Consider the following 144179-nt stretch of genomic DNA (forward strand, 5'->3'; position numbering starts at 1 on the left):
TTTGTGATTATTAAAAAATATGGGATTGAAAATCAGAAATTTTTAATTATATGCGGCATATGATATACAATAATATGTTTTAAAATACAAATGTGTAGTGTTTTAAATTAGCGAGAAATTTATTTCTCTGTCATTAAAATGCAAAAGAAATAAGTCTAGGACTGTGGAGCGATAACGTCATCTTCAACGTGACTCACTCCTTCTTCTGCACATTCATGTCAGCCAGGCAGGACTCGTCATCTCCCAGACCACAGAAGGGGTGGGGGAGCAGCCACAATCCATAAAATAAAATAAAATACATCAAACCTTTGTATTCCAAACTAAACCATTAAGAAAGTGAAAGAGAAGACACAGACAGAAAATATTTGTATATCATATATTTGGTAAAGGATTTGTATGCAGAGTATATAAAGAATCCTTCCAACTCAGTATTAAAAGACAATCCCATTTGATGTATGTGAAAGATTTGAATAGATATGACACCAAAAAAGGTCACAAGCATACACACAAAAATAATCAAAATCACAGCTTATTATGGAAAACAAAATTAAAACCACAATGTAATACAACTTCACACTCACTATAATTGACTATAATAAAAAAGAGTCAATAACAAGCGTTGGGAAGATGTAGTACAGAGACAATATATGAAAATACATTTTTATTAATTGATTTTTATTTCTAATTTATTATAAAGTGCATCCTTGAGTATCTCCAATCTTTTGTATCAATTTCTGTCTATAAAATGTAATAATGCCAACTGTCATTAAATATGTCACAGCAATATTATGAAAATGTAATCATGATCTTGGATCCAAAGAGTCTTATTGGAAAATGCAAGAATGTTGGAGAAAGATGCATTTGACGAAATCTAGTTTTTCATAGAATGAAGGTACCCACTTAAATGACGACTTTTTAAAATTTAAACAATGTTAATGTAAATCTTTTTATAACAATTTTGAAATTTCCCTGCCTTTTTAACCCTCTGCATGGAGTGCTTTCTGCCTTGGCGCCTCATGATATGCTTGAATAAATATCTGCTACCTTCCTGGACTTTCAGAGCCCACTGCTGTTTGTAGACAAGGGACATAGTTGAGTGTTATACTGAATCTCCATAGGTCACTTATTTTCTTATGTTTCTATTTTCTTCTTGCTTCTCATCAATTTATTTCCAAACCTCTAGAAATGTTTCTAATTAACTAATTTTATTTATTTCTACTCTTTTTCACTGTCATCTATCATTGTACTATCATCATTTATAAATAGATTCCTAAGGAAGGTGATTTTTCTCTAAGAAATGATTTCTCTATAGAGTCATTGCTAGGTCTAAATGTACACATAATTTTAATTAATGTCCATTACCACCCTGGTTTTAAACATGACTGTTACAACTCTATGCAGATGAATGACATGGTTTCCAGTATGTGATATAACACTACATATTACAATTGAATCTATGACATCAATCTTCACCAAAATTTCTCACTGAAAAGGGACGTTTCACAATAAAATATAGAATTCCCAAAAGAGTGATTTGCTATTTGTGGACACATACATAACTGCATAAGTAGAGACAGAAATGTTTGTTAACATTATAAGCAATTTTAAATTTGGAAATAATTACCAATATATAGACACATAAGTTGAATTTAAGATAAATAGATGTTGAAGTTTTATTTAAAATATGTAAGAAATCAATTCCTGTAAATAAATTCATTTTTTAAATGATGTAAATTATTTACATAGCAATTATCTCAGTGCCATTATCACATCCTTGTTCCTTAGACTGTATATCAGGTGGTTAAACAAGGGAGTCACAAGAGTGTAGAAAAGAGAAGGTACTTTGTCAGTTCCTGCTGAGTCCTGGGTCTTGGGTCATAAATATGTGATAATGGCTGATCCAAAGAACAATTATAAAATGAGATAAGCAGGTGGAAAAAGCTGTGACCCTACTTGTGGCTGATGGTAATGTAAGGATTGTAGTGATGATTTTGCCATAGGAGACAAGTATCAACAGAAATGGAATCATGATGAACAACACAGCAACTATGTAGACCGTCATTTCATTCACAAAGGTGTCCCCCCAGGTCAGCTTGAGTATTGTTGGGATGTCACAGAAGAAGTGGTTGATGAGTTAAAATCACAAAAGGGCAGAGAGAAAATCTGGAATGTCTGCTCTATTTGGACTGGAATTCCACTGATCCAGGAGCCAGCCACCAACTGGACACAGGCCTTGGAGGTCATCATTGTGTTTTTGATCTGCATCTTCTTGATGATTAGAGATGTTGAGTATCTTTTAGAATTTTGTTGTCTATTTAGGTTCTTCGCCTATTTTTTAATATGGTTATTTGTTTTATTTCCTATTGAGTTGCGAGAGTTTCTTATGTATTTTGAGTATTGATCCCTTATTAGATATATGGTTTTAAAATATATTCTCCTATTTCATAGTTGTCTTTTCAGTTTGTTAATTGTTTCTTTTGCTGTCCAGAAACTTTTTAGTTTGACGTAGTTCCATTTTTATTTTTCCTTTTATTGTCTGTCCTTTTGGTGTCATTCCAAAAAGAAAATAAATTTCCAAAACTAACGTCAGGGAGCTTTCCCCTATGTTTTCTTCTAGGAGTTTTATGGTTTGAAGTCTTATATTTAAGTCTTTAATTGCAATTTTTGTTAGCACTGGAAAAAACCACTGGCAATGGCCCACTTAAAAATAACACACCTGTGTCTTGTTGCTCAGTTTCTGACCTCTGTTGGCACCATTATAAGCCCATGCTAATTGCCTCTATCGGCACTACTACTAGAAGATAAAGCTATGTCTTTACAATCACCCATAGATATATCTGCATCATTTTTCTCTTTAAATGTGCTGTTTGTTCTTTTTTACTAACTTTTACCAAATCTAGCACATCAGATTATTCTGACGTGCAGTCCTCTTATGTAACACATGAAATGAACATGATATTTTATGATTTGTGAAATACAACCTTAACCTTTAACATTTTTCATGCTGCTTATTCTGTTTTCCAGCTAAATAAGCCTTCTATTTCCACATCTTCTCTAAGTCTGTACCTTTTTTTTCATTTTTCTGTTTTTCTTTCCAGCATATTAATGAATCTGACACACCCTCAACACAAACTTAGGTAATAAATTACATTTTATTGTTTTGGTTAGTTTTATAACACATGGTATATATGATCATACAATTTCAGGGGGGTTGAGAGTTTGGAGCCCAATTCAGAAACTCAGAATGTTTGACGTATGGTACATCTTCATCAGTTTGATCTCCTGCTTGCAAAACCTCAAAATTCCTTGACAAATATTCATCACCTCTTTCTTTAGTAACAAATCTGAAAGCATTAACTTTTCTTAAGTGCCTGAAATACCCTAAGGACTCTTCTGACGCTTAGGGGTGGTACATGGACATATGCAAAGTTTTCACGGCAGGATTAAAATCACATCTTAAGAGAAACTTAAGATATTACATTCCAATTTTTCAGCCCAAACAGTAAATTATATCTAAGATTAGCAACAAATGTCTGTATTTCTGCTTTCTATTGCCACACATGATATTGGACATGTATTCCATGTATTTTCAATAAAGGCATTTGTTTTAATGTTGTTTCTATAAAGCTATATATTTCAATAAAGCTATACATTTTCAGTAAAGTTCCTTGTACATTCCTCTTCTACAGATTACATATTCTCACATCAATTCAACTACTTTGTGTTTGATTTTTTTCCCCATACATACCATCTCTGTCCATTAAAATTTTCTGAGTATGAGTTAACACACTACCTGTGATTTTATTTGACTAGTGTTAAGTTAAATGGGATTATTACTTCACTTAACCTCTGCACTAGCCTTTATCTAATTATTGCTTACACTATATATCTCTCCATTTTTAATAGACCCATGAAAATTACATTGCCATGTTACTTTACATTTAACAAACTAAATCCAAAATTATTTGTATACATTAATATCAAAATTTACACATTTTTTCTGTCTAAATGCAGAACTCTATTAATGATTTTTTGTTTGTGTATTTGGATTTCTGTGATTCTTGAATGTTGATTCTTTCACTATTTCCATCTTGTTGACTTTTCCAACTTTATGACATTCACAGGTTTTGTGAACTATTCTCTATTTGACCCCATCTAATCACTGATGAAAATATTGACCAAAACACAACCTATGAAGGCATAAATTTCAAACTTCATTAATTTTAATAAATAAATTACTCAAAAAAATGAATAAGGCAAAACATTGATATGTGTATATTTGAGGAATGTAGTAACATTAAACATTAAAGTGAAATAGAAGACTGGGAATATTAGAAAAGCAGAAAGCAATGTTGATAGTATAGCAAAGAAGCAAAAAGAATATTATATCCATAGGGGAGGGTTTAATAAATATTGTCAGGTTCTAAAGAAGGATAAGAGAGAATGATAAGATCACACTCAATATAAAAATTAGAAGCCTCTCAATGGTTTTACAACTTAAGTCTTTTTAAGTTAACAAAAGTATATATATACATATTTATTTGGAACATTTTCCACATAAATGAATTGAGCATTAAGCAAGAAAATATAATTAAAATTATTTTTACAAATAATGATGGATTTCAGAAATAATCAAAATTTATACAAGAAGCCTATATTCAAAGAATTAAGAAGTAAGCAAAGTTATTAATGATAATAACTTCCAAAGTTGAAAATATTTGTAGACTTTATAAATGAGATTAATTACATGTAGGAGAGCTGAACTAGAGAGCAGAGAACATGGCTTAAAATATGATATATCTAAAAACCCAATTTTATCTCCCATTGTTTCTATTTCTGTTTTATTGCACATTAAAGCATTAAAGAGAATGAGTATATTAGTTTTTACTCGTGAAATACCTTGGTCCCATATATGATTCCATCAAATACACCAGAAAGAGAAAGCAGAAAGAATCCAGTAAACAAACTTCCAGCTGGTGCAGAAGAAAGCAGGTGAGCCACTCAGTGAAAGAGCGACCACCTCTGAGAAGAGCCTGGTCATTCTGCCGCAGGGCTGCCAGGGGCAGGTAACCACTGTGGAACTGTGGGTGAGAGCATGGCCCCCGGGTGCTCAGACAATGCCGATATTTTCATGAACATCTGTCTGGCCAAAGTCACCTACATGGATCTGAGGGCATTATTGAATGGTCAAGCTGAATGACTTCTTTGTGACAAACCACAAGGTCTTCTATGCCATTTCCCAGATGACTTGTATATCACAGCCTCTACCAGGTGCGATTTCAGTGGCAAGGGTAAGGGAAGGATCACGGGGAATGCTCCTCCTAAAACTGTGCTTGTGGCTGTCTCCTTAGCAAGGTCTGCCCCCCACTCAGTTTTCTTCAGGGTTCTGCTAAGCCACCTCCCTATCTCCCTTCATGTTAATAGTGCTTAGCTTAATATTAAGATTAATTGTAATTGATTTCTATTGACAATTGATAGAATATTTCTGAATGTAGGAAATCTATGAGCTTATTGTAAAGAATATGTGTCAGATTTGCTCACTGAACTCTTCATGCACTGAACTCTTTGCAGCAGCCAAATGTGTGTGCCTGTGGATGTGTGTGGATGTGTCAGTGTAGGAGAGAGAAAGTGAGAGAATTAGAAATTTTTAGAAAGGGAGGGAATAGGAGACCTGTTGTAATTGGTACATTCTTTTTTTTTTTTTAATTTATTTTTTAAATTTATTGGCGTGACAGTTGTTAGTAAAATTACATAGATTTCAGGTGTACACTTCTGTATTACATCATCTATAAATCCCATTGTGTGTTCACCACCCAGAGTCAGTTCTCATTCCATCACCATATATTTGATCCCCCTTACCTTCATCTCCCACCCCCCAACCCCCTTACCCTCTGGTAACCACTAAACTAATTGGTACATTCTAATCAGACCTATTTTCTTGATAACACACTTTTGCACAAACACACTTATCTTTAAGGCATATGCACATGTATAGGGTTAATAGGGAAATAAAAGCTAGGGAGTTTATAGATGCAATTAAAGCTAGGGTTCTGAAATTTAAGTATCTCCCCAGGAGATAATTTAATATTTAAAAATTGATAAATGTAATGCATTTTGATTTCTGATATATAACAATCTCTTACAAATCATAAATGGTGAACGCATGAGAAAAAAATGATAATACAAGTATTTTCTATGGTTAGTTTCATATGATATTGTGACTTTTGTCTCTAAACACGCAATACCTTTCTTTCCCTAGGCAAACTTTTATTACAAATAAGCTTTATCTTTTAGGACCCAGTGAAGATGCAGAATGATTAGATAAAATTTCACGGTCTTTCTTATACAAGTTTGGTGATATACTTGAGTATTATAGAGCATGATTACTTAAAAAATACCGAATGAAAAACTGTAAGCTTGAACCAGTCTTTGAAAGTTCATTAAATACTCTACTGAGTTCAGAAAATGAACTGAACAATCACAGAAATGAAGCAATCTTTCTCCTGGTAATTACATTCCCTAAAGCACTCTTTACTTCTTTATTCCTGAGACTATAAACCAGAGGATTTAACATGGGAATCACTGCTGTGTAGAACACGGAAGCCACTTTGTCCTGACTCAGGGAGTAGCTGGAACTGGGTCTCAGGTAAGTATAGCTGGTGGTGGAATAGAACAGAATTATAGCTGTCAGGTGAGAAGCACACGTGGAGAACGCTTTGCGCCTCCCCTCCCCTGAATGGATACGGAAGATGGAGAAGAGGATGTAAGAATAGGAGATGCAGATGACGAGCAGAGCCCCCACCATATTCACACCAGCGCAAGTGGAAAAGATGCTTTCACTCAGGTGTGTGTCGGAACAGGAGAGCTTAAAAAGTGGAGGGCTGTCACAGAAGAAGTGGTGGATGACATTGGAACGGCAGAATGGCAAGCTGCTTACATAACTTGTGTTAACCATGGAGTTCAACAATCCTGCCGTAAAAGCCCCTGCTGCCATCTTAAGGCAGACTGTCCTGGACATGATCAAGGAGTAAAGGAGAGGGTTGCATATGGCCACGTAACGGTCATAGGCCATTAAGCCGAAGAGGATGCATTCGGTGGTGGCCAAGGCGATATAGAAGTACAACTGCAGAAAGCAGCCAGCAAAGGAGATGGTTTTCTTCTCTGACAATAAATCCACCACCATCTTTGGGGTTGTGGTGGAAGAGTAACAAATATCCACAAAGGACAGGTTAGCGAGGAAGAAATACATTGGTGTGTGAAGTCGGGGATCAGCCCTGATTAAGAAGATCATCCCAGCATTCCCCAAAACTGTAAATGTATAAATCACAAAAAAGAGCAAAAAGAGGATAATCTGTAGCTCCAGCGTGTCTGTTAATCCCAACAGGATGAACTCAGTCACCAAAGTATAATTTGTTTTGGTCATTTATTACAAATATAATTAGGTGTAGATATGTCCCTCTCCAAAGTATACAGGAAATAGTAAAAATATTAATGAGGATATTCACACATGGAAAATAGAGTGACTGGAGAAAGAGGAAAATTAGTGGACAAGTGGACGAGCATTTGAATTTATTAAGCAATTGTCTATTTTAAATCTGGCTGTAGGACTCTCAAATCCTTGGTCAAGTCTGTATACTCCGCTTAAGTTTCTGCAAATGCAACATACAGCTGTTCTGTTATTTCTTTGCCAGCACACATCCAAAATGCAAAGGATATAAGTACCCTTGCTGAAGTCTCTCCCATTCTCTGAACAAGAAGTGGGTTTAACTCAAATCCTTTTTCCCCCCTCAAGACCGCTCTGTATATTCTTCAACTCCAAAATTCATTTATTGCCTCCTGAAAATAGCTCTCGTGTACCCCAACTAGCACAAGTAGTGACCATTTCAAGTAACCAGTATTTTGACATCTGTCGTATCCTGAAGAATGAATTTATGTTTCAAAAGTGAACCAAACTAGTTAGAAGGTAAACTATCAAAATACACCATGTTGTAGCAGACATGCTTCCTGTTCACCTCAATGAACAATAGCCCCAAATCCTTACAGCTTTCTTCCCAGCACCTTACCTGTGTAGTCTATCATTTTTTATCATCAGTTCTTAGTTGAAGCTTAAAAAAATTTTTAAAGAAATTATTCATTTTTAAATGGAACACAATGGGTATTTGAAATACCTATTGATAAAGCGTTGAGACACGTTCTGAATAAATACATGTTGCTGCACTTTTTATTTCCTTAAAGAGAACTGAGTAACCATGGGGACTAAATTATAACATTTAATTGTGGAGTCAAATCTCTAAAGGCAGAAATTCCCAGTCTCAAAGAAAATATAATTACATGCAGACATACGGACTCAAACATTGCATCATAAAGTGGTTCCAGATCTCTGTGGTACTTTAAAGTCTTTGCCAAATTAAATAATAATAATAATAATAAATTTCCTATTTACAATGGTTCTCTTTTTGTATTTTTAGCTCATTCCAAATGAGTAGCCCACTACCAAATTATCGTTCTTCTTTGCGCGCGCGCGTGTGTGAAATTTAATTGACCATATATGTTTGGATCAATTTCTGAACTCTTTATGCTGTTCTTGATTACTATCTGATTACTAAAGATTCATAGTATATCTTAAAATCAGATAGTGTCTGTCATACAATATATTTTCCAAGATTTTGGCTATTTTCAGTTCTTTACTTTTACTATTTGGTTTCAGTTTATAAATTTCTACAGAAAGACTGTTGGGGTTGATCAGTATTGTTTTCTATTTGTACATCAATTAGGAGACAATCAATGTCTTACCAGTAATGAGTCTTCCAGGTCATACACAGTACATCTCTCCATGTACATACTTGTTTAATTTCTCTCAACATTATTTTTTTGCATACAATATTTTGTTGTCTAGAGTTCTTATACATATTTCATTAGATTTACCTCTAAGTATTTCCTGTTTTGATGCTATAACAAACGATAATATTTACATTTAAAATTTTGAATTGAGGTGTTAAATTTTCTCCTTTCCAAAGCTTATTCATATTTTTTTTCTTACTTTGTTTTCCCTTTTTGCACGGTGGGCCATCAGTAACATGTAGAATGGAAGTGGTGAGAGCACACATATCCCTGCCTTGTTTCCTATTATGTTAACTGTAGGTTTTGGTCTATAGCCTTTATCAAGTTCAGGAAGTTCTATTCTGTTTTTAATTTGCTGAGATATTTTGTTATAAATAAAGGTCAAATTATATCAAATATTTTTTCTCCATCCATTGAGATTATTATATTTTTAGAATGATAATATAGTGAATTGCATTGATTTATTTTTTAATATTAAATATTCATTAAAAATTATTTGGGGCAAATCTTACTTGCTAGTGATTTTTCCATTTCATCTAAGTGCTATATATAACTGCTATAATTGCACAAGAAAGCTAACAATCATTAAATGAATGGGAGAGACTTCATAAACAATCATGAACAATCTGCTGAACAAAGGGCTAAGTAGTTACATGTGTTTTTCCAGTCCTCACAAGAATCTGATGAGGTGGGCAACTATTATTCACAATTTTAAAGTTAATAAAAATAAGATTAAATAAGTAGACTAATATCTCACAGTTGTGAAAAGGCAAAACTAACGTTCAAATCCAGGTTGCCTGAGTCATGTGACATACGAGACAATTAAGTTCACGAACTTTCCATTGCGCAGTGGAAAGTTCACGAACTTAATTGTCTGCCCTTTCATAGTTTCTTTTCATCACTCAAATAATTGAGAAACAAACAAAAATTAGGGTGCCTAGAGATTCTTCTCAATATTGAGCTTGTATTTTAGAATTCCCTCATATAACTAAATGCTTTGAAGTATCTTTAAATATCTGATAAAAATCATAGACTTTACAGGAGAAATTATTAATTGATATTTTTATCGGCCAGTATAATGTAAGGACTTTTTGTTGTCATTATTTTTATTCAAAGATCTCCTAGTGAAGGAGACATATGTTATAACTGGCCACATTATAGTCAATTATGTTACGTTCTTCATCTTTCTCATTTAAAATAAATCCTTCAATCTATATCCCTGGAATGAAAGTAATTTCTCATCCAAAGTCCTCCTGGGGTTGGGAATTATCTTGGGAGTAATGTCCCACTTGTCACAAACTAGAAGATAAATACTCACCCCTTATACGATGTATTTGTAAAATCTGAAGAGAAACGTTGTCAACGTCTTGTACAAAACATATTCTACAGTTCAAATTCTAGATGGTGCTGAGGTAGGTGGCTGATTCCCTAAAGCTTCAACAAAATGTCTGGTGTGAGTATAACAAAGAAAATGCCACCTTCGATGTTGTGTATTGTAACTGACTTTCCGTGGGCTGGAGCAGTGGGCAGAGGATGGTGAGGGCATAATTCTAACTTTACCTCACCCATGTCAGCTTCCAAAAATCACTGCCTGATTCACTGTGCTCCTTCCTGCCATGAGGGGGAAGCTGATGATGCCTGTTTGGGAGTTTGGGAAATGCACTTGTCCAATTAATTTGGGTAAACTAAATTAAGTTAGCTAAACCTCAACAGTAAGACAACCTCAGCTTTTATGAGCACATCCACGTAGTAACATACAGTATGCTTATTTTGTGTTTGTTCTTCATTTGTCCACTTCAAAACTATGCTCAGAGAGGGGCATTATCGATACTTTATTTAACACAGGTTCACTACAGGAATTGTAATTTATAATGAAAATATCTCACCAGCCAATATCATAGAGGATAACATCTCTTAGCAAGTCAACAAAGAAATAACATACTCCAAACCCATGATAGATTAAGTACACTATTGTTCCAGGCAAAGGAGAGACAAAAGGAATAAAGTTCAACTTTAGTTGAGATGTACTTTTCTACAGTTTGTTCTTGAAAGAGTCAGCTTAGCCAAGCAAGAGTTGATGTACAGCTGCCAGCACTAATTGAAAGTCCCTTGTAGCTCAAGCACGATGCTAGTGGAATGATGGTGCCAGTGTTGGCAGGCAAGATTATCTCCTTCTTGAGACCATGATTTCCACAAGGCCTTCCCAGTGAACAAGTTCACGGTTGGACTAAAGCAACTTCACTTAGGCCATAGACAAGTACAGCAGGTCCTCTAATGACACCTTTTGGTTTAACGTCCTTTTGTTATAATGTTGATGAGATGCTATAGGAACTTTCTTGTTTATATTGATTAGCCCAGGGTAAAACAGGTTTTGTTATATCTCATTTCTCTAAAGTTCCAAGAACCTCTCTCTGATACAGGAGGATTCCTTGTAGATCAAAGATTTGGTTCCAAAGAAGACTGACTTCTTTTCTCAGTGCATCTAGAAGATTGCAGGTCATGTGTTGGGGGAAGGATACATTTGAGGTTACCAGGCATGGCAGAGAGAACAGATCTCCATTACTTATTGCCTATTACTCGCTACAGTTTTTCTCACTTAAACCACTTCTAACATTACAAAGTTTTAAATATTAGCTGAATATTCCATCCCACTATAATTTATTTTTATTTGCACCCATTCTGTTTATTTTTCTTGATTATTTCTCCTTCTGGCTATATAATGTATATTTTCCTATATAGCCCCAGGTTAGAAGTCTAATAGTAAGTGCAGAGATACAGTTGTCCTTCAAAACACTTAATATTTCTGGACCTCACACCAGACGTTGTCAGACCTCATAGATAAGAAAGAGCCATAAGAAAGAAATAATTATAAGGCATGTGTAAAAGATTGATTGCTGCCATCAATGCATTTGCATAGAACACACACAAACAAAACCATCATGGTTTTTCTTTCTAGCACAGATTGTGTATCCATAAGGCCAAAGATAAGAATTTTGAGACAATGATCTGGGTATTTCAAGTTATTGACTAAGCAATTTAAAAGAAACCCAAAGGTCAATTTCTTTATTTTAACAAGTTTTATTTAACAAATACTCATATTAGTGTTTCTTATGTACCAGTTACATAAATATTTTACAAATGTCTTATCATTTATTCCTCTAACCACCACAGAGCAGTTAAATAACTTTATCAGGGTTACACAACCAGTAAGCAGCAAAGCTAAGGTTTGACCCAGTCATCTCTTCCATAACTACTGTGCTCTTAGCCGTTATGTTAAACTGCCTCCAAGTACGCAGATATTCTTTTGTGGACTTACCTAATTTACCTGTGAACAATTTTTTCCTAGAATTTTTTTCAACTCTTTTACATGGAAAAAAGTGATTTGAGGATTGGAAAAATAAAACTTTGCCTCTAAGGATTTTGCCAATGCTCATAATTGTAACAGGTGTTGTCCACTGAGCCACATGCATTCTCTTTCAGCTTGAAAGGAATTAATACCATCTCTTAATGTGCATAGCTTTCAAAGAGCAACTGGGTAGGGGGAGCCGTTGAGTGAGGAAGCTCGAAAGGGGCGGCGGCCTCAGGCTGGAGCGGCGCCACAGGCGCCTAAGGGGGGGGGTTCTCTTCAAAATCTAGGTCTATCAGGGAGGGATATATGTTTTACCCTTCCTGTAGGATGGGTTTTTGGGTCGGCTTCTCCAGGGATTTCGGGCTAGCCATGGGCACCGCCGGCTGGTGGGAGGGTCTCGAAAGGGTCAGGACCTTAGGGGGATCTTCCGGCTTTTCGGGGATATCGGGGATAAAGGGTTTAAGCCAGGAGGGAGGACTCTCTACTAAGGCTTGCCACATCAAAATATAGGGATATTGGTCCGGATGGCGCCGATTAATAATATCTCGGACCTTGTGGGGGCGGAGCCCCAGAGAGAAGTTTCCAGGCTCTCGGCCTCACATAGAAAGGTGTTGGCTCAGGTAGTAAATGGCCAACTGTGATTGCATGGCCATCAGCTGTGGCTAGTTGGCCGTCAGCTGTAACCAGTGAGCCATTGGCCGCAGTATAACTGCTGTGGCTACGAGGAAAGAAGGAGGAAGGAGGAGAGAGAAGGAATGGAGGCTAGCAAGAAGATGGCGGCTGGGCTGGCAAGTGTGGATGGCGGTTTGCGGACAGTGTGGATCCAGCCTCCAGTGAGAGTATAGTGCCGCCAGCGAGAATATAGTGGTATGACTCCCCTACCTATGGCTCCGTGGGTGTTCCTTTTTGGCCTCACCATATCCTGCGTTCTTGTATGGGGAGCGGGAGCAGAGACCCCGCAGGCCTCCCTGCACGACAAATGGCGCAGCGAGCAGGGTCTCCCGCATGACAGACCTTCTTAATAATGTCTAGGGAAAAAGTTCTGGGGGGGGGGTAGCCCACATTAAAAGTAGGCCATTCTGCAGAGCAGAAGGTATCAAACTTACCTTTTTTCACTTCCACGCCATAATTACGAGCCTTGGCGCGGATCTCAGGAAAGTGGTTCAGGAGCAGAGTCTTAGGTGTTACCTGAGCCTGTCCCATAATGGTCACAAAGAGAAACCAAGAAAAGACAAAAGAAAGGACCAAAAACACAGTGCCAGCAAATATACAACTTCGCACAGGACTCTTCAACACCCACCGGCCGGTCAACCACACCACATCCACAGGCGCCGTTTCAATCACACCAGTTACACCACACTCAGGATCCTTACCCAGGGTCCGTCCGAATGGCGTCCACTGCTGACGTCGCTGGGCCACCTTCTCGTCGGGGACGTCTCCCACGGCTTCCAGTAATGGAGCTTCCAGGGTCGTAACCCGCTCCTTCCTGCCCGTGAGAATTCTCAATTGAGACCGGGCAGAGACCTGTTTCAGTCTCTCCTCTCAGAGGTGGCCAAACCTCTTACCGTGGTTCCCTATGTAAACCTCCCTATCGGGAGTTGTCTGTTTCCCTGAGGGGGTGTGGGGACAGAGCCCCAGAAAGTAGTTTACAGGCTCTCGGCCTCACGTGGAAGGGTGCTGGCTCGGGTGGTGAATGGCCGTGGGCTGTGGCCGGTTAGCCAATTGGCCGCTGGTATAACTGCTGCAACTACGGAGGATTGCCGAGGAGCCGAGCAGAGCCGAAGAGAGCGGAAGAGGAGAGCCGAGGAGAGCGGAAGAGGAGAGCCAAGAGAGAGGAACAGAGGAGTGAGTGGAGGAGAGTCGTGGGTCGGTTGGTTGGTGGAAAAGCGGACGGCAGGTCACGCGTCCGGTGGGCCCAGCCTCCAGTGAGACCGTGGTGGTATGACTCCCCTACCTATGGCTTCGTGGGTGTTCCTTTTCGGCCTCACCATATCCTGCGTTCTTGTGTGGGGAGCGGGAGCAGAGACCCCGCAGGCCGCCCCGCCTGAAAGATGGCGCAGCAAGAAGGCCTCCGCGCACGACAAATGGCGCAGCGAGCAGGGTCTCCTGCATGACAGGGGTGGGTATCCCGGACGAGCCCCCAAATGTTAAGTCCTGGAATCCTCCACCCCTCAGACAGAGGACACACACACGATGATGCAATTCACACAGCGAGGTTTATTTCCAGCTAGCTGGGGTTCCCGTCTCTGCCCGACGCAGCGGGTTTTAACAAGGACCCCAAACCCTTAAAGCTAAGGGTTTTTATAGCGTTCTTAAGGCACTCAGTAATTTTCCATAGTCTTAGGGAGTACAAGATTAACTACAGGACATACATAGTCTTAAGGAGTATAAGATAAACTACAGGACATGGGAGTACAAGATTAACTATAGGACATACATAGCTTAAGGAGTATAAGATAAGCTACTGTATGTCTGGTCTCTGTGCTGCAACTGCCCACATCCTGGAATTTACAACTAGGTTGCTTTAAGCTAAGGGCTGTTAACCCTGACCTTAAAGTAGCAGTTCTCATGCTAACGGTCTCTTACAATAGTACAAAGAAAATCACTTCTTCCCAATCTTATATAATAATAGTTTTTGAAATCTTTTAGATCTAAGTTTATGTTCTGATTCCAATAATAATATTTTAAGAATTACTTTTTATTTTCCTTGAGTTTGTCACTACATCCTGTTTGTAAGAAACCTGGGCATGCACTCACACATTTGATTTCCTGAGCTCAGAGCTGTTTTTGTTACAAGCTGCGACTTCTTCCCACTACAACTCTAGTGTGCCTGAACAAAGTAGTTTCCAAGTCAGTGTGTATTGTTTTTAAATTAGGCTATTTAGGCTAAGTAGTTTTGGGTCTGTCAAGTTTGCTGTTGTTGATAGTGGGTTTTTAAATTTTTATATGTGATTGTTAAGTTTTGTGTTTGTGTGTCATTTGATTTTTTGCTTCTTTCATTTTGTAAACAATTTTAATTGTAAACCAATTTATATCTATAACTTATTTCATATAAGTTATACTCATTTGTATATAATATTCAGTAATAACATGAGCTATAGTATGAACAATAAATAATATATAATATTTTATAGTAAATTCAGTTATAAATATTATGTCTGAACTGGAAGCTAGATGAGTCTGGGGCTCGTGCTGCCTGCACTGCTCAGCCAATAGACAGACACAGGAGTTGGGTCATAGAATAAGCGTTCATTATCAGAGCACCAGTGGTCTGAGAAGGCAGCAGGTTAACACTTCCAAAAATGGCCTTACCATTCTCAGACCAGCCTGGGATATTTAAGGGAAAATCTGGACATTCTTCCAGAGGCCACGTGATGGTTCAGGGGTCTGCATGGAGCCTTTCCTCTGGCGATGTGGCTCTCCAATGTGGTCATCAACCCAGGAGCAGTGATGACAGTAACCTGGAAAGAATGCTAGGCCCTAAAGATTGTATGGGGGGCATTGTGACTAGTAAGCAAGAGTAAGTTTCAGGGTAACTATCTAAAGCAGGGAATTGGGATAGGAGACTTCCTAAACTCAAGAACTAGGACAGGACATTCTAATCTCAAACCGCAGGGAAGAGTTTGATCAATTGTTAAGTTCTAGGGCAGGGAGAGGAGAGGCCTCTTTTGTGAGGGTTCCAACTGGGCCCTGTTTCATTCAGGTCAGCATAATTTTCTGTGGGAAAAGCTCCTTGAGAACATATAGTGAGATATAATAGTTCAATTCTGGTTAACAACTATAGACCTACAGTATGGTGAGGTCATTATTTTGAAAATCATTAACTGCTTGATAGGCATTTTTGGCTGGGTTCACTTTTTCACTATAATGATAAATGCTTTTAACTTTGTGATTTCTCTCACCAACATCCTTATCAGTAATTGTGTCCTTGATCACTAATGTTATGTATTTTCTAATGTCCCTTTGGAGTCATAAATCAAAAATTACTGTGAAGGAATTTCATATGCTTTAAACAAATACCTCTTTTTCATCCTAACATTTCAGGACATTAATCTGAAAGTTGGAAAAAATGAATTTGAATATACCTTTAGGTTATAAAATTGTTATTTCTAGGATTTGTTTTCCTAAGAGAATACTCACGCTTATTTGTATTCTAAAGCAGTCTCTTGTTTTATCAGGATGATGACACTGAGTGCTATCAAAAGCCCTACATTAATGACAGAACGAATCTGTGTTCTAGTTGTAATTCTCACACCATGAGAGAAAACCATATCTTGATCCTTGTTTCTATTAATAGTTTTCTATTATGAGTTCAATAGATAAAGCTGTTACTAGAATTCATACTGCCAACTTTTTGGAGTCACACTAGTCTTTTACGGGTCCTGGTGTTGTGTCTTGTCCATCAATTTCATGTCAGTTCACATCTACCACGTGAAACCTTATGATAGTTAAACGGGCAAGAACTCCATTTTCCCCATTTTTTCTCTAAATGACTAATGGGAAAATTATACAAACTCTGTTGTCTCCATTTCTTTTTATGGCTCATTATAGATGGTGAAACATACAGCAGGCCAAGGGCAGAGCTGTATTGGAACTCAAGCCTTCCTAGTTCTAATATATTCCAGTGATGTGATGTGCTCATTACACTAAGCAGCCTTAAGATGTACAGCGCAACGGTCAGGCATCTACACCGTCCATGAAGTGGTTTCCCTAATAAGTCTGGTGCCCATCTGACACCCTACAAAATCTTTACAAAATTCTTGATTATATTCCCCGAACTGTATTTCATATCCAGTGACAATATTGTGACTATCAATTTGTATTTTCTAATCCCTTTACCTTCTCCCCCATCCCCATACCCTCCCATCTAGCAAACATCAGTTTTTTTTCTCTATCTCTCTGGGTCTATTTCTGTTTAGTTTGCTTGTTTATTCTATTCTAGTATTAGATTCCACATATAAGTGAGATCATATGGTATTTGTTTTCTCCTTCTGATTTATTTCACTAGCATATATCAGAAGGGTAGTAAATCGGGGAAGGGGGGCTCTCACTTTGTGAGGGGTGTATAGGTCTAACTATTACATTGTTTTGTACACCTGGAACTAAGAAAGAAAAAAGAAAAGAAAGAAACACACAAATGTCCCAAATATCCCTTCTCCTCCCAACTTTTTTTGTTTTTGTTTTTTTAATTGAGTTTATTTCCAGGTTACCAAACTCTGATTCTGTATTTCACAGTCTGGTTTCACTAACAGGAATAAAATTCTTGCCACTTTCAACAAGTTGTTCCCTCTTTTCTTTGGATACAGTTAGACTTGGATTCATTGTGCTTCCCAAGGCCACCAATCTGACATACAGACAGGATCTAATTTATAATCTCAGTTTGTAAGGGATGAGCTTATATACTCATAGATGAAGATTTTGGTTTTTGTTTAGCAATACACTGAAGATTCATCCCAAACTGACCCAACTCCTGACCTCAGTAGAGTTCAAGCTTCATGAGAGCACAATTCATATATCCATGAGATCTCTAATGCCTAGCACAGAGCCTTGCGTAAAAGGCATAGTTGTTATTTTAAGTCACCAGTTTTCGGTAATTTATTATAGCAGCAATAGGAAACTAATACACTATATAGTAGAATACCTACCATCTCTTTCTAGTCACCTTCCCCTTTTTTACTTTTGTTTATAGTACTTATCATCACTATATGTAGTATATCAATACGTTTTCACTTTATTTCCATAATACAATGAACACTCCTTGAAAGCATGGCATTTTTTCTTAGTCACTGCTTTACTTCTACCAAATATAACATATCTTGGCACAGAGTAGTAATATGTATTTTTTGAATGCATGAAAGCATACATGCATTAACTTACTAATATTTAAACACAAGTATTGTTGAATTAGTATTATACCATGTCAGAAAACAAGTGAAACTAAGCAGCAGCCTACATTTTTGAAAGCAGGACACATCTGATGGATGCAACTTTGGTACCTCAGGTTCACACCTTGCCTCTCTACATTGGGTTTTTGGATTTCTTGTTTTAATGCTGATAAAACCAAAGATGTGAGGTGAAGTTACACAAAAGTGCAAAATGGAAGGGTTTCCAAGTTAAACGGCACTGCTACTTTTTGACTGGCCTTAATAATACTAAATATCAAATGAAAAGATTGTTCTACCTTTTTCTCTGGACTCAGGTCTTTGGAGGGCGCGGGCATTGATCTTCCCAGTGGGGAATCTGAGCAGAAGGTGAAATAGTTTTGATGTTTGAGATTTGGAAAGGAAGGGGGTTGCGTATTATAAAAGTGGGTGTCATGAGTTAACTGGCTGTGAAAAAAATAAAAACAGGTTGGCCACAAGATAAGGAAATAATTTCCATTACATAGTGCCGCAGTATGTGATTTATATAAGCAGAGGACTTGCATATGTCACAGAACGAGTCAGGGGTTAGATGTGCACCATATCTGGGACTGAATGTCAGTTCTATCAATGAATAGTTTCATGATCTAAGAGAGTTTCTCTATCTCAGTGTTTAGGATATGGCAACTGAGAAGCAGGGAATAAAATGATCTCTAGTTCCAGTAAACCGAATCACAATAGGTGGATTTTCCAATACACATAAGATCCACTGCTGAAGTTAATCTCTTTTCTTCATCTAACTACAGGGTAAACCTAAATGCTCTGTGCTATTATGGATATCAGATCATGGAGGAAATCCTAATATTTTTCATCGGAGTGATAGCATCGTATTCTGCAACTAAAGAGCTATATAAACCTGAACGCACGACAGGTTCAAATCATACAGGTGTGAAGGAATTCGTTCTGATACTTTTAGCTGAAAAACTTAATTTGCAGATCTCTCTCTTTCTGCTTTTCATCCTTGTTTATTTTACCACTCTGGTAGTAACTGGGGATGATTGCCTTGACCTGGTTAAATATATTCCAACGTACTTCTTTTTTAGCAACCTCTCTTTTTATGATATCTGCTACTCTGTTGTCTTTGCTCCTAAGGTGCTTGTCAATTTCCTATCAAAACACTGGTCCAGCACATTTTCTGTAACCACAGAGGGCATCCTCCTGTCTATGACAGTTTATGACCGCTACTCTACGTAGCAATAGTCAATCCCTTGGTCTTTAGTCATTAGGACCCAAAAGGTTTGTATTCAGATGGTCCTTGCATCTTACTTGGGTGGGCTCATTAACTCACTGACACACACAATAGGTTTGCTAGACTTCTGTGGTCTTATTGTGAATCATTATTTTTGGGACATCCCCCTGCTTCTAAGGCTCTCTTGCTCTGATATGAGTAACAAGGAGATGCTGCTTTTGATATTCTCTGGGGTTGCTGCAATGTTCATTTTCACTATCATTGTGGGCTCTTATATACACATCATCATTGCCATCTGCGAATCCATTCAGCTGAGGGGAGGCGCAAAGCCTTTTCCACTTGTGCTTCCCACCTGACCTCTGTGACTTTATTCTATGGGTCTCTGACCTTTGGTTACATCCAGCCAAGTTCTCAGTAGTCCCTGCAACAGAAGGTCTCTGCTGTGTTTTATACTTTGGTGATCCCCGTGCCAAGCCCGCTGATTTATAGCCTTAAGAAGATGTAGCAGATGGCGGAAGAGGACTCCAACTTGACTCAATCTTGTCTATGGCTTTGTTAACATAACATAACCTGCAAATAGATAATTTTTCTTAAAAAAAATTGTTATCACAGATATGATCACAAACAGAACTACGATCAGGATACTCTCATGTAATTTGAGTCATGAATGATAGTTAACTATTCTTGCAAATTAGTATTGTTCTTGAATCTCTTCTGTGAGTTTAAAATGTTTCAAAATAAAAAGTTAGGAAAACAGGGAAAAGTGCTTATAAAATGATAGAACACTTTTTCTTCTCCATGGATGGAGTAGCTTGTGATTAAAACAGCACTTATGCGAAAATAACAAGAAAAACACGACAAGATGCAGACTTTATCTGTTGATAAAACTGAGTGGCTTTTGAGGAAAAGAGAACTGGAATGGTTTAGAACTAGAGATGTAGACGTGGAGAGGCGCGCTGACTTTGTCTCTCTGATCAGTGCACTCTTGAAAATGCAGGCGTGATGCATGGAAGGCTCTGCAAGCTTTCAGAGGAACCAGTTGAGCTTTTGGCAGATACTTTGAAGGTTTCACCATACATGGTTGTCATTTCCATTCAGGGCATTAGGCATGTTCTGGGCCTGAGTAAGCCTGGATCCCAAATAAGTACATAGATACAAGGACAGACAGACAATAGATGATAGATAGATGATATATTATAGATGATAGATAGATAGATAATAGATAGATGATAGTAGATAAATAGATGACAGATAGATATTAGATACATAGATAGATGATGATAGATAGATAGATAGATAGATAGATAGATAGATAGATAGATAGATAATAGACAGATGGGCAGACTTAAGTGGAGAACTTCTGAAAGGCAGAGAGGAACTTTTGGGGGTGTCCCAAACAATATAAATATTAAAGGTTGTGATCTACCAAAGGGAGGAGCTACTGATTCTGAACCTGTGCCCTGTGTCTTCTCTGGTGGAAAGAACACAGTGGAGCTATAAGCAGTTATGTAGGCTGACAAGATGACTTCGATTATATACAAACTTAAGTACACAGCTGTTTTTCCCACAGGAAATTGGAAAGGACAGGGACTGGAGAATGGAAGAAGCTGGTTTGTGCCACAGAGCCAGGTTAAAATCTCCTGCACTCCTACCATGTTTCCCCAAAATAAGACCTGGTCTTACACTAATTTTTGCTCCAAATGTCGCAGTAGGGCTTATGTTCAGGGGATGTCATCCTGAAAAATCATGCTAGGCCTATTTTCCAGTTAGGTCTTATTTTTGGGGAAACACGGTAATGTGCTTAGAAGACACACAGTCCTGCTACAGGGAAGAGCCAGAAATAAAAATAACGTGGTTCTCCTCAAAAGATGGGCCAGAATTTGATCCTGCTTTAAGTCTGGCACAGAAAGGATAGAACTTTCTTTACGAAGCACTAGAAGATTCCGATTCTGGAGAGTCAGACTGAGCTAGAAAGACACAGTGAAATCTTTCTCAGTCTCTAGGTACTAGGTTGATAACATCCTCCCACCCCGGAGGTAAAGGCCTGCATCAGACAAAAGGCCAACAGCCCCTAAAGAGATTTGCTACAATTTGAAGATGTGTAGGGCAGGAGGCTAAGTTTCAACCTTCAGAGAATTAAAACTGAATATCCTGCAGTGTTTAATGCCGAGAGAGAGAGAGAGAGAGAGAGAGAGAGAGAGAGAGAGAGAGAGAGAGAGAGAGAGCTCAAAGCAACTGTTTCCTCAAAACCTAACAAATGTAAATTCAATATTTTCTGTTTTCTTTGTTTTATTCCAGGAAGGATTGTTTTTCAATTCTTAGGCAGACTCTGCATGAATCAGATTGTGATGAATCCACTCATACAATAGGCAACAATCAAAGGGTTTAGTACTGAGGATTTCATCACGTATTTCACCATGATATTTTAAGTCTCACCTCCTAAAATATTCTGCAAATGATCTGAAATTTTCTCCTACCTATAGAACAGCAAATGCATGTTTAAGCACGTTATGAATATGGTTCATTTAGATTGCCTATATCTACTTACTCAACTTTGATAAAACCCACAGGAAATGCCCCAAGGGAAATATGCCCCAATTATCTTCTGGTTTAAAATAGCAACATGCTGATTTCCTCACTAACAAAAAAGTAAACGGTCTGGAATAATGTACTACATGTTGATATTTATAAAATGAATGAAGTTATTTGTCTCTGGTTTAAAATGATGTCTTAAGGGAAAAAACCACATGTATTTTGACACCAGATAAGAAATTAAGATGTGAGATCTACTCATATCATACCTCTGACACTGGGTTAGCACTAACTTCTCCGAGAACCAATGTCCTTATCCTGACAGAATAAGCCATGTTATATTGCAACAATCAGTAAATGTAAAGTATAACAATGTAAGACCACAATATACGTCTTGTAGAAGCTAGCAGATGCATTTACAGTCAATCAAATTCATTACACTTTTACTCTGTTTAAATTATTAAAATGTTGTTAAAAATTTGTTAAAACAAGGGACCCCAAATGGAATGGCTTATGCTAATTCCCAAATAACTAAATTTAAACTTAACTTAGTTACATTTTTGGGTCTCCCAGAAATGGAACCTTAAATCTGTCAATCAAGAATCACCTCGTCAGTGTTAGTTAGATAATTTGCCTTGTAGACCCCTAGGAGGAAAGTAACTAGATGACTTGTTCAAGAACTTGGTAAAGAGAAGATGAAAAATCAGGTATCTGAACTCGTGGGACAGACTGTTTTTATAACATTGTGATTCCAGCTTTACTAAATATCAGAAACATAAACTACTGCCATTACTATCTCCATCATAACTATAATCTTTATCATCACTTTTCTCATCATCATGATGGTCTTCATCATGACCAGGTATAAAAGTCTTATATGAAACCTTAAATGAAAAGGAATGTACACCTACATACTTTCATGAATAAAATACATAAGCAAATAAATGTGGCAAATCATGTTAGATGATAGATGATGTAATGGGTTGATGAAGTGAAACATAGAGCAGGAGCCAACATTGTCTTATCCACAGGTGTACAATTATAACTAAAACTATAGAACAGCAGAAGTGTCAACAAACGAATGTTCCCAGAGACAGATGCACTAAATCATCTCTTAATGTGAGTTGCTGATTCAAGAATCTGGAATTGGGAGGATAGGCATTAATGTTCTGCTGACAGATGCTCACTTTCCCTGATAACACCATGCAAAGGTTTGATATTTCAAACCCATTAGAAAAGATTAAAGACATGGAAGCTTAGGCACCCTAATGTAAATGCACATGTGCTGGCTTCGGGGATCTGGAAAATAACTTCTAACATTTGTCTTCACTTTTAAGCTCATAGATGTTTCCTTTCAGAAATATGACTTGGCCTGGGAGTAGCTGTTTGAAGCACAGTTATGAAAGAGATAAAATAACTTAAAGCAAATTACTTTGGGATCATAATTGCTAATGAGAGCATAGAAATACGTGCAAAGCAAACTGGCTGAGACACATAGGAATGTTCTGTTGTATCATGTGTTTTTGCAGGAAGTTATTAGGAAGAAAACTTCATGTAAGCTTTTCTTTAGTATTATGATGGGAGTAATTTCACATGGATGCATAGTAGGTTAAATAAATATGCTCCTGATGTTTACTGATGCTCTAAAATCTCTAGACTTTGGCCGGAGTCTGAGGTAGGGCATAGCAATATTCATTTATCCATTCACTCATGTAATTACTCATTCAAACATTCATTACTCAGCTGCTATTGGCCAGTGTCTGTGCCATAGAATGAGAGAACACTAACAGATACATGTGTGAAGATATAGGAAATTATTCAGGTAAATAGTCTTGTACACTTCTTAGTATATTTAAGCCAAAATCTTAACAGATTGAATTCTGTTTTTAGTTTTTATGTAGAATATGTGATGCACATTACTATTTTATTCATGAGGCAGGATTATTCTTCTTTAGGCATAGAGCACTGAATATAGATAAATTGGCCTAGTATATATATCCAGGCACATTAAATTGTAGGTTAGTGTTAAAAGTATGTAAAAGTACATCATAAGCTGGAAGCAGTTAACATCTTAAAAGGGGAATATAGAAATTTGAAATGTTTCTCTGATAACTCTGTAGCAAGCAGTTACAACAATGGCAGTTACACTCATCACATTATTTTTTAAGTAATAATTTTCTCAGAGCTGCAATAACATCCTTGTTCCTAAGGCTGTATATCATGGGATTAAACATGGGAGTCACTATGGTATAGAAAAGAGAGAGCAGTTTGTCCATTCCTGCAGAATGATCGGATTTGGGCCTTAAGTAGGTAATGGTAGCAGATCCAAAGAATAAAACCACGACTAGCAGGTGGGAAGAACATGTGGAGAAGACTTTGGCCCGTCCTCTGGCTGTGGGCAACCTCAGAACAGTGAAAATAATTTTACTATAAGAGGCAAGTATCAACACAAAAGGGACTGCACAAAATAACATACCTGCCACATAGACCGACACCTCCTGTACAGAAGTGTCCCCACAAGCTAGCTTGAGAATGGGGGGTATGTCACAGAGGAAGTGGTTAATTTGATTGCAATTGCAGAAATGTAGAGAAAAAATCTGGCATGTTTGTCCTATCTGGACTGGGATCCCACCGATCCAGGAGCCAACAGCCAATTGGATACACATCTTTTGGTTCATGATGAGAGGATAATGCAGAGGGTTACAAATGGCCACGTAGCGGTCATAGGCCATCACCACCAGGAGCAAACATTCAGTGGCTCCCAGTATAAGGAAGAAGCACATTTGGATGGCACAGTCCAGCACAGAAATGATTCTATCCTGAGTCCATAGGTTCACCAGAATCCTAGGGAGAGTGACAGACACGTAACAGATTTCCAACAAGGAAAAATTTGCCAGGAAAAAATACATGGGTTTCTGTAGTGCAATGTCCAGCCTGGTTATTATTATTATGAGACTATTTCCAATTAAGATAATCATGTAAATGATGGAGAACACCACAAATAGTAACCCTTGGAGCTGCGGAAAGTCAGAAAACCCCAGGAGTACAAACTGCGTCACTGTGGAAACATTGTCTTCTGCTTTCCTCTCCTTATAGTTCATCTGCGGGAACGATTTAATCAGAAGTACAAGTTACACCACTTTCCTTGGCTTTTATTTTCTTATTTATAAAATGAAAATGTCCTGCCTTCTGATTGTTCCCATTGTCTGTAAAACCAAAACTTATAACTGCCAGGTGCTCTAAAAAGTGTGTTAAAATGTATTTTCATTATTATTAAATGTATCTGTAAGAAAATAAATCCCCTTTTTCTTTTTGTTTCTGCTATGGGTTATTATATTTTTTATTCTGTTGATGACATATGTGACTATAATTCTACCATTCATCTGGACACCTAAAAATGCAAAATCTGAATTTCTGTTTAATTGTAACACTGATCCCTGACATGTTTTTCTCCTCTCCTTTTAGTTCTGTTTCCGATTATTATGAATTCAATATTAAATTTCTTTACAGAAATAATATATTTTAGGTCATCTAAAATAGTGTTTAGGAATGAACAGAGTTAATTTTTTTTAATTTATTGGGGTGACAATTGTTAGTAAAATTACATAGATTTCAGGTGTACAATTCTGTATTACATCATCTATACAGAATTAATTTTTTAAAGTGATGGTTTTCTGGTGGTATTTCCAAAGTCTTGTTTTGCTTGATATTCTGCATATAAAGGCTATTTTATTAACAAAAAATGATAAGCTGGCCATTAAATACTGGGATGTTATTTAATCTTTAATACTGTGTATTTCAGTGTAAGACCTATGAAATCAGCACTCATAATTTTTATTCATATTTTGCAACAGGAAGAAAGGGAACTCTTTCTGTCCAGGAAGGTACAAGAGGTAAAGAGGAAGGCTCGTCTAGCATTTATCTTCAGAAAATCAGTTCTGACTAAAATGTGCACCCCACACACACTTATTGTATAACAGACATCAACCACAACTCATCTCTGAGATTTTCCTAAATCACCCACATTCTCATTAATGCTGCCATTCTGCTGTACTCATTTAGTCCATTCTGTTTTTTTCTTGCAGGCACATGTGTGTTCCTGCATGTGAGTGTGTTTGGTGTGTTTGCCCATCTTTAATATATACTTTACTTATTGCTGTAACTAGATTATAAGCTTCTGATGTTCTGTACATCTTCCTATGCAATGCATAGTAGATTTGTTCTACAAAATATGATTTACTAACTTTTTTTTGTTAAACCTTTATTACAAGTCTCGGTCTTATAGAAGTATATGTGGACTTAAGTGAAAAATGAACTAACTTCTTAAATAAATTGCAATTCAGTCAAATTGGTTGCTTCTTTAAATGGTCCCCAAGGTGTAAGCATGGGTTCCTACTAAAAATGCTGAACCTCCACCACCTTTCTCCTGGTGTAGATCAAGCATATCTCCTCCTCTCCTCTCCTCGCCTCTCTCTCTCTCTCTCTCTCTCTCTCTCTCTCTCTCTCTCTCTCTCTCTCTGTCTCTCTCTCTCTTTCTCTCTCTCTCTCTCTCTCTCTCTCAGAATTATACTCTTGTCATTCACTGTTTGAATCAGTAGCACGTTACTCCATTGTTTTCAGCATTTGCTAGATAACGTCCATATTATGCATTAACTAATTTGAAAGGCAATAGATACCAACTTTCCACAAAGAAGAGACACATTTATAACCCTATTCTAGGGTGTTAAGTGCGGACAATAGTTAAGATTTCAACTACTACAAAAATGCAGACACAAGAGGCTCAGGAGCAACACTCCATGTAAAACTTGGGCACCCTGAGGATTTTCTGTGACTGAGAAAAGGAAAGTTAAGTAATAATTTATTTCACCAACTACAATATTCCAGATTACCTATTAAAGTACTACAGGTATTTAAAACTTCCTCCATAATTATACAATTCTCCCAATGAAAATTTGATTGTAGAGAATGTAAAAATGCTGTAACTGAGTCTCTAAGATGGTCAGAAACTAGTAGCTGATGGGTGACATTACTAAGATGATTTCATGTATAGAAGAAAGACTACACAGTAAGTTTTTTTTTTTCACTACACCATCCTACACACTTTTAACCATGTGTTATTCACTTATTTAATTCAATGTAGCATCTAATACTTGGGCAATGATTAAAACTGTTTATTGAATGAATCACTGCATCTTTCTTGGCTAGCATGCATCACACACCCACATTTGATGAGCTCACCATTGCTCTCAGGAACTGCAATCCTCTTTATTCTCTGTATTGGATCTGCTCTTTATGTAACCTCTTCTCTCATTCTTCAACTCTCTGTCTCTGTCTCTGTCTCTGTCTCTCTCTCTCTCTCTCTCTCTCTCCATTATTCTCTACTGTCTAAGTCGGGGAGTACATTTAAAGAGCAAACTGAAACTCAGGTGCCAAAGATAATTAGCAACAAAAAGCAGCAACAGAACTTGCAATCAAAAACATAGTGCTCTGCATCTACTACATCTGTTTTCTGGCCTTAGTTTTCTATTTGTAAAAGAGTGACAATTTTATGAATATTCAGTAGAATTCAATATAAAACCATTTGTAAAACAAATAATGTAATTATTCAAATCCTATACAAATCATACTAATCTTCTAAAAACTTTCTCACCAAAGAAAGTTTCCTCAAATCTTGCAAAATAGAGGCTTTCTTTCTGACTTCTAGAAGCTTTTATGTGTTTCTATTTATACAACTCAGAAAGAAAACTGCTATATAATTGAACTAAATGTAGCCACTCTTGTTTTATTCAAATATTTTCTGTTTATTTCTCTGGTATTCCACTGAAATAATTACTTCTTTTGATGTGGAGATTGTGATAGTAATTACACAAACTGTCATTCCAATGTATGTAATGCTTATATTCAGAACAAGATTATAAAATCAAACTGAAGATAGGAAACAGAAATCAGAAATTGTAATTAATACATGCAATTAAATTCTTATGAGATGTGATTCCCAGATTTATTTCATGCAAAATACTTAAATATGTGCTTAGCACATGCAATCAATAAACATTAGCACCTAAGATGATGATAACCATGATTATTACGATGATTGTAATGACAATGACAGTAATTTTGATATAGTGGCCCATTTTATTAAATGCAATTTGTATTTTCTCATTTGATGTTACGATAATGAGTCAGAAAAGTACAAAATCTACCTAAATCAGTGTTTTTAACACTAAGCAACAACAACAAAGTTTCCTTTTAAAAATTTCTGTAAATAAGTATTATTTGCCGATGCTGAAATAAATATAGCTAAATGTAAAAATTAATTGTAGAAGAATAATTCACACTGACCTGTTTGAATTGAGGTTAAATATAATGCTTACCTCTACTGATTGAATTAAAAGATAGAGAGAACATTAGGGAAAAAAACACTGTTTTGGGTTTTTAAAATTTTTTTTTAAGATTAGATAATTTACTTTTTTTTTGAAACAGAGGTTAACCACCCTCTAAAATATATTCTATGATCATAACAAATAGTGCTCTTTAAGTAGGAAATATTCTTTACCCTGGGGATCAGGTAATTTCCCAATTGAATTAAACCATTCTGCCTGCCACTCAAGGAGTTTGGTACAACAACCAAACACCTATTTTGCCATATGACTCCTTCTCTAAATTCTCTACCTTTCTGTTTTGTGATTATTAAAAAATATAGGATTGAAAATCAGAAATTTATAATTACATGTGACTTATGATATATACTAACATGTTTTAAAATACAAATGTGTAGTGTCTTAAATTAGAGAGAAATTTATTTCTGTCATTAAAATGCAAAAGAAATAAGTCTAGGGCTGTGGAATGATAACGTCATCTTCAACGTGACTCACTCCTTCTTCTGCACATTCACGTCAGCCAGGCAGGACTCGTCATCTCCCAGACCACAGAAGGGGTGGGGGAGCAGCCACAATCCATAAAATAAAATAAAATAAAATACGTCAAACCTTGAAACCTTTGTATTCCAAACTAAACCATTAAGAAAGTGAAAGAGAAGACACAGACAGAAAATATTTGTATATCATATGTTTGGTAAAGGATTTGTATGCAGAGTATATAAAGAAACCTTCCAACTCAGAGGTAAAAGACAACCCCATTTAATGTATGTGAAAGATTTGAATAGATATGACACCAAAAAGATCTCAAGCATACACACAAAAATAATCAAAATCACAGCTTATTATGGAAAACAAAATTAAAACCACAATGTAATACAACTTCACACTCACTAGAATTGACTATAATAAAAAGGAGTCAATAACAAGAGTTGGGAAGATGTAGTACAGAGACAATATATGAAAATACATTTTTATTAATTGATTTTTATTTCTAATTTATTATAAAGTGCATCCTTGAGTATCTCCAATCTTCTTTTGTATCAATTTCTCTGTCTATAAAATGTAATAATGCCGACTATCATTAAATATGTCACAGCAATATTTGAAAATATAATCATGATCTTGGATCCAAAGAGTCTTATTGGAAAATGCAAGAATGTTGGAGAAAGATGCATTTGACAAAATCTAGTTTTTCATAGAATGAAGGTACCCACTTAAATGACGACTTTTTAAAATTTAAACAATGTTAATGTAAATCTTTTTATAACAATTTTGAAATTTCCCTGCCTTTTTAACCCTTTGCATGGAGTGCCTTCTGCCTTGGCGTCTCATGATATGCTTGAATAAATATCTGCTACCTTCCTGGACTTTCAGAGCCCACTGCTGTTTGTAGACATGGGACATAGTTGAGTGTTATACTGAATCTCCATAGGTCACTTATTTTCTTATGTTTCTATTTTCTTCTTGCTTCTCATCAATTTATTTCCAAACGTCTAGAAATGTTTCTAATTAACTAATTTTATTTATTTCTACTCTTTTTCACAGTCATCGATCATTGTACTATCATCATTTATAAATAGATTCCCAAGGAAGGTGATTTTTCTCTAAGAAATGATTTCTCTATAGAGTCATTGCTAGGTCTAAATGTACACATAATTTTAATTAATGTCCTTTACCACCCTGGTTTTAAACATGACTTTTACAACTCTATGCTAATGAATGACATGGTTTCCAGTATGTGATATAACACTACATATTACAATTGAATCAAAATTTCTTACTGAGAAGGGACATTTCACAATAAAATATAGAATTTCCAAAAGAGTGATTTGCTATTTGTGGACACATACGTAACTGCATAAGTAGAGACAGAAATGTTTGTTAACATTATAAGCAATTTTAAATTTGGAAATAATTACCAATATATAGACACATAAGTTGAATTTAAGATAAATAGATGTTGAAGTTTTATTTAAAATACATAAGAAATCAATTCCTGTAAATAAATTCATTTTTAAATGATGTAAATTATTTACATAGCAATTATCTCGGTGCCACTATCACATCCTTGTTCCTTAGACTGTATATCATGTGGTTAAACAAGGGAGTCACAAGAGTGTAGAGAAGAGAAGGTACTTTGTCAGTTCCTGCTGAGTCCTGGGTCTTGGGTCATAAATATGTGATAATGGCTGATCCAAAGAACAATTATAAAATGAGATAAGCAGGTGGAAAAAGCTGTGACCCTACTTGTGGCTGACGGTAATGTAAGGATTGTAGTGATGATTTTGCCATAGGAGACAAGTATCAACAGAAATGGAATCATGATAAACAACACAGCAACTATGTAGACCGTCATTTCATTCACAAAGGTGTCCCCCCAGGTCAGCTTGAGTATTGTTGGGATGTCACAGAAGAAGTGGTTGATGAGTTAGAATCACAAAAGGGCAGAGAGAAAATCTGGAATGTCTGCTCTATTTGGACTGGAATTCCACTGATCCAGGAGCCAGCCACCAGCTGGACACAGGCCTTGGAGTTCATGAATAGAGGGTAGTTCAGAGGGTTACAAAATGACATATAGTGGTCACAGGCCATCACAACAAGAAGGAAACACTTGGTAGCTCCCAGCATAAGAATCCAGCACGTTTGTGCAGCACAAGCATCTAAGAACTTACTCTTCTTTGAGCCCAAAGATACATGAGCATTCTGGGTTGTATAACTGATACATAGCAGATTTCCAAACATGAAAATGTTGCCAAGGAAAACATACATGGGGGTTAAAAAATGCAGGGTCCAGTTTTGTTAATAGAAATATGGTGCCATTTCCCATCAAGATAATGACATAGATGATTAAGAACAATCCAAATAGAAACATCTGGAGACAAGGCACCTTAGCAAAGTCCAAGAGAACACATTCCATCAATTTTGTTAGATTTTCTTCTGGTGGTTTTTCTTGGTGTTTCATCTGTGGAAAGAGGAAATTTACCATGTGCTCTCCATCTTACCTTCATTGATTTGTGTGTGTTCTCTAAATTGTATCAGGATATTGAGATTGGTTTTCATGATCAATGCAATTGTTTCTAATTGAGGAATGTTACTATTTATGCATTTCCCGCTTCCTCAGTTTAGATCCTATGGATTATCACTGTACAAACTCCTCTGAAATGTCCTTTAAGATCATTCTGTATGCTTTCTGAATATAGCCCAAGATAAACCAAACTATGCCCTGCTCAGCACAGACACTGGAAAAATTGGCAGTCATTGAAGATAGACCCATAGCTTTGCCATTATAATCTCACTTTTAATTAATCATATTTCTTGGCAGTCCTGTTGTACTTGTCTATGAATTTTCTCTAGCACACCTCAGTAGCTCTATATCAAAAATTGTCTATTTATCCTTTTCTCCCTTTTAAGAGTAATGGTTTCATTTAAAAAGTGTCTTTTGCTTTACTTACTTTCAGAATCAAATGCTATTTCATCTTTTCTTATGGCAGAGTGTATTCCATTGTACATATACCACATCTTCTTTATCCAATCATCTATGAAATAGTGCAACTTGGGACAACATGGGTGGATCTTGAGATTATTATGCTGAGCAAAATAAATCACAGAAAAAGTCAAGAACCATATGACTTCACTGATATGTGGGATATAAAACTGAAAGGAACAATTATTTATTTATCTTTTTTAATTACAAATAAACAAAAACTCCTAGACACAGACAATAGTTTAGTGGTTACCAGAGGGTAAGAGGAAGGTAATAGATGAGGGTAAACAGGGTCAAATATCTGGTGATGGAAGGAGAACTGACTCTGGGTGGTGAACACACAATGTAATATATAAACGATGTATTACAGAATTACATCCTTGAAACCTATGTAAATTTACTAACCATTGTCATCCCAATAAATTTTAATTAAAAAAATAGAATCAAATGCTAAGCACCATATTAGATGTTCAGGCATTTTCTAAGATCTATATTGTTCCCAAGTAGAAGAATAGTCACAGTCCTTACCTCTCAGATCATTTAGTGATAGTAAAGCAAGAGGCATCCAAAAGGAATTAGCCAAATTGCAACACAACGGGCTGAATAGTGATGTGTACACTTGGTACCAAGCCAGGCCACGTTAGAAAATATGATGTATCTATCAACTCTCCATCTTTTTTACCCACATGTCTAGTCAGTTACCAAAATCATGCTAACTCTGTCTTCTATCAATTCCATTCATTTGTATTTTCATGGGAACTTCCTAAGTTCATATGTTTGTAATCTTTTTAAGTTGACATACTTTTAAAATATTCTACATTTTCAGTACTATTTTGCTTTCATCACTATTCTCTTTCTGAATTCAAGGATAATGTTTTTCTAAGATGTAAATCAAATCATGGCGTTTTTCTCCTTAATTTCCTTCAGTGGCTCTCCTTGGTTCTCATGATTGTACTATGCACCATACTAGTGACTAATAAATGTCTGTACCAAATTCAGCCTCCTTTATTTCATTTTTTAATTTCTATAGTAGCCAGGATGTGCTTCCAGTCTCTCCTGAAACTTGCACGATCATGTGACTTAGTTCATGGCAATGAAATAGGAGAGGAGACAATGTGTGCTGATTTACACATTTACACTTGCTGAAGAGGACGTCTCCTGGAATTCTACTTCATACTTTGGCTGGCTGGCCTGGAATAACCATAGCAACCATGGAAGCCACCAGCAGAAAATGTCAAAGCTGCCTGTCTCTGAATGATTGTTTAGAATTCAGCCTCACACTAAACTTGGGATTGTGACCTAGATAATTCTTTAAAGGCCTCAGATTTTAGTGTCATAAGGGTTTCTTATTCTTCCACTTAGATTAACATATTTAGTATGAATGGGGTCTTTTTGAATAATTATTTTTAATTATCATTTTTAGTTACAGTTGATATTCAATATTATCTCATATCAGTTTCAGGTATACAACTTAGTGATTAGATATTTATATAATTTATGCGGTAATCCTGCCGATTAGTCTAGTTTTTCTACTCACCCTGATATGAATGATCTAAGAACTTTCTTCACTCATCCACCATATTTCAAATGGTCATTATACACCACATGACTGCGCCCACCTGACCACAGCTGATTGGTTCAACGGTGAATGTTATGCCAACATAGGTCAAGCAGAATCATTTCCTGCAACGTTTGAATAAGAGCTAAGAGATTTAATTTCCTCTGAATATATACCCAAAAGTGGGATTGCAGGATCATATAATAGTTTAATTTTTTTGAGGAACCTCTATAGTGTTTTCCATAGTTGTTGTACCAATTTACAGTCCCACCAACAATGTGCCAACATTGTTATCTCTTGTCTTTTTGGTAACAGACATCCTACTAAGGATGAAGTAATATATCATTGTGTTTTCGATCTGCATCTTCTTGATGATTAGAGATGTTGAGTATCTTTTAGAATTTTGTTGTCTATTTAGGTTCTTCGCCTATTTTTTAATATGGTTATTTGTTTTATTTCCTATTGCATTGTGAGAGTTTCTTATATATTTTGAGTATTGATCCCTTATTAGATATACGGTTTTAAAATGTATTCTCCTATTCCATAAGTTGCCTTTTCAGTTTGTTAATTGTTTCTTTTGATGTCCAGAAACTTTTTAGTTTGACGTAGTTCCATTTTTATTTTTCCTTTTATTGTCTGTCCTTTTGGTGTCATTCCAAAAAGAAAATAAATTTCCAAAACTAACGTCAGGGAGCTTTCCCCTGTTTTCTTCCAGGAGTTTTATGGTTTGAAGTCTTATATTTAAGTCTTTAATTGCAATTTTTGTTAGCACTGGAAAAAACCACTGGCAATGGCCCACTTAAAAATAACACACCTGTGTCTTGTTGCTCAGTTTCTGACCTCTGTTGGCACCATTATAAGCCCATGCTAATTGCCTCTATTCGGCACTACTACTAGAAGGTAAAGCTATGTCTTTACAATTACCCATAGATATATCTGCATCATTTTTCTCTTTAAATGTGCTGTTTGTTCTTTTTTACTAACTTTTACCAAATCTAGCACATCAGATTATTCTGACACGCAGTCTTCTTATGTAACACATGAAATGAGCATGATATTTTATGATTTGTGAAATACAACCTTAATCTTTAACATTTTTTATGCTGCAATTCTGTTTTCCAGCTAAATAAGCCTTCTATTTCCATATCTTCTCTAAGTCTGTACCTTTTTTTTTTCATATTTCTGTTTTTCTTTCCAGCATATTAATGAATCTGACACAACCTCAACACAAACTTAGTTAATAAATTACATTTTATTGTTTTGGTTAGTTTTATAACACATGGTATATATGATCATACAATTTCAGGGGGTTGAGAGTTTGGAGCCCAATTCAGAAACTCAGAATGTTTGACGTACGGTACGTCTTCATCAGCTTGATCTCCTGCTTGAAAAACCTCAAAATTCCTTGACAAATATTCATCACCTCTTTCTTTAGTAACAAATCTGAAAGCATTAAGTTTTGTTAAGTGCCTGAGATATCCTAAAGACTCTTCTGACGCTTAGGGATGGTACATGGACATATGCAAAGTTTTCACGGCAGGATTAAAATCACATCTTAAGAGAAACTTAAAGACATTACATTCCAATTTTTCAGCCCAAACAGTAAATTATATCTAAGATTAGCAACAAATGTCTATATTTCTGCTTTCTATTGCCACACATGATATTGGACATGTATTCCATGTATTTTCAATAAAGCCATTTGTTTTAATGTTTCTATAAAGCTATATATTTCAATAAAGCTGTATATTTTCAATAAAGTCCCTTGTACATTCCTCTTCTACAGATTACATATTCTCACATCAATTCAACTACTTTGTATTTGATTTTTTCCCCATACACACCACCACTTGGACGTTACCTCCCTGACATAGTACTGTTTATCTCTGTCCATTAAAATTTGCTGAGTTTGAGTTAACACACTGCCTTTGATTTTATTTGACTAGTGTTAAGTTAAATGGGATTATTACTTCACTTAACCTCTGCACTAGCCTTTATCTAATTATTGCTTACACTATATATCTCTCCATTTTTAATAGACCCATAAAAATCACATTGCCATGTTACTTAACATTTAACAAACTAAATGCAAAATTATTTGTATACATTAATATCAAAATTTACACATCTTTTCTATCTAAATGCAGGACTCTATCTACTAACGATTTTTTGTTTGTTTATTTGGATTTCTGTGATTCTTGAATGTTGATTCTTTCACTCCTTCCATCTTGTTGGCTTTTCCAACTTTATGACATTCACAGGTTTTGTGAACTATTCTCTATTTGGCCCCACCTAATCACTGATGAAAATATTGACCAAAACACAACCTATGAAGGCATAAATTTCAAACTTCATTAATTTTAATAAAGAAATTACTCAAAAAATGAATAAGGCAAAACATTGATATGTGTACATTTGAGGAATGTAGTAACATTAAACATTAAAGTGAAATAGAAGACTGGGAATATTAGAAAAGCAGAAAGCAATGTTGATAGTATAGCAAAGAAGCAAAAAGAATATTATATTCATAGGGGAGGGTTTAATAAATATTGTCAGGTTCTAAAGAAGGATAAGAGAGAATGATAAGATCACACTCAATATAAAAATTAGAAGCCTCTCAATGGTTTTACAACTTAAGTCTTTTTAAGTTAACAAAAGTTTTATATATATATATTTGGAACATTTTCCACATAAATGCATTGAGCATTAAGCAAGAAAATATAATTAAAATTATTTTTACAAATAATGATGGATTTCAGAAATAATCAAAATTTATACAAGAAGCCTATATTCAATGATAAGAAGTAAGCAAAATTATTAATGATAATAACGTCCAAAGTTGAAAATATTTGTAGACTTTATAAATGAGATTAATTACATGTGGGAGAGCTGAACTAGAGAGCAGAGAACATGGCTTAAAATATGATATATCTAAAAACCCAATTTTACCTCCCATTGTTTCAATTTCTGTTTTATTGCACATTAAAGCATTAAAGAGAATGAGTATATTAGTTTTTACTCGTGAAATACCTTGGTCCCATATATGATTCCATCAAATACACCAGAAAGAGAAAGCAGAAAGAATCCAGTAAACAAGCTTCCAGCTGGTGCAGAAGAAAGCAGGTGAGCCACTCAGTGAAAGAGCGACCCCCTCTGAGAAGAGCCTGGTCATTCTGCCGCAGGGCTGCCAGGGGCAGGTAACCACTGTGGACCTGTGGGGTGAGAGCATGGCCCCCGGGTGCTCAGACAATGCCGATATTTTCATGAACATCTGTCTGGCCAAAGTCACCTACATGGATCTGAGGGCATTATTGAATGGTCAAGCTGAATGACCTCTTTGTGACAAACTATAAGGTCTTCTATGCCATTTCCCAGATGACTTGTACATCATAGCCTCTACCAGGTGCGATTTCAGTGGCAAGGGTAAGGGGAGGATCACGGGGAATGCTCCTCCTAAAACTGTGCTTGTGGCTGTCTCCTTAGCAAGGTCTGCCCCCCACTCAGTTTTCTTCAGGGTTCTGCTAAGCCACCTCCCTATCTACCTTCATGTTAATAGTGCTTAGCTTAATATTAAGATTAATCATAATCGATTAGATAAAATGTCATGCTCTTTCTTATACAAGTTTGGTGATATACTTGAGTATTATAGAGCATGATTACTTAAAAAATACCGAATGAAAAACTGTAAGCTTGAACCAGTCTTTGAAAGTTCATCAAATACTCTATTGAGTTCAGAAAATTAACCGAACAATCACAGAAATGAAGGAATCTTTCTCCTGGTAATTACATTCCCTAAAGCATTCTTTACTTCTTTATTCCTGAGACTATAAACCAGAGGATTTAACATGGGGATCACTGTTGTGTAGAACACGGAAGCCACTTTGTCCTGACTCAGGGAGTAGCTGGAACTGGGTCTCAGGTAAGTATAGATGGCGGTGGAATAGAACAGAATTATAGCTGTCAGGTGAGAAGCACACGTGGAGAACGCTTTGCGCCTCCCCTCCCCTGAATGAAGACGGAAGATGGAGAAGAGAATGTAGGAATAGGAGATGCAGATGACGAGCAGAGCCCCCACCATATTCACACCAGCGAAAGTGGAAAAGATGCTTTCACTCAGGTGTGTGTCGGAACAGGAGAGCTTAAAAAGTGGAGGGCTGTCACAGAAGAAGTGGTGGATGACATTGGAACGGCAGAATGGCAAGCTGCTTACGTAACTTGTGTTAACCATAGAGTTTAACAATCCTGCCGTAAAAGCCCCTGCTGCCATCTTAAGGCAGACTGTCCTGGACATGATCAAGGAGTAAAGGAGAGGGTTGCATATGGCCACGTAACGGTCATAGGCCATTAAGCCGAAGAGGATGCATTCAGTGGTGGCCAAGGCGATATAGAAGTACAACTGCAGAAAGCAGCCAGCAAAGGAGATGGTTTTCTTCTCTGACAATAAATCCACCACCATCTTTGGGGTTATGGTGGAAGAGTAACAAATATCCACAAAGGACAGGTTAGCGAGGAAGAAATACATTGGTGTGTGAAGTCGGGGATCAGCCCTGATTAAGAAGATCATCCCAGCATTCCCCAAAACTGTAAATGTATAAATCACAAAAAAGAGCAAAAAGAGGATAATCTGTAGCTCCAGCGTGTCTGTTAATCCCAACAGGATGAACTCAGTCACCAAAGTGTAATTTGTTTTGACCATTTATTACAAATATAATTAGGTGTAGATATGTCCCTCTCCAAAGTTTACAGGAATTAGTAAAAATATTAATGAGGATATTCACACATGGAAAATAGAGTGACTGAAGAAAGAGGAAAATTAGTGGACAAGTGGACGAGCATTTGAATTTATTAAGCAATTGTCTATTTTAAATCTGGCTGTAGGACTCTCAAATCCTTGGTCAAGTCTGTATACTCCGCTTAAGTTTCTGCAAATGCAACATACAGCTGTTCTGTTATTTCTTTGCCAGCACACATCCAAAATGCAAATGATATAAATATCCTTGCTGAAGTCTCTCCCATTCTCTGAACAAGAATGTGGGTTTAACTCAAATCCTTTTTTCCCCCTCAAGACCGCTCTGTATATTCAACTCCAAAATTTATTTATTGCCTCCTGAAAATAGCTCTCGTGTACCCCAACTAGCACAAGTAGTGACCATTTCAAGTAACCAGTATTTTGACATCTGTCGTATCCTGAAGAATGAATTTATGATGTTTCAAAAGTGAACCAAACTAGTTAGAAGGTCTACTATCAAAATACACCATGTTGTAGCAGACATGCTTCCTGTTCACCTCAACGAACAACAGCCCCAAATCCTTACAACTTACTTCCCAGCACCTTACCTGTGTAGTCTATCATTTTTTATCATCAGTTCTTATGTGAAGCTTAAAAAAATTTTTAAAGAAAATATTCATTTTTAAATGAAACACAGTGGGTATTTGAAATACCTATTGATAAAGCGTTGAGACACGTTCTGAATAAATACATGTTGCTGCACTTCTTATTTCCTTAAAGAGAACTGAGTAACCATGGGGACTAAATTATAACGTTTAATTGTGGAGTCAAATCTCTAAAGGCAGAAATTCCCAGTCTCAAAGAAAATATAATCTCATGCAGACATATGGACTCAAACATTGCATCATAAAGTGGTTCCAGTTCTCTGTGGTACTTTAAAGTCTTTGCCAAATTAAATAATAATAATAATAATAATAATAATAATAATAATAAATTTCCTATTTACAATGGTTCTCTTTTTTTATTTTCAGCTCATTCCAAATGAGCAGCCCACTACCAAATTATCATTCTTCTTTGCGTGTGTGTGTGTGCGTGTGTGTGTGTGTGTGTGTGTGAAATTTAATTGACCATATATGTTTGGATCAATTTCTGAACTCTTTATGCTGTTCTTGATTACTATCCTGATTGCTAAAGATTCATAGTATATCTTAAAATCAGATAGTGTCTGTCATACAATATATTTTCCAAGATTTTGGCTATTTTCAGTTCTTTACTTTTAATATTTGGTTTCAGTTTATAAATTTCTACAAAAAGACTGTTGGGGTTGATTAGTATTGTTTTCTATTTGTACATCAATTGGGAGACAATCAATGTCTTACCAGTAATGCGTCTTCCAGGTCATACACAGTACATCTCTCCATTTACATACTTGTTTAATTTCTCTCAACATTATTTTTTTGCATACAATATTTTGTTGTCTAGAGTTCTTATACATATTTCATTAGATTTACCTCTAAGTATTTCCTGTTTTGATGCTATAACAAACGATATTTACATTTAAAATTTTGAATTGAGGTGTTAAATTTTCTCCTTTCCAAAGCTTATTCATATTTTTTTTCTTACTTTGTTTTCCCTTTTTGCACGGTGGTCCATCAGTACCATGTAGAATGGAAGTGGTGAGAGCACACATATCCCTGCCTTGTTTCCTATTATGTTAACTGTAGGTTTTGGTCTATAGCCTTTATCAAGTTCAGGAAGTTCTATTCTGTTTTTAATTTGCTGAGATATTTTGTTATAAATAAAGGTCAAATTATATCAAATATCTTTTCTCCATCCATTGAGATTATTATTTTTTTAGAATGATAATATAGTGAATTGCATTGATTTATTTTTTAATATTAGATATTCATTAAAAATTATTTGGGGCAAATCCTACTTGCTAGTGATTTTTCCATTTCATCTAAGTGCTATATATAACTGCTATAATTGCACAAGAAAGCTAACAATCATTACATGAATGGGAGAGACTTCATAACAATCATGAACAATCTGCTGAACAAAGGGCTAAGTAGTTACATGTGTTATTCCAGTCCTCACAAGAATCTGATGAGGTGGGCAACTATTATTCACAATTTTAAAGTTAATAAAAATAAGATTAAATAAGTAGACTAATATCTCACAGTTGTGAAAAGGCAAAACTAACGTTCAAATCCAGGTTGCCTGAGTCATGTGACATATGAGACAGACAATAAGTTCAGGAACTTTCCACTGTGCAGTGGAAAGTTCGCGAACTTAATTGTCTGCCCTTTCGTAGTTTCTTTTCATCACTCAAATAATTGAGAAACAAACAAAAATTAGGGTGCCTGGAGATTCTTCTCAATATTGAGCTTGTATTTTAGAATTCCCACATATAACTAAATGCTTTGAAATATCTTTAAATATCTGATAAAAATCATAGACTTTACAGGAGAAATTATTAATTGATATTTTTATCGGCCAGTATAATGTAAGGACTTTTTGTTGTCATTATTTTTATTCAAAGATCTCCTAGTGAAGGAGACATATGTTATAACTGGCCACATTATAGTCAATTATGTTACGTTCTTCATCTTTCTCATTTAAAATAAATCCTTCAATCTATATCCCTGGAATGAAAGTAATTGTTCATCCAAAGTCCTCCTGGGGTTGGGAATTATCTTGGGAGTAATGTCCCACTTGTCACAAACTAGAAGATAAATACTCACCCCTTATACGATATATTTGTAAAATCTGAAGAGAAACGTTGTCAACGTCTTGTACAAAACATATTCTACAGTTCAAAATTCTAGATGGTGCTGAGGTAGGCGGCTGATTCCCTAAAGCTTCAACAAAATGTCTGGTGTGAGTATAACAAAGAAAATGCCACCTTCGATGTTGTGTATTGTAACTGACTTTCCGTGGGCTGGAGCAGTGGGCAGAGGATGGTGAGGGCATAATTCTAACTTTACCTCACCCATGTCAGCTTCCAAAAATCACTGCCTGATTCACTGTGCTCCTTCCTGCCATGAGGGGGAAGCTGACGATGCCTGTTTGGGAGTTTGGGAAATGCACTTGTCCAATTAATTTGGGTAAACTAAATTCAGTTAGCTAAACCTCAACAGTAAGACAACCTCAACTTTTATGAGCACATCCACGTAGTAACATATAGTATGCTTATTTTGTGTTTGTTCTTCATTTGTCCACTTCAAAATTATGCTCAGAGAGGGACATTATCGATAATTTATTTAACACAGGTTCACTACAGGAATTGTAATTTATAATGAAAATATCTCACCAGCCAATATCATGCAGGATAACATCTCTTAGTAAGTCAACAAAGAAATAACATACTCCAAACCCATGATAGATTAATTACACTATTGTTCCAGGCAAAGGAGAGATAAAAGGAATAAAGTTCAACTTTAGTTGAGATGTGCTTTTCTACCGTTTGTTCTTGAAAAAGTCAGTTTAGCCAAACAAGAGTTGATGTACAGCTGCCAGCACTAATTGAAAGTCCCTTGTAGCTCAAGCACGATGCTAATGGAATGAGGGTGCCAGTGTTGGCAGGCAAGATTATCTCCTTCTTGAGACCATGATTTTCACAAGGCCTTCCCAAAGTGAACAAGTTCACCGTTGGACTAAAGCAACTTCACTTAGGCCATAAACAAGTACAGCAGGTCCTCTAATGACACCTTTTTGTTTAACGTCCTTTTGTTATAATGTTGATGAGATGCTATAGGAACTTTCTTGTTTATATTGATTAGCCTAGGGTAAAACAGGTTTTGTTATATCTCATTTCTCTAAAGTTCCAAGAACCTCTCTCTGATACAGGAGGATTCCTTGTAGATCAAAGATTTGGTTCCAAAGAAGACTGACTTCTTTTCTCAGTGCATCTAGAAGATTGCAGGTCATGTGTTGGGGGAAGGATACATTTGAGGTTACCAGGCATGGCAGAGAGAACAGATCTCCATTACTTATTGCCTATTACTCGCTACAGTTTTTCTCACTTAAACCACTTCTAACATTACAAAGTTTTAAATATTAGCTGAATATTCCATCCCACTATAATTTATTTTTATTTGCACCCATTCTCTTTATTTTTCTTGATTATTTCTCCTTCTGGCTATATAATGTATATTTTCCTGTATAGCCCCAGGTTAGAAGTCTAATAGTAAGTGCAGAGATACAGTTGTCCTTCAAAACACTTAATATTTCTGGACCTCACACCAGACATTGTCAGACCTCATAGATAAGAAAGAGCCATAAGAAAGAAATAATTATAAGGCATGTGTAAAAGATTGATTGCTGCCATCAATGCATTTGCATAGAACACACACAAACAAAACCATCATGGTTTTTCTTTCTAGCATAGATTATGTATCCATAAGGCCAAAGATAAGAAGAATTTTGAGACAATGATCTGGGTATTTCAAGCTATTGACTAAGCAATTAAAAAGAAACCCAAAGGTCAATTTGTTTATTTTAACAAGTTTTATTTAACAAATACTCATATTAGTGTTTCTTATGTACCAGTTACATAAATATTTTACAAATGTCTACTCATTTATTCCTCTAACCACCACAGAGCAGTTAAGTAACTTTATCAGGGTTACACAACCAGTAAGCAGCAAAGCTAAGGTTTGACCCAGTCATCTCTTCCATAACTACTGTGCTCTTAGCCGTTATGTTAAACTACCTCCAAGTACGCAGATTTTCTTTTGTGGATTTACCTAGTTTACCTGTGAACAATTTTTTCCTAGAATTTTTTTCAACTCTTTTACATGGAAAAAAGTGATTTTAGGATTGGAAAAATAAAACTTTGCCTCTAAGGATTTTGCCAATGCTCATAATTGTAACAGGTGTTGTCCACTGAGCCACATGCATTCTCTTTCAGCTTGAAGGGAATTTATACCATCTCTTAATGTGCATAGCTTTCAAAGAGCAACTGCATCTTGAAACACCACCTCTGAAAAACATCCTCTAATGTCAACAATAATTTCTATTTACCTCTTTTAAAGAAAATCACCAAAAGGAAAACAAACCAAATATGTCAAAGAAAATGCCGTAACTGTGATTTTATTGTCATTTTACTTGCTTCCTTAGAAGAGAGAAACAAGTTATCTTGGTTCATCAATCATTCAAGTCAACTCACCTACTATGTCTGACAATTAAGGTCGTGAATTTGTTGCAATGATGTTGCTAACCTTTTTTTTAATATCAGAGGGATTATTCATTATGAATTTGTACCAACCGGAGAAACAGTTAACCAAGTTTACTGTTTGGAAGTGCTGAAAAGGCTGCATGAAAAAGTTAGACGACCTGAGTTTTTTGCCAACAATTCATGGCTCTTACATCACGACAACGCACCAGCTCACTCGGCATTGTCTGTGAGAGAGTTTTTAGCCAGTAAACAAATAACTGTATTGGAACACCCTCCCTACTCACCTTATCTGGCCCCCAATGACTTCTTTCTTTACTTGAAGATAAAGGGAATATTGAAAGGAAGACATTTTGATGAAATTCAGGACATCAAGTGTAATACGACGACAGCTCTGATGGCCATTCCCGAAAAAGAGTTCCAAAATTGCTTTGAAGGGTGGACTAGGCGCTGGCATCGGTGCATAGCTTCCCAAGGGCAGTACTTCGAATGTGACTATAGAGATATCCAGCAATGAGGTATGTCGCACTTTTTCTAGGGTGAGTTGCTGAACGTAATTGTCAGACCTTATATTCTGACACCATCTATTTTGGATAAGAAAAACAAGAAAACCGAGAAGATGTTGGAGAGTAATTATACCATGCCATCTGAGTTTCTACTTGTTGGATTCACAGATTATCTACCTCTCAGAGTCACACTATTCTTGGTATTTCTCATGGTATATACACTAACTGTGGTGGGAAATATGGGTTTAATAATCTTAGTTAATATCAGTTCCAGCCTGCAAACCCCCATGTATTTTTTTCTCAGCAACTTGTCTTTTCTAGACATCAGCTATTCTACAGCAATCACTCCTAAAATGCTGGTGAATTTTTTAACATCCAGGAAAATCATCTCTCTCTATGGCTGTGCATTACAAATGTTTTTCTTTGCTTGTTTGGCTGATGCTGAGTGCCTTGTCCTGGCAGCAATGGCATATGACCGCTATGCAGCCATCTGCAACCCGCTGCTCTACCCTACGCTTATGTCTAAGAGAGTCTGTACCTGCTTCATTGTGTTGGCATACTTTAGTGGAAGCATGACGTCGATGGTACATGTCTGCCTCACATTCAGGCTGCCATTTTGTGGCTCCAATATTGTCAACCATTTTTTCTGCGATATCCCACCTCTTCTGGCTTTATCGTGTGCAGACACCCATATCAATGAGCTTCTGCTCTTTGCCTTGTGTGGCTTCATCCAGACCAGTACTTTCGTAGTCGTATTTATCTCTTACTTTCGTATCCTCATCACTATTTTGAGCATCAAGTCCTCAGGTGGCAGAAGCAAAACATTCTCTACCTGTGCTTCCCATCTCATAGCGGTCACTTTGTTCTACGGGACACTCCTGTTTATGTACTTACGTCCCACCACCAGCTATTCCCTGAACACTGATAAGGTAGTTGCACTGTTTTATACTGTTGTTTTCCCCATGTTTAACCCAATAATCTACAGCTTCAGAAACAAGGATGTGAAAAACGCCCTCAAAAAACTATTAGAAAGAAACTGGATTTTCAATGAATAAGAATTTAAATCGCTGAAAAATATTTAAGGCGTATCCTGCTCTTTTAATCTCATTATCAATACCGTGTTTCCCCAAAAATAAGACCTAACCGGAAAATAAGCACTCGCATGCTTTTTCAGGATGCTCATAATATAGAATAAGCCCTAATGAGTCTTTTAGAGCAAAAATTAATATAAGACCCGGTCTTATTTTGGGGAAAATACGGTACTATGCCATGAATAGCTTATATGTCAACTATTTTAAATTGGTCATCATTTTCCCGAAATAAAGACAACTTTTCATTCTTACTACTTTAAAATGCTTTCATCCTCTCTTCCAGAAATGTTCTCTCCAAAATTCTTCTTTTCTGTAAAACATTCCTGAGTTAAAATAACTAATAATAATTGCTCTCGGATTAGTGTCCTTAAAATACATTGTATAGTGATTTATTATAGTCTTTATCATGTATTGAAGGTATACATTGACTTGTCTGCCAACTCACCCATATTGGAAGCTTCATGGCAGCTGGGAATATGTTTTGGTTTGGGGGAGGGGATGTGTTTGCACATCCCTTTGGGGTATATGAAAACCTGGAGTCCTGGGTGGTATTGGTGACAAACAGGATGGGCTCCCCCTTTTCTGACTTTTAACAACATATCTCTTTGATTTAGACTATGTGTAAGCCAGGAGTTCTGCTGGGCAGCTGCCAGGGTCTTGACCCAAGTACGAGCTGCAGCAATGGGCTTTCTAACGGGGCTAAATTTCTCCTCCTGCTCATTTCTATCTGTCTACCTACCCTATCATCACCAGCTGAATAATTTCAGTACTGTTCCCAAATAGCCAGAAAATTTCCTAACCTATAGTTTATTTATCTTTCAAATGTTCTTATTTTGTGAAAAAGCATAATATTTACATAACGTCTGTATTTAATATTTGTGTATATGAGAGTGTGTATATTGTTAAGATGGGATTGTAATGGTGGCACTATATATCTTCTATTTTGAGGTTTGAATCTCTGGTATAATTTGCTTTAACAAGTGTAATTTAGTTTGGGACTTTTTGAAAGCTCTTCTTTTCCCACTTCCTTTCCGCCAGGCCTACATGATTCTGCTTGTTGTACATACTAGTTTCAATGTTTCTATTTACTTCAGTCCAATGCTTGCACTATGACTTGGGAGAAGTTTTGCATCTGTATGGGATCCACTCCTGGCTCTAACTTAAATCTACATAACATATGCGAAGGTTGCAATAACCATCTTAAATGTACCTTCCCCCACCCTAACCCACAAAGCCGAACTCAATAGAAAATTCCACAACAGGCCAAAGCAATTTACATCCTAGTTAGAAAATAGAAAACTTCAGATGAACCAAAGACTCCAGACAGTAGTCTCCAGCAGACTCTGCCCCGCTGACCCTCCTCTTACTTTAATAAATTTTCTGATGTAAATGATGTTGGATCTGCTGGCAGTTTCTGGGTGTGGGCCGGGATCGTGTCTCCTGAAGCCAAGAATGGACACACGGACCAGGGAGAGGCAAAAAGTTGTAAAGGAAGATCGTTTATTAGAGGCAGGAGAAGAGGTTGTAGCTCCTGAGTGGGAGGGGTACCCGAAACTGGGAAGCCAGGAAGGAAAAATCTAGACCAAAGAATCTTATTGTTAATTTTTTATTGGAAACTATATTATGACTGTGTTGAAATTTATTTTTAATTAACTGTGAATTATCAGAGAGATTGAAACAGCATAACCCTTTAAACTTTTTACATCCTTTATTGTGTTTGAGAAGTAGATAATCTATGGCAACTCGGTTATTGAGAACTGCTTTAATGATCTGTCCTAACTCTTGTCTCATGGCATGGATAGCCTGTGAGGTAGATTAAAGCACTGGTTGGAACAGCCATTGAAACTAACACATTGATTAGCCAGAGTCACGGTTCTTTTTTCTTTACTCAGTTCTAGTATTTGGGTGAGAACTATTAGCTCAGCTAGTTGTGTGCTGGCCCCAGAGGGAAAGCTTGTATTTTCTAAGATATTATGTAGAGTAACTACAGTATATCTAGCCTTTTGTATGTCATTTTTCATAAAAGAGCTCTCATCAGTGTGTTGGGGAAAAGCGGTGAGGACCTAGAGACTCAAGCGGCACGCAGCCATCAGGGAGAACACAGCTTTATTATGCCGGTAGGCCCAGCGGGATTGTTCCCAAAGACTGAGCACTTACTGGTGTTGGGCACTTTGTTTTATAGGGTTATGCCTCTGGGTTTGGGGGGATTCGTGCCATTGCTATTGCAGCACTGGGGATTGGTTAAATCTGGCCGGGTTGCCGGGGAGGTCTGTCCCTAACAGCTGTGATCGCTCAACACTGTTTTGACGGGAAAGCCTCTAACTGCTGTGCTCACAGGAAAAAACTGTCCCAACAAGTGAAGAGAGTCCAATCTGTGTTGTCTAGGGATGTTTTTTGTAAATCTGCTCTAGCAGTATAAGTTTGTATTAAAATTTGTTGGTAGTTTATTTTTCCCCCACCTCTGGGAGGAATGTGGCAGGATTAAGGGTGGAGCAGGTCTGTATTTGGATTACAAAACCTTTTAACAAGAGGCCCTGATGCCGCAGGAGATGGCTATCAGTGAGCCAGTGACTATTATTAGTATTTAAATGTCCTCGAATATGATGGGGGGACAAAGATAGTTAAATCCTGTCCCATCATGAGCTTGGTGGTTTTAGGAACCAGGAGGGAAGCTGCAGCTATGGCACGAAGGCATGCTGGCCAGCCTCCTGTTACGAGGTCTAGTTCCTTACTTAAATAGTTACAGAGTCCTTTTTTATGTTTAATTTGTTTATTTTACATTTTTTTAAGGTATACACCAATGATGAGAAACATGCTGAGTAAAATGAGCCCAAACCTGGGGGCTGTCTTTATCTTTACAACCCAGCAGTTTTCAGAGGAAAAAGGTCCAGAGAGAGCAGTTGAGACAGAATAAATGCTTCCTATATCAATTAGGAAATTAATAGGCTTACCTGCCACATCAGGGTCACCTGCAGTTTTACCCCCTGTGATGAGAATAGCTTGGGAGCCACTGGGAACTTTAGGCCCAATAGTGATTACAGCCAATTTTGGGGAGGGAGTTGGTCCTTGTTCCCTTCAGAACAAGGGGTACTCCCTCCTCTAGTGTCCTTTAGTCTGTACAGGGGGCACGGCTGCTTTGGAGGACTAGGACACTCCTTATTCCAATGGTCTGGGATTCCACATCCAAAGCAAGTTCCTTTATCTGGCGTTTTCTCTCTGGGGCTTATGGGGTGCCTTGAGGTGGCTTCAGCTATGGGTTGTCTGTAATTGTGACCAGAAGTCTGGCCTGTCTCTGGTCTCATCCTCTGGTCTCACTGTTCCTTTATTTCTCGTTTTTCTGTCTTGGCCGTTAAAGACATTTAAACAAATTCCTGGCTGTTAAAGACATTTAAACAAAGTCTCTAGGATCTGAGCCTCTTACTCAGGGATGTAACAGTGGGTCAGAACCATTAGAATTCCTGCCAGTTAAGGGAAAACATCAGGCTAAGCTTCCCTATATTGGCCTATCTCTGATACCGAAGAAGGCGAATGAACTGTAGCAGTACTAAAATATAGAGGTTTGCTTAACTATTAGCAAAACTTAATTTTTAGATTTAATTTTTGAATAACCAAGGACTTGATTGAGAAAATGTAAAACATAGAAAATTATTTTGGTGACATATATAATCTTTGTTTTTTTAGGTAGAAAATTTGTTCATAATGTCAGTAGCAGACCAATAGTCTAACAAACTTTATCTTAGTAGAGAGAGAAAACTTAACTTTTATTCTGTGCCAGCTTACTTTTGAGGTTTAAATTTACTTAGTTAATTATACTTAGCTTAACTATATATAAAACTCTCAAAACTTCTCACAAACCTTCCACAACTTTCCAGTCCCTCTTAATTTGTCTCTTTTTACTCATTTAGAAATAATCTCTGCTTTCTTTCAGTACCTTCAAAAATGTATTTCCATATCTTATACCTTCGTTGAAAACACACACCATTTTCCTCCATGTTAGAATCCATAACCTTCAGAACCTTAATTTTTACTGACAACCAAAGCAAGCAATTAGCACTTTCACTGGCAAATCCAGGAATATATTTGACAACCTTTAAAAGCATAGGCTTTTGTAATAAAATGTAAGGTATATTTATTAACAGATCATAATTAACAGACCTTTCTCTCAACACATTCCTGTGACAAGAAGCTAGAACTAGATGAACTTAGACCTACCTAATAATTAACACCTCAGCATTTTGTTATTTTGAAATACCTAGATATTTAATCTAAGCTATTTTCTTGGCAAATTCTGTAACAGAGTAACATGACTTTAAAAGTAAGCTTATTTAGAATGTTAGTACTCTGGGACTCCAATCTAAAGGCTATTTCCCTTAAATGAATCCCACTGTGAGTGGTCCCTGTAGGACTTAGAATTAGAGCAGCAGAGTAAAGGGGGTGGGGGCATGAGGGAGTCTGGCTTGAGAATTAGCTGCTTGGTTTTTGAAAGTGCCACTTTTTTCCTTCAGTTACCTCAGCCTCAGGCATTCCTGTTTATGGGTGGATTAGGAGATGGGTGTATGTTGAAGGGTCCTCCTCAGGAGAGGAGGATCCCGCTGGAGTTTCCTTTGGAGGAGTCCACCCAGAAGGGGTCTCCTTAGGGAGAGTCTCCTAAGAAGGAGTCTCCCTAGGAGGAGTCCCCCCAGAAGGGGTCTCCTTAGGAGGCGGGAGGCCAGAGATCACAGCCAAAAGAGCCAGGTCAACTCTACATTTCGTACAGAGATCTGTGTTGTCCCTCAGGGCGAAAGAAGCCTGAACATATGAAACGTCCGACCACTTGTCCTCCTGTCTGCAAAACAGGTCTAGCTGTATGGTAGTATTGCAATTAATACTTCCCTCAGAAGGCCAAGTTTCCCCATCTTCTAATGTGTATGTAGCCAAACTCTAAACAAAAGAAAACCAGGCTCTACTTCTTCAAAATCTGAAGGTCAAATTTGTCCCAATGTTTCAAGATGCAATTCAGGGGGGTGAAGGCACCTGAGGGCTGATTCCCCATCTGAAAGGGAAGCAGAACAAAAAGGCGTCCCTTTGCAATTCATCTCCTACATCTTGCTCTAGGGTGTCCCCAGACGTGTGGGCCACGGACATTGGACATCGCACAACCGATTCCGGGGCAAGAGGAGAGACATGACGCACCAGGATTAGCCGTGCTTATCTGGGCAGCCAGGCCCGTGCCTCCAGTGGGCACCTTCCTTGTCCCCACCTGAATGCCTGGCGCTGGCCCACAGGCCGATAAAGGCTGTGGCCAATAATGAGGTGCTCTAAGGTGGAGGGAGTATATTCTTGAAGCTTGTAGGGAAGGCATGTGGCCTAGGCAAGAGGGAGTGGAAGGAGACCCTGAAGCCCAATATGTGGGGGGGAGGGGGGGAAGAGATATCTGAAGCCCCAAAAGGCTTCGGAGAAGGTTGTTTCCTTAAGGAAAATTGAATCTGGAATATCTTGGTCCTCCTTAAAAACTTTGTTGGTGGTGGCTGAGGTGGCCTGGTGGGTGGTGCTCCAGAGGAGCGGCGAACTTGTGGGCCCTCCCTCCCCGCTGCTGCTGCAGCTGCGTGGAGCTGGGGACGGAGCCAGGCGGCAGAGAAGCCGCACAGGGTTCCCAGAGGAGCACAGCCATAGAACAGAGGAGATGAAAAATCAAGTCTCCAGAGAGACATTATGCTGTACAAACACAGACCTCACTGGTGTTTGGATTTTTCTTGAGCCCAGCAGATCTTCAATGACCTGTTCCAAGACCGGGTTATCCTGTCATGGGAGTTTTCGAGTGGCAGACACCCTAATGGCCATTTAACTGTCCGACCCGTGCCCACAAAGGACGGCAAACAGAAGAGGTATAGGAAAGTGAGTAAGAGGTTTTGGGGTCCCCTAAAAAGGGCTTACCTCCTGGCTGGCTTGTTAAAATATGTTACTGGAGAGTGTTGAGGAGGTCTCAGAGGAAAGGGACCCCGGGCCAACATCTCAAGAGCTAGGGAGAGATAGTGAGGATGAAAAGAGCAGCATGGTTGGAGGAGACATCCTACTGGCACCCTGCCAGGCAGTCGGGCTGGGAAGGGACCAGAGGGACCTTTGGGACCCACCGCAGAGTAGCTACGACCAGGATCCCTCAGTTGTCCACAAAGGCCCACAGTCCTGGCCACGCGCCAGTATTCAGTCTCCTCATGGGAAGGAAAAAAGCAGCAGAAGAATATGAGAAAATAGCAGAGAGGTGGAGGGAAGCCTCCAAACAGCACCCTTTCAGGCAGTTGGGCTGGGGGAAGACCCAGGGAGCCTTTGGGACACACCACAGAGTAGCCACGCTCAGAGTCCCACGATTCCTGCCGAGGGCCATTCACCTCAACTGCACCCGAGAGAAGAAAGTAAGAGAAAAGGCAGTTGGACTGTGGTTGACATTCCTCTGGCTCAGTGCCAGGGGGGATCAACCAGAGCCCTTTTGCAAGACCTGCCCTCTGAGTCTTGAGAGTAGCAACCGGGCTTTTCTCATTTAAATATCGGACAGAAGCCTATTGTTTCCATGATAGGAAAAGGAGACAAAAAAGGATGAAGGGCCATAGGGTGGGCAAGTAGAAAGGCACAGATAATATTTACCTCTCCTTCAATCGTGGACGAGCCCCAAATGATGTAAATGATGTTGGATCTGTCGACAATTTTGGGGTGTGGGCCGGGATCCTGTCTCCTGAAGCCGAAGAATGGACACCAGGGGGAGGCAAAAAGTTGTAAAGGAAGATAGTTGATTAGAGGCAGGAGAAGAGGTTGCAGCTCCCAGCGGGAGAGGGGTACCCGAAACTGGGAAGCCCAGTGACTGAGGCAAAAGTTCTTACTTTTATACCTTCCCTTGCCTGCTTGGGGAAGGGGGCTGGAGCCTCTAATGGAATTAATTGATCAGGTGTCCTGTTTGCCCATCCTGAAGGGTAGCCTGGATACCAAATAAGTGCATAGATACAAGGACAGACAGACAATAGATGAGAGATAGATGATATATTATAGATGATAGCTAGATAGATGATAGACAGATGGGCAGACTTAAGTGGAGAACTTCTGAAAGGCAGAGAGGAACTTTTGAGGGTGTTCCAAACGATATAAATATTAAAGGTTGTGATCTACCAAAGGGAGGAGCTACTGATTCTGAACCTGTGCCCTGTGTCTTCTCTGGTGGAAAGAGAACACAGTGGAGCTATAAGCAGTTATGTAGGCTGACAAGATGATTTCAATTATATACAAGCTTAAGTACACAGCTGTTTTTCCCACAGGAAATTGGAAAGGACAGGGACTGGAGAATGGAAGAAGCTGGTTTGGGCCACAGAGCCAGGTTAAAATCTCCTTCACTCCTACCGTGTTTCCCAAAAATAAGACCTGGTCTTATACTAATTTTTGCTCCAAAAGACGCAGTAGGGCTTATGTTCAGGGGATGTCATCCCGAAAAATCATGCTAGGCCTATTTTCCAGTTAGGTCTTATTTTCGGGAAAACACGGTAATGTGCTTAGAAGACACACAGTCCTGCTACAGGGAAGAGCCAGAAATAAAAATAACATGGTTCTCCTCAAAAGATGGGCCAGAATTGGATCCTGCTTTAAGTCCGGCACAGAAAGGATAGAATTTTCTTTACGAAGCACTAGAAGATTCCGATTCTGGAGAGTCAGACTGAGCTGGAAAGACACAGTGAAATCTTTCTCAGTCTCTAGGTACCAGGTTGATAACATCCTCCCACCCCAGAGGTAAAGGCCTGCATCAGACAAAAGGCCAACAGCCCCCTAAAGAGATTTGCTACAATTTGAAGATGTGTAGGGCAGGAGGCTAAGTTTCAACCTTCAGAGAATTAAAACTGAATATCCTGCAGTGTTTAATGCCGAGAGAGAGAGGAGAGAGAGAGAGAGAGAGAGAGGCTCTTAATCAACACTTTGGGAAACCTGTACGCCCCCCACTCCCCCAGAAAGGGACAAGCCAGAAGGAAGTGAAGTCTGACTCCAAACCAGTCCAATTGATAATTGAATGAACATAATCAGCCTCTTATCCTTTGTGCCATTTTAGAAACTGAAAGCCTCCCCTGTGGAGAGTAATGTCATCCCCAGTGCCTATGAATATGTTATTCACATGTAAAGAGCCAGAAAGTAAAAAAAAAAAAAAAAGTAAAAAGTAAAAAAAAAAGCACAAAATATAAGCCGGTACAACAGAAGAGCTTCATGCTGGAGTTAGAAAAAGACTTCGAAAAATATTATGATTAACATACTGAAGAAAATTTGTTTGAGGTGAAATATTTCAAGAGAGAATTAAATACATTTAAACAGAAACATTCTATCCTATGCTTCTATGAATTTTCTATTTTTGAAATTTCGTATAAGTGGAAGGAATCACACAGTATTTGTCTTTTTATGACTGGCTAATTTCACTCAGCATGATGTCCTCCAGGTTAACTCATGTTATCACAAACGGCAGGATTTCTCTCTTTATTAAGACTGAATGAGTCTGTTGTATGAATATACCACATTTTCCTTAACCATTCATCTGATGATGGGCATTTGGGTTGTTTCCATATATTGGCTATTGTGAATAATGCTGCAGTGAACATTGGTTTACGGATATAGAACCTCTAATGATATTCTCCTTTTCATTTATGTTATTAGTAAATTGTGTTTACTCTCATTTTTCTCGATCAGATTCATTACTTTTGTTATTTTCCAAAGTGTCTGTACCATTTTCATACTCCTGGCAGAAATGTATGAGCAATGATATTAAACATTTTTGCATACGCTTATTGGCTATTCTGAATGTCCTTCATTACAAAGTCCCTTTTCTAAATTTTTCATATTTAGTTGTCTTGCTTGTATTTTTCTTATAGGTTGGCAGTAGTTTTTAATATATTCTGGATATGAGTGCCTTGTCATATACACATACTCTGACTGTCTTTCCATATTATGTAGCTTGCCTTTTTAGTTTCTGAATGGTGTATACGTATTTCCAGGGACAGACGTCCATTAACAAGTGAACGAATAAACAAAGTATTCTATATCTATGCAACGGAATGTTAGTCAGCAATAAAAAAGAACTAAAGATTTATGTAACAATGTGGATATATCTCAAAACATTATTCTGATTGAAGAAAATCCAAACAGGAAAGAACATATTCTGTGTTATCCCCATTTTATGAAACTCTGCAAAAGCAAAACTTGTAGGGAGATATAAAGTTAGTCAGGAGTTTCTTGGTGTTGGAGGTAAAAGGTAGGGGTTTCTTTGAAAGACAGAAAGAGACTTCGGGGATTATGAAAATGTTCTGTATTTTGATTATGGTAGTAATTGCCCTGGAATACATGTTTGTCAAAATTCATTAAATTATACACTTAAAATGACCCCAGCTTATAGTATCATAATTGTTCCTCAATATCTTTTATTTGAAAAAAAGGTAATTATTTTCTAAAGCATAATATTTTATTATATTGCATTAATTAATATAACTTCTGAATAATATTGTTCACTTAAAGTCTTCTTTCATGACCAAAAAAAACTCACATTAACAAATATATGCCAAATTAGTTTTAAATAAGGCTACTAAATAAATATAATGATTGGTATGTGGCCACTTTCCAGAAATATGTGCTTTTAAACATAGTATTGCGTATAAATTCAAGGGGTTACTAGACCTTCAGAAGATAGAGGACCTGATAGGTACTTTCTGAATGTAATTATTTTGCTGGTTTTTCTTTTCTACTGAGTGCCTATACATACAGATATTTATAAATTATTTTTGTCCTTAATCTACAATTTCCTAGGAGGATAGAAAATATTGGTCTGAGAAATTTAATCTCTATATTTCTTACATATATTTCGCATATAATTCTTCAAATATAGACTGGGAATGAACTATATATACTCATATATATGAATGCATCAGGCACTAAGAATGTTCTAGTCCTTTTAACATAATGGATCACCTTTTGGCCTAATTCAAGTTTAGACTATTACCTAATCCCTACTCCTACCACCTGCCCCAATAGCTGTTAATTTAGGGATTTAGGAAATTTGCATTTAGGAAGAAACATTTAATGGTTTTTAGAATAAAAAATAAAGCACATATCTTATTTAGATACATATGTAAGGGAACAGTATGAAATACTGCTATCAGAATCCCCTATAATTCATTTTAAGATAAAGACAAAACCCCCAAAATTGTCTACCAGCAAACACATGCTATATGGAAAAATAAACATTGAAGAGATGGGTGGTCAAGTCATTTCACAGCAGCCTTTGAAGTTTAGCCCAGATAACATGTTCTGAAAAGCTTCCCGTGCTAAAGTACCAAGCAGACATCATATCAATTCTATCGCACTTTTTTTCAGAGATCATATATTCTGTTTTTGTCTTTTTTTCCTGTATACTTGCCCTACATTTTCTCCTATTCTTTGTAACATTGAGGAAATTAAATGCCTTAAGGGAGCCATTAAATGCTTGAGAGTTACCTAAATCCTCAAGAAACACAGAGGAACTTTTAATAACATATTCATTATATCCTTTTAACCAGAAAATTAACTCCAGGGACTCTATTCCCATTTGAACTAAGGTAAATATATAACTGAACTTTTTATCTAAACCTATCTTCTGACACGATTGTGTTTTGATCATCTTACTCTGGCTTTCACACCGTGGAAGCTGTGACTTTGGCTCTCATACATTAAAGGAGAAGTTTCAGTTTCAATCCTGCTACTTATAACTGCTATTATTTACCTAATTTATGCATTATTGTAAATGTCAGACAGATTTAACCTTTTTTTTTAATTTGTGTGTGTGTGTGTGTGTGTGTGTGTGTGTGTACTTTGTTTGGGGGAAATATAGAGAAGTAAACCATGGGAATGAGTGGTCGTGAAGTTCCTAAGTGAGCTAAGGTGTTGAACATTGTTTTCTTCCACGGGTAAGTTAAATTCACTTATTTGAATATCCTGTATACATACATCCTGCAAAACAGTTAAAATGCAAAAAAGAAAAAGATGGGAAAGAAGAAAAAAATGATGTTCAGATTTTAATCTGATAAAAAACTTCAAATTACAGGGGTGGAAGGAATTGTGATTCGGTCATTTATTCCTACCACTTATGCTACACTTAAATTTCTTCTACAGTAACATCAAAATTGTTATGCAACTTCTACTGAAACAATGAAAAACCAGTGTTGTAATTCAATTTGAAATATTCTTCTCTAAAGGATTGATTGTAATCTGTCATAACTACATATTTCCATGGGGATTACTCACCTGTCACGGTAGATAGTCCAGATCTAACACAATTATTTTTTCATTTCTTATTATTTCTGTAATCTTGCAATGCTCTTTTCTGAGTTTTACCTATTGTACTCAAAAAAAAAAAAAAAAAAAAAAAAAAAAAAAAAAAAAAAAAAAAAAAAAAAAAGAAGGAAGCCGCCAAAAAACATCCATTATTCCATAGAGGTAAAGCTATAGTATTGTGAATGTTTAAAACACTTATTTTTATTTTTTATATAAATGTGAAAATATAGTTAAATTTTTCAGATAAAATGTAGTACTAGTCAATAAATGTGCATTGCTTAAGTGGAAAAGACATTGCATAGTCTAAGAAGTGTGGTGCAATATCAAAAGTATCAAGTATCAAGACTCTGTTTCCTGAGTTTCCTGAATAAAATCTTTCTATTGGGTATACAAGTTGCTGTTGACTATGTTTCATATTCCAGCTGAGAGTTCCCTCTTCTCCCCCCCCCCAAAAAAAAATGGCATATGAACCAAATGTAAAGGCATAAGTAGAATATCTTGATTTGAATGGCACAGTACAGTTTGTTCTTACATCTTGATATATTTCACATTAGCTACTACTAAATCCAAAGTGGGAAGTTTAAAAGAGAGTTTCATGGTACTATAGATTAAATTTTCAACTTTGATTAGGATACTTTATAAACTGAATTGTGCTTTACCTATTTTAGAAAGCAACTCACTCAAGGTTTTTTTTTCCTTCACACTAAGATCAGCATTTTGAATGCATCCTAAAGTTAAGGCCCTTATGTTTGCATTTTTCACTCATGGAATTACGATATGGAAGAGGCAAATACAGTCCTTGAAGAGACTAGAGACTTTCTATTTAAAATTTTCTAATTTTAGAGCTAAAACCATGAGAGCACAGAAATCAGTAACTCAAGTTGCACAGCTAGTTAGGGATTCCCAATAGTCTTGCTAATGCAGCACGATTATTCTCAATGTAGTCCAATCTTCTTATCGTTAACAGGTACCAAGAAAAACAAACACATGGCTGAAGTTAATTGTACATTTGTTACTGAGTTTATCCTTTTGGGACTGACAGAGCGTGCTGAACTGAAAGTGGTCCTCTTCGTGTTGGTTCTGCTTATCTATACCATTTCCTTGGTGGGGAATCTAGGAATGCTCCTTCTAATCCAAATGACTCCCAAACTCCAAACACCAATGTATCACTTCCTTAGCTGCCTCTCTTTTGTGGATGCCTGCTATTCGTCAGTCTTTGCACCCAAAATGCTGCTGAACTTCTTTGCTGAACGGGAGACAATCTCATTTTCTGCATGTATTGTGCAATATTTCTTATTCGTGTCACTCCTTACCAGTGAGGGCTTCTTGCTGGCAGCAATGGCTTATGACCGCTATATGGCCATCGTGAACCCTTTACTTTACACAGTGGCTATGACTAAGATAGTTTGTGTTGCCATGGTCATTGGATCGTGTATAGGAGGTTTAATCAACTCATTGACACATACAATTGGCTTGGTGAAATTGTCTTTCTGTGGGCCCAACGTCATCAGTCACTTTTTCTGCGACCTGCCCCCACTATTGAAGCTGTCATGTTCTGACACATCCATGAATGAATTGTTGCTTTTAATCTTCTCTGGCATTATTGCCATGATCACGTTCTTGACTGTGATGATCTCCTACGTCTTCATTGTCGCAGCCATCCTGAGGATCCGCTCAGCAGCAGGCAGACACAAAGCTTTCTCCACCTGTGCTTCACATCTAACAGCTGTGACTCTATTCTATGGCTCTATAAGCTTTAGTTACATTCAACCGAGCTCCCAATATTCCTTAGAACAAGAAAAAGTGGTATCCGTGCTTTACACCCTGGTGATTCCTATGTTAAACCCATTGATTTATAGCCTAAGAAACAAGGAAGTGAAGAATGCTGTGAAAAGGGCTGTAGAAATAAAATGTACTCCTTCTTAATATTTATACCATACTTGTACATTCCCTAATATAGTATACAAACAAGTGCTTGGGATAATGATATCTAAATGATTTATTAAAACTTTGATCCCAAAGGAATCTTAAAGCTTATTTAAGTGGAACCCTCTGTTTTACAGTGGAAGAAAAAGTCCTGAAATAATTACATGTCATAGTATATATGACTGGTTATTGTGTAAATTAACCTAAAAAAACATATGAAGTTCTAGGTTAGTTAACAATTGTTGACATTTTAATTCTTGTGTATGGGTAGCAATATGAATATACACATAGGGATATATAGACACAAAAATACACACACATAGAGAGATAGAAGCATAAAATTCATAAATAATAACATTTCTCTTAACTCAGTCTCTCTTTTAAGCACAGAAAAAATAAAACATTTTTCAAGTAAAAAGTATTGGTACTTAAATTATCCAATAAAACTGACAGATATATATTCCTGAAATTCGCCTGGACTATTTATGGTCAGATATTCTTCAAAAGAAATAGAAACACTCAAAAATAGAAAGAGAACTACATTCTAGATTACCTTTCCACGCACAACGGTTAGTCTAAACCTTTTCCATAATCTTGGACCCAGTTTCCATTACTACCCATGAAATTGAACAGCATGGAACGCCAGTTTTATTACATCACATGGAGGAGCCACTAATACTCAGAAGAAAGTTACCCTAAAGAGTTTGACTTCATGTTTAGAAAGGATGCCTTCATGGTAATTAGGGAATCATTAATAATCAGATGCATTTCCCCCTTTCCTTTAAGGGTCTTCCAACATATTCTTTAGACATTAAACAAAAATGTCCTGAAGGCATTCTAGACAGGGAAAACATGGAAGCCAGTTGTTTTCCCTTTGATTCAAATTATATGTACAGCTGCATAATGGTAAAATCAGGCCCAGAAATACTGATTGTTCCATAGTGATCTCTTTTCCCTAAATTGCTATAAAATGTCCTATCTGGAAAACAAGAACAGTAGTCTCGAGAATATCTTCATTTACAAATAAAATTAAGTTTAATTTTTGGAGTTTGTTTTTAAATACTGAAATAACTACAGGTAAATAGGCTAAGCAGCACAATGGAACAGCTGAATGCTCTATAAATATTAATTAATGTTTTTACATGGCAAGCTAGATTAATCTTCTTTCATCTCAGTAACAACCAAAATCATATAACTGAATTTCTCCACTATCTGTGAAGGTTGCAACTTGAAATGTTTATTATATTGGAACATTATGCAAAGAATTCCTATAAAAGTTTACCTTTCAGAATGAAAAAATAATAACACGACCACCACCAACACTGAGAACATCATATACCAGCAATGTTTCTATAGCCTTTCATGATTTTCCAAGATTATTCAATATGATATTTGAAATTGGGCCCCATAAGGGTACATATATGTGACATTTATGTATAAGTCATTCACATAAGTGCATTTGTATGAAAGTTTTAATTTTCAGAATAAAATAAAAATAAAATAAGTAAATCAAATTTTACATAGTTCTTAACAATTTTCAAAAGTATTCAATATCTTATATCCTAGAGTATGAAACACAATGAATGATATACAGGCAAGATAATTGAAAGTCAGAAAAATAAATCAAACTATTTATAATTTGTAATAAATTATGTTACAATATACAGCCTATAAAAGAAAGACTTGGCCTCCCAGGAATCAGATAAAATAATACAGTTTACTAAGTGTATATATATGGGAGAAGGGGATTATTTTATGGGAAAAATACTGACCTTAGAATTCATATATTCTCACCCTTCGTTCTTAGATTCCTCAGATGTTCAATTTTTGCTAGACTACCATCCTGACTCTAATTTTTCTCATACTGGATATTTCCTAATTTTTTTACTATTCTTCATGCAATATGATTTCAATTTCCATCATTATTATGTTCACTCCTTACTTTGTCAATATTGAGAGGCTGCACGGAATAGTAAAAGTAGCACAGCTTTTTACACCAAACATTATATTGAAATTACTATTGTACTACTTCCTAAAGTGAAAACTTGGAGAATTTCTTTAATTGTTCTGAGCCACCTATAATGTGAATCATATGAATCAGAATATTTACTTAAATAAAATCACACAACAATTAGAGATTACAGTTGTGAAATGCCTGGAAAATACTATGTGTGTAATAAATAGAAACTATTCCAACTAGAATCCTTCTTAACAGTTGGTTGCCAAAGAAAAAGAAATACTCTTGTTAACAAAATTAATTGTAACTTTCCCTGTGTGTTAGTCTGTCTTCACTATTGCTTCATTTTAAAGTCACTGCAAATTTTTTCCACCTTGTTCTTGTGCAGTTGTATGTGTGGTTTGATTGCATTTGACTTATCTTAGTGACATATTTATTCATATTTGCCCATCCCCCTATAAAATTTAGCCTACCATTTTACCCTGTATTTACCTCCTTTTATATTTTCCATTCTATTTTCGAAGTATCAGCCTACCTAATATTTCTAAAAATTACATTTATGTTTAGCTAATATAGTGACAAAAATGTTGAACATAATATCTATCTTAGTGTCATAATTGGCTAAATTACGCCTAATATTAAAAGGCAATCTAGTTTACGAAAACACACAAACACACACACACACACACACACACACACACATCCTGAATTCTATTTAGTAATTGCTTCCACTTCTTTTGGGTTGTCTCTCATTGAAATATATGTAAAGATGATGATGTCATAAAAATGGCGGTGTGAGGTGAGCCTCTTGAAATCTCCCCTGGAATTTACAACAAATTGAATAACTGTAACTCCACAAAGGACTTCCTATGCATCAGACAGGCAAGACTAAGAGGTGCACTACTGAAATCACCTAAAGGTGGGCAAATTGTGCCAGTGGGGGAGGAGGGAAGGGAGAAGTGCGGAGATGGGGCCGCGTGGGCACAGGACACAGATCAAGCCCAGTGTTCCAAGCTCGCTGCATTCCGGAACAACCGCAGCTGAAGGAGAGGCAAGAAGTCGGACTGTTAGGGCTCCATTTATGGCCCACAGGGCTGAGGGGACAGCATATAACACAGCTGAACCCAACGCTCACGGCAGAGACCTCGGAGCAAAGACTGAGGGAAGAAGGCTGAAAACGGTGGTTTAAGCCCTCACTGCCAAACAGAGAATGGAAGCCTTAGGCACTGAGCCTAGTTGCCCCATCCTTATCCTCCCAGAGCTCGCCGTGCCCCCACGTGTGTTGCTAGAAGCAGAACACCAGCAGTGTCAGATCAAAAGAACAGAATATTTACAGTTCTGAGAACTATGGTGCGCATACACAGACTCACAGCCCAACTAGTTCTGGCAAAGGGGAGGGAGCAGTGGAAGCAGGACTCACTGTGGTGGTGGTCGCTGCCATTGCTCTGGGCTGTCACACAACCCATCCCCGCTCCTGTTCCCAGCTATCTGGGCAGATACCTACAGGAGTAAACAGACCTGCTGAAACACACGGGCTCTGAATCAGGTGCAGAAAGAGCTTGGGAACTTCAGAAGATCTCCACATCCCCCCACAGAGGGGGTGCCCTATGACCCAGGCAAACTGTTTACAGAGGAGAAGCCTGACTTCCAGGAAATCACCCTATTGTGTGAAAAGCCGGAATAGTGCAGAGAAAACATAACACTACAGTGTGAGACAGAATAAAAGGCTGCAGTCAGAGAGAAAGTAAAACATTCTACCAAGACCTACTGGAAAACAAAAGAAAGACCTCTTTCTATCAACCTCTTGCAGAGACCACACCTGGAGATGTCTAGGAAGAGAAACGATAAATCATTCATTACCAGGGTAACAAGACAGCTCAGGAATAAAATGAAAAGTCTCCAGAAAATGAACTTAAAGACATGGAAATATGTGACTTAAATGACAGAGAATTCAAGATTGCAGTTCTTAAAAAACTCAACGAGATACAAGCAAACAGACAGGCAGTTTAATTAACTTAGAAACACAGTCAAAGAACAAAACGAACGTTTTACCAAAGAGATTGAAATTTTTAAAAAGAACCAAATAGAATTTCTGGAGATTAGGAATTCAATAAAAGAAATAAAGAATGAAATAGCCAGCTTAGGTAGGAGAGTTGACCAAATGGAGGAAAGAATCAGTGACATCAAAGATAGAAATCTGGAAATGACACAGATGGAAAAAGAAAGAAACTTGAGACTTAAAAGGAAGAACTCTACAAGAACTTTCTGACTCCATCAGAAAGAGCAATATAAGAATAATGGGCATACCAGAAGGAGAAGAAAGAAAGAAGGGAACAGATAGTATATTCAAACAGTCGATGAGAACTTCCCAAACATGTGGAAAGAATTGGATCCTTGAATCCAAGAAGCAAATAGAACATCTAATTACCTCAACCCCAACAGGCCTTCTCCAAGGCAAATTGCATTGAAGCTGTCAAAAATTAATGACAGAGAAAGAATCCTCAAGGCAGCCAGGGAAATAAGACGGTAACTTACAAAGGAAACCCCATTAGATTATCATCAGATTTCTCAACAGAAACTCTACAAGCCAGGAGGGAGTGGAACCAAATATTCAAACTATTGAAAGAGAGAAATTATGAGCCAAGAATCCAGCAAAGATTATCCTTTAGACATGAAGGAGAAATAAAGACCTTTCCAGACATACAGAAGCTGAGGGAATTTTCTAACACGTGACCTGCACTACAAGAAATACTGAAGAAGGCTATTCGACCAGCATAAATAAGGATAATTTGTGGCAACCAAAACATAAAAGGAGAGGGAGTAAAGACCTGAATTGGAATATGAGAATGGAGAATGAAAGCATGATGAAGAAAATGGAATACTCTAAATATAAAACTTTCTTTTACATAAACTTAATGGTAACCACTCAAAAAAATGGAGAACTGAAATATATAACATAACAAAAGAAGAAACAGAGAGAAAAATCATAGAATACCACCACACAGAAATAATAGACAACAACAAAAAGGCAAAGAAACAATGGAGACACAGTCTTACCAGAAAATCAGAGATAGAATGATAGGAAATCCTCACATATCAAAAATCATCCTAAATATAAAGGGACTGAACTCACCAATAAAAAGGCACAGAGTAGCAGATTGGATTAAAAAACACTACACCCAACCATGTGCTGTCTCCAAGAGACACATCTCAGCTACAAGGACAAGCATAGACTCAAAGTGAAAGGGTGGAAATTGACACTCCAAGCAAATCGAATCTAGAGAAAATCAGGTGTATCCATTCTGATCAGATGAAACAGACTTTGGGATGAAAAAGGTAACAAGAGACAAAGATGGACATTTCATAATGATAAAGTGGACTATACAACAAGAAGACATAACAGTCATCAATATTTATGCCCACAATCAGGGAGCACCGAAATATGCCAAACAACTACTAACAGAACTAAAGGGAGAAATTGAACAAAACACAATTATGGTATGGGACCTAAATGCGTCATTGACAGCTATGGATAGATCATCCAACACAAAATAAATAAAGAAATAGCAGCCCTAAATGACACATTAGATGAAATGGACATGATTGACATTTATAGAGCACTTCATCCTAAAACATCAGACTATGCATTTTTTTGTAGTGTACATAGAATATTCTCAAGGATAGACCACATATTGGGACATAAAACTAGCATCAGCAAATTTAAGAAGATTGAAATCATACCAAGCATATTCTCTGATCACAAGGCTTTGAAATTGGCTACCAACTGCAGAAAGAAAGCAGGATAAACCACAAATATGTGGAGACTAAACAATATAATTTTAAAGAACGATTGTGTCAAAGAAGAAATAAGAGAAGAGATCAAAAGATACATAGAAACAAATGAGAATGAAAATATATCCTATCATAATTTTGGGGATGCAGCGAAAGCAGTTTTAAGAGGGAAATTTATATTACTACAGGCCTATCTCAAGAAACAAGAAAAACACCAGATAAATAACCTCACATTACACCTTAAAGAACTAGAAAAAGAAGAACAAATGAAACCCAAGGTCAGCAGAAGAAAGGAAATAATAAAAGTCAGAGCAGAACTAAAGGAAATAGAGAATAAAAAGACAATAGAAAAAATTAATGCGACAAAGATCTGGTTCTTTGAAAATATTAATAAAATTGACAAATGCTTGGTTAGACTCACTAAGGAAAATACCTTAACATAATAAAGGCCATGTATGACAAACCCTCAGCTAATATCATAATTAACAGTGAAAAACTGAATCCCTTTGCTCTATGTTCAGGAACACGGCAGGGCTGTCCCCTATCACCTCTGCTTCTCAACACAGTGTTGGAAGTCCTCGCCAGAGCAAACAGGCAAGAGAAAGAAATAAAAGGCATCCAGATTGGGAATGAAGAAGTTAAATTCTCTCTCTTTGCAGATGACATGATGCTATATATAAAAAACCCTAAAGACTCCACCAAAAAGCTATTAGAAACAATAAATGAATGCAGTAAAGTTGCCGGCTACAAAATCAATGTACAAAAGTCCATTGCATTCCTATATACTAACAATTAAATCTCAGAAAAAGAAATTTTAAAAAAATTCCTTTTACAATTACAACAAAAAGAATCAAATACCTAGGAATAAACTTAACCAAGGATGTGAAAGAAATATCCAAAAGAAATTGAAGAAGACACAAAGAAATGGAAAGACATTCCGTGCTCATGGATTGGAAGAATCAACATAGTTAAAATGGCTCTATTACCCAAAGCAATGTACAGATTTAATGCAATCCCCATTAACATCCCAATGACAGTTTTTAAAGAAATAGAACAAAAAATCATCAGATTTGTACGGAACCACAAAAGACCCCAAATAGCCAAAGCAATCCTAAGAAAAAAGAACATTGCTGAAAATATCACACTCGTGACTTTAGCTTGTACTACAGGACAACAATAATCAAAACAGCATGGTATTGGCAGAAAAACAGACACGCAGACCAATGGAATAAAATTGAGAACCCAGAAATAAACCCACATAAATATAGACAGATGATTTCTGACAAAGAAGCAAAAAGACATACAATGAAGAAAAGACAGCCTCTTCAATAAATGGTGCTGGGGAATTGGTAAGCCACGTGCGAAAGAATGAAACGACTGCTGTCTGTCACCATGTACTAAAATTAATTCAAAATGGATCAAAGACCTAAGCATAAGACCTGAAACAATAAACCGCATAGAAGAAAACATAGGTCCTAAACTTATGGACCTTGGATTCAAAGAGCATTTTATGAATTTTACTCCAAAGGCAAGGGAAGTAAAAGCTAAAATAAATGAATGGGACTATATCAAACTTAAAAGCTTCTGCACAGCCAAAGAAACCATCAACAAAATAAAGAGGCAAGCAAGTGAATGGGAGAAGATTTTTGCAAACAGTGCCTCCTATAAGGGCTAATATCCAAAATATACAAGGAACTCATGCAACTAAACAACAAAAAAAACAAACAACCCAGTTGAAAAATGGGCAGAGAACCTGAAGAGACATTTCTCCAAAGAGGACATAGAAATGGCAAATAGACTTATGAAAAAATGCTCAACATCACTAATCATCAGAGGAATGCAAATAAAAACCACAGTGAGATATCACCTCACACCAGTTAGAATGGCTATCATCAACAAGACAAATAATAACAAGTGTTGGAGAGGCTGTGGAGAAAAAGGAACCCTCATACACTGTTGGTGGGAATACAAATTGGTGCAGCTGCTATGCAAGGCAGTGTGGAGGTTTCTCAAAAAATTAAGAATAGAATTACCATATGACCCAGCAATCATAATCCTGGGTATCTACCAAAAAATATGAAAACATTTATCCATAAAGACATGTGCGCTCCAATATTCACTGAATCTTTATTTATGGTGGCCAAGACATGGAAACACCAAAATGTCCTTCGATAGATGAATGGATAAAGAAGTTGTGGTATATATACACAATGGAATACTATTCGGCAGTAAGAAAAGATGAAATAGTACCATTTGTGACAACATGGTTGGATCTTGAGAGTATTATGCTAAGTGAAATAAGTCAGACAGAAAAAGTAGAGAACCATGTGATTTCACTGATATGTGGTATATAAAACTGAAAACGACAAAGGGTCAAGACAAACAAATGAAGGAATAAAAACTCATAGACATAGACAATAGTTTAGGGGTCACCAGAGGGCAAAGGGGGAGGCAGTTCTAGAAGAGGGTAAACAGGGTCTAATATATGGTGATGGAAAGAGAATTGACTCTGGGTGGTGAACACACAATGTGAGATATAGATAATGTATCACAGAACTGTACACCTGAAATCTATGTAAATTTACTAATAATTGTCACCCCAATAAACTTTAATTTAAAAATAAATAAATAAGGAATTATTCCCTACAAGAAAAAAGAAATATGTGTATATTTTTCATAATTACTACCAATTATAATGCATTTACAAAAGCACATGGTCATTAACAAGTGGAACTTAGCATTCTTGAAAACTGAAAGAAATTATATGTCATGGATAATATACATATATATTTAAATTATATAAAGCAAAATTATAAACACTGGTGACGTTAATTTTTAACAGTTCAGTTTTTCCTTGTAGAGCCTTGTGTAGGTGAGACAAGAACATGGACAATTTTCTCTAAAACTTAGAAAAGACCAAATCTATGAATTGCTTAGTTTGGAAAGTTAGTGCTGGAGCCTTCCTTTCCCTCAGGCCCCTGGTTAGCTGTTTTAATGAGACCTAGTGATCTCAGAATCACTGGGAATTCCATTCTCCAACGGACCTGAGCCAAATATAAACACAAGTTAGGAAAGTAAGAGAAAGGGCTAGACTTCCTCTCCAAACCAGGTAGGTGTGGTTTTTGTGTTCTAACAAAGAAATTATAAATGCCTTTTCCATTTGGTTTCCAAAAACAGCAGCTCTCGGTACATGCTGTGAATGGAATGTAAAGAAAAATAATCCGCATCAAATCCATTCCAATTATTGAGATAAATAAAATAGAATTAGCCTATTCAACTCAACTGCCTCTCTTAAAATGATTAGCGGCTTTAGTCCATATTTCCTCAGGTTGCTATATTTAAAGTCTTCATATAATCATGTGCATAGAATTATGTAAATTGCAAGAGGTAATTTATTAAAAGAAATTCTTTAGAAATCTAAGATTGAGTAGGACAAACTATTGAATTTTGTTAAATCTGAGGGGAAAAGCAGCAATTTATTTGGCTCTGTTTCCAGAGCTAATTTTGTACTCAAAAACTTATATATTGTATATGATTGCAAAAGAAACACAGCGTGTGAAAGACAGTCCAGATGAAAATTACTGGTTATTAAAATTAATGAAAAAATATGGAACTGATGAAATAAGAAGAAACTCATCATCAAAGTAACATTTTGGTTTGTTTAAAAACAAAGTCAATCAAGGCAAAAACTAACTAAATGAAACTAAACCAAACAAGCAAAGAACCAAAGACTATTTTAGTCAAAAACTGTTTGTCTAGTATGTGAACAGATAGTCCAGTCTCTATTTTCTTCCTTCCTTCCTTCCTTCCTTCCTTCCTTCCTTCCTTCCTTCCTTCCTTCCTTCCTTCCTTCCTTCCTTCCTTCCTTCCTCTTTCTTTCTTCCTTTCTTTCTTTCTTTCTTTCTTTCTTTCTTTCTTTCTTTCTTTCTTTCTCTCTCTCTCTCTCTCTCTCTCTCTCTCTCTCTCTCTCTCTCTCTCTCTCTCTCTCTCTCTCTCTCTCTCTTTCTTTCTTTCTTTCTTTCTTTTTACTTTGAATATACAGCAAACAGAGAGTACCTATGGGGTGACAGGCAGTTTTTAGGTACTTTCCTATTTATTTCTCACAACTACCTCTTGAGGAAGGTTTATAGATGAGACTAAGTTAGGATAGGAAACTGAGAGTTAGACACAAAATCACAGCATAATGTGGTGGAAAGTGACTAGTCCTTTTCAACTTCTGGTGTTTCAGTAAAATGAACATAAAGCTCTTGTGTAGCATGGTTTGCAGTATTTCAGTTGTTATTAATAACTTACCACTTAACTTGTAGTGAATATAGAGATCAAGCCCATGTTTTTCTCACTCTATTTAATATCAGGGAACTATTACTTCTGAAGCATGGATTGGAGCATGCCCTATTCTAAATGTTCAGTGAAAATAGATTCAATCATCAAATTAATGTGAAGCATGTTCTATATTATTTTTCTCTTATTGGAAATTCCCAAACCATAGTAGCATATTATGTTTTCCTATAAGTACTGCAGTAAGAAGGCTTTCCTTAAACATCTTTTGACTAAGTGTTTCCCAAATATATCAGATATTGGAACCTTACTTTTCATGTATTTTGGGTTATATGATAAAGCCTAAATTAATTTAATGATATAACTTTTCCTGGGCAAAGGCCCTGATCCACATGTGATCTAATATGCCAAAAGCATATGCATTGTCCTGAAAATTGGACTGGAAACTCTGACTGCAGGGATTAAAACATAGTGGAGTTTCTGATTGAATCATAATGGAAAAAAATCTGATGTGAACTAATTCAAGTTGGATAATAAGTGCCATAGGAAATCAGAGGATGAAATGATAAATATCTGTTGGAGTAGCAAAGAATGACTCCCTGGAACAAGTGAGTTTTAACAAATAAGTAATGTTTTCATGAGAAAAAAATGTTTGCTTTTTTTCACTCTCTATTCTAGACACGCCTGATTTTCATTTTTATGGATAATCTATAAATTTTATTAGATATTATTGTATGTATTTATATATACATATATACACGTGTATATACAACACAGACATACACATATAAATATATACATAAATATGTATATATTGTTTATTTGTTGTTTTATTGTTTAATGTAATTGTCATGTGTACTACTTGTCTAAGTTAAAAATATGTCATAGAGAATAATTTTACTAGATGTGTCAAAAATTTACTTATTATATATCGAGTTTTTTTGCTCTTTGTTTAGAGATACTCTTCCTTAAAATATGAGGTCCTTGCCTTGTGTTCTGGAATCCTGAATATACTGTTTCCTAAGCTTCATCTCCCAAACTCTCTCTGTTTATATAAACATTCCTATTAGGGCTGTCCAAAGGGATATTAATTTCTCCGGGGGTTATTATGTGGTGATAGTACCTGTTTATATCCCCTGGTAAGACTTTGATTCAACTCAAGTTTCGTATCAGGGTAACTTTTCATTCTTGCAATAACTGAATTCATTGTGGAGTAGTCGTCGTCGTAGTAGTAATTAAAATCATGCAGTTTTCTAAAGTTCCCAGTAGATTGAATTCATATATTCAAGCTATACAGTTTGGTTATTTTCTTTTCCCTCTTGTTCCCTGCAGATCGTTCATAGGGGCAGTCACATAAATGGCTGACAGAAATGTCAGTGTGATAACTGAATTTGTCCTCCTGGGGCTGACTGACAACCCTGAACTGAATACTGTTCTTTTTGTGCTGTTTCTCTTGATCTATCTCACAACTGTGGTGGGCAACATTTGGGTTATCATAATAATTCTGGCTAGTGCCCAGCTCCACTGTCCCAAATACTTTTTCCTTTGCCAGTTGGCTTTCTTGGATTTCTGCTATTCCTCTGTCTTTATTCCTAAAATGTTGGTGAACTACATAGCAGGTCAGAAGGCCATCTCCTATCATGGTTGCCTCCTTCAGTATTCCTTGGTCAGCATGTTCCTGACCACTGAATGCTTCCTCCTGGCTGCAATGGCGTATGATCGGTATGTTGCCATTTGCCACCCACTTCACTACAAAGGTCTCATGACACCCACATTGTGCATCCACCTGGTGACTACTTCCTACCTGCTAGGTTGTGCTAACTCACTCATCCACCTGAGTGGCTTGCTCCGTCTCTCTTTCTGTGGGCCCAACATCATTAACCATTATTTCTGTGATATCCTATTGCTCTTTCAACTTTCCTGTTCTGACACCCAATACAGTGAGATTTTATTTATTGCTCTCTCTGGAATGACATCAGTGACTACCTTTCTGATAGTGGTTAGTTCCTATCTGGGAATCCTTCTCACTGTCCTGAAGATACAGTCTACAAGGAGCAGATATAAAGCCTTCTCCACATGTGCTTCCCATCTCACGGTAGTGACTCTCTTCTATGGCACAGTGATATTTACTTATCTGGGAACAAGCTCTGACTACCAACAGGATAGAACGAAAATCCTGTCCATGTTTTATACGCTTTTGATGCCAATACTAAATCTTCTGATATACAGTGTGAAAAACACAGAGGCCAAAGAAGCAATGAAAAGAATTATTATGAGAAAAATATTTGCTCAGTGACCATGAATTTTCAAGTAGAAGCAGTTAGGACATATTTATTGATGCTACCAGCAAGTATATTGTTAAATACCTGTGGGACTCGTTGGAGAGAAAAAGATGGTATTTTTAAGCATTTGAGAACATGGTCATTGGGCCAAAATCAAGACAGCAGAAGCATACTAAATCAAATATAAGGTGTGAAATAAAAGGAAATGGACATTCTAAAATATTATAAAATTATTGATGAAGGCATTTTTTAGGGATACTATGAAAACTAGGAGGAACCCAGATGTCTTCAAATATGTTTTACTTAAGCTATAAATTCATAAGGTGAATTTTCTCAATAGTTTTAGGCTATAGTATAAAAGGACAACAAAATTTAACTTCTTAGATCTAGCAAGACCTTATTTATATACAAAGATAGTTTTTCCAACGATCACTGAAAGACCATAAGCCAAGAAAAAATTTTCCTGAAATTTTCCTCACCTGCTTCTGCACTTTGTGATAACCTTGTTTCTGATAAGACTTTTTGCTTTTTAAAATTAAACCAGTAATGCTAAGCAAGTAAGTCAGGCAGAAAAAGTTGAGAACCATATGATTTCACTCATATGTGGGATATAAACTGAAAGCAACAAATGAACAAGACAAACAAATACAAACTCATAGACACAGACAACAGTTTAGTGGTAACCAGTGGGTAAGGGGGGAGGGAGAGAAAGAAGAGGGTTAAAGAGAGTCAAATATTTGGAGATGGAAGGAGAACTGACACGGTGGTGAACACACAATGCAATATATAGATGACGTATTATAGGATTGTACACTTGAAATCTATGTAATTTTACTAACCATTGTCATCCCAATAAATTTAATTAAAAAATTAAACCTGTCATTTAATCTAATTTTATGTCATTTGAGTAAATGTTGTCTCTTTGTTTAAATTTATAACCAGCCTGGAGATATGAGTTTGATTTTGTTGCTATTAAACGCCTTTGTTAGCAGTGCAATGCTGATAATAATCTATATCTATGTATCTATATCTATTTCTGTATCTATATCTCTATCAATCTGTCTCTTTCCTTATACAGTTTGTATGATAAGATTAAGGTATTAAAGTGTTGGATTTTACTTTAATTCACCGTGGTCAAATAATACTGGATTAATATCTATTACATATTTAAATGTTCCAATTTGTTTAAGTTCTTTGTCAGGGGAAAGCAACAGGATAATAAAAACATATTATGTAGAGAAATATGGAATTGAAAGGGTCAGTGTGCACATTATATTTGCCTCTTATTGTTGAAAAAATGTCATGAAGAAAGGAAAGAAGGGGTTAGATTTGTCTTACAGGGTTTGAAGGAATACAATTGTAAGAATTTTGAAATTTTTGAACTAAATGCATTTGAAAAGCAAAGAAATGTATCTGGACTACTTAGAAGCTGTATAAAAACATGTTTTGAGGCAATGTAATGAGGTTTTACAATATATAATATCCCAAGATTGAGAGAGATGAAAAGAAGATAAAGATTACCCGGAAGATTCAAGCCAAAGATGCACAACTTGGTGAGACTTTGAAGGGAGCAGTTGGAGCATCGGATGGTTATGTGTGTTAGCCGCCAAGGGTCATTCCTAAATTGGCTTTCTGCTGATGACTATTACATACACTATAACTTATGAATTTCGAAGGGCTGATAATGACGTCTTTTGACACCAGGTTCTTTTTTCAGCATCATAGGAATTTATAATTGAATAGGACCTTGTAATCTGTTCTTCTGATGACAAAACCAAGCACTGAAGAGAGGGGGGAAAAGGCTATACATTATATATATATTAATTAGGCCTCATTAGTCCTTGGGTAATTAGTGGCATTTGCAATTTCAGTCCAGTTCTCTTTTTACTGCACATGGTATAACAAAGTAATATGTTTCATAAGTTAGCTAAGATAACCAAGAAAGCCTGAGTGACAGATACATTTATACTTTATTAGACATCTGATCATTTTATATCTCACCCAAGAAAAATAGTTTCCTTTATCCTGTATGTGCTTCACATTTCTCAACCTCACCATTTTAAACTAATCCCACCACTGTCCCTGCACTCAATTTCTATTCTTACACTATTTTCTACTGGATAAAAGTGTTTTGATACACTCAGTCACACAATGCAAAGACATAGCAAGTGAGTCTAGGTTCATCTCTCTTACTTTACCCAAATATTTATTGGATAACTTATTGTTGATTCTGTTTCCCAAAGACCCTTAAAATAAGTTTTCTCTTCTTTCTTCATCATCACTGCTGCTGTCTCTGTTCAGGCCCCCATGTTCTCTAATCCGAACTGTTGATACAGCCTCCTAACTTCTTACCTTCCAGCCTGTCTAGTTCCCTTTAATGTATCACCATTTTTACGGTCATAACGCTTTCCTTACTGCTATATATTTTCTCTCCTTTTAATAAGTCCAAATTCCTTGGACTGCTTATACAGTTTCAATTTTGTATCTACTCCTGTTGCCACTCCATTCCCCAACCCCATACTTTAGATTCCCTATGTAATAAATGGCTTACTTCCTTCAATTCACCCTGACTTAAATTCTTTTCTTCTTGTCCCTGCATATGTCTGTCATCTTGTTTAGAAAATTTTCCCTATAATACAATAATCATTCTCAAAGACCAAGAATATGAATTCCCACCTCTCTAAAGATTTTCTTGATAATTTCCTTGAGAAAAGTGGATTCTTTCCTCCATTGTTTTATCGTTAGACATTGCAGTGTAAAAATGGATTGTAAATTTTTGTTTTCACTTCTTACTCCTCTTCTGGGCTGCATCTTATTCAACTTCATAGTTCTCAATAAAATATTTCAGCTTTCTTTTCATATTTCTTTTTATTCATAGTTAAGAAAACATTTGTTTGACCTGATTATATAGAGTCCACTAAAATAGTCAAACAAGATGCAGAAAATTGCTATGTAGATGAATTTGGTGATTGCCAAACCTCAATGAGAGCCTACACCATGTTTTCCTTGTGATGTCAAAATATTTATCAGCTGATGAACACCTCTAGAGGAAAGTTAGTTACTGGGCACAGGTCAATGCATGATACAGGGAATATGGGTTTTATCTAAGGCTAGTCTAACACTGATCATGATATACAATGGAATTTTGGTCATAAAATGAGGATTAGATATTGAATATACAGTATAATTATGCAAATGTATAGGTACACAGATAAGCATATGTACAAAGTAAAATGATAGGAAGAAATTCATCAAAATGTTATAACATTTTGGACATATTTTCATTTTATTCCTTGAACTCTGTTGCCTTCTATTTTTTCTAATAAACATATTTTACGATATGATCACATTTTTAAATATAAAAATTTTTCATTGTGAAAAATGAATTATTTAATCTCAGACGGTTTCAGTCACAGAGTAATTAAGTGTGACTCTAGAAATAGCTTCGCCACCAACGCAATAAAAAATTTAGAGGATCGCAGAAGAAGACCAAACCAGGCTCTTCATTGTATGGCTTCTAAAGGAAAAAGCAACTGTTTCCTCAAAACCTAACATAGCTGCATTTATTTTGTCCTTGAACATTTGACCTTGGAAAATATGCCAAGCAATCTTCCTTGGAATCTGGTCCCCAAGGATGATCAACTGTTGCATTATCACCAATCCCCAGTACATGGAGTGCCCTGGAATTATCAGCATGAGAGACAATTATATTCTGCTCCATTTATAGTCACAGAAACTCTCTGATATTACTTTTAGACAAAACTTCCTGGCACATTTTACCAAAACCCTAACAAAAAAATTATTTTTTAATTTATTTTTACCTCAAAATAAACCAGGATGAATGCACAAAATGTACACTGAATTTATCTTGAAGAATATAAATATTATATTACAGAAATTTTCAACTCAAATGGTTTTCATATTTTATTTCTGAGAAAAACTTGAGGTTGACAACTTTCTAGACAAATACTATTGAAAGAAATTTTGTTTGTTTGTTTGTTTTTCACCAACTTTGGCTCTTAGTAAGTATTATTCTCAAAATTAGAGGGTTTTAGTTAGTATCAAATAGAATGGCAACATTTTCAGAAGAGAATGCATACACATTATCCCTTAGACCTTACCCTAAGTAAAGCCAGGATTTGTGAAACTGGAAACATAGAGTTGATGGCATTAAAGTCTGCAAGCAATGTACATATTTTAGAAATATATTTTTGAAAGTATTTTAATTTTGAATGCACATATTAGGAAAACATATATTTTGGAAATTAATACTAATATGTGGTAAATAATGTAAATACACCCTACTAAAGTCCCCTAAGTTTGAAATTTATTTGTCATTAGTATTAAATAATATTCAAAACAAAAGGACAATAAATGATGCATTAAAATCTATCTTGGTAGAATCACAGAATCAACATTCAATAGCTTTGGTTCTGAATTAGTTACTTAAACTGTGCCCTTTTTCTTATCCAAAAAATGTAGCTAATAGTAACACCTATGGAATAATATTCTCATGTGAAGTAAATACATTAATAAAGGGAAGCAATTAGAACAGTGTTAGACTCATTCTAATTTTGCAGTATGTTAGGTTTTATTAGTATTATTTCATGCCCAAAGGTCAATTCATGTCTACTACTATATTTGACAAGCAAATTAGTTATTATCCCACCATAACCTGTAAACCACTCATTATTATCAATTTCTAAAAATATTAAACTAATAAAAGTATACCAGGTTGTTTATATAAATGGTGTCATATACTACATACTTGTATACACAAACCTTTTCTTGAGTCATTCCATTGATAAGTATCAATTTTATTTCTCAACAATTTAAAACAGTTGAACACAATGGATAGAAGGAATAACACAAATGTACCTGACTCATCCTTATGGGATTAACAGATTCTGAAGATCCAAACTAATACAATCAATATCACCATATATTACATGTATGTATATATGTGTGTGTGAGAGAGTGAAGTAAGAAGCAAATGGATGACAGGTTTTGTTTTTTTTGCATACATGGAAACTGCACAGGTGGAGGTAAGACTTTTTGATATGGAGACTATGTACATCATTATTAATTTATTTCAATTTAATGGTTAGTGTGAAAAATATACTTTATTGATCCACCCATTTTTACCAAACACTCTTTTCATTGCCTCTTTTACATCTTTGTTCCTCAAACTGTAGATGATGGGATTCAGCGCGGGAATCACAATGGAGTAAAATGTCGACACTATCATGTCGTGGTCCAAAGCGTAGCTGGAACTTGGTCTCACATACATGAAGAGGATGGTTCCATGGTAAATGGACACTCCAGTTAGGTGAGAGCCACATGTAGAAAAGACTTTTCTCCTCCCCTCAGCAGAACGCATCCTCAGAATGGCCGACAGAATGAAACCATAGGAGATCAGGACGATCAGGATAGTGACTATCTCAATAGAGCCCACAAAGCAGAAGAGGAGAAGCTGGTTTGTGTGCGTGTCAGAGCAAGAGATAGCAAGGAGAGGAGGGATGTCACAAAAGACATGTCTGATTTCATTGGATGCACAGAAGGAGAGGCTAAATGTAGCCACTGTGTGTATGGAAGCGTGCAAAATGCCACCAACATAGGAGGCGATGATGAGCGGCACGTAGACTCTGGGTGACATGCTAACTGAGTACAGGAGAGGGTTGTAGATTGCTACATAGCGATCATATGCCATTGCAGCCAAGAGAAAACACTCTGTGGTCCCAAAAGTAACAGCGAGAAACATCTGTGTTGCACATCCAAGGAGTGAAATTGTTTTATTCTTTGACATAAAATCTGCTAACATATTGGGGGTAATTACTGAGGAAAAGCAGGCATCCACAGATGATAACACACTCAGAAAACAGTACATGGGGTTGTGAAGCCGAGAATCCCCAATGACCAATACAACCATTCCTAAATTTCCTATCAGAGTAAACAGGTAAACTGCTAGGAACAGGAGGAATAACATGAAGTGCAGTTCAAGCTTGTCTGTGAAGCCCGTCAGTACAAATATAGTAACTTCAGTGACATTCTTCATGTTGACACCCCATGAAGAAACTTGAAGGTATTCATAAAATTATAATTCATATTGCTATGATAAAAAAGGAATATTGTAACTCAGGGAAAGTGAACTATGTCTTCATGTTTATTTCTTGTCAATGCATAATTTCCCAGCAGCAGTTCCGGAGTCACTGACAAGACAGTGGGTCAAAGATTGATGACACTCACTACAGAATCAAATGGAAGATTTAGGTTTTAACTCACTGGCTCAATTCATGTCATTTATAAAATCATCAAGTCAAATGGTTAATTACCCACTGAATTCTATTAGCTATTTTCCTATTAAGTCACATTAAAACACAAATGAACAGCTAAAACAATTCCTTATGTAATTATGACATTCATATTTATCTCAAAACAATAAAATAAATATTGAAGGGCAAAATATATTAAAGTTAAACCTTTAAAATAACTTTAAATGTGTAGAATGTGTTGAATTAAGTTTGTTTGACAGACTAACAACCTAATGAATTGTATGTAATATTTTATGACTCATTCTCTCTAAAATTTTCCAACTCCATTAAGGCATTCTGAAAAGGAATAAGCGATATTTATTTTGAAGAACATGGATCATGAGTGAATATAAAATTGTATGACAGTTTATGTTTCATTCAATTTGTTTTCAAATACTTAGCATTATATTGTACTTTTGGGGTAAATATTTGGTCATTTGTATTGTTTTTGGAAATCTAAATTCTCAATAATCTATGTGGTTTTCTACTCAAAATTCTGTGGTGAAAATGGGAGAATAATAAGAAGTATAATTTTTTTCAGAGTATTACACTTGGTTATATATTGTTGATTTTGGATCCAGTGGAATAACAACTAGGTAACTATTACCTAAAATTAACAATTAAATAACTTTATAAAGATCAGTAATTAAAAATATAACAGCAAAAAAAAAAATCATTGCACTTAGACATAAAACTTGATGTTTAAGAGTAAAAACCCAGCAATAAATCAGAAGTTATAGAAAAAAATCTTTCCTGAATAGCCCTATGGTTAATCAAATTAGGAGTCAAAACCTTAACCCGAATCTGAATGTGAATTTCCATTATTAGTCCATAATATAACAGGATAGATTTTATTCAAGTTATTTATTTCATTTTTATATGTCCACCCATAGAAAATTGAGTCAGTGTCAAGGGCACACAATCTGCTGCAAATAATATTCTGTATGTTTTTTTAAATTCTCATGCAAGTCAAGGTCCAGTTTCAGCATATTAACATGATCCCATCAGTTAAAGAGAGAGCCATTTGGATTAGAAATAGTGATAGAAGGAGGAGAAAGCAAATACCAACAATCTTCTGGAAAAGACAAACTCAGGATTACCTAGAAGATTTGTCAATATCAGGAGTAAACAGTTTCATAGACTGATTAGGAAAATTTAAGTCAGAGAAAACAAGAACTACTTATATGAGACATCAGAGAAAGCAGAATTTAGCTTGAATCCTATGTATTGGAAATAAAAATTAAAACAAAATGAATTAAGTTTTGCAAACCACTTACTCTAATTAACTGAGTATTTTGAGCAGCTTTAACACAATGAAATACTTGTGAATATATCATTTTATCAAAAAATTCTTAATAAATTGATTGGAAAACCCCCAAATACTTTTTTTTTTTTTTAATTTTAAACTTGTCATGGGGAAGGATGACATGAAAAGGGAGGTCCAGAGAAAATTTATGTAGATGAGATCAAAACAGAAATGGTAGGAATAAAAAAAAATGTTATTTCTGTTAGAGGGCCGTAACTAAATCAATATTGGTACATATTGAGAGGATTCAGAGTTATTAAGAGAAAATGACTATGATTCTTGAAGAATTGAATCATATAGAATCAACTTTTATAATTAATGTAAACCCACTTCCAAAAACATAACTTTAATAAGGACAAAATACTCCAAAAATCTTGAACTCAATATTGAAACATTAAGTTTGCAAAGGAGGAGAGAACTTACAGTAGCCACTTACTGAGCTGTATGAATGGACTTTTGCACACATTGCTTTATTTCACCCTTATAGCTACTCTCACAGCTAAGTGCCAGAGCCAAGATTCAGTCCTGGGTCTCCCTCACGGTGCATGTATTTTCACCCCTTTTTACTGCCTTTTATTATACAATGGCTTCATTCTGCAACTGACTTCCTTCCTTACCACCCCACTGAGATAAACAAAATATGATCTTTGATGTACTTGGATATCTTTTAAGCCGTTGAGACTAGAGAAACATTATGAACTCAGCAGTTATATGAAATGGCTCTACATTACATAGCTAGAAAAACAACAGAATTATTTATTATTTTCCTCATTATATGAAAATATAAGTCCCCAGATAGTTGACTTAGGTGAAATGTTTTCTTGCCTTCTACTGATAAATTTCCTGACTGTTTTACTTTGAGCAGGTCTGTCTTCTTCCATCAGAAAAATGAAAACGTACACTCTATTCGGAGCATTCTCATTACGCCTACAAATGTAAATTCAATATTTTCTGTTTTCTTTGTTTTATTCCAGGAAGGATTGTTTTTCAATTCTTAGGCAGACTCTGCATAAATCAGATTGTGATGAATCCACCCATACAATAGGCAACAATCAAAGGGTTTAGTACTGAGGATGTCATAACATATCTCACCATGATATTTTAAGTCTCACCTCCTAAAATATTCTGCAAATGATCTGAAATTTTCTCCTACCTGTAGAACAGCAAATGCATGTTTAAGTACATTATGAATATGGTTCGTTTAGATTGCCTATATCTACTTACTCAACTTTGATAAAACCCACAGGAAATGCCCTAAGGGAAATATGCCCCAATTATCTTCTGGTTTAAAATAGCAACATGAGGATTTCCTCACTAACAAAAAAGTAAACGGTCTGGAATAATGTACTACATATTGATATTTATAAAATGAATGAAGTTATTTGTCTCTGGTTTAAAATGATGTCTTAAGGGAAAAAACCACATGTATTTTGACACCAGATAAGAAATTAAGATGTGAGATATACTCATATCATACCTCTGACACTGGGTTAACACTAACTTCTCCGAGAACCAATGTCCTTATCCTGACAGAATAAGCCATGTTATATTGCAACAATCAGTAAATGTAAAGTATAACAATGTAAGACCACAATATACCTCTTGTAGAAGCTAGCAGATGCATTTACAGTCAATCAAATTCATTACACTTTTACTCTGTTTAAATTATTAAAATGTTGTGGTTTAAAGGAATGAAGTATATATTTGAGCTTATTGGAAGATTATTGTTCAAAGTAAGAAAAGCCCCCAAAATATCATAAAAATGTGGAGGAAACATCAAAAGTTTAAAGCTCTGTAGAACCTTATAAGTCATGTAATTTTGTGATTCATGAATATTAATCTATTTTTTATTCAGATTAATTTTTTAAAAATCTATTGATCAATCAATCAATAAATAGATACACACACAAACAATTAAGATGTGCATCGGCATGCTTAGGACCAAAATAGAAAAATATACATTGATAGACAGGAAAGCCCGGCAAAATTTTTCTTTTTCTTCAGTTTTCCAGAATTTCCCCATGTCTATCTTTTCACCAATGCCACATTCTCTTGATTTTAGCTTTGTGGTATATCTTGAAATCAGATTATGAGTCCTTTATTCTTCTTTTTCAAAATTGCTTTGGCTACCTTAGTTCCTTTGATTTTTTTTAAATAAATTGTAGAATTACCTTGTCAATTTCTCCAAAAAAAAAAAAAAAAGCTTATTTAATTTTAAGTAGAGTTGTATTGAATATATAGGTCGTTTGGGATTGCATTTTGTTAACAGACCCTTGGTTCACAATTGGGCTTCCTATCAGTTTCTTTCTCTCTCTCTCTCTCCCCGCCCCTTCTTTCCTTCTTTCCTTCTTTTAAAATTCAGATTCCATGACCAACATCCCCTATCTACTAATTTAGAATCAATAAGTATAGAGATTAAGCATCTACGTATTTTTCACAATTTAAAAAATAATTTAATTACCTAGTCTAGGTCTATTCTATAGATTGGTATACAGTAGTACCTCGGTTTTCAAGCATCTCAGTTGACGAACATTTCGGTTTAGGAATGTCCTAAATTTTATGGATCTATGGTATCATTAGATAGTAAAATTCATGTTACATTTGCAGTTTTAGGGGTTGATTTTAAAGGTCTGGAATGGATTAATCCATTTGCCTTACTTTCTATGGGGAAACCATGTCTCGGCTTCCAAACATTTCAAAACTCGAATGGTCTTCCGGAACGGATTACCTTCGAACACTGAGGTACCCCTGTATTCATATCTTATCTCCTCTATTAAATACTTAAAGAGCTTCAATGTATCTCTCATACTTAAGAGTGTATCACATTAAAGTTAAATAAATATAGTAATTTTTATTAAAGGATTGTGAATTCTGTCATAGTTTATGCTTTCAGATTATTTCATTATCTACATGTTTTAATTTTGAGAGAAGTAAACAGGTGATATTCCCAGGAAGAGGAAACTGGATTTCAGAGAATTTCAGTCATCAACCCAGTGGTGCATAGCTAGTTAGTATCAGAGCTAGGTTTAGGTTCTGTATCGTTCAATTTCTTTTCCAGTCCTAATGAAATTCTTTTTCCACTGAAGGATCATTTTACACCAGAGGCCGAAGTGCATTCATGTATAATCATTGTGATCATATAGTTTATTGCTCCAGAACCATTCTCTTGTTTATGATGGAAAAAACCACTAACTTGTTACTTTTCTGTCCCTGAAGAGATTTAGTAGGTTTTCTCCTTGGAGTATCCCTGTGGACTTCAAGAAGAGCTTGAAAACATGGTGTAACAGTTAAAATGCTTAGTATTCATAGCATTCCTTAATTGAGGGAGTTCACTTCCACAGGTAAGAAGAAAGGTTTTTCATCACTTAAAAATTATATCAGAAGTTATAGCCTTGAATCTCAAACGAGATTATATGCTTTCATATTTAATTCTGAGATAGAAATTTCTAGTTTGCACAGAGTTGAATTAAAAATTGAATGACAGAATTCCAGAGAAATCTCAGGAATAATAAGAAAGACTCAACATATTTATTTCAATAGATTTGTAATTTAGAAATTTGATTTAATTTCCTTAATGGAAGATAACAGAACAAAGGTAGTAGAAATAAGGGGCTATATTTCAAATTTAGGAAAATGATTAAATGGAGAGAAAATGATCACCCAACCATTGAGTATATGCCATTTTGGGATCATACTCTTTTTTCACGTAGGGATATAAATGAACTTTAAATTTATTTTACTAGTTAATTGATCTAGAAAGCACTTCAGATTTTTAAAAAAATATATAAAGGTCTGCTTAAGCTTGTGGCTTTATAAAAGAATTCAAATACATGAGCATGTTATTTTATGCTGTTTCTAGGAGATAACATTTCCAAATTTATGGCATATCACAATGAGTCTGCGATATGATCAAGTGAAAACAGCTTAAAGTTTAGAGACAGAGAAACCTGGACTTGAATCCCATTTCTGCTAGTAACTAACTGTGTGAACTTGACTAAGTTATAGGTCAGGCTGGTTATCAGTTTTCTCATTTATACAAGGACTCTGAATTAGTTTGTAGGTTGCTATATGGATTACACAAAATAATGTGCACAAAATTTCTAACTCTTAGTAGCCATTTAATAACATGTTGGAGCTGCTATCATAGCTTTCCTTCTTCCCTAGCTTAGTGTTTATGATACTGTGCTCGTGGATATATGGTACTTTATATTTCTGACTGTATGAGGGTTGAGAAACTCATATGATTTTAGTTTTCAAGAATGATCATGTCTTGTTATAATTTGAGATCTATATATTTGTCTTTCTAACCTCTATCAGTTAGACGTAAATACAATCAACTCTAATGTCCTTAAATACTAGTTGACAGAAGTGCCTGTTTGAAGAGTATCATCGAAATAGATAAACCCCATATTTCTATCATTCCTCCAATTTCCTACAGTGAAGTAGATAATTGCCCTAATGGGAAATAATTTGAATTAGAATATAGCTTCATTCATAAACCATCTTCTTGCATTGCAGATAAAGTCAGAGAAATAAAAAGTTATGAGAAAATCATTACGGACAAAATTATCAGAGGCATTTAAGCAAGCATATTATTATCTTATTGTCATGCCCGGAGTCAGAATGTAATGGCAGGATGTATTTTTAAGGTGCTTTATGCCATAGAATATCGGGATTCACTTAGTTTCATCTCATAAGAAAGGTATGTAAATATATCTTAAGTGACATGTAACAAACATATGTATAACTAAAAGAAGAAATACTTAGCTTCTGGTTTGGTGTCCTTCCATTACTCAGCACTTTGAAGAAAAACTGATTTTAGAACTCCATAGTAATATTTTGTAGTTAAATAAAATTTGGAAGTCATACTTCATATGTATGCATCATTCACATATAATTAAAACACTTTAATTTAGTAAGCATATTTTAATGCATCTCATAAAGAAACACTGTGTAATGACACCATGTTTATGTAGTTTAACAAGATATGCCTGAAATTTGGTCAATCCTAGTTATTCTTTCGTTTGGAGGCATAACTTTTCAAAAGTTACACTGTCACTGGGTGCTAAATCTGAGATTTTAATACAGGGTTTTAGAATCCAAATATAATGTTTTTAATCTCCCACAATTGTATTATCTCAGACACATCAATTAAGTACTGGTTAGAATTGTAATGTGGCTGAAATTGCTCCTGTGCATACCAGTCAATATGTATTTTCCGATGGATGAGAGAAATGAATTTTTGTAAGGTCTACATAATATATTAATACATATTATATTATTAATTACTGGTTGTACAAGTTATTTTATTAATGTAACTATTCAAACTATATTAAAATTATTATAAGACATTTGTTTGTGTGTGTTCTCAAGAGTAGTGTGAGTTGTCTGTATTTACACAGAAGTTAAAATTAAGCTTAATTATATTTTCTACTCTGGAATTCTCAAGGATTAAAAAAGCATTTTGGGGGGTTGGTATTCCCACATTTAAAAAGCTATTTATTCACTGTGTTTTAAAAATCTTCCACATAAATTTGGGAATAATTTTCTGGAAAAATAAAGATGTGTAGCTTTCTTCTTTTAAGAATAGTATTAAGTTGAGTTTCTCATTCCTTCTTGATGTATGGACATCTCAATAGGACAAAAAAATGTACTGTGTTTCATGTCACAAATATAAATCTTGTTTACATCCCTGACCCTATACATTCCAGATTATCACTCCTTTAAATACATTTTGGTCTATGACACACTGAAGGAAAAACAAGAATGGCAGTGTTGAAGTCTTGCTCCTAAATGTGGTAGACTCAATGTTTAATTTTGTTTCAGGCATGAAACTCAGTCCAGATACAGATGATTCTTCATCATCTTCAACTTTTTTTAATAGACTTTCCTTTTTTCTTATTCCACTAAGTGAATCTGATGGCATAAGAAAGTATAAGAAATAAATATTACTTTGTGGCTTACGTAGTGATTTTACTTTCTTAGCAATAGCTTCTATAATCTATTATTGAGTAATTTTTATTTTACAATAATTTTAGAGACTCCTTAAGAAACCATAATATATTAAAGAAATAGTCACGATTTATTTTTGACAAAAATATGTCTTAAAAATAAGCCCAAGGACTTTGCACGGATGAGTATATGAATAGAGAAAAATGTTACAATGGTGTTGTTAAATTTAGAAAAACATTAACAGTATATTAGATTATGCAGGCCTAAATGGATAACTTGGTGATATGTATATCAAGAAATAAAACTGAAAAACCAAACCAAACCAGTGTTCAGTTATCATTTTCATACAAGTTGTATCTACTGTGTTTCACCGAAAATAAGTCATAGCCGGACAATCAGCTCTAATGCATCTTTTGGAGCAAAAATTAATGTAAGAGCTGGTCTTATTTAATTATATAATATATAATAGCGGGTCTTATATTAATTTTTCCTCCAAAAGACGCATTAGAGCTGATTGTCTGGCTAGATCTTATTTTCTGGGAAATGGGATACGAAGAATAAGATCTGTTGTTTGTTGACCAAGGTTATAGAAGGACTAGTGGAATGGGATAATCACCAAAACAGAGGATATACCGTGGTTTGGTCAGAAAAGGCTGCCCCATGTGACAAGTTGAAATGTAAGTCTATCCCATTTTCTGGTCATCTAAGAACATTTTAAAATTAAATAATCTGTACATTGTTTTTGTCAAGTACAACCCAATTATCATTTATAAACAATCTTGTTGATATGAGTGTGGTTGCTTTCATTTTAACAGTTGTAAACACTAAGGAAAGGCATTTTATGCACAGTAGAAAATCTAAGATTAGTACTCAGATGTGTACTTTCTACTACAATACTTTTGGATTTCAAATTCCTATATTCATTCATCATTGTAAACTTGAAGATGATGGAATATGAAATCAGATGGTTGTAAATTTGACAGAAAAGAAACTGAAAATTAAACAACATAAATTGGGTTTCTTTTAACATGACAAATTTAGCCAACCACTTAATAAAAAATTTCATTAATTTAACAGGATAACGCATTCACTTGGACCCAGCTTCTTCATCACTGCCTATTCCTTCACTGCCAAGGATTTCAATATGCCCTTCTAAGAAGCAACCAAGAGGGTATAATAGAGTGGATGCTATTTTCAAAAATATTACTTCAAAACCTACAAATAAAAATGAAAATGTCACAGTTGACATCAGATTTAGATTTAAACAGGATTCAGATGAAAAATGTAACTGAAGTCACTGTGTTTATATTGATGGGCTTCACAGATGGTTTTGAGGTACAAGTCTTCCTATTTTTACTTTTTCTAGCAATCTATCTTTTTACTCTGATAGGAAATTTGGGAATGGTTTTATTGGTCATTGGGGATTCTCGGCTCCACAATCCTATGTACTATTTTCTGAGTGTGTTGTCATTCTTGGATGCCTGTTATTCTTCAGTTGTCACCCCAAAAATGTTAGTCAATTTCCTGACAGAGAATACAGTCATTTCCTATCTTGGATGTGCAACACAGATGTTTCTCTTTGTTACTTTTGGGACCACGGAGTGCTTTCTCTTGGCTGCAATGGCATATGATCGCTATGTAGCAATCTACAACCCTCTCCTGTACTCAGTCAGCATGTCACCCAGAGTCTACGTGCCGCTCATCATCGCCTCCTATGTTGGTGGCATTTTGCACGCTTCCATACACACAGTGGCTACATTTAGCCTCTCCTTCTGTGCATCCAATGAAATCAGACATGTCTTTTGTGACATCCCTCCTCTCCTTGCTATTTCTTGCTCTGACACGCACACAAACCAGCTTCTCCTCTTCTGCTTTGTGGGCTCTATTGAGATAGTCACTATCCTGGTTGTCCTGATCTCCTATGGTTTCATTCTGTCGGCCATTCTGAGGATGCGTTCTGCTGAGGGGAGGAGAAAAGTCTTTTCTACATGTGGCTCTCACCTAACTGGAGTGTCCATTTACCATGGAACCATCCTCTTCATGTATGTGAGACCAAGTTCCACCTACGCTTTGGACCACGACATGATAGTGTCGACATTTTACACCATTGTGATTCCCGCGCTGAATCCCATTATCTACAGTTTGAGGAACAAAGATGTAAAAGAGGCAATGAAAAGAGTGTTTGGTAAAAATGGGTGGATCATTAAAGTATCTTTCTACAGTAAAAAATAAATTTTAAAAAATTCAGAGTGATGTTCTGTGCCTCAGTATTGATAAGATATGATGAAAATATTTTGTTGTAGTTTATTAATCTATTTTTGTTTTTCTGGATATTTTAAAATAGAGCTTATAGTCAACTCTCTACCTATGCTGTCTTTAGATGTAAAAAAATAGTGCTATCATCAATTTGCTCCTTAATATATTCCCACTGATATATGTATACACACATATATGTACATGGATGCTGATACTGATTGAGGTAACACCAGTGCACACACAGAGACATATATGTACGTAATCTTTACTTTAGAATGTTTACATTGTTTCCTTTCATCGCCATGCAATGGAATATATAGGCTCCAATAGTTGCAATTATGAATAACAGTATAATTTTGCCTGACTGAGCTTGATCAAATACCAAACTACATTCCATGAAGTCATTGGTATCTGACTCCACTTTAAAGCACTCTGTTCCATCCTCAGATCCATGCGTTGGCAGCAATCCAATCACAGCCTGTGGTTCAGGGACCACAGAAAACGTGTTCAAATTCTAGTGTCATTACCATGATGTTTGTGAAGATGCATTTCTCCCCATTTTGTTATTTCACCCAGAGCGTAGACATTAAACCCATCTTTAATATCTCACAGAAAACAAAGTCTAGGCATTAGCATTTGTCAAAATTGTACTTAGATTCAAGAACAACAAAAGAAAAGCACAATTGAGAATAAGGTACAACTGGTTGGCTGACTGGGCTCTTCCCAGAACCAAGCCCCAGGCATCTTTACAGAATTCTTACAGGCCTGACCCTTACTCCACTTTCAGTTCTCTTTTTCTTTGACCCCTGCCTCCCTGTGATGCCCTTGCACATGCCACCACTGCTTAGTGCCCAGGCCCAAGAACCAGGGGATTGACACAGGTCTCTCCTCGGCTCACGGTCAGCCCTGCTTCCAACAGACCTCATTTTCATTGCAAAAGTATGTCACCATCAAAAATAATTTAAAGTTGCAGTGTTCTCCCTTCTTTTTTTCTTTCATTTTTATTTATTAATTTTTAATTATATTATGGAAATATATTCTCATCCTCTAGGGGTACCCTTATTTTTTAATTCAAAAGATAATCTCCTTCGAATTAGTATCCAATCTAAGAATATTTTCCTAACTCGGGATTACCAAATTTAAATAACACCTCCACAGTTCCTATGCAGAATACCTCTTACCATCATGTATTCCCACCACAGTATCTCTGCATTTATTTCCTCCTATTTAGAAGGCTCTCCCCATTGCTATTCACATGGTCCCTTCCTTAAAATGTCAGAATTAAACCATGGCCACTGATATTCATTATCTTTGCATATGTAAACCATGCAATTGATAACTGACCCTATGTCAGTGTATATGATTTAACATTGAAGGGATCCTTAAACACAACTCAAAATCACAAAGATGGATAAATTTTGTGCTTTAAAATATTAAAGGTATCAATGAAAAAAATCACAAGTATAGTAAAAGAACTAGCCATAGACAGAGAAAATAGATATAATTGCACATCTGTTAAATTAATATACAATACGCTGAAATTTCATAGAACTATGGACAAAGAATACATACAAACAATTCACAAACAAAACCTCTTTAGGCCAATGAATACACTTAACTTCAATAGCAAGCTGGAAAATGTGAACGTAAAATGATATAAAACAATCCTCCACACTCATAACATTGGCAAAAAGTTTAAAAGTCTGGGACTATCAAGTGCAATAACAATATGTAATTATTGTCAGTTATGGAGAAGATTCAGAAGCAACCAAAATGCCTATTTACTTTAAATGCATGAATCAAATCCATAACAATCAAGACAATTAAATCTCAAAATAAGATGGTTGAGCAATATATAAACCAAATACAGAATGATATAAACATCTTCAATCCTCTTATATAATTTAAAAATCCCATAACTAGCAATTATATACATATATTATCAGAGATTATATATATATATATATATATATATATATATATATATATATATATATATATATATTCAAGTACATGAGTAGACGCATTTTATTTTAAAGAAAGAATATGGATGAAACTTGAGGACATTATTCCAAGTGAAATAAGCTAGTCACAGAAGCATAAATACTGCATGATACCATTTAAACACAAAGAAGCAGATAGTAGAATGGTAGTTGTTGAGCTGGGGAAAGGGAAAAATGTGTGTTGCTGTTCAATAACTATAAAGTTTCAATTATGCAAGAAGAGATCTGTTACACAGTATTGTGCCTATAATTAGCATTACTGTATATTAACTTAAAAATTTGTTAAGAGTGCAGATCTCATGTTAAGTGTTCTCACCAAAATAAAAATAAACTAAAACATTTGGAAAAACAGGAAACAGTTATAATAGTTAATAATTGTTACCTCTAGATGGGGTGGAGAGAATGGGAATCTGGGCGGTTGGATCCATGAAAATTTAGCTCATATGTAATTTGTATTACTTTAAAATAATGAACCTTATAAAACTATTGTTTAATGTGAGTGAGAAATTATGGTATATAGAATGTCACTTTTTCTGCATATTTTTGTATGTATGTGTGCACAACAACGTGTGTGTGTGTGTGTGTGTGTGTTTCTTACAGATATTTTGAAAGGTTAAATTTTGTAACCCAGTGATGGTACTGAGTTCTGTTTTCTTGACCAAGGTAAGTTTATTAAATAGCATAATCAAGACTTAGGACATGAAAAATACCTCTTCTACAATAAATAATAGGACTCAGATGAGAGATCAAGCTGTAAAATAAAGCATCAATAACAACACAAAATGTAGAAGAAATCGTTTTTTTAATCTTTACAATATTATAGAATGCTATAAATGGGGAAGTTGGCAGAGCTGATGAGGGAAGGGAAGTATTAGTAACTGGGTATAGTACTAAGGCTGTGTGTCATGCAGGGTGTCATGCGGGGTCTCAGCTCCCACTCCCCACACAAGAACGCAGGATATGGTTAGGCCAAAAAGAAACACCCACGGAACCATACATAGGGGATTCATACCACTATATTCTTGCTGGCGGCTGGGTTGGAGACACAGGAAGCAGAAGCCACACGATCCACAACCTGCCATCCACTTCTCTGCCAACCAACCAACCAACCAACCAACCAACCAACCAACCAACCCACCCACCCCTTGCTAACTGCAATCCACACTTGCTAGCTCAGCCATGGCAATTGTATCAGTGGCCAATGGCTAATTGGTTATAGCTGATGGCCAACTAGTTACAGCTGATGGCCATCTACTACCTGAGCCAGCACCTTTTCACAGGAGGCCGAGAGCCTGGAAACTGCTCTCTGGGATTCTGTCCCCACACTGTGTCTCTGGTCACATGAAAGACAATATGCAATGGACGTTACAGAGGAAGCAGCAATATAATAGTCACGTGGATATTTGGACTCTGGAAAGAATCTCCAAGATTTGAATTCATTGTAATGATAACAAAGTAAAAAATTTTATAATTTTCCCCCTTTTTTTATCTTCTTTTTATTATTAGTTTCAGGTGTATAAAACAACATAATGATTAGACATTTACACCCCTCACAAAATCTATACCCCCTCCCAGTCTACTATCCCTCAGACATCTCATATAGCTGTTATTATACCATTGACTATATCCCCTACGCTGTACTTTACATCTGTGTGTGTATATATATATATATATATATATATATATATATATATATATATATATATATATATATATTCTACTCAGGTTCAGGTGTACAGTGCAGTGGTCAGGCATCTACACAATCCACAATCTATGACGTGATCTCCCCAATAAGTCCAGTACCCATCTGGCACCATATATCTTTACAACACTATTGATTACATTCCCCATACTGTATTTCACATCCTCATGACTATTTTGTGATTACCAATTTGTACTTTCTAATCCCCTTCATCATCTCCCCCAGTCCCCAACCCCCTCCCACCTAGCAGCAATCAGTTTATTCTCTGTATCTCTGAATCTATTTCTATTTTGTTTGCTCATTTATTCTGTTCTTAGGATACCACATATAAGTGAGATCATATGGTATTTGTGTTTCTCAGTCCAACTTATTTCACTTAACATAGTATCTTCTAGGTCCATCCATGTTGTTGCAAATGGCAAGATTTCATTCTTTTTTATGGCAGAGTAATACTCCATTGTATTAATGTACCACATCATCTTTATCCAATAATCTATTGAAGGACACTTCAGTTGTTTCCATGTCTCAGCCACCATGAATTATGAATAAACATAAAAATAAACTGCAATGAGCATGAAAAATTCCATTAATTTCAATGGGGAAAATCTTAATCATTTTTAATCCAACCTCAAAAACCCAATCTTCCTTTTAGAAAAATGCATTCCTTGACCCAAGAAAACACACTTACATGAGTAATAAACAATAATTTAAAGATAAACACAGTTTAAAATAAAGCATAAGTTATTGAAGGGTTTTTACAATTTCTAAACAGAGCATATCTGATAGCTGGTGGTGAAGGGATGTGAGAATCGTTTCTTAGAAATTGGGCAACAGTCAGATCATCTTCCTTGCCACAGATCGCTTTTGTGCAGTATTTTATCCATCAATTTCTGAACCTTTTTGGACCCATTTTTTAAATTTTGAGCTTAAAATAAGTTTATGTAGCAGAAAAAAAAAGCTACATTAAAAATGCTTGGTATACATGAAACTAGGACATGTGGAAAAACAGACTGAAGTGGATTCTACTGTTTTCTCCATCTCACTTAGTGCATGTACACAAAGCAAAATGTTGATATTCAGCCAAAAAATTATGTATAATAAACTTTTCCCTGTCCTATTTTCATACTAAAAACTATTGTGTAGAGTTCATTGTCTTTGTTATAAAATTATGCAAATAAACACTTCTCTGCTTTTCAAAGGGCTATTTCCAAAAGCCACCTCCATGGAAATGAAAAAGCCCGTTCAAAGGTGTCATTCAAAAACAAAGTAAACACTGCAGAGGTGGATGGAAGGAGGCCAAACAGAGGTTATTATAGCATCAGGCCTCTTTATTCTTAAAGTAATTTAACTACTGCACTGCAAATGAATTTCCCAGTTGTGCCTTATATATTCCCCCAGCCTTAAATCATTATGCTGGCTCCTCTTACTCCTTCTTTTATCCCCTATAGTTAAGGGCTACAAAAATTTTCTTTCGTTTAATTAACGCGCTATTACTTTATGAAGCTTGGAATCCTTCCATAAATTATGCCCCCAGCTGTCAACTTCTCTTCCAAGCTTCTGTACAGGATTGGTTTTGACAAACCAACATATTAAATGGGGGGTAGACCCACATTATATTAATTTTATTAAGTGGAAGTCAGCAAAATACTGGTGTATATGTATTAAAGTGCAAAAATATATAGTTGAGAACCTTCAAGTATTAAAATGATTTACAAAACACCATAGGTGTGCACATTAAAACATACATTATATTTACTTTGTAAGGCCATATTCCAATATGGGGAAGGTAAATTGAAATGAAGATAGGAAATGAAAACTGATGATAATTATGGATATGGAATTAGGGTATCATTAACTCATTTTTGTCCCTTATATTAAAAACATAAGAGTAACACACATATTCTTAATTTTTATTCCTTCTGAATCTTTTAAAACACTGTAGGACATACTTTAAGAGTTTCATCTTCATCCTCAGACATAAAACTTGGGAAGAAGTCATTGTGAAAAATGCTGAATGTTGAAGTAATTTATGGGTGACTAAAGTACATATCCAACACATAATATCCTTCTGTCCAGATAGTTTAGTGGATGCAGTGAAAAATAATAATACTAATAACAAAGTAGGTGAATTGTAGGGAAAAGAACATTTCATCAGTGGGAAAATCAAGGGTACCCTGGATAATTAACAAAGATTGTGGCATAATTTCCTGTTCTCTGGTGCTTTGGGAATAACCAAGAAATTGCAATCCAGTTCCCAGGGGAGTGTCTCAAAGGGGAGAGACAATCATAAATTCTTCTGACTGCAGTTAGGTTAGTAATTACATGAGGGAATGAACAAGAACTCATTCCTCATTTTAGGTGAGTGGATGGCGCTGATCACCTGATTACTAGATTAGCTCCAGTGATGATTTTTGATGGCTGTCTTCAATTTAAAGTTTAGATGTGAGTATAATCACCCATCCCAGACTCAGTACATTATAACCTACATAGTAACTATCTCTTTTTATAACTTCTGGAGTAGTAATGTGTTTCCATCACAATTACTATGTTCTTTGAAGATAGTAAGGGTCCTCATTTCTGTTATGATTTTTATGTTTATACTGGGATTCTTAACTATAAACATTCTGAAGTGAGAGTCAGCACTTTTTTGAGAGCTCCACCTAGAATGCTGTCTAAGCAAAGATGCTGATGGTCAGGTCAGAGTTATGGATGGTGAGTCAGTGTCTATGCCTCAAATACTAACAGCTTTCTGATAGGGCCTCCGATTATTCAGTAATATTTATATTCATTATCTCTTATTAACATGCATCCATAGAGTTTCATTTGTATTGTAGATATTTGTGGTCTCACTTTACTAATCCCCTACAAATTTACATAATTCCCCAGGAGCAGACCATGAGGCAAGGACTTCGGTATATGATCTTTATTTGGTAGGTTATTTCAGGAAGCAAAAATGAAGGAATAGGGAATGTGAGACTGGGAGGGGAGAAAGCTAATAAAGTATAGATTATTGCGGTCAGCAACTAAGGTTCTATCATTCAAGGTGCTGCGAAGGATCCTTCAGAGCTCTTCTAGACGGCTAGGAAAGCTTGGGTGTTTATCCATTGATTCTTGTTCCTTGTCAGTTGAGGACCCTCCTTGACTCACTAAATCTCTGGCAATTCCGAACTGCCTTGCATATGATCTGGGCAAGCTCTCAGGACAGTTTGCCCTCAGAAAAAGAAGTAAAACACTTGAGCTGGGAGGCTGCCAGCATTCCAGAAAAAGTCTAATATGGCGGTAGGCCAAGTCAGAGGTGGCCCAAAGTGACAAGGGATGGGGAGACAGATGTGTCTGCTACAGTGATGTTCGCAATAGTAAATTGAGGGCAAAGCCAAAAGAATATCTAATAGACTTTTTGACTTAGGCAAATATGTCCACGGAACTACGATAATAGGATGCCTTTGTCCCAGTATCTTGTATTAATTTCTTTTTGTATGGATAATGGGAACAAAAACTGGGAAATATCTCAACACATTTAAAGTGGGGAGCAAAACCAAGTTTTAAATCAGTACAATTAAAGGGTCAAGGAAGACCAATTCTTGGAAGAATTATTAATCAGGTACATGTATTCCACTGTCAGTATTGGTGAATTTGCCACACCTTAAACATTTCATATGGGACTATGGCTTGGTTATTCCCTTTCTTTTGTAATGTACCTAAATGCGTTAACAGAAGTTTTCATATCAATCTGTTGTTATTCATGTTATAACTTACGGATATTACAAGTGAATAGGGGAAATTATTGTTTGAAAGTTGGAAAGAGGCAGGTAGGAGACCTTCCCACACCTCTCCATAGGTCCCAGTTATATGACAACGGTATAACACAAACCATGCTACTCAGCTCATAGAGTTTTGTCCACATATTTGAGAATCTAGCAAAATGGGATGTAATTATAATGAAAAAAGCACAGTTTTTAGAAGTCTTCAACAATTATGACAAGCCATATAATAGTGGCTTGGGAAGTCTTGTTGAATTCCATAGCTGGTGAGTTTAATATTGCATACCTTAAGTTACAAAATGTTGGCATTTGCTAAATAGGATTTGCCAAGCAGCACATTTTGTCAGATTCAAAAGTTGTAATTAGAAAAAATTTGTATTGATTTTACATCCTTCACTAATGCCACATAATTACAGAGTTAGTGTTTTCTTATTGAAATAACGCAGTGTATCTTACACAATAAGGAACAGAAACATATGCAAGGGCTCATGGCCTTATTAAGCTGTGTTGGACGAGAGAAGTGTGTTGTTTGTCCCTTTTTTATATAATTTTAAAATAGTATGTGTACATATTTCTCCTGATGCTAAGTCACCCAAAGGCTGCAGAGCCTGACAAATTGTCAGAGCCAATCATGATTCTTCTCCTTCTCCTTTTTAATTTTCCTTCTTTCTTTTTCTCCTTTGAATGGGAATACAGTGTTCGCAATTTGACCAACCCATTGATCTCAGTTGAGGTTATTTGCAAAATTTTATAGACTGCTTAGTTGAGATCCAGTGTCTGCATTTGCAAAGGAAGGCATCCTTGGGCTTCAGGTCCATTCCCCAAGTCCTGGCACAACTATGCGGTTTGTGCTTCCATCAGGAAAGTCAGGCTTCCTGCTCAGACTCGGTTTCTTTCCAATCAGTGTTTGGGCGGGAATAGGAGTGGGTGGGGGTAAAGGGTCAGATAAAAATTCAACTTAGTAGAGTTTCAAATGAACTCCAGAGATTTGTAAAATAATTATTAATTATTGGTGGCAGTAAAGATGAAGAGGTTTGCCACACTATACAAACTGCTGTGGACGCTTCCTTTCTTTGGGTGTAACTTTCTATGGCTTAAGGCATTAGATTTTGCCATTTTCCTTGTATGGCTATTGCTAATGAATGTTTATTTTTACTATTTTGTAAATATTTTGTTAGTATTGTAAATAGATTTTTGGAGGGAGTAAATTTTGTGAGGCAGATTTAATCTATCAAACTAACCTTGAATTTTTATTCTGATTTTCTTGAAACATACTTAGTGACTTTCAGAAGTTCTAGTCTTTAATGCTATAAGAGTTTAAACATTCTTTTGACATTAAGTTCTTGACTAGAGTAGGATTCATTTTCATATGGATGAAGCAAACATCCAACTTCATCATGTTTTACAGAGATAATCATTTTCTCCAGCTCCATTTATTGAATAGACAACTTTTGTCTCACTGTCCTAACATGCCACCTCTGTCACACAACGTAGCTCCATAGAATCATGGGTTTTTTTCTGAGGTCTGTATTTCGATGCATTAGTGTGCCAGTGTCACCTTGTCTCAACAACTCTAGTTTTTTATAAGGTTCAATATCTGTTAGCACAGGTCTTTTCAAAACGATCTTGTTTATTCTTTATAAGTTACATTTTTAAAATACGTTTTAAATCAGTGTTAAATTATACAAAATCTTCTAGTGATATTTTGGTTGAAAAGGCATTGAACAAATAGATTAATTTGAACAGAATTCATAATAGTGAATAGTACAATCCAGGAGCATAGAATTTCTACTAATTTATTTAGGACTTCTATAATGTTTCTCAATAAAATTTTAATTTTTCTCCTTTTAAGAGTAGGTTCAGTCTAGTTTTTATAAAATAGTCCATCAAGTTATGAAATTTCCCTTTTGTTCATAATTTTTTTGTTGTTCAGTACATTCTAAACAGTGCTTTTTAGTCATCTACTCAAATACTCATACTTTTTTTCTAATTCAATCTGATAATGTGGCAAATGATATTAATAGATTTTCCAAAATTCAACCATTCAGCCAAATGTGGGATCAACCCAGCTTGAACATAGTATACTGTAGTATTTTTATACATTTTTAAAATTGATATCAATAATATGTTAATACTGTTTAGGATATTTACATCTATGTAAGTGAAACAGTAGGTATGGATATATTGCTTTTTACTATATCCTTTTTGTTTTTTAACTAGGATTTTGCTGGCATATTGGGGTGAGTTGGAGTGTGGTCCTCATTTTTACATTCTGGAAGATTTGTACAATATTTGGATGATTTTTTTCCCATAAAAGATTGGATATACCTGTCTTCAAAACAATCTAAAAGGGAAAGAAGTTAGGGAAAGAGAGGTAGGGAATATGCAATCTTTAAATTAAAATGTGTTAATTCAAAACATTTGATGTATACATGATAGAGGATAAAATAAAGAAATAAGGATAGTATTCATATTATAATATAGTAAATATGCTCCATTTCTATCAATGCCATGTCCAGTTATTTGGATCAAATAATTATTTGTTTTGTCCATGTCCATTTAAACAAGTGAAATTTGAATACTTCAAATAAACCGTGGAATACCTAGTTCCCCTAGTTGCCTGTTACTTTTCTTTATCTTTCACGCTTATATCTCATGCATCGATATTGTTTGCCAGCCCTTAAGGCATTTGAGATAGGATTCTCTAGACTGTTTCTCTCTGTTGGATAATCCTATTCATAGTATTTACTAGATTATTTTAGGTGGCATAGTAACAAATGTGTTTTAATCATTTTTATACCTGTCTCAAAATGTGCTAGAAAAATATAACTACAATATTAAATCTATCACTTCAGAGATATTAGTGCTAAGTTCAAAGCTAGAATGGAAATGCTCGCTTTTTTTTTTCAGATTGAATACACTATAGATGCAGGGCTTATCCAGTATGGCACATAGGAAAATCAGAAACTTCAAAAATCAACACATATGAGTTGAAGTTTCAGAGATACTCTTCTAGAGAATGTAAAAGTTATTTATTGCATTGGAGGGCTTGTTGGCGACTTCTGCAAAGCAGCAAAATTATTTTCTATCATTATAAAAAAAATCATTGAACAATATTTAAAATTCATAAAAGCATAGTGGAATGACATTACAATTTAGAAAATCAAATGGGTAGTGCAATGAGAATATCATTTTGATGTGTGAATTATAAAGAAGAGAGGTAAATCAAAGTGTATTAAATGAGTTAATAATGGTTTTCTTTAGAGATGGGACTGAAGTTGCAGGGTCAAGTGGCAGAGAGCTATATTATTTCATTATTATTCCTTCAAAAATTTGATAAGTTTGACCAATTAGATGTATTTCAAATGAAAAACATTAAAAAAAATCAGGATTCCCATTCTAGGCCAAACATTTCTAATGATATTTTGTTGACAGAACCATAAAAGGATTGTATGTATCTTGCAATGATAACCAGTATGTAACACCAAAAAAACAAAATGGCTACTGTATACATTAGGCTGTAATGCTCTATGTTTAGTAATGGAAGTGGGTCTTCTTATAGATGATTGCATCTAAAAACCTTGGATTTGGGTTACACATAATGGCTTTGCGTACCTAAAAATTACCAAATGACATCTCCGGAAACCTAATGACTCTTCTGATGGTTCTTCCCATAGTGATTTTTCCTTAGTGGCCTAGATGGACCAACAAAACCTAACAGTGGTAAAAGAATTTATTCTCATGGGGATCACAGACCGCCCTGAGCTGCAGGCTCCATTATTCGGGCTCTTCCTCGTCATCTATGTGAGCTCAGTGGTGGGCAACGTGGGCATGATCGTCCTCACCACGATGGACGCCAGGCTACAAACACCCATGTACTTCTTTCTCAGACACCTGGCCTTCATTGACCTTGGTTATTCAACAGCTGTGGGACCGAAAATGTTGGTAAATTTTGTAACTAATAAAAACAGTATCCCCTTTAATTGGTGTGCTGCACAGCTGGCTTTCTTCATCTTGTTCATCATTAGTGAACTTTTCATTTTGTCAGCCATGGCCTATGACCGCTACGTGGCCATCTGTAACCCTCTGCTCTACACAGTCGTCATGTCACCAAGACTATGCTGGGTGCTGGTAGCGGTCCCCTATCTCTACAGTGCCTTTCTTTCTCTGATAACCACCATAAAGATTTTTATTTCATCCTTCTGTGGCTATAATGTCATCAGTCATTTCTACTGCGACAGTCTTCCTTTGTTAACTTTGCTGTGCTCAAGCACACGTGAAATTGAGTTGATCATCCTGATCTTTTCAGCGTTTAATTTGGTTTCATCTCTTCTGGTGGTCCTTGTGTCTTACATACTGATCCTTCTGGCCATCTTCAGGATGAACTCTGCAGAAGGCAGGCGCAAGGCCTTCTCCACCTGTGGATCCCACCTGACTGTGGTGGTTGTATTGTATTCAACTCTAACCTTCATGTATGTGCAGCCCAAGTCCAGTCATTCCTTTGATACTGATCAAATGGCTTCTGTGTTTTACACACTGATAATCCCCATGCTGAATCCCATGATCTACAGCTTGAGGAACAAAGAGGTGAAAGGTGCCCTGCGTAGGTTATGGAAAAATCTGAGCAAACTCCCCAGATAAAGTCAATATAGAATGTACATACAATAAATTAGGTTTTAGAAACTGTTATGATATACGATAAGCCCTTAGAAAGCAGTGATATGTTAAAGGCTTGGGAAGCTAGAAGTGTTTTTCTCGTCTTCAACTTACAGATGTTCAAACAGTGATCATCCCACTGGTATCAACTTTGATTTGTCCTCACATTTCACTGCAAGAGATGGAAGACTGATCACTGTTCTCACATTGTCAAATACGTTACATGAAGGGAAGCCTTCTTTTTTTTTTATCATATCTTCTGTTAGAGAATCTATTTTTAAAGGCATGCTCCTATCTTTTAATAAAATATTTTGTGTCTTATAATAAAAATAGAATTTTAAACTATCGATTGCACTAGAAAAATTTGTAAAATAATTAAGGAAAAATCTAATCAGCACTTTGTACAACTTCATTGTTAAAAATGACAAAAACATTACTGAGTTATTAAAGAAGACAGAAATGGAGCAATATATCACAGCCATTGGTTGGAGAAACAAATGTTATGATGAGGTCATTCTCTTTAAATTTTCCTATAGACTTAATGCAGTAACAGACAAATTCCAATAACATTTTTTAATACTCAAGTTGATATCAAAATGTATGTGGAAATGCAAAAGATCCAGAATAGTCAGGGCAATGTTTTAGAAGAAGAAAGAATACAGAGGACTACCAATAACAGATATAAATATTTTAATTAAAGCCAAATTATTTTTAAAAATTGTGTCATTAGTGCATGTATGGACAGAGAGACCAATAAAATAAATTAAAATATGGTGCAAAATATGTAATTTCAGTTGATTTAAACAGAACCTCCAGTGTAATGTAATGACCAAAGGGGGGCTTCTTGGTAAACTGACCTCATTCAATAAATAGGGCTTCCAATGTAAAACATGAACCTTAGTCATTCACTGGCATCATATGTAAAAATTAATTGAGATATATTATGAATATAAGTGCGGAAGCTAAAACCACAAACTTTCCTGAAAAAAGGTAAAATAATATCTTAATGACTTGGAATAAACAAAAAAATTTTAAACAGGGTACAAGAAATAATAACACTAAAAGATTGAAAAAATAGTACTCTCTCCAAAATAAAAACTTGTATTTAGAGAAACTGACCCCAAGAGATGAAAGAAAATTCTGAGGGAACACATTTGAAACACAGATACTCTACCAAGTACTGATATCAGTTGTTTGTGAAAACAAAAGAAAGTAACAACAAATTGCCTGACTCCTAAAATTAGTATGATCGAGACAGTCAACCTCCTGGTGGAAAAAGGGGGCCGGGGGGAGAGGGAGACAACACACCTGAAGAAACACTTCACAAAAGAGGATCTCACAACAGCCCAAAATACATTAATGTGTTCAAAATATCATTAATCGTTAGATGAATGCAAGACTGTGCTGTGATATCTCCACACACCCACTAGGATAGCTAAAATTCAAAAGTTTGTTTGTACAATTCAAAATGTTGACGAGAATGTGGAGAAAGTAAAAATTCTTTTACTTGCAAGAGGGAGTGTACATTGTTATAAAAACTTTGGAAAACGAAGGGTAGCAATTACTAAATTTTAGTATGCGTATTCTCTATCATGCAGTAATTCTATTCCTGAGTAGTTGTGTTTACTGGAGGATGAATAGTACAATGTTTCTGGCTGATGTGGTGATCATAGATGTTAGAGGCTTGTCAAGGGCAGAATGGTGAATATACTGTGGTATGTTTATAAAATGTATTCTACATAATAATTCAAGAAGAAAAAGAAGAGGGAGGAGGAGGACAATGAGTGAATAAAATATTTAGTGAAAAACACCAGTCTTTCCAAACATTACACTCATATATAGGATAGATATAGATGATACTGAGCTGTAAGCATATGGGCACTTTTTATTAGTTATACGTTTGTCTAGAATGTGTGAAACAGTAAAAGAAAAGTACTGCATATAAGCAAGAACACAAGGTGCATTTCACAGAGGAAAACCAATTACATAACTTAAATAATTAATATTATTAGTAGTTAAAAGAAAAATCAAATAGGTTTGCCATAACATTCAACGCCAACAATGTAATAACCTGTCTAGCAGAGCAGAATAGAAGAAAACAATGTTATAAATGATACCTATAAAAATTGTATACCTGGGGAGAGGCTGAATTGGTTGAGTAAAGAGGATTTTTAGGACAGTGAAAGTACTCTGTATCTTATTATAATGATGTATTCACATCATTACATAAAAAGTTCTCCATAAACTTGTACTGTAACTGAAACATTGAAAACTATTCCTCTGAAATTGGCCCCAGTCTCACCATTTCTATTCAGTATGTATTAGACATTGTAGCTGGTTCACTATGATAGTATAAGAAATAAAAAATATAAAGATAAATAGGAAATCACAAACAGCTATATTTTATTTTTTAGTTAATGTTACATTGAGAAAAACCTATGAATAATTTATTAGAAATAATAAGGGAATTTTGCAAATTTGCTGGATACAAAATAAATTTTGAAAAAAATCAACTTAATTTCTACATCTTACCCACAACGATTAGAAAATAAAATCAAAGAGAAGATAATATTTATGACACCATTTTGAAAAAACCTAATTTAGAAATAAATATAATTTTAAAAATCTAAGATCCCAGTAATGATATGTATAAAAATTTGACAAGGCATTTAAAAGCAATGCAGCAACGAAAATTTATAACAAAAACATCCATGGAACAGAAGACTTAATATTGTGACAATGCCCAAAATCTTTACATTGATCTATGGTTTCAATATAATCCCAACATAAATCTTTTCTTCCTTTTTTCTCACTCTTTTTCTCCCTCCATCCCTCACTCTTTCCTTCCTTCTTCCCCTCCTTCCCTCCTTCTTTTCTTCTTTCCTTCCTTCCTCTTTCCTTCTTTCCTTCCCTCCTAAAATCTTTCTTCTTCTTTTTAGAAGTTTGGAAGCTGATTGTAAAATTTAGTCAGATAGGCAAAGTGCCAAAAATAGTGAAGATAACATTGAAGAAAGAGAAGTTGCAGGAGTTACATGACCAGATATCATAGCTATTATAAAGCTATAGTAATTAAGAAACCATTTTCCTGAGGGAAGACTGACTGATCAATGTAAAAGAACAGTGACTCCAGAAACAAACTCACACTTATACTGTCAATTAACTTGTGACAGAGGCATCACTATTTTCCAAAAGAGAACGAATAATCTTTTCAATAGATGCCAGTGGGTAATTTGTATATTTGTTTTGATTAAAAAGAAAAGAATATGGACACTTAACCCATACCCTATACAAAGTCAATTCTATGTGGATTAAAAATCTAAACGTGAAGTACAAACAAGAAAGGTTTTAGAGGAAAACATAGTGAGACATCTTTATGATAATGGAATATGTACAAATTTTTAAATAGCATACAAAGCAATAACTATATAAGATTTAGAAAATTAATTGAACTATTTTAAGAAATTCTGTTCATCAAAATTAATACTGTGAAAACAGAAACGCTCATAGTGGGAAAGAATGTTTTTATCAGACCTGCATAATCAGACATATATCGCTAACAGAGGACTCATGCAAACTATAAAAATAACTTTTGACAAATCAATAAATAATTGATATGAAATACAATACAATTATGACAAAAGATATGCATGAACACTTTTCAAAATAAAATATCAAAACAGCTATTGAACATATAAAAAGGTTCTCAATTTCATTTAACATCAGGATAATGCAAACTAAAACTACAATGGTCCCCATGCATATCATCCAGAATGGCTACAAATAATGGAAAACATTAAATCTTGACAAGGATAGTGAGCAATCATAGCTAATAACTACTATGGAAATCCATTTGGCAGTATTTACTAATGCGTATTCAGCAATTTCTGTGTAAAGAATATGCCCAAATAGAAATACATTCAAGATTAAGCCAGTATAGACTGAGTATTAATGTGGACACAAGAAGGTGTAGCTGTTTTTACCATTATCAGAAAAATTTATATATATGGGCAATTTTTAAACATACTATAAATGAATAGCTTTAATAAATACATGAAAAATCCAATCTGTATTATTTTATAAAAACCCGGAATACAAAAAAAAAGTTATATGTTCAAAACTACTATGGAATAGAATGTTAATATCACTAATCATAAACAACTCCAAATTGGAAACAATTCTAATATTCAACAATAGAATGATGGATAACTAGTTTATGATATAATTATAAAATGGAATTGTACACAAAAATGAAAATGAGCGATCTAGAAATCTCTATAACAATATATTGAGTGAAAGGGCCCAGACACAAAAAAATAACTTGTATAGGATTTCTTTTACATAAAATAACAAAAATAGGTGAAAATAAATTATGCCGCTTGAAGTCAGAATAATGGTTGTGTGTGTGTGTATGTGTGTGTGTGTGTGTGTGTGTGTGTAAGGGGATAGATAGTTCATGGTAGAAAGGAAAATGAAGAACTCTTTTGTAGTCTTGATAATATTTTATTTATTTTAATGGTTGTTATTGCTGTTTAATCTGGATTCTGACTACACAGAAGTGTTAATTTTGTAAAAATTTATTTATGATGTATGCGTTTGTTAATATGTATATATTATATTCAATAGTAAGTTTAAAACACCATGCATAAGGAGGAAATAGATATACATATTTTTCCCTTGTGAATTTTTAAAACAATGCAAAAGCATTGTTCAAGCATTTCTCCATTACATCATTAGTGAAGTCATAAAAAGCTTGTATTTAACAAAAGAGAATTAAGGGTTTCAAAAAAAACTGAACGACTTGTCCTACAGTTACAATGTTTTGATTCCAGATCTCTGGGTTGCACTAGAAAAGACTTAACCAAAAGAAACTATGGAAAAGTATCAAACATAACTTAATTTGTATGGGACTATAAAGATGTCTTGTATAATTATGAAATACGCCATTGGCTTTGTTAGAAGCTTTCAAATGTGTTAGGCATAATTAACAAATCGTATCCTTTGTCCTTAGGGAGGTTCTCAATGGAGGCAAGAAACCCATAAATTCTCCTTATTGGGTTATGTTAGGAACACATGGGGAGCACAGAGAGATTCCTCATTACAGGTGAGTAGACTGTACCTGTTTCTGTGACTAACTCCCAGAGTTCCTTCATGGCACCGTCTCCTGTTTAAACTTCGGTGTCTAATACCCCATCTTGGTGATTTAGCCACAGCTTTAACAATCTGCTTTGATAACTACAGTCTCTGGGCTGGTACAAAGTTGTAAACATCTTTATTATGATTTTTCATGAAAGCTAGACATTTACGTTGATGCAGTAAGTTTGTGTAATAAAAAAATGTAACTTCTAAAAAGGAAGTTAACATTATTAATAAAGTATTTGCACACATGCTCCAGGTTCTCCACTCACAAGACCTTAAGATTTTTTTTTTTCACTTGGACCCTTACTCAAGATGTTAAATGTGATATTGTTCTTTGTAGTTGATTGGATGTTTTAGAATTTTTAACCTCAAATAATACCAGATTTTCATAGTGTTTTACAGTTACATCTAAATTAAAAGGATTATATTAATATTTTTACAAACCTTGTAATTTATCTGTTTAAAATATTAAAATATTGCCATGTATCCCAAGTGTACCAATGTCATTGACAGGATCAATGCCATTTAAAAGTCACCACAAATAGTGGGACATGAGCCCAAAGCAAAATATTCAAGCCTCGATGGCACTACATACCATGTTTCTCTGAAAATAACTTTGTTATATTTATTGTATTATATTATATTTATTATATATATTATATTAATTATATTGTATTATACCCAGTCTTATAGTAAAATAAGAACGGTTCTTATATTAATTTTTGCTCCAAAAGATGCATTAGAGATGATTGTCCAGCTAGGTCTTATTTTCAGGGAAACATGGTAACACCTCAGCCCCACCATGTCTGATTAGTAAAAGGGCTTCCCCTCCCCGTCACCTATAAGCCTTGGAAGAGTCTTTGAAATGCCATTAAATTGTCCTTTGAATGACTAAATGCACATCTAATGGAGATTAGAACTAGGAAATAAATATGCACAGATACAGATTGAAACAAACAGTCCTTGCAAAATTATAAAGCAGAAATGTGTATTTTGCCTAAAATTAAAATATTATTTCCACTCATGTATTAGTTTTTTTAAAAACTCTCTTTATTCCCACTCAAAACTTACTTGAGTATTTAAATATACGTACTTAAATTCATGTTTTATGGATCTCTCATTATATAATTAATTTATTGATACTTATTTTAGTTTAGTGCTGTATTTGGCAGGCAGAGGGAGGTGGGGCTGGGGAGTGATTTAGCTTCTCTGACCTCTATACTTAGGGCAGTTTTAGACTGAAGGTCCAATGCTCAGCTCTGCCCATTGTATAGCTTACATATTTTGAGACTATTGAGGAAAAAAACAAAATTTAAGGTTCCAGAACCATGTCATCTTCAATAATCATGTAAAATAATGTAAATATAAATAGATTCATGTAAAAACATATTTTAGTGCTTTACACAGAACTCTGGTGAGAAAAACATCTTATATCTTTTCTCATATATAGGGAGACTAGTATTTACTAGCATGGATTTAGAAAAGAGCACACGTTTTTAAACTCTCATGTATTCCATGAGTTATATATATTCTTTTTATATCCACTAAAAATAAGTGTAGTCTCTTGTGAACTAATTCAGTGTTCCTGAACAAGCCACAATATTCTGATTCTGTCTCTACAGATTTTCTCATTCTGGATATTTCATATAATGGAATTCTACAACATGTGGCCTGGCTTTGTTCTTGGCTTCTTTCACTTAGCATGTTCTTAAGTCTCGTCCATGTTGTAGCATTATCGATACTTCTTTCCTTTTACGGTATATTAATTAATATTCCACTGTATAGATAGACCACATTTGTTATCCATGGATAACATCAAATGGTGATGTTTTCGGTTGTTTCTATTTCTAACTATTATAAATAATGCTGCTATGACATTTACCTACAAGTTTTTGTGTGAACATCTGTGGTTTTCCCATACATTTGGGTATATCTCTAAGCGTGGAATTGTTGGGTCGTAATGGTAATTCTGTGGCTAACTTACTGAGTAACCCTCAAACTATTCTCATAGTGGTTATACCATTTGACATTCTCAAAAACAATGTACAAAAGTTCTAATTTCTCCTCACCCTTGCCAGCATTTGTAATTTTCCCTTTTTTTTTTTTTTTTTTTTTTAAATAGCCATCCTACTGGGTGTAAAGTGACATCTCATTGTGGTTTTAATGTGTATTTCCAGAATGACTAATGTTGTTGAACATCTTTTCATGTGCTTTTCGCCATTTGTAAACCTTCTGCAAAAAACATCTGTTTGAGAAGAGAGTTACCTAGTAAAACAGAAGAGGAGGAGGGCACAATCAGGAATAAGATGGATATATTTCAGCCATGTTTGGCCAAGTGTTTCACCAGTTCTTTATGTGGAGGGATGATCATTAAGACCAGAACCAGTGCATATAATTGGGTTCATCTTATACGTATTTGCTACAATAACTAATTTGTCAATAAACCATATGCTTTACTACCAAAAACAAAAAAAATGTCTGTTTGTCTTTTGCCTTTTTAAAAATTTAGGTTGTTTGTCTTATTGTTGTTGAGTTTTAAGAGTCCTTTGTATATTGTGTATCCTAGACCCTTGCCAGATATGTGATCTGCAGTTTTTTGCTTTGTGTAGGTCACCTTTTAATTCTTTGATAATGTCCTTTGGTTCACAAATGTTTGTTTTATGAATTTTTACTTTTGTTGTTTGTGCTTTTGGAATCAGATCTAAGAAAACTGTGAAGAGCTTTGCTACACTGGGAGAGAGAAAACTGAACTGCCAGGTGTTACAGTGGCTAATTAAAGGCAACAATCCACAAATGAAAGATTTAACCCTTTAGGCACTTGTTACAATGGTAATCTCAGTCACAGCTCATGAAAGTCATTGATTATTTTTATACTCTTGCCCATTATAGGTTTCCAGAATGTCCTGGACGGACAAACACAATCTAACAATATTGAATGAATTCATTCTCCTGGGGATCACGGCCCTCCCTGAGCTGCAGGCACCGTTATTTGCACTCTTCCTCGCTATTTACGTGGTCTCAGTGGTGGGTAATCTGGGCTTGATCATCGTCACCAAGACAGACTCCAAGCTACAGACACCCATGTACTTTTTCCTCAGACACCTGGCTTTCACTGATCTTGGTTACTCAACGGCTGTAGGACCAAAAATGCTAGTAAATTTTGCTGTAGATCAACATACAATCTCCTATAATGGGTGTGCTACCCAACTCACTTTCTTCGGTGTGTTTATCACTAGTGAACTTTTCATTCTGTCAGCCATGGCTTATGACCGCTACGTGGCCATCTGTAACCCTCTGCTCTACACAGTCGTCATGTCACCAAGACTATGCTGGGTGCTGGTGGCAATCCCCTATCTCTACAGTGTCTTTTTGTCTTTGCTGGTCATCATTAAAATTTTCACGTCATCGTTTTGTGGCTATAATATCATCAGGCATTTCTACTGTGATTGTCAACCGTTGATATCTTTGCTCTGCTCAGACACACATGAAATTAAATTGATAATTCTCATCTTTTCAATTTTTAATTTGGCTTCTTCTCTTCCAGTCGTCCTTGTGTCCTACCTTCTGATCCTCGGCACCATCCTCAGGGTGAACTCTGTGGGAGGCAGGCACAAGGCCTTCTCCACCTGTGGATCCCACCTGGCAGTCATAGTGATATTCTATGGAACCTTATTCTTTATGTATGTGCAGCCTAAATCCAGCCACTCACTTGATACTGATCTAATGGCCTCCGTGTTTTACACGCTGATAATCCCCATGCTGAATCCCATCATCTATAGCTTGAGAAACAAAGAGGTGAAAGATGCCCTAACTAGAACCTGGAGCATGTGTGCAAATACTCTGTTTAAAATCTGCTGTAAAATATGCTAGCAACAGATTATAGATTGTCCAGTGTATGTTTTGCTTTAGCCTTGTGATGTTACCTCCATGGGATGGGCAAGATTCAATGTGTGAAAAGCATAGAAATAAAGAAAACTGTTTACTACTTTCAAACAAAATATATCACTAACAGCTGGCTGTTTTCTGCTTATACTTTAGATATTAACCTATATTTAATTTCAAGTCTGATTAGTGCCATTCCTATAGTCCTATTTACACTTCTCTTCTACTAAACATTTATTTTCGTAAAGCCAGGGATTCTGTGTATTACATTCATAGTTTTATTTGTGGTGCTTAACATGATAAAGGCATTAAAAAGGGATGCCTGATAGATTTTATATAAATGGATTCATCCAGAGAAATAAACATATACCTATTGTTAAGTTTAACAATCAAAATCCCTCTTTTGATGGGGCTTAGAGAAAATACAGAAAATAGGCAGAATGAGAAGCTAGCTATTTGAAAAATGGATGCATTAAAACTATTTAAAGAAAATGTGAAAATTTTCAAATATGATCAAAATTTTTAATTCTCAAATTGAAGATTAACAAATCCCAGATACAAGTAATATATAGACAACTATTTGAAGGCACATCATAATCAAATTTCTCAAAGTTACTGATAAATAAAAAACATAAGCAATCAAAGAAAAAAGGCACTTTGTATATTGAGGAACAAAGAGTGTATAGAGAGGACATCAAAAGCATAATCTATAAAAGTACCAATCAATACAATGGACTTCCTTAAAATTACAACAATCTACCAATCACACTCTTGGACACTCATCCCAAGGGAATGAAAACCTATGTTCATACAATCATCTTTAAGTGAATGTTCAGGGAAGTTTTACTCATCATAGTTGAAAACTGGAAAGAACCTACATGCCTGTCAATGAGTGAATGGTTAAGCAAATTGTATCATCGATACTTTGGGTACCACTCAGCAACAATAAAGGAACAAATAATTTACATACACGAAGACACAAATTAATCTCGAGAATTATGCTGAGAGAAAAAAAGCCACCCCCAAAAGATTGCAAGTGGTATGATATTATGTATGAAACATTCTTCAAATGGCAAAAATATAGTGATGGAATACAGATTAGTGATTACCAAGGGTTAGAAACAATGGCAGAGGAAGAAGAAGTGGGTGTGGTATAAACTCTGACATTTCTTTTTCTTTTTTGTAATGCAAGTGCCTGATTTAAGCTCTGATTGCCCAGGCATCCATTTTAAAGAGGCATCCACTTCAAAATATGGCTGTCGCCAATGAACGTATCACCAGCCACACCACTAGTTAAAGAGCCAGGCTGCCTTCCCCACTCAGGCTCCTTTGTTTTACAGATCATAGTTGATTTCAATAACTGACCATTTGGGCTACTTGTTTGTTTTCTCTTCTGGGACTTTAAATTCCAGTTCTTATGTTTTAAATTCACCAATAAAAAGTAAGTCCCGGCCCCCACCCTAAACTGCAGTAAAAGCTGAACCCTAGGTCCCTTCTGGGGCTTTAAATTCTAGTTATTATGTTTTAAATTCACCAATAAAGAGTGAGCCCCCGACTCCTACTCTGAACCCTAGTAAAAGCTGAACCCTTGATCCCTACTCTCACTCTCTCTTTCTTTTCCCAGGACTTCCCTCTGTGGCCCAGTTACACGTGTAATTTCAAGGTCTTGTAAATAATAAACCTGTATCTTTTCAAAGTTTCCTTGAGGTTATTGATGAAGGATGTCTTGCAATCATAAAAACCTCTAGGACTGGTCCAGACACAACATAGATTATTAATAGGCTAAGGCCAGTACAAAACATGTGGCTATAAAGGGGTAGCCAAAGGGAACTTTGGTGATGGAATAATCTGTATTGGAGTATGTTTGCACAGGACAGAATAACTGAAATGGTGCAATATGCAGTAAAGGAAAAAACAAAAACAAAACAAAAGAGAAGTGGGAACCAGACAGATGATGGAAACTCACAATGAAATGAAAAGTAATAGTAACGAATTTCTGTCCCTGAGGGCACAGGAAAAACAACATGAGCAACAAATCAAGGAAGCAACACCTATTTGCATGATGTATTATTTCAATTCCCTATTTAAATGTATTATTTAATTCCGTATTAAAATAACACGACAGTATTTAGACATCTCTACACTATGTCACTCATGCGAGGAAACCACTATATAAATGCACCCTTTTGATGGTCATGCCCATCTATAGATACAATACTGTAGTGTAGAGTCTGTGTGGTACAAAAGGAAAAGTTAACCAAGAGTGAAAATGGAAGGAGGGAGGGAGGGAGGGAGGGAAGAAGAAAGGGAGGAAGGGAGGGAAATTTGGTTGAAATGAGAGACAAAACATAGTGAATACAAATTGTCACTGACAATTAAAGGACAACCTCCAGACACCACTAGTGCTCTCAAATACTTTAGGGACAAACAACAAATTGCTTGGCATCTCCTCAGGGAGAATCTCAAAAGGCTAAAAGAAAATCCATAAATTGTTCTCACTAAGCCATGTAAGAAATACATGAAAGAGTCAAGAGAGAGGCTTCATTACAGGTAAAAAGGTAGAATATTTGCTGTGGTGTCTTATGTTATTAACACTGACAATGTTTCAGTGACATACCCAAAGCTCACCTTTAATTCAATGACAAAGCCCTAACAAAATGCTGCCACTTCCGATTCAGTTCTCTTTGCTTTCTACTCCATGATGCCTGAGAAGGACTAGGACTCCTCTCCTTTTTCATCATATTAATGTTTTTGAGTATTTTCACGTGCGTTGACAGACTAAATGTTAAAGGGCATCCTAGAAACATCAGCATACTGTTGTTTATAAAGTATTTGCTGCATATAATTATATCTGTAGTGCACGCCAAAACTGAAAGCATAACTAAAGAGACATAACTTTTTAAAAACTGGCAAAATTATAATAAGAAGCTTTAGGTATCCAATCGGTTATTTTGATGTCTTCCAAATTCTTAGTTATTTAGTGGCTCTAGGCTCTTTTATTTTCGTGGCCTCAATATAATTTAATATTTAATGATTATTTAAATCAATGTACAAATATGATTCTTTCCAGATCTGTTGATGAAGCAAAAGGGGATTTCCACCTCACACTGAGATGTAAAAAGTGTTATTTGGATAGTAGAACACTTTTACGTACCCGTTTTATGGTAATTGTACAATGTTCAGCATGTTTTTCAGTTTCAACTGGAATCTGACAGAAGGCAGATATAGTTATCTCAAAGAGTATAGCTTTTTAAAAAAAATAACAGTTGGTATTCAACAAAGATGTTAAACTATGAAAAAGCAATTTGGGGGCAGGGGGTGGTAGATGAAGGTAAACGGGATCAAATATATGGTGATGGAAGGAGAACTGACTCTGGGTGGTGAACACACAATGTGATATGTAGATGATGTAATACAGAATTGTACAATGGAAACCTATGTGATTTTACTAACAATTGTCACCCCAATAAACATTAATTTAAAAAAAATGCAATTTGGTTCTTTCCATAGGACACTAAGACTTGTGAGAAAAACAGTTTTATCTTTCCTCACCTTACAGGAAAATTTGAACTTACCAAGTGTGATTTTTCTCAACCTTTCATATTTGCAAAACAAAACAAAAACAAAATATATATTGTTTTTTATTACATTTACTGAAGATATTTCTCTAAAATTACTACTATTGATGCCATTTTCGCACTTCCTGTATAAGAAAGGCGTGTGCATCAAGGCAGGATAGGCTATCAGGAGGTCACAAAATTATAAGCAATATTTTACGTGACTTAAATGCCAATCTCATGTAATAACTGTTATATTTAATGCTATGAAAATCTATGTTTTTATTTATGTTTCTTTTAGATCACTCAGAGACTGCTGTCACAGTAATTTTCATCGTAAACAGTATTATTTCTATTTTTTTAAAGGAAGCATTCATGCTCACCATATTTTGAACCTAATAATTTTCTTACCCTAATCTGTCATCCACCACTTACTCTGGTATATTTTTAATCCATGTATTATTAGGGATATTCAGATACATTTTTTGATTACATAAAATGTTTATTTGTGTTTTGTATTATATCATAATTTGAAGCCATTACTATTGCCTTAAGGTGTAGAAGAATTTAAAGTAACATTCAAGAATCCATGTATATCTATCTCATCTTTAGTGTATTTTATTTCACCTCTATAGCATTGTGTAACATAGTGACTTTAAACTACTATATCCAATGAACACATGTTCAAAGTTACATTAAAGTGTACAGTATCTCTTTATCCAAAGGGAGTTTTTATGAATCTTCATTGTATGAAAACAATGCCAATACTTCCCTCACAGGATTGTTGGGAGGGATGAATGAAGATTAAATGATCCAAAGTATTGGTTTTGTGTATGAGAATAAAGAGTTATGGATAAGTTAAATTTTTGCCCGAAGTAACCCTTTGTATATACCATAAATGGAGATATAACAGATTATATCTATATACTCTTATGTCTCATATGTTTCTGCGTATAAAGACAAATAATTCGCACTGCCATCTATTACAGTTTTCTTATTTTTCCACGTGTCCAATTTCTGTCAAGTGTGCTAACTGTTTCAGCCTGTATCACCTGTAGGCGTAAAAGATTTTGTAGGACTATGTGTTGAAGTAGTGGGTTCTGTACATTTTTGGAATTTGTGGTTTTAAATTTTTATTATATTTGTACAATACAATTTATTACGTAATTGGCAAATGCATTGTCATGTTATTAAATTTAATTTATAAGTGTCACTATGTGATTGCGATTATATAAATGACTAAAGAAAACTTTAAAGAATAGCATCAAAATAATTTGTATTTGTAACACCCAAATTTTTAACATAGTTTTAACTTTTTTCTTATTTCCTTTATATATCTATGTCTATATATCTATATCCAGATCTATATATTTATATGTATCTAAGCTATATACTGTATACCTATTTATGTATCTATTTATCAACCTATCAATCATCTTTATCTATCTATCTACCTATCTATCTATCATCTATTTATCTAATCTATCTGTACCATCCTGGTTTCTTAACCTTGGCACCAATGATATTTTGGATTAGATACTAAGTATTGTAGAATGTTTAGAAGCTTAACTGACCTTCAACCCTGCATGCCAGTTGCACCCTACCTCCCAGATGTTACAGCCAAAATGTCTTCTACATATTGGCCAATCTCATTGGTTAGTAAAATACCTCCAGGTGAGAACCACTGGCTATCTCTGTCTCTATCTTTATTTATGTATACTATTATTTGTGGAGGATGGGTTTATTTTCATATATCCAAAATTGGAAAGCTTGGATGTATCTTATTTATACTAGTTTTGCATACTAAAAATCTCCCAGATAGTAATACACAAAATCTATTGACTGTGCTGATGTCTCTTTCCACAATAGGTTTCCTGATAAGCCTGCATGGAAACACAAAACCTAACAGTGATAAAAGAATTTATTCTCATGGGGATCACAGACCGCCCTGAGCTGCAGGCTCCATTATTCGGGCTCTTCCTCGTCATCTATGTGAGCTCAGTGGTGGGCAACTTGGGCATGATCGTCCTCACCACGATGGACTCCAGGCTACAAACACCCATGTACTTCTTTCTCAGACACCTGGCTTTCACTGACCTTGGTTATTCAACAGCTGTGGGACCCAAAATGTTAGTAAATTTTGTTGTGGATCAAAATACAATCTCCTACTATTTTTGTGCTATACAGCTAGCTTTCTTTCTTGTGTTTATTGTTAGTGAACTTTTTATTCTATCAGCAATGTCTTATGACCGCTATGTGGCCATCTGTAACCCTCTGCTCTACCCAGTCATCATGTCACAAAGGATATGTCAGCTGCTGGTGGCAATCCCCTATCTCTACAGCACGTTTGTTTCTCTTCTAGTCACTGTAAAGATTTTTAACTTGTCCTTCTGTGGCTACAATGTAGTCAGTCATTTCTACTGTGACAGTGTCCCCTTATTATCTTTGCTCTGCTCAAATACGCATGAAATTGAAATGATTATTCTGATTTTAGCTGGTTTTGATTTAATTTCCTCCCTTCTGATAGTTCTTGTGTCTTACCTGCTCATTCTTGAGTCCATCGTCAAGATGAACTCTGCTGAGGGTAGACACAAGGCTTTTTCTACCTGTGGATCCCACCTGACTGTGGTCATAGTATTCTATGGGACTTTGATATTTATGTATGTGCGACCTGGGTCCAGTCATTCCTTTGACAGTGATAAAGTGGCTTCCATATTTTACACCCTTGTTATCCCCATGTTGAATCCCTTGATCTATAGCTTGAGGAACAAAGATGTAAAATGTGCACTACAAAGGGTGTGGAAAAAACTACATAGTCTTTTTTCTTAAAGTTTACATACAATACGACTCATAAAATAGCTTATGGACTTTAAATTTTTCTCTATGTACCTCCGAAGAAATAACAAGCACAAACGGGTTTGACATATGTTTATTGATTGTTTTGTATATGCTATGCACTTCTAATTGCAATACAAAGGTTAATGAACAAAAGAGTAAAATTGTTTGCCCTCCTTGAGGAAGAAAGATGGTTTATACGCATAAATTAAATAAATGTTATCGTAGAGTAGAATGTGTTAGGTGGATATAGACAGAAAACAAATCTGTCAAAGATTCTGGTACTTTTCTCATCTCTCAGGATTAAATTATTGTGTGTGTGTGTGTGTGTGTGTGTGTGTGTGTGTGTGTGTGTGTATAAGCCCTTTTCTTTCCTTTGGTTTTAGTCTTCATATACTTCCCTGCTATGTTTTAGAATTGTATTTAATAATAGTTATGTCTCTGATATCTGATGATTTGAAGTACTCAGTCTTATTACTCTGCTCAAATACCCCTCTTCTAAACACTGGTATCCTACTTTTTCCTCTCAGGGCCTCTCTCCCATCTATGAATCTATTAACTAGCCATACTTTATAGTTCAGCGATCCATAGGTTCTTATTGGCACCTGATGTGTCTTAATCAGTCAATGTTACTGATATTGGAGGATACTCAAATTAAGATATATCTTTGAGACCCCCCAGAAGCTCCCAGGTTTGTTCTGTTTTATCCCCCAAGTGGTTCTTGCTTAATAACTGGCTGTTTGGTTTGGAGATTGCAATATTTCCTATCCCTTTGAAAAAAAGTAATTATCCATGTTTAAAAGTTATGTTCCAGGTGGTTTTGTATCCTTGCCTAAGCAGACTATTCTATTATAAATTAATTGTGCCTCTATTTTCTTAGGTTACTATTTCCCAATTTTGATCATTATTGATTACGCACTGTGTTTTAACTGACTTTCATCGTTTAACTGCATTGATTGATTATCCTACTTGTGGGAAACAAAGGGAAATAATCTTGTTTGCGTGATGCCATATTTCTACTGTAAGTGAGGCCTGATACATGACAAGGACATAGTTATCTTCCTTTTTACATAGTTGTTCCACGTTACTCTCCACAATTTCCCACATGCTTACTTTTATTTTTATTTTCCTTTTGCTTGCTTTTATTCTTCTTAATATTTCTGGGATTTTATTGAAGCTATTAGCCTACAATATTCGCTTTGTTCATCATCCTGCAATACAGTTCTGTTTAGCCAATGCATATTTAATAAAAATATTTCATTGGAATAAAATGTTAAAAGTGTATGATACAAAGCAACCAAGATACATGCAGTAGGAGTATGGGTATACACTATGGTACAACCAGACAACGGAAAATTATTCAGCACTAAAAAGAAAGGAGCTGTCAGGCCATAAAAGGATAGCGTGGAAACTTAAACGCATGTTGCTAAGTGAAAGAAGCCTATCTGAAAAGGCTGTCTACTGTATGATTCCAACTATATGACATTCTGGAAAAGCTAAAACTATGAAAACAATAAAAAGGTTAACGGGGATTAGGACATAGGGAAAAATGGATAGGAGGTGCATGGAGGATATTCAGGGTAGTAAAAACACTTTGTATGAAACTATAATTGTGGATACAAGCCATTATATATTTGGCTTAAACCCACCAAACATACAATACCAAGGGCGAACCCTGATGTAAAGTATGCAGTTTGGGTGAAAATGATGTGCCATTGTAGGTTCATTGATTGTAACAAATGCACCACTATGGTGGAGGCTGTCAATAATGGGACGAGGGAGACTTTACATGTGTTGGGGCAAGGAATATATGGAAAATCTCTGTCCTTTCATCCCAATTCTTCTGTGAACAAAATTTTTTCTAAAAAATAAAGTCTTAAATACAAAAAAAAAGTGCGTGATACAGTGTCATGTGAAAATAGATATTATCAAAGTGTTGATGCAATTAAAAAGAGCTTTTAAGGGGGCCAGCCCGGTGGCTCAGGCAGTTGGAGCTCCGTGCTCCTAACGCCAAAGGCTGCCAGTTCGATTCCCACATGGGCCAGTGGGCTCTCAACCACAAGGTTGCCGGTTCAACTCCTCGAGTCCCACAAGGGATGGTGGGTTCCACCCCTGCAACTAAGATTGAACACAGCACCTTGAGCTGAGCTGCCGCTGAGCTCCCGGATGGCTCAGTTGGTTGGAGTGTGTCCTCTCAACCACAAGGTTGCCGGTTTGACTCCCGCAAGGGATGGTGGGCTGCGCCCCCTGCAACTAGCAACGGCAACTGGACCTGGAGCTGAGCTGCGCCCTCCACAACTAAGACTGAAAGGACAAAACTTGAAGCTGAACAGCACCCTCCACAACTAAGATCGAAAGGACAACAACTTGACTTGGAAAAAAAATCCTGGAAGTACACACTGTTCCCCTTCTCCAATAAAATCTTTAAATAAATAAATAAATAAATATGGACACTGATACCATGACTCTCCTGGAGGCATTTGCTAAATTTATAACTTTACAAGTGAGATTCAATTTATTTAAAAAGGTGCTAAGCCTTTGGGCTTATGAACAATGCAGAATCCACTAAAACCCAAGTACACATCTCGTATCTGAAAAACTAACATTCTCATTAAAATCCTAACAAAATAAGTCTGCTTATCAGCAAACATTATAGATAAACTTGCCCACCATGATCTGGCACCTTGTTAGAAAAAAGAGAAAGCTTCATCTGAGAATTAGTAGCAACAACCTTTCCTCACGGGGGTTGAAATTTGGATTTTGCTGTTTCCACAAATGAGGAGGCTTCAAGCTGATTAACTAACATAGAATAGAGTGGTCTGAGATGGTAGCACTGTGGAATTGCTAACAGACTAAAGCTTCCAGGATTGTCACAGAGAATGTTCTGTTAAACGTGAACTTGAACATCTGAAACTAATTAAAAAAAAAAAAAAAAAAAAAGCTTAAGGGGAAAAAAACAGTAGTAGAGCTATCATTTGAATCTATGCATTCTGACTCCAGAGCTCAAGCTCTGAACCATGGTAAGAAAAGACAGAAAATAATAAAACAGAGACATATAAATAAAGTTAAAAAAAAAAAAAAGTGAACTTACCATCCAGTTGCAAAATACAATGAGAAAAACATGTCTCCAAATTCAAGAGTCTAGAAAGCAATAACTATATTTAAAATGTTTTTTAAAAAATAAAAGTAAAATAGATAAAAGGGAAAAAAGCAAACTGAATAAGCCCTTTACCAGAAAGACCAGGGTTACCGGCTGACTTACTGACAATGGTCTAAGCAAGAAACCAGGAAGAATTAATAGATGAATGAATGAATGAATGAATACCTGTGAGAAAATCTAGCTAGTCCAAAAGAAGTTGTGTCTTGGTATAGAAAACAAATGTAGCCCACTGCTGTGAGAGGGATTAGGTCATAATAAGTAACGTTTTTGGGGAAGAGATGTTGAAGTCAGCCATGAACAAAGTTTTTTCAGTATCATAGAGAAAGCAGCAGGAAGCCATTCTCCATCGCTCTGCAAGTGCCCACCCAAACCGGCTCACACTGACAGAAGCTAGTCTAGCTAACCTGAGTCTGCACAGTTAGCAGCCAAGTGAACCTAAACTGGCCTCCAGAGCACAGTGGAACCAAGATTCATGGAACTCAAGAAACAGAACTGCCGCTGTTTGCTATCCAGAGCCTATTAAATATTGAGAGGTCAGTCAATACTGAAGTCCCAGTGCCCGACCAAATATGGACGCATATAGGACTGACCAATCAAACTCTGTCAGAATGAAATTACTTTGTTCCCATCTGCCCCCTTTCACATTCTTTACCTTAGATGGCTTAGTTCCAAGACTATCTAATCAGACCCTGAATTAGAATTAATGCATATGCATAGTTCCTCCTCACCTAATTCTTCAAATTGGCTTCAAGCCTTTGTTTGTAGGGTTTTGGGTTTTCTCCATTTCCTGTTTGGTTGTCTCATGAAGTAAACACTTTCCCCACCGCATACGTACTCTATTATTTGTTGATTGACTTCTCAGCGCGTCTTGCATATGAACTTGGGTTCAGTAACAATGTTAAGTTGCTTATTTCCCACCCACCCTCCAAACTGTCTTGGCAGTATTATTATCCACTTATCACCACTGATTGTGACATCAAGCATGACCAACCCTGTTCTGTCAAGCACAGGGAAAGTTGCTGTTATTAGGATTTTTTTTTTTTTTAATGAAACCTATAAAGGAGGAAAAAGAGAAAAACATGTGATGGAAAAAAAGATTAGAAAAGCTTTCCCATATTTCCATGGTAAGCTGAGTAGATGCTACTATATTCATAGGAGATGCAACTGAACATTGATCACCAGGGGGTATATAAAGGCAATGGGTAAGTAACCCACAGCTAAGCAATCGTAGAATCCTGAGAATACATTGTTAAGGAGCTGGACATTTCTACAGTTTAGATCCATGTGTAACTACATGTAAATTTCCCTAAATTCTTATACGTGTGGAAGTCACAGAGGAGGACAGCATGAGTAACATTTATGAATGGAATGTACTGTCTTATATTAGATTTTACTCTCAATAAGGTTGTACTGGACATTGTCCAAGAGTGATGGGATCTCAGCTCAGAAAACACTGCAATCGAGGCAATCATTATAGTAACACATTGCATTGCAATAATTGTTACAGGTTTGTCATATGAAAGGATAAGGCATATATTATTACTCATTTAAAGATGAGATATTAATTTCAAATCTTCTAGTTATCAACCATGTGACTTTGGGCAAAGTACATGGTTTATCTAAGCTTGATGTCCTTTGAATATGAGAATAGTATTATCTATCTCACATAAACTAGTGATGTATTTTTACCCCAGTGCTTACTACATATTTTTATTTCAATAATAATTTTTTTTAAAATCCTGTGATGATAATGTCATTTATAACTTTATCATGATTTTGGAACTGTTCTGTTTTACTGGGATAAGGTTGATGTGACAGCATTTTCCATAGTTACTTTAATCATTGACTCTAAGTGAGTACCTCTACATCATGTAGGTCTCCATGATCTCTGCAGAGATCATTTATGTTGTTTTGTTCCCTTCTTTCTACCGCCCCTTACATTTTCTCATTAGAGAATATGTAGGGTGTCCTGGGTAATTAGCAGGCATCATGAGGCAATTTTTTTAAATCTCTCTGATGATTTGGGCATCATCTCCTGAATGAATTACATACCACTTTCTCTCGGAGCATCTCAAAGAGGGAGGAGAAACATAAATTCTCCCTACTTAAAGAAAAATTAAAGTGATTTAGGAGAAGAAAGTCCAATTCTTCATCAAAGGTGAGGGGAAAGGATTTGTGTTGAGTTTGATTATCACCTAGGTGTTGGTAATTTTCCACGATTCCTGGCTTCTAACCATGAACACTCTTATGGTCACTGATAGTTGATTCTTTATATGGCACCACAAAAAAAAATCATTTTCCCCTTTGTTAGCTGGGGTTCCCTGGGGTAGAATACTATTTTTAGGACATTAAATCCTATGAATTCACCAGCTGTCATACATCCATTAGATTTGTGAGAGTTGATAGTGGCATTTGGATACTGCAAGTAAAAAGGAAGTTGGAGTTTCTGAAAAAATCATCACTGATTTCATCCATTAGAATCCCTTAAGGTTAGGCTTTCCAGGTATAATACAGGATGCCCAGTTATATTTGCATTGCAGCTAAACAACAAATAATTTCAATATATGTTATGTAATATTTGATAATTATTATTTTATATAAATATAATCAACGTGATTTTTGCAAAGAGTTTTAATATAAGTATTACCCATGTAATATTTGATAAACTGCAAATAATTTTAATATAAGGATATATGTTATATCATATATATATAATGTATGAACCCCATGATGAACTTGTAGATATTTTAGTTGTTTTTTTTTTTTTTCCCCTACTGGCTACTTTCTGCTTGGTTTGTATTTTCAGAGTAGGTTTTACAAACTGACTGTATGTACACTTAAAAATCTTTTAATAGGATATATTTCATATTAAGTATTATTACCACAATAAAACTAAAATGTAAATTTCAAAATAAAGAAGAATAATGAACAGGATAAAAGAGACCAGATATCTTCAGAGGGAGGTGATAACTGACACTAAAAATGGAGATAAACTCAGTAAGCACTAGAATAATTCTTATCAAAGGATTGAAGATTTCAATGTGGTAGGATTGGTACTAGGATCAGGAATTCCTTTGCTTAACCAGCGCATTATCTATTCTCCTGAAAAACCCAGGATAGCAGCTCTCGCAACACTTGGTTCTTACTTGTGAAAGAGGAAGGGACCTGAAAGCAGAGTGGGATCAATGGAGAAACAGCAGACAACTTCTAGGAGAGACGGGGAGACATGGCTCCCCCAATGCCCACTACTGCCTCCCCCGGTCCCTCCCATCCCCATTCCCTGGATCAGACTGGCTAAATGGACACCCCAAATTAGCTGATTCCTAGAATTCTGCCAACTGCCACAGGGGGGCTCACGACTCAGTTGCTCCAAACTGTAGGTTTGGGCCTTGTGGTGGGTTCCCAGCAGTTTCTCCCTGGTAGTTGTGCAACATAACCCTGAGCATCACATTACAGGATTCTATCTTGTATTTTAACTGGTTGAATATTTTGAACTTCAATTACTCCTTCATTTGAAAATCTGCTTGCAGATTTCTATATGTTCATTGAAGAGAAACCCAGTAGGAGAGGAAGGGAATACAAGTGGATTGAGCTAAAGCAGCTTCACTATCTTCAATCAGAGCAGTTCCACTTTGTTTTACTGACTTCTCGTGTAAGTTTTATGAAATGAAGAGGTCAGAAATTCCACAAAACCGTTAAAAGAATGACTGGATAATTGTAAGCTGACCAACTACAGATATCACACGGGGCAGGAAGACTTTAGAGTTCCAAAATCTAGAGAATAGAGTCCTCCTTTGACACCTGGGCATCCAGGAGAGATCACAGAGATAAAAGCTACTTTAGACTCTTACTCATATAGTTGAAAATAAGCCTCAATATGAGCCATCTGATCCTTGTTTAAAACATTTCAGATTCTTTTAGGAAAACAGAAAAATGTCACAGCACTCATTAACACAAAATTCACAATATTCCACATCCAATCCAAATACTAGACATATGTAAAAGCAGGAACATGTGACCCCACCCAGGAGATAATTATCATAGATCTTGAAATAACAGTGATGATAGAATTATCAGGCAAAAGACTTGAAAACATATTATAGATATGTTCATAGTGTAATCCCTGATATTTGTGTTTGTTTTTTATTTCTTTTTGTAATGCAAGTCCTTGAATTAATTCTGATTGCCAAGGCATCCATTCCAAAGAGGCATCCACTTCAAAGACTGCTGTCTTGAATAAACACATTGCCAGCCACACAACTAGATCAAGAGCCTGGCCCCCTCCTCCCACTGAGGCTCCTTTGTTTTGGACATCTTGGTTGATTTCAATAACTGACCATTTGGGTTACTTCGTTTGTTTTCTCTTCTCGAGCTTTAAATTCTCGCTCTTATGTTTTAAATTCACCAATAAAGAATGAACACAGGGGACCCTAGGCTCCACCCTAGAGCCCAATAAAAGCAGAATCCAAAACTCTGCATGCTGTGTATACCTGCAACCTCACTGTGTGGCCCCAGATGTGCTATTTAATTTCCAGGTCTTGTAAGTAATAAACCTGTATATTGTTAAAGTTTCCTGTTGGTTATTGTTTAAGGACATATTGCAATCATAATAAGAACCACAAGGGCTAGTCCAGCCACAACATTTGATACTGATAGGCTGAGATGGGTACAAAACAATGTTCAATATACTGACTGATTTAATAAAAACACTAACATTTTGAGGAGACAAATGAAAGATTAAAAAATAACCAAATGGGACTTCTAGGAATTAAAATACAATGGTATAGACTAACAAAAATGTTTTGAATGAGAGTAGTAGCGGATTATACACTGAAGAAATGATAATGTAACAATGAAATGCTTGCTATAGATATACTAACTGACTACAGGAATTCTGCTTGAAGCTGGAGTGTTTTGCAAAACAGCCCCTTGTCAGAAGGAAGTGGAGGAAATGTGCGAAAAACACTGTTTATCAAAGATTTATAGGAACCTCAGGACCCGACTCAGACCCATCAGGAACAAAGAAATTTGAAGATTTTGAGCTCTTTCTTGGATCCCACCTCTTGTCCTTCCCCTTCCCCTTTCCCTGGATATATAGGGCAACGGCACTTGGGGAGCTCTAAAGATGGATTCGAGAACGATTGAAAGCTCACACCTTCTCGGGTTGGTGCTTTCTTTTCTTTCCTTTCCTTTTCTTCTTTTTAAATTAAAGTTTATTGGGGTGACAATTGTTAGTAAAGTTACATAGGTTTCAGGTCGGTGCTTTCTTGATCAATAAACCTTTCTTTACTCCAAACTCTGACTTATTGGATATTGGCCCTTTTGAAGCGCCAGGCACATGACCCTTGTGACAGAAACAACAATATACTTAAACATATCACAATAGAGGCTACCCAAAGTGAAGCCAGAGAGAAACTAAAATACTAAATAAATACCATAAACATATTCTCAGTGATCTGTAGAATAATAATAAGATACATATTGTACATTGAAAGGTACATCCAAGTTGAAAGCAGAGATTATATGAGGCAGGAAAACTATTGGAAGAAATGCTGGCCGATTTTGTTTTTCAGATTTATTTTTTTATTTCAATTTTTTAATTAAATTTATTGTGGTGACATTGGTTAATAAAATTACATAGGTTTCAAGTGCACAATTCTATAATACATCATGTTTGTTTCATTGTGTGCTTTGACCCCTTTGTGTTTTGACCCAAAGTCAAATTCCTCTGTCACCATATATTTGGCCCCCTTTACTCTTTCTATCTCCCCCCTCTTCCTTTTCTGTCTGGTGACCACTATACTGTTGTGTGTGTCTGAGTTTCTGTTTGTTTGCTCATATGTGAGACTTAAAATTGAAAGCAACAAACAAAATGGACAACCAAATTTAGTTTTTTTAAAAAACCAATAGTCCCAAAGATAAAAGAAGCTAAGGTAACTCTAAGCAAAATAAGCACAAAGGAAATTATACCAAAACACATCACAATTAAATTTCTAAAGACCAGTGGTAAAGAGAAATCCCTAAAAACAGATAGAGATGAAAAATACTTTATTAACAGATAAAGAAAAGATTTACAGCTGATTTAGTTGCGGGTACAAGTCATGAGACATTGTCTTATGTCAATTTATAATTTTATATTCAGCAAAAATAGCCTTGGTTAAGTGATGTTATATTATCGAATGTTGCATACTCTTTTATTAAAAAGTCAATTTCATTTACTACTACATTTTGTGTGTGTGTGTGTGTGTATGTGTGTCATATACATAATATGTGCATGAAATAGTGTAACTGAGACACTGACAAAGGCATAATTATGATTTCCAGAAATTAGTGATACTACCTAATTTATTTATTCAGTTAGACCCAGGCACAAAATACTTTTGACTTTTCCTAATGAGACATTCCAAGAATAATTAACAGAAATCCAGAGCACTCTCCCTTAGGTAATTACATACATTTTTTTAATCCTTGAATCAGATTAAAACTTTAACGAAATGAGTCTCCAGAGAGTAGAAAAACACTTAAATACATTGTCCAACAACAAATCAGGATTAAAAGGGTAGGAAGTGAAAGCAGATTCTCCACTAAGGTGAGTAGAAAACGCTGGTTTGAAAGTTTCTTGGGTCATAGAGCTTACATTGGATCACACCAAGGATCTTGAAAGGTATTATGCTCAGCAAAAGTGTTTTTGTTTGTTTGTTTCTTTGCAATATACATTTCTGTCATCAATAGAATTAATGTGTACTATGCAGTAGATTTGGACCATCTTCATTTTGAAATGAACTTACTGCTTCAGGCATCTATTTTAATAAGGGTTTTTGTCTATTTACCAGGCGTCCCTTCTATCCCACTTTTCATTTCCTAGCTACTCAGGGTGAACTTAATATAAAGGAAGCATTGTGTTTATAAGAACATATTCTGAAGACATAATGAGTTTATTTGAATCCTGACTCCACCATTTATTACCTGAGTGACCTTGGTTAAATTATTTCCACACACAGAAACCTTGAGAGTTTCTGTGACTCTCAAATGGATATGGTAATACTACCTCCTTCCTAGAGCTATTGTGTAGGTCACTTGAGTTAATATCTGTAAAGTGCTCAGAAAAGTGCCTGGCACATAATGAGTTCTCTATCAGTGCTTGATAATCATTTGTAGTCCTCTGTCCACTGGGCCTTTTTACACACATCTCCATTAAGAATTCATGAATAATCAGAATGGCCAAGTCCATTTTATGCAAAACAGAGATATATGATCAGAAGATAATTAGAAGTGATTCAATATGCAGAAATAATATGTGCTAAATGAGGACTAAGATATTAATAACAAAATCCTAAAACGATCATATCATAGCATTAGATTTTGTATTGAGTAAACAAGCTGAACTTATAGAAAGAAGTGCTGAAAAATGTGGTCAGATTTTTCCTAGTCACCACCTGACTCCTCACTCCACCAGCAGTTTTAGGTCTTTTTATGCCTTGCTACTTTAAACAGACAATGATGATTGTCAATAATGTAAGTTATATGGTTTAGGTGTCAATGATTGTTTACAGGTTAATTACTTGAAATTTTTAAAAAGCTGCAAAATAATAGATAGGTCTTTTGACATACTTAAAATGACTTTGGATCCAAAATGTAGGACATAAATATCTGTATCAAAACAACCATGTCAAAATATCTTGCCCCATTAAAGCACACTTTACCAAAATGTCAATGAATGTGTGTTTTATGTCAGTCTCCGCCTATGAATAGTGATGCTATCAACTAGGAATGCTTGAGGGCACATACCTCTGGCCTTAATACTTGTGACAAGCCCCCAGACACATCCCACCAGAAAGCATAAGGACCTGGGGTTCTGCCTTTATTGGGGCTAAGGGTGGAGCGCCTAGGTTTACTCTTTATTGGTGAATTTAAAACCTGAGACCAAAATTAAAGTGTGGGAAGGGAAAAGCAGTATTATTCAAGCATCAGTTGTATAGGTCACCCCGGAGCTTTGTGAAAGGGAGCTTTGCAGGTGGTGCACCTAACTCTTTATCTAATTATGTAGCTGGCAATACATTTATTCCACATGGATGTCATTGAAATAGATGTCTCGGCAATCAAAAGCTTAATGTCAGAAACTTACATTATAATCAAATAAGCTAGTTGTCAGGTATTTACACTAAAATATATGGTTTTGGCCTGATGGAAAGAGGAGTCTCTATTTATAATTTGACATGAAGAAAACATCTCATACATCATGCATTAAATTATTTTAGAAGATAACATCTCAAATCTAGTAAGCATTGATTTTATACCTTATACAGGTTACGAAGAACTATATGGAGAAACACAATCATACTGCAGTGACCAAGGTGACTGAATTTATTCTCATGGGAATCACTGACAACCCTGGGCTGCAGGCACCTCTCTTTGGAATCTTCCTGGTCATATACTTGGTCACAGTGATGGGCAATCTGGGCATGGTTATTTTGACCCATTTGGACTCCAAGCTACATACTCCCATGTACTTTTTCCTCAGACATTTGTCGATTTCTGATCTTGGTTACTCCACTGTCATTGGCCCAAAAATGATGGTCAGCTTTGTAGTGCACAAAAATACAATTTCCTACAATTGGTGTGCCACCCAGCTAGCATTGTTTGAGATTTTCATCATCACGGAACTGTTTATTCTATCAGCGATGGCCTATGATCGTTACGTAGCCATCTGCAAACCACTGCTCTATGTGGTCATCATGGCAGAGAAAGTGTGCTGGGTGCTGATACTTACTCCCTATCTCTACAGCACATTTGTGTCATTATTTCTCACAATTAAGTTATTTAAGCTGACCTTCTGTGGCTCTAACATCATCAGTTATTTTTACTGTGACTGCCTCCCTTTGATATCCATGCTCTGTTCTGACACACACGAACTAGAATTGATCATTTTGATCTTTTCAGGCTGTAATTTACTCTCTTCCCTCTTGATTGTTCTTGTATCCTACATATTGATTTTTGTGGCCATTCTCAGAATGAACTCAACGGAAGGGAGGTACAAAGCTTTCTCCACCTGCAGCTCCCATCTGACAGTGGTGGTAGTGTTTTATGGGACATTATTGTTTATTTACCTGCAACCCAAATCCAGCCATACTTTTGCTATTGATAAAATGGCCTCTGTGTTTTACACCCTGGTGATCCCTATGCTGAATCCATTGATTTACAGCCTAAGGAACAAAGAGGTAAAAGATGCTCTGAGAAGAACTTTAACTAATCGGTGCAAAATCCCCACTTAATATCTGAATATTCAGTTGCAAAGGTGGGTCTTTGTTTAATATTCTGTCAGTCCAATTATTGCATCAAAACATAGAAATGGTTTACCAGATTAAGTTTTCCTCTACTTGTGGATAAAACATACCACTTCTATCTCCCTGGTGTCAAGGAGGGAGAGTGTCAAGTTTTAACACTCTAGTTTAGTTCAATTTAGCAATGTAATTTAGCTTAGAACTTTTAAAACGTTTTTTTCTTTGCTTTTGCTTCCTTCCCCTCCTACTGGCTTTAATGACCCTGTTTTCCCAAGGCTGAATGCAAACCTCGCTAATTTGCAAAACTACTGGCTTTAACGGCTCTGTTTTCTCAAGGCTATAGGCATACCTCATAAATCTGCCTAACCTTCAGGACACTGATTACAGCCCTGCACTGAGATCCACTCCTACAACAGAGACTGAGATAACTTTGACTTTGAAACAAACCAGGCTCTGGAAAGTGTTTTGTTTGTTTGTTTGTTTGTTTGTTTGTTTGTTTGTTTCCCCTTCTTCAAACCTCATTGCCCAGGAATTGCCAGACCAACTCCCTGGTTCCTTTGTTCTGCCTCTACTTACATGTCTATAAAGCCTTTTGGCTGTGCTGGGAATGGGGCAGATGGCCTTTGGGACCGGAGTCCACCATCCTCCCAGAATGTTGGCATTTTGAATAAAACTCCTTTTCTTTCCACCAGCCTTGTCTCTCCATAACTGACTCACAAGTGACAAAGCAGCCAACCTGGGTTACGGTAACACCTGTACTCTTCTTCGCTTCAATTAGATAAGCAAATATTGTAGCCAAATAGTTTAAGTTGCATGTTATTTTCTAGGTCATATTGGAAATTATATGGTTTAGAAATAAGGCAACTCTAGCAAATTTTTGGTTGAACTTAGACTTGCAGAGATAAAAAGAAAAAGTCTTAAGTATGTAAAATTAATCAGAAAATTAGCAATATATATTTTATAGCAGTCACTGTTTAAAGATAAAAAAGATTGAACTATGAAGAATGCACAGGCAAGGTAGGAGGCAAGAAAGTAAGTAAATGTATGATCAATTATAACACACCATGAACAAACTGTTTCAAGAATCTAGGCTAAATAAGAAATAAAGCATGCCACCACAGAATAAAATATTCAAATCGGATTGAGTTAATATTTTCTATCTCAAGGACAGAGTGGGCATTTGGGAAGATTTTTTTACTAGGAACTCTGAAAAAAATGTTGGCTAATTCTAGGTCGCTCTTCACAGATCTTCACATTATAGTTAATTTTGGTTTATGATATCCTCCTGATAAACAAGCTGACTTTGGATTTGCAAACTCAAGATAAATGAGTTAACTGGTCATCTACTGAACTGACACAATATTTTGAAAAATCTATAGCAGTGATAACAAAGAGTAAAGATAATTGACACAACCCAGAGTTACTTGCATTTCCATTGATGTCTATTTTGTCTTCATGAGCTTGTGTACACAGAGAACAGTTTGCATGGACTCTGTGCTAACACAGTGTTGCACCTACTTTGTGTACCTACTTAGAAAATATATAGATTCCTTACACTTAGTATTCTTTTTGTGGTTTGAGTAGGCATTTTTTAGATTTTTATGATATATACACTACCCCAATCATGCTTGTTTCAATCTATGCTCGTTTTCCAAGTAAAAATTGTGGGGAATTAAACCAGTACATGAACCAGCAGCTCTTTATCCCAGCCCTATGTATTTTTTTTTTTTCATTCCTTCCCTTTTTTAATGCACTGGAGTTTATTTTATTAAGAGTGGATCTTAAGTTTTCTCGGAAGGAAGGAAGGAAGGAAGGAAGGAAGGAAGGAAGGAAGGAAGGAAGGAAGGAAGGAAAAGAAAGAAAGAAAGAAAGAAAGAAAGAAAGAAAGAAAGAAAGAAAGAAAGAAAGAAAGAAAGAAAGAAAGAAAGAGAAGTAATGATGTGTTAATTAGCCTGAGTATTATAATCATTTCATAATATATACATATGTATCAAAACATTGTTGTGTACCTGAAATATATTTAATTTTTATTTATCAATTGTAACCTTAATAAAGCTTGAATATTTTTAATTTTTAACAGAAAAAAATAAAACAAATTGAACAAAATAGGAGAAATTCAAAATTAGATTCTCTAATTATATCAATTTGTTTACCATGATAACTTCAGATCCTGTCCCTATGTATGCTTATTGCTCTGAATAAATTTTATTTTCTAAAGCAACATTTTATATTATACTGCAAAAACTTTTTTGGTCATGTGTATTTTTCTTTCCCAAATTCTATTATTTTCATTACTTTTCATAATCCACAAGTAAAGTTAAAAAATATTGATAACATTCTTGAGTATCATCCATATAGAAAGGGTTTTAATACATCATGTTCCCTGTAACTTTCTTATTTGAATTCACCATCAGCATCTTACTTGGTGAAGAAACATTATTTCATTTTTTAATTTCTAAAGACAGCATACAATTGGGGAGTGTAGATCAATCACTTTGCATTTCGCCATCCTTTAATTGATGGACATTTGGTTGTTTGTAGGTTTTTCTTTCTTTTGCCACTATAACAAAATGCTGTACTAAGTAGCCTTGTGCTAATAACATTGTATAGTATTACTTTTTACTTCTAAAATGAATGATGTGGGATATTCTCCCACATTCTAATGATGTGTTGCTGAATAAATGCTTTACATATATGCATCATCATTTGGGAAAAAAAAAAAAAAAAAAACACCGAGGAAAATGGCAATGTGTTGCGACCTTTTTCAAGTAGTACTATTTTCTTCATTTAAAATTTTCCAGGAAAGGATACTAACATTTACTGACATATCATTTTCATTGTGTGATGGTAAAATTGCAAAATGGGAATGACACATAAGTAACTTTGATAATATAGGTCAGACTGCCATAGAGAAGACTCAAGGGGTATCTGGTTGAACTCCTAGAGGAAGATCTGGTTAAGGGGATAATCTTGGGTGGCATCTTCCCCAAGGATGTAAAAGGCTATTTGGGGATCCTAGAATCACCTGTGTGTCAGAGTTAGGGTCTCAAAGATTTATAGAGCCCCATAAACTGTCACTGCCACAGCCACATGGAGATTCTCACCAAGAACTCAAAGCAGATTCTCCACTAGAGGTGGATGAAAAATATTTACCTTATTTTTTACAGTGGCTTTTTAAAGATCCTTATTCTTCAAACTGAACCACTTCACTTTGATTTTGGAAGACACTGGACATTATGTTTAATCAAATAATACAATACTTAAAGTAAGGTTTGTTTCCAAGATTTATAACTTGTTTTGGGGATACAGGGTGTTAAATATGATCCAGCTATGCAAGTTTCCAAATTAGAACTGGCATTATTACATCTTATGTACTTAAATAAGTTATATCACTGCTGAAACGATGGATGTTTGCTCCCTGAGATTATTTATATCCATTTGATTTTTGCAATATTAGCTAAAATGAAAATTGTGTGTTTCACAGAATAAGCTGTGAAAGAAAACTGGATACACAACTACCCTAACTCCAAATGATGCTTCTTTTAGAGGATATAATGGTACATCACAAATTTTCTCAAGAAAATTTTCCATTAAATCTGATAACATACAGGCAAATATATATACAGAAGCAAAAGCTGTAATCAACACAATTATACCTATTTAGATAAACCATCTATCTGATAGTAAAATAAATGTGCCAACATTTCAGTTGAGAAGAGCTCAAAAGGAGGACTTCTATTTCAGGAGAGACACTGCATAAGCAGGAACAAGACTTTTAGAAAGTGCAGACCCCTAGATTCCTGCTTTGATAGGACAGAACCTCTCTACCTTTCTTAAGGAGAAAATAAATCCCAGGAAAAATGTTCATTTACAAGATTGTCCTTAATTCCATTGACCTAAAATAAGATATTCAAAAATAAATTTACTTTCTTTATATTTAGCCTTATAATTTTATAACAAAAAGGATTCTATGGACATAGAAACTATTTCTACATACACGTTTTTGACTATTATTGTTACTCAGTCATAAAACATTGATGCTAATAAAGACATCTCACCTACCTCTTTACCCTCCCAGTTACTCATTAATATTCATAAGAAGATTGAAAATGCCTAGAATAGGATCAGGAATGACATTCTTAAATCCTCCAAAATTCAAGTTTGTGAGCCTAAATTGGTACTACGTTATTTTCAGTTTCTAATCACGTGGAACCACTGCTACATAGGGTGGGCAGACATCTTTCAGATAACATGCCACCTGTCGCTCACATAAAATGGAATAATCTCAGAAGAATCAATATGATCCAGGACACAGAGGGCTAGGGATTAAAATGTGTGTTCAGTGCACGCCTGGGAGGCTGTGTGACTATAAAGGTGATATGGACCTGAGTGTGGAATGCATTGAACATGAGGCTAAAGCATATTTCAATTGCACTAAAAAATAGCTCAGATTAACTATCTTAAATACCCAAAAAGCTTTCATGACTGTCTTTTGCCTACCAGCTAATCTGAGAGAATCGTGACAGGGAGACCAAGAAGGTTATAATAGTCAATGGTGTGGTAGGATTGGTACCAGGATCAGGAATTCCTTTGCTTAATGAGCACATTTTCTATTCTCCTGGAAAACCCAGGATAGCAGCTCTCACAACACTTGGTTCTTACTTGTGAAAGAGGAAGGGACCTGAAAGCAGACAACTTCTAGGAAAGACGGGGAGACGTGGCTCCCCCAATGCCCACTACTGCCTCCCCTGGTCCCTCCCATCCCCGTTCCCTGGATCAGACTGGCTAAATGGACACCCCAAATTAGCTGATTCCTAGAATTCTGCCAACTGCCACAGGGGGGCTCCTGACTCAGTTGCTCCAAACTGTAGGTTTGGACCTTGTGGTGGGTTCCCAGCAGTTTCTCTCTGGTAGTTGTGCAACATAACCCTGAGCATCACATTACAGGATTCTATCTTGTATTTTAACTGGTTGAATATTTTGAACTTCAATTACTTCTTCATTTGAAAATCTGCTTGCAGATTTCTATATGTTCATTGAAGAGAAACCCAGTAGGAGAGGAAGGGAATACAAGTGGATTGAGCTAAAGCAGCTTCACTATCTTCAATCAGAGCAGTTCCACTTTGTTTTACTGACTTCTCGTGTAAGTTTTATGAAATGAAGAGGTCAGAAATTCCACAAAACCGTTAAAAGAATGACTGGATAATTGTAAGCTGACCAACTACAGATATCACACGGGGCAGGAAGACTTTAGAGTTCCAAAATCTAGAGAATAGAGTCCTCCTTTGACACCTGGGCATCCAGGAGAGATCACAGAGATAAAAGCTACTTTAGACTCTTACTCATATAGTTGAAAATAAGCCTCAATATGAGCCATCTGATCCTTGTTTAAAACATTTCAGATTCTTTTAGGAAAACAGAAAAATGTCACAGCACTCATTAACACAAAATTCACAATATTCCACATCCAATCCAAATACTAGACATATGTAAAAGCAGGAACATGTGACCCCACCCAGGAGATAATTATCATAGATCTTGAAATAACAGTGATGATAGAATTATCAGGCAAAAGACTTGAAAACATATTATAGATATGTTCATAGTGTAATCCCTGATATTTGTGTTTGTTTTTTATTTCTTTTTGTAATGCAAGTCCTTGAATTAATTCTGATTGCCAAGGCATCCATTCCAAAGAGGCATCCACTTCAAAGACTGCTGTCTTGAATAAACACATTGCCAGCCACACAACTAGATCAAGAGCCTGGCCCCCTCCTCCCACTGAGGCTCCTTTGTTTTGGACATCTTGGTTGATTTCAATAACTGACCATTTGGGTTACTTCGTTTGTTTTCTCTTCTCGAGCTTTAAATTCTCGCTCTTATGTTTTAAATTCACCAATAAAGAATGAACACAGGGGACCCTAGGCTCCACCCTAGAGCGCAATAAAAGCAGAATCCAAAACTCTGCATGCTGTCTATACCTGCAACCTCACTGTGTGGCCCCAGATGTGCTATTTAATTTCCAGGTCTTGTAAGTAATAAACCTGTATATTGTTAAAGTTTCCTGTTGGTTATTGTTTAAGGACATATTGCAATCATAATAAGAACCACAAGGGCTAGTCCAGCCACAACATTTGATACTGATAGGCTGAGATGGGTACAAAACAATGTTCAATATACTGACTGATTTAATAAAAACACTAACATTTTGAGGAGACAAATGAAAGATTAAAAAATAACCAAATGGGACTTCTAGGAATTAAAATACAATGGTATAGACTAACAAAAAATGTTTTGAATGAGAGTAGTAGCGGATTATACACTGAAGAAATGATAATGTAACAATGAAATGCTTGCTATAGATATACTAACTGACTACAGGAATTCTGCTTGAAGCTGGAGTGTTTTGCAAAACAGCCCCTTGTCAGAAGGAAGTGGAGGAAATGTGCGAAAAACACTGTTTATCAAAGATTTATAGGAACCTCAGGACCCGACTCAGACCCATCAGGAACAAAGAAATTTGAAGATTTTGAGCTCTTTCTTGGATCCCACCTCTTGTCCTTCCCCTTCCCCTTTCCCTGGATATATAGGGCAACGGAACTTGGGGAGCTCTAAAGATGGATTCGAGAACGATTGAAAGCTCACACCTTCTCCGGTTGGTGCTTTCTTTTCTTTCCTTTCCTTTTCTTCTTTTTAAATTAAAGTTTATTGGGGTGACAATTGTTAGTAAAGTTACATAGGTTTCAGGTCGGTGCTTTCTTGATCAATAAACCTTTCTTTACTCCAAACTCTGACTTATTGGATATTGGCCCTTTTGAAGCGCCAGGCACATGACCCTTGTGACAGAAACAACAATATACTTAAACATATCACAATAGAGGCTACCCAAAGTGAAGCCAGAGAGAAACTAAAATACTAAATAAATACCATAAAAACATTCTCAGTGATCTGTAGAATAATAATAAGATACATATTGTACATTGAAAGGTACATCCAAGTTGAAAGCAGAGATTATATGAGGCAGGAAAACTATTGGAAGAAATGCTGGCCGATTTTGTTTTTCAAATTTATTTTTTTATTTCAATTTTTTAATTAAGTTTATTGTGGTGACATTGGTTAATAAAATTATATAGGTTTCAAGTGCACAATTCTATAATACATCATGTTTGTTTCATTGTGTGCTTTGACCCCTTTGTGTTTTGACCCAAAGTCAAATTCCTCTGTCACCATATATTTGGCCCCCTTTACTCTTTCTATCTCCCCCCTCTTCCTTTTCTGTCTGGTAACCACTATACTGTTGTGTGTGTCTGAGTTTCTGTTTGTTTGTTTGCTCATATGTGAGACATAAAATTGAAAGCAACAAACAAAATGGACAACCAAATTTAGTTTTTTTAAAAAACCAATAGTCCCAAAGATAAAAGAAGCTAAGGTAACTCTAAGCAAAATAAGCACAAAGGAAATTATACCAAAACACATCACAATTAAATTTCTAAAGACCAGTGGTAAAGAGAAATCCCTAAAAACAGATAGAGATGAAAAATACTTTATTAACAGGTAAAGAAAAGATTTACAGCTGATTTAGTGGCGGGTACAAGTCATGAGACATTGTCTTATGTCAATTTATAATTTTATATTCAGCAAAAATAGCCTTGGTTAAGTGATGTTATATTATCGAATGTTGCATACTCTTTTATTAAAAAGTCAATTTCATTTACTACTACATTTGTGTGTGTGTGTATGTGTGTCATATACATAATATGTGCATGAAACAGTGTAACTGAGACACTGACAAAGGCATATTTATGATTTCCAGAGTTTAGTGATACTACCTAATTTATTTATTCAGTTAGACCCAGGCACAAAATACTTTTGACTTTTCCTAATGAGACATTCCAAGAATAATTAACAGAAATCCAGAGCACTCTCCCTTAGGTAATTACATACATTTTTTTAATCCTTGAATCAGATTAAAACTTTAACGAAATGAGTCTCCAGAGAGTAGAAAAACACTTAAATACATTGTCCAACAACAAATCAGGATTAAAAGGGTAGGAAGTGAAAGCAGATTCTCCACTAAGGTGAGTAGAAAACGCTGGTTTGAAAGTTTCTTGGGTCATAGAGCTTACATTGGATCACACCAAGGATCTTGAAAGGTATTATGCTCAGCAAAAGTGTTTTTGTTTGTTTCTTTGCAATATACATTTCTGTCATCAATAGAATTAATGTGTACTATGCAGTAGATTTGGACCATCTTAATTTTGAAATGAACTTACTGCTTCAGGCATCTATTTTAATAAGGGTTTTTGTCTATTTACCAGGCGTCCCTTCTATCCCACTTTTCATTTCCTAGCTACTCAGGGTGAACTTAATATAAAGGAAGCATTGTGTTTATAAGAACATATTCTGAAGACATAATGAGTTTATTTGAATCCTGACTCCACCATTTATTACCTGAGTGACCTTGGTTAAATTATTTCCACACCCTTGCTTCAGTTTCTGTGACTCTCAAATGGATACGGTAATACTACCTCCTTCCTAGAGCTATTGTGTAGGTCACTTGAGTTAATATCTGTAAAGTGCTCAGAAAAGTGCCTGGCACATAATGAGTTCTCTATCAGTGCTTGATAATCATTTGTAGTCCTCTGTCCACTGGGCCTTTTTACATACATCTCCATTAAGAATTCATGAATAATCAGAATGGCCAAGTCCATTTTATGCAAAACAGAGATATATGATCAGAAGATAATTAGAAGCGATTCAATATGCAGAAATAATATGTGCTAAATGAGGACTAAGATATTAATAACAAAATCCTAAAACGATCATATCATAGCATTAGATTTTGTATTGAGTAAACAAGCTGAACTTATAGAAAGAGTGCTGAAAAATGTGGTCAGATTTTTCCTAGTCACCACCTGACTCCTCACTCCACCAGCAGTTTTAGGTCTTTTTATGCCTTGCTACTTTAAACAGACAATGATGATTGTCAATAATGTAAGGTATGTGGTTTAGGTGTCAATGATTGTTTACAGGTTAATTACTTGAAATTTTTAAAAAGCTGCAAAATAATAGATAGGTCTTTTGACATACTTAAAATGACTTTGGATCCAAAATGTAGGACATAAATATCTGTATCAAAACAACCACGTCAAAATATCTTGCCCCTTTAAAGCACACTTTACCAAAATGTCAATGAATGTGTGTTTTATGTCAGTCTCAGCCTATGAATAGTGATGCTATCAACTAGGAATGCTTGAGGGCACACACCTCTGGCCTTAATACTTGTGACAAGCCCCCAGACACATCCCACCAGAAAGCATATGGACCTGGGGTTCTGCTTTTATTGGGGCTAAGGGTGGAGCGCCTAGGTTTACTCTTTATTGGTGAATTTAAAACCTGAGATCAAAATTAAAGTGTGGGAAGGGAAAAGCAGTATTATTAAAGCATCAGTTGTATAGGTCACCCCGGGGCTTTGTGAAAGGGAGCTTTGCAGGTGGTGCACCTAACTCTTTATCTAATTATGTAGCTGGTAATACATTTATTCCACATGGATGTCATTGAAATAGATGTCTCGGCAATCAAAAGCTTAGTGTCAGAAACTTACATTATAATCAAATAAGCTAGTTGTCAGGTATTTACACTAAAATATATGGTTTTGGCCTGATGGAAAGAGGAGTCTCTATTTATAATTTGATATGAAGAAAACATCTCATACATCATGCATTAAATTATTTTAGAAGATAACATCTCAAATCTAGTAAGCATTGATTTTATACCTTATACAGGTTACGAAGAACTATATGGAGAAACACAATCATACTGCAGTGACCAAGGTGACTGAATTTATTCTCATGGGAATCACTGACAACCCTGGGCTGCAGGCACCTCTCTTTGGAATCTTCCTGGTCATATACTTGGTCACAGTGATGGGCAATCTGGGCATGGTTATCTTGACCCATTTGGACTCCAAGCTACATACTCCCATGTACTTTTTCCTCAGACATTTGTCTATTTCTGATCTTGGTTACTCCACTGTCATTGGCCCAAAAATGATGGTCAGCTTTGTAGTGCACAAAAATACAATTTCCTACAATTGGTGTGCCACCCAGCTAGCATTGTTTGAGATTTTCATCATCACGGAACTGTTTATTCTATCAGCAATGGCCTATGATCGTTACGTAGCCATCTGCAAACCACTGCTCTATGTGGTCATCATGGCAGAGAAAGTGTGCTGGGTGCTGATACTTACTCCCTATCTCTACAGCACATTTGTGTCATTATTTCTCACAATTAAGTTATTTAAGCTGACCTTCTGTGGCTCTAACATCATCAGTTATTTTTACTGTGACTGCCTCCCTTTGATATCCATGCTCTGTTCTGACACACACGAACTAGAATTGATCATTTTGATCTTTTCAGGCTGTAATTTACTCTCTTCCCTCTTGATTGTTCTTGTATCCTACATATTGATTTTTGTGGCCATTCTCAGAATGAACTCAATGGAAGGGAGGTACAAAGCTTTCTCCACCTGCAGCTCCCATCTGACAGTGGTGGTAGTGTTTTATGGGACATTATTGTTTATTTACCTGCAACCCAAATCCAGCCATACTTTTGCTATTGATAAAATGGCCTCTGTGTTTTACACCCTGGTGATCCCTATGCTGAATCCATTGATTTACAGTCTAAGGAACAAAGAGGTAAAAGATGCTCTGAGGAGAACTTTAACTAATCGGTGCAAAATCCACACTTAATATCTGAATATTCAGTTGCAAAGGTGGGTCTTTGTTTAATAGTCTGTCAGTCCAATTATAGCATCAAAACATAGAAATGGTTTACCAGATTAAGTTTTCCTCTACTTATGTATAAAACATACCACTTCTATCTCCCTGGTGTCAAGGAGGGAGAGTGTCAAGTTTTAACACTCTAGTTTAGTTCAATTTAGCAATGTAATTTAGCTTAGAACTTTTAAAACGTTTTTTCTTTGCTTTGCTTCCTTCCCCTCCTACTGGCTTTAATGACCCTGTTTTCCCAAGGCTGAATGCAAACCTCGCTAATTTGCAAAACTACTGGCTTTAACGGCTCTGTTTTCTCAAGGCTATAGGCATACCTCATAAATCTGCCTAACCTTCAGGACACTGATTACAGCCCTGCACTGAGATCCACTCCTACAACAGAGACTGAGATAACTTTGACTTTGAAACAAACCAGGCTCTGGAAAGTGTTTTGTTTGTTTGTTTGTTTGTTTGTTTCCCCTTCTTCAAACCTCATTGCCCAGGAATTGCCAGACCAACTCCCTGGTTCCTTTGTTCTGCCTCTACTTACATGTCTATAAAGCCTTTTGGCTGTGCTGGGAATGGGGCAGATGGCCTTTGGGACCGGAGTCCACCATCCTCCCAGAATGTTGGCATTTTGAATAAAACTCCTTTTCTTTCCACCAGCCTTGTCTCTCCATTACTGACTCACAAGTGACAAAGCAGCCAACCTGGGTTACGGTAACACCTGTACTCTTCTTCGCTTCAATTAGATAAGCAAATATTGTAGCCAAATAGTTTAAGTTGCATGTTATTTTCTAGGTCATATTGGAAATTGTATGGTTTAGAAATAAGGCAAATCTAGCAAATTTTTGGTTGAACTTAGACTTGCAGAGATAAAAAGAAAAAGTCTTAAGTATGTAAAATTAATCAGAAAATTAGCAATATATATTTTATAGCAGTCACTGTTTAAAGATAAAAAAGATTGAACTATGAAGAATGCACAGGCAAGGTAGGAGGCAAGAAAGTAAGTAAATGTGTGATCAATTATAACACACCATGAACAAACTGTTTCAAGAATCTAGGCTAAATAAGAAATAAAGCATGCCACCACAGAATAAAATATTCAAATCGGATTGAGTTAATATTTTCTATCTCAAGGACAGAGTGGGCATTTGGGAAGATTTTTTTTACTAGGAACTGTGAAGAAAATGTTGGCTAATTCTAGGTCCCTCTTCACAGATCTTCACATTATAGTTAATTTTGGTTTATGATATCCTCCTGATAAACAAGCTGACTTTGGATTGGCAAACTCAAGATAAATGAGTTAACTGGTTCATCTACTGAACTGACACAATATTTTGAAAAATCTATAGCAGTGATAACAAAGAGTAAAGATAATTGACACAACCCAGAGTTACTTGCATTTCCATTGATGTCTATTTTGTCTTCATGAGCTTGTGTACACAGAGAACAGTTTGCATGGACTCTGTGCTAACACAGTGTTGCACCTACTTTGTGTACCTACTTAGAAAATATATAGATTCCTTACACTTAGTATTCTTTTTGTGGTTTGAGTAGGCATTTTTTAGATTTTTATGATATATACACTACCCTAATCATGCTTGTTTCAATCTACCCTTGTTTTCCAAGTAAAAATTGTGGGGAATTAAACCAGTACATGAACCAGCATCTATTTATCCCAGCTCTATGTGTTTTTTTTTTCATTCCTTCCCTTTTTTAATGTACTGGTGTTTATTTTATTAAGAGTGGATCTTAAGTTTTCTCATAAGAAAGGAAGGAAGGAAGGAAGGAAGGAAGGAAGGAAGGAAGGAAGGAAGGAAGGAAGGAAGGAAGGAAGGAAGGAAGGGAAAGAAAGAAAGAAAGAAAGAAAGAAAGAAAGAAAGAAAGAAAGAAAGAAAAGAAAAGAAAAGAAAAGGAAACAATGTGAGGTAATGGATGTGTTAATTAGCCTGAGTATTATAATCATTTCATAATATATACATATGTATCAAAACATTGTTGTATACCTGAAATATATTTAAATTTTATGTATCAATTGTAACCTTAATAAAGCTTGAATATTTTTAATTTTTAAAATAAAAAAAGAAATAAAACAAATTGAACAAAATAGGAAAAATTCAAAATTAGATTCTCTAATTATATCAATTTGTTTACCATGGTAACTTCAGATCCTGTCCCTATGTATGCTTATTGCTCTGAATAAATTTTATTTTCTAAAGCAACATTTTATATTATACTGCAAAAACTTTTTTTGGTCATGTGTATTTTTCTTTCCCAAATTCTATTATTTTCATTACTTTTCACAATCCACAAGTAAAGTTAAAAAATATTGATAACATTCTTGAGTATCATCCATATAGAAAGGGTTTTAATAAATCATGTTCCCTGTAACTTTCTTATTTGAATTCACCATCAGCATCTTACTTGGTGAAGAAACATTATTTCATTTTTTAATTTCTAAAGACAGCATACAATTGGGGAGTGTAGATCAATCACTTTGCATTTGGCCATCCTTTAATTGATGGACATTTCGTTGTTTGTAGGTTTTTCTTTCTTTTGCCACTATAACAAAATGCTGTACTAAGTAGCCTTGTGCTAATAACATAGTATAGTATTATTTTTTACTTCTAAAAATGAATGATGTGGGATGTTCTCCCACATTCTAATGATGAGTTGCTGGATAAATGCTTTACATATATGCATCATCATTTGGGAAAAAAAAAAAAAAAAACACCGAGGAAAATGGCAATGTGTTGCGACCTTTTTCAAGTAGTACTATTTTCTTCATTTAAAATTTTCCAGGAAAGGATACTAACATTTACTGAGGTATCATTTTCATTGTATGATGGTAAAATTGCAAAATGGGAATAATACACAAGTAACTTCAATAATATAGGTCAGACTGCCACAGAGAAGACTCAAGGGGTATCTGTTTGAACTCCTCGAGGAAGATCTGGTTAAGGGTACAATCTTGGGTGGCATCTTCCCCAAGGATGTAAAAGGCTATTTGGGGATCCTAGAATCACCTGTGTGTCAAAGTTAGGGTCTCAAAGGTTTATAGAGCCCCACAAACTCTCACTGCCACAGCCACATGGAGATTCTCACCAAGAACTCGAAGCAGATTCTCCATTAGAGGTGGATGAAAAATATTTACCTTATTTTTTTATAGTGGCTTTTAAAAGATCCTTATTCTTCAAACTGAACCACTTCACTTTGATTTTGGAAGGCACTGGACGTTATGTCTAATCAAACAATATAGTACTTAAAGTAAGGTTTGTTTCCAAGATTTATAACTTGTTTTGGGGATACAGGGTGTTAAATATGACCCAACTATGTAAGTTTCCAAATTAGAACTGGCATTATTACATCTTATGGACTTAAATAAGTTATATCACTACTGAAACAATGGATGTTTGCTCCCTGAGATTATTTATATCCGTTTGATTTTTGCAATATTAGCTAAAATGAAAATTGTGTGTTTCACAGAATAACCTGTGAAAGAAAACTGGATACACAACTACCCTAACTCCAAATGATGCTCCTTTTAGAGGATATAATGGTACATCACAAATTTTTTCAAGAAAATTGTCCATTAAATCTGATAACATACAGGCAAATATATATACAGAAGCAAAAGATGTAATCAACACAATTATACCTATTTAGATAAACCATCTATCTGATAGTAAAATAAATGTGCCAACATTTCAGTTGAGAAGAGCTCAAAAAGAGGACTTCTATTTCAGGAGAGATACTGCACACGCAAGAACAAGACTTTTAGAAAGTGCAGACCTCTCGATTCCTGCTTTGATAGGACAGAACCCCTGTACCTTTCTTAAGGAGAAAATAAATCCCAGGAAAAATGTTCATTTACAAGACTGTCCTTAATTCCATTGACCTAAAATAAGATATTCAAAAATAAATTTACTTTCTTTATATTTAGCCTTATAATTTTATAACAAAAAGGATTCTATGGACATAGAAACTATTTCTACATACACGTTTTTGACTATTATTGTTACTCAGTCATAAAACATTGATGCTAATAAAGACATCTCACCTACCTCTTTACCCTCCCAGTTACTCATTAATATTCATAAGAAGATTGAAAATGCCTAGAATAGGATCAGGAATGACATTCTTAGATACTCCAAAATTCAAGTTTGTGAGCCTAGATTGATACGACGTTATTTTCAGTTTCTAATCACGTGGAACCACTGCTACATATGGTGGGCAGACATCCTTCAGATAACATGCCACCTGTCGCTCACATAAAATGGAATAATCTCAGAAGAATCAATATGATCCAGGACACAGAGGGCTAGGGATTAAAATGTGTGTTCAGTGCACGCCTGGGAGGTTGTGTGACTATAAAGGTGATATGGACCTGAGTGTGGAATGCATTGAACGTGAGGCTAAAGCATATTTCAATTGCACTAAAAAATAGCTCAAATTACCTATCTTAAATACCCAAAAAGCTTTCATGACTGTCTTTTGCCTACCAGCTAATCTGAGAGAATCGTGACAGGGAGACCAAGAAGGTTATAATAGTCAATGGTGTGGTAGGATTGGTACCGGGATCAGGAATTCCTTTGCTTAACCAGCGCATTATCTATTCTCCTGAAAAACCCAGGATAGCAGCTCTCGCAACACTTGGTTCTTACTTGTGAAAGAGGAAGGGACCTGAAAGCAGAGTGGGATCAATGGAGAAACAGCAGACAACTTCTAGGAGAGACGGGGAGACGTGGCTCCCCCAATGCCCACTACTGCCTCCCCCTGGCCCTCCCATCCCCGTTCCCTGGATCAGACTGGCTAAATGGACACCCCAAATTAGCTGATTCCTAGAATTCTGCCAACTGCCACAGGGGGGCTCACGACTCAGTTGCTCCAAACTGTAGGTTTGGGCCTTGTGGTGGGTTCCCAGCAGTTTCTCCCTGGTAGTTGTTCAACATAACCCTGAGCATCACATTACAGGATTCTATCTTGTATTTTAACTGGTTGAGTATTTTGAACTTCAATTACCCCTTCATTTGAAAATCTGCTTGCAGATTTCGATATGTCCATTGAAGAGAAACCCAGTAGGAGAGGAAGGGAATACAAGTGGATTGAGCTAAAGCAGCTTCACTCTCTTCAATCAGAGCAGCTCCACTTTGTTTTACTGACTTCTCGTGTGAGTTTTATGCCCTTAAAATGCTGATCAATTTTTTAGTACAGAAGGAAACCACCTCTTACTATGAATGTGCTACCCAACTGGGAGTGTTCTTGGTTTTCATTGTAGCTGAGGTTTTCATGTTAGCTGTGATGGCCTATGACCGCTACGCAGCCATTTCTAACCCCCTTCTCTACACAGCAGTGATGTCTCGGCGGGCCTGCCTTCTGCTGGTCTCCCTCACTTACCTCTATAGCTTTTCCACAGCTATTGTGGCTTCATCTTCTGTATTCTCTCTGTGTTATTGCTCTTATAATGTAATCAATCATTTTTTCTGTGACATTGTCCCTCTGTTAGCATTGTCCTGCTCTGATACTTCCTTTCCAGAAACATTCATTTTTATATCTGCAGCTACAAATTTGGTTTGTTCCATGATTCTAGTTCTAGTATCATATCAACATTGTTCTCTCCATTCTAAGGACACGGTCATCAGAAGGAAGGAAAAAAGCCTTTTCCACATGCACTTCAAATATGACAGCAGTCACAGGTTTCTACAGGACAATGATATTCATGTATGTGCAGCCTCAAACCAACCAGTCATTGGATACAGATCAAATGGCTTCTGTGTTTTATACACTTGTGATCCCCATGCTGAATCCCATGGTCTACAGTCTGCGGAATCAGGATGTGAAGGCTGCATTAATGAGATTTCTGATGAGTTTATGCCATTCTCTTAAATCAATGTAAGTTGAGCACTCTGTTGGCAAATGAAGAGATGGTTATGTCAGAGAAAGCAAAGGTGAGGTGGCTGACTTATTGTTTCCCAAGTGATGGTGGGAATTAAAAGGGGCTAAGGTTTGGGAAGCATTGCATTAAAACAATAAACTGAAGCTCTTGGAGTTTTGAGATTAATGCAGAAACAGAGTGTTATTGGTTAACTTTGCTAAGGAATATGCCAGTAGCTACTTTGAAAGAAATATTTCCAGGAATCAGAAAAGAAATACGTTAACAACTGTTAAATAAGTTAAAACGGAGCAACAAAATGGGGACAAGAGAAGTAAGTTCATCGTTCTTACTCTTTGGCCCCTTTTTGCTTCCTGAGTTTATTTGGCTACAATGGATCACTGCACATTGAAGAATTGTAAATGCAGATGGCACAAGACCTATCTACAGCCTGGTTTTCTAGATTAAACTGACAAGTATATTTAAAATAAAACTCCCTCACTCTTCTTACTATCGTATGACTAAAAAAATACACTACTGATGAATTTATATTCTGGATGCTAACCAATATGTGATTGAAATTGTTTTTATTCCAATTGATATAATTTATACACCTTTTTTATGAAAGACACAAAGTGTCTTAATATGCTTTTAATTCAATAAGCATGTCATTTAATATGCTCTCATTCTGGGCACTATTTGATAAACTTAGCAAATTCTATACAAATTTTCCTTTCTCTCTACTCTAAGTATCAGTTTTTAGCGTGTGTATTAAGTGTACTGCATTGTGATACTATTACACATTCCATGGACTATATTTGTAAAAGTTTCTTACATCATTAGAGGAAAATTTTAATTGTTTTAATTATTTTTTTGTTCTGTGTTTTATAGTTTTTGATCAACCAATGGACCCAAAATCTATTGTGTAACTTTGAATATAAATAGGTGACCAGACTATATCTCAGATTTATCAAGTCAGAATTGGGTTAACTAATGTGATAATAAATCAACAGAGTACTATTTATATACTTCTTGTAACCATGCTGGGCATTTAACGTAAAAGAACAATAATCCTTCCTTTAAATTAATTTACTAAAAGTGTTTGGAGCTCTAGACTAGTCGTGTACCTGATACATGAAGAATACCCCAGAAATTATTTTATTTCATTTGGACCCTTAAGTAGAGGCAGAATGTTAAAAAAAACAACTCATTGTTTAATAATAAAGTGTGTCAAGCCTATTTTTTTTAATTTTATGTTGTACAAACTAACAATGTTGTGAGTACAGCTTTATTTACAAGTAAATTTCTGAATATCATTCTTAATCTTCAAAAGTTTCAGCATAAAACCATTGAGTAAATACTCCCAAATCTTGTATGTATTATACCTCTTCTCTCCTCTGGATCAGGATACTTGGGTTTCAGCAATCACTTCCATTTATTGCTCA

At 35.7% G+C, this 144179-nt stretch overlaps 14 protein-coding genes and 3 pseudogenes across 14 annotated transcripts; 11 read left to right on the forward strand and 6 right to left on the reverse strand.

The window, feature by feature from the left end:
• Positions 1 to 1734: 1734 nt before the first annotated feature.
• LOC148755961 (olfactory receptor 10AG1-like) lies at positions 1735 to 2265 on the reverse strand (annotated as a pseudogene).
• A 4213-nt stretch (positions 2266 to 6478) lies between these two features.
• LOC141572460 (olfactory receptor 5F1-like) lies at positions 6479 to 7423 on the reverse strand. The gene has a single exon (XM_074337158.1). The coding sequence runs from the start codon at positions 7421 to 7423 to the stop codon at positions 6479 to 6481; it is 945 nt and encodes a 314-aa protein (XP_074193259.1).
• Positions 7424 to 18287: 10864 nt separating this feature from the next.
• Positions 18288 to 19870, forward strand: LOC148755962 (olfactory receptor 5J3-like; annotated as a pseudogene).
• Positions 19871 to 23988: 4118 nt separating this feature from the next.
• Positions 23989 to 24933, reverse strand: LOC148755963 (olfactory receptor 10AG1-like). Its single transcript, XM_088790005.1, has one exon. It carries the CDS (start codon positions 24931 to 24933, stop codon positions 23989 to 23991), a length of 945 nt encoding a protein of 314 aa, XP_088646131.1.
• A 5307-nt stretch (positions 24934 to 30240) lies between these two features.
• LOC109439826 (olfactory receptor 10AG1-like) lies at positions 30241 to 31198 on the reverse strand (annotated as a pseudogene).
• A 5807-nt stretch (positions 31199 to 37005) lies between these two features.
• LOC148755964 (olfactory receptor 5F1-like) lies at positions 37006 to 37950 on the reverse strand. The gene has a single exon (XM_088790006.1). It carries the CDS (start codon positions 37948 to 37950, stop codon positions 37006 to 37008), a length of 945 nt encoding a protein of 314 aa, XP_088646132.1.
• A 5828-nt stretch (positions 37951 to 43778) lies between these two features.
• Positions 43779 to 44815, forward strand: OR5AS1 (olfactory receptor family 5 subfamily AS member 1). Its single transcript, XM_019719751.3, has one exon. The coding sequence runs from the start codon at positions 43779 to 43781 to the stop codon at positions 44718 to 44720; it is 942 nt and encodes a 313-aa protein (XP_019575310.2). The 3' UTR covers positions 44721 to 44815.
• A 12188-nt stretch (positions 44816 to 57003) lies between these two features.
• LOC109439439 (olfactory receptor 5J3-like) lies at positions 57004 to 57980 on the forward strand. The gene has a single exon (XM_019719748.3). The coding sequence runs from the start codon at positions 57042 to 57044 to the stop codon at positions 57978 to 57980; it is 939 nt and encodes a 312-aa protein (XP_019575307.2). The 5' UTR covers positions 57004 to 57041.
• An 11384-nt stretch (positions 57981 to 69364) lies between these two features.
• On the forward strand, positions 69365 to 70303 carry LOC148755965 (olfactory receptor 5J3-like). The gene has a single exon (XM_088790007.1). It carries the CDS (start codon positions 69365 to 69367, stop codon positions 70301 to 70303), a length of 939 nt encoding a protein of 312 aa, XP_088646133.1.
• Positions 70304 to 75393: 5090 nt separating this feature from the next.
• On the reverse strand, positions 75394 to 76391 carry LOC141572461 (olfactory receptor 5T2-like). The gene has a single exon (XM_074337159.2). It carries the CDS (start codon positions 76342 to 76344, stop codon positions 75394 to 75396), a length of 951 nt encoding a protein of 316 aa, XP_074193260.2. The 5' UTR covers positions 76345 to 76391.
• An 8694-nt stretch (positions 76392 to 85085) lies between these two features.
• On the forward strand, positions 85086 to 86090 carry LOC109439445 (olfactory receptor 5T1-like). Its single transcript, XM_019719754.3, has one exon. It carries the CDS (start codon positions 85086 to 85088, stop codon positions 86088 to 86090), a length of 1005 nt encoding a protein of 334 aa, XP_019575313.3.
• Positions 86091 to 97279: 11189 nt separating this feature from the next.
• On the forward strand, positions 97280 to 98221 carry LOC109439440 (olfactory receptor 8K3-like). The gene has a single exon (XM_019719749.3). The coding sequence runs from the start codon at positions 97280 to 97282 to the stop codon at positions 98219 to 98221; it is 942 nt and encodes a 313-aa protein (XP_019575308.3).
• An 8024-nt stretch (positions 98222 to 106245) lies between these two features.
• Positions 106246 to 107242, forward strand: LOC109439442 (olfactory receptor 8K3-like). Its single transcript, XM_019719750.3, has one exon. It carries the CDS (start codon positions 106271 to 106273, stop codon positions 107240 to 107242), a length of 972 nt encoding a protein of 323 aa, XP_019575309.1. The 5' UTR covers positions 106246 to 106270.
• Positions 107243 to 112698: 5456 nt separating this feature from the next.
• Positions 112699 to 113640, forward strand: LOC109439444 (olfactory receptor 8K3-like). The gene has a single exon (XM_019719752.3). It carries the CDS (start codon positions 112699 to 112701, stop codon positions 113638 to 113640), a length of 942 nt encoding a protein of 313 aa, XP_019575311.3.
• An 11487-nt stretch (positions 113641 to 125127) lies between these two features.
• Positions 125128 to 126078, forward strand: LOC141572462 (olfactory receptor 8K1). Its single transcript, XM_074337160.2, has one exon. It carries the CDS (start codon positions 125128 to 125130, stop codon positions 126076 to 126078), a length of 951 nt encoding a protein of 316 aa, XP_074193261.1.
• A 9809-nt stretch (positions 126079 to 135887) lies between these two features.
• On the forward strand, positions 135888 to 136838 carry LOC141572463 (olfactory receptor 8K1-like). Its single transcript, XM_074337161.2, has one exon. It carries the CDS (start codon positions 135888 to 135890, stop codon positions 136836 to 136838), a length of 951 nt encoding a protein of 316 aa, XP_074193262.2.
• A 992-nt stretch (positions 136839 to 137830) lies between these two features.
• On the forward strand, positions 137831 to 142758 carry LOC109435461 (olfactory receptor 8J3-like). The gene is given in 4 exon segments (XM_019713396.3): positions 137831 to 137850; positions 141277 to 141314; positions 142039 to 142465; positions 142467 to 142758. Coding segments are annotated over 4 exon segments (777 nt in total).
• The last annotated feature ends 1421 nt before the right edge of the window (positions 142759 to 144179 follow it).

The sequence above is a fragment of the Rhinolophus sinicus genome, chromosome 14 (genome assembly GCF_057876585.1).
Source record: "Rhinolophus sinicus isolate RSI-liver-muscle chromosome 14, RSI-T2T, whole genome shotgun sequence".
In the NCBI taxonomy this organism is placed as follows: domain Eukaryota; kingdom Metazoa; phylum Chordata; class Mammalia; order Chiroptera; family Rhinolophidae; genus Rhinolophus; species Rhinolophus sinicus.

Coding starts and splice junctions, on each gene's coding strand:
- LOC109439439 (XM_019719748.3), top strand. CDS start 57,042: ATGGCTGAAGTTAATTGTACATTTGTTACTGAGTTTATCCTTTTGGGA.
- LOC141572463 (XM_074337161.2), top strand. CDS start 135,888: ATGGAGAAACACAATCATACTGCAGTGACCAAGGTGACTGAATTTATT.
- LOC141572461 (XM_074337159.2), bottom strand. CDS start 76,344: ATGAAGAATGTCACTGAAGTTACTATATTTGTACTGACGGGCTTCACA.
- LOC109439442 (XM_019719750.3), top strand. CDS start 106,271: ATGTCCTGGACGGACAAACACAATCTAACAATATTGAATGAATTCATT.
- OR5AS1 (XM_019719751.3), top strand. CDS start 43,779: ATGTTGGAGAGTAATTATACCATGCCATCTGAGTTTCTACTTGTTGGA.
- LOC141572460 (XM_074337158.1), bottom strand. CDS start 7,423: ATGACCAAAACAAATTATACTTTGGTGACTGAGTTCATCCTGTTGGGA.
- LOC109439440 (XM_019719749.3), top strand. CDS start 97,280: ATGGACCAACAAAACCTAACAGTGGTAAAAGAATTTATTCTCATGGGG.
- LOC109439445 (XM_019719754.3), top strand. CDS start 85,086: ATGAAAATGTCACAGTTGACATCAGATTTAGATTTAAACAGGATTCAG.
- LOC148755963 (XM_088790005.1), bottom strand. CDS start 24,933: ATGAACTATAAGGAGAGGAAAGCAGAAGACAATGTTTCCACAGTGACG.
- LOC109439444 (XM_019719752.3), top strand. CDS start 112,699: ATGGAAACACAAAACCTAACAGTGATAAAAGAATTTATTCTCATGGGG.
- LOC148755965 (XM_088790007.1), top strand. CDS start 69,365: ATGGCTGACAGAAATGTCAGTGTGATAACTGAATTTGTCCTCCTGGGG.
- LOC141572462 (XM_074337160.2), top strand. CDS start 125,128: ATGGAGAAACACAATCATACTGCAGTGACCAAGGTGACTGAATTTATT.
- LOC148755964 (XM_088790006.1), bottom strand. CDS start 37,950: ATGGTCAAAACAAATTACACTTTGGTGACTGAGTTCATCCTGTTGGGA.